The 144179-nt window shown below is 38.2% G+C and overlaps 5 protein-coding genes across 9 annotated transcripts in view; 1 reads left to right on the top strand and 4 right to left on the bottom strand.

The window, feature by feature from the left end:
- Positions 1-19102, bottom strand: part of nadka (NAD kinase a) — a 22175-nt gene extending 3073 nt beyond the window's left edge. Inside the window, exons 1-11 of one of the 4 annotated variants that reach the window (XM_053504549.1) lie at positions 18865-19102; positions 15978-16135; positions 11906-11989; positions 5934-6063; positions 5557-5665; positions 5370-5455; positions 4620-4722; positions 3049-3176; positions 2515-2614; positions 2252-2409; positions 1587-1669 (exon numbers count right to left, since the gene is read on the bottom strand). In XM_053504549.1, coding sequence (XP_053360524.1) covers positions 1587-1669; positions 2252-2409; positions 2515-2614; positions 3049-3176; positions 4620-4722; positions 5370-5455; positions 5557-5665; positions 5934-6063; positions 11906-11989; positions 15978-16135 — 1139 coding nt within the window. In that variant the 5' untranslated portion in view covers positions 18865-19102. Of the gene's footprint in view, positions 1-1586; positions 1670-2251; positions 2410-2514; positions 2615-3048; positions 3177-4619; positions 4723-5369; positions 5456-5556; positions 5666-5933; positions 6064-6910; positions 7132-11905; positions 11990-15977; positions 16136-18864 lie in introns of those variants that run through there. The other 3 variants (XM_053504550.1, XM_053504551.1, XM_053504552.1) reach the window with 3 other exon arrangements.
- Positions 19103-25837: 6735 nt separating this feature from the next.
- LOC128530114 (ribosomal protein S6 kinase alpha-1-like) lies at positions 25838-33123 on the bottom strand. Its single transcript, XM_053503839.1, has 20 exons — positions 33039-33123; positions 32882-32960; positions 32129-32267; positions 31959-32021; positions 31693-31807; positions 31492-31594; positions 30912-31014; positions 30681-30821; positions 30090-30237; positions 29739-29830; positions 29570-29620; positions 28966-29344; positions 28697-28873; positions 28486-28601; positions 27638-27704; positions 27403-27497; positions 27249-27299; positions 26667-27045; positions 26394-26570; positions 25838-26265 (listed from the first exon to the last, which is right to left on the bottom strand). Exons 1-20 carry the CDS (start codon positions 33109-33111, stop codon positions 26162-26164), a joined length of 2652 nt encoding a protein of 883 aa, XP_053359814.1. The 5' UTR covers positions 33112-33123; the 3' UTR covers positions 25838-26161.
- Positions 33124-42802: 9679 nt separating this feature from the next.
- LOC128530470 (receptor-type tyrosine-protein phosphatase beta-like) lies at positions 42803-59386 on the bottom strand. Its single transcript, XM_053504434.1, has 11 exons — positions 59320-59386; positions 51642-51804; positions 51283-51382; positions 51006-51096; positions 50572-50648; positions 48647-48781; positions 46215-46337; positions 45061-45221; positions 44765-44900; positions 44614-44678; positions 42803-44074 (listed from the first exon to the last, which is right to left on the bottom strand). The coding sequence occupies exons 2-11, from the start codon at positions 51644-51646 to the stop codon at positions 43804-43806; spliced, it is 1164 nt and encodes a 387-aa protein (XP_053360409.1). The 5' UTR covers positions 51647-51804; positions 59320-59386; the 3' UTR covers positions 42803-43803.
- Positions 59387-66037: 6651 nt separating this feature from the next.
- Positions 66038-89002, top strand: LOC128530537 (periphilin-1). The gene is made up of 6 exons (XM_053504541.1): positions 66038-66369; positions 72947-73032; positions 76139-76365; positions 79017-79069; positions 81105-81212; positions 86823-89002. Exons 1-6 carry the CDS (start codon positions 66334-66336, stop codon positions 87024-87026), a joined length of 714 nt encoding a protein of 237 aa, XP_053360516.1. The 5' UTR covers positions 66038-66333; the 3' UTR covers positions 87027-89002.
- Positions 89003-91947: 2945 nt separating this feature from the next.
- On the bottom strand, positions 91948-138852 carry prickle2a (prickle homolog 2a). Of its 2 annotated transcripts, XM_053504792.1 has the most exons (8): positions 138561-138852; positions 113131-113287; positions 98120-98233; positions 97435-97572; positions 97069-97272; positions 95796-95982; positions 94107-95060; positions 91948-93965 (listed from the first exon to the last, which is right to left on the bottom strand). In XM_053504792.1, the coding sequence occupies exons 2-8, from the start codon at positions 113263-113265 to the stop codon at positions 93082-93084; spliced, it is 2616 nt and encodes an 871-aa protein (XP_053360767.1). In that variant the 5' UTR covers positions 113266-113287; positions 138561-138852; the 3' UTR covers positions 91948-93081. The 2 variants fall into 2 exon arrangements, with proteins under 2 accessions (XP_053360767.1, XP_053360768.1); XM_053504793.1 differs by lacking the exon at positions 113131-113287.
- Between the last annotated feature and the right edge of the window lie 5327 nt (positions 138853-144179).

Raw genomic sequence — 144179 nt, 5'->3', positions numbered from 1 at the left:
TCATATCCTGCCCACATTTGTCCACCTGTGTTCACAAAGTATTCTTTCAACATTCAGGGTGGAACAGTGGGAACGTTTAAGATACTCAACAGAAATGTACTCAATCTTATTCGGAGTACAAAATACAAAGCAGTGAAAAGAGAAACACTACTAAATCCAGTATTTCAGGATTTGCCGCATGGTATTTACTTTTCCTAGAACACATTAAAAAAGCATTACATTGCTTTGCTACTCTACTGAAGCCTAGGAGCAATATTAAAGATAAAAAGAAAAAAAAAAACTCTAAACCAAATGGAAACTTGTCAACAAATGTGCACAGTGTTTTTAAAAGACACTAAGAGAAGCTATGAGGCCAATGTAATAATACGTAAGGCCAATACAGTTAGCCAAACTTTCATTACTGAGTTTCTGGTATTATTCCTGTATAGTGTTACAGAAGTCCTGAAGCCTGTTCCAGGGAATTAGGTGCACAAGGTGGGATAAATCCTGGATAGGGTGCCAGCCCATGGTAGGGCCCAAGCACACAGTCAAAAACCTGCGCTTAATCATACACCATGGGCAATTTCAAAACACCAATCAGCCAACACATGTCTTTGGACTGTAGGAGGAAACCTGAGTAACCATAGGAAACACAAAAAGCACAAAGAGAACATGTATGCTCCACTCCCACAGACTGATGATGAGATAATGAAAACCCCTGACACTGGAGGTGTGAGGCAACAGCACTTTCTGAAGAAACGTCCCATCATTACTCACTAAAGAGGCTAATCCTTTTTCAGATGGTCATTACTGAAGGAATTTGACCTTACTGTTTAAACGTTCCATTAGAATCAAGTCAGTCGACATATTTTTTCAGCATAGTTTAATCTTAGTTTATAGGGGCTTTTGGGGTACAGTATTTGCATTAGAAAACGATTTTGGTACTGATTTTGGTACCATGTCTTGGCCAAAACCTCATGACTACTGCTGCAACTGTGTTTAGTTCATGATGTAGACATTAAGAAACACACATCTCACAGGTCCAAAACTGAGAAAGTTCTAATGTTGGCAGATATTCAATGACAGATTTTCTAACTTGTGTAACAGTGATCAGAGGTGTATTCCCTTTTGTATTTAATGAGTCTTGTTAATGTTGTCTTCAATTGTTAGTTTGATTGTTCCTAAGAGGAAGCACCTTATTAACAATGCAAATTTGAATCAGCCATAAGTTAAGTGGCATTGCACAATGGTTATACTGTATACCATGTGCACTCTAAGGTCCTAAACTGAATTATTCACATCCTTTATGACTACAGAATCACTTCTCAAATGCTGTTCTTCTAGGATCTAGAGGGAGTTTTTGGCAACATAAATGTTCTGGCTCTGTTGCATCTCAAATCTGACACTGAATCCTGGTGACCATAGAAAGTAGAGGAAAGTGGAAAATATATTTTTATCCTTTTGGGGAACCAGACGCAATGTGATTGTCTTACGAATTGTAACACATCCATTTAATATCATTCAAAATTTTCATCTTGAAGAGATGAAAGATTGGGCACCTTGTGTTTCTTTCAGTCAGTAACTGCACAGATCTTATAAACACTTACCTGTCTCCATGTCCAATCTCCTGTCGTTTCCTCCCATCAAAGGAAACCCATGCATTGTTTCTGGCCTCGCGTGACAGCATGATCTAAAAGAAGGATATCACTGGGTATGGTCAGTCATATTTCCACAGGACTTTAAGAAATATTTAACTCAAAAGTACTAGCATGGCTGACATGAGCTAAAGGCAGATACCATGATGAAGGAGACAGACGTTACACTGAGATTACACTAGGTTTATTATGTACACAAAGGTAAAAGGTAAAGTGTGTAAGCAATAAAATGTGATGAATTAGACCAAATATTATACCGTTTTCACCATGCAGGAATGGTAAAGTTGTAACAAGTTATTTACTTGTAAATTAAATACTACATGAATAAGGTCCTAAACTTATGATCAGATTGCATTATTCTAAAATCACACAGTCTATGTTTGCTTCTTTTATACACACTATATACCCTTTATACATTCCTAGAGTCTTTCCAAGAATTGTCTTTTTATTTATTTATCTTTTGTCCGTTAGCCAATTCGTGCTGTTTACTGTGTAAAGGTGTTTATATTACAGTTGTCTTCGCATACTGATGGATTACTACTCATGCATTATTAGTGACGCTCTTGAATATAGACAATAGGACAGTGCTTTAAATTTGTCTCCGGTTCTTTTGTTACCTTGAGCTCGACACCCGCAGGCACGACTATGGGTCTGAAGGACAGCGAGTGAGGGCAGATGGGGGTGATCATGATGGCTGGGACGTTGGGGTGGATCATGGAGGCTCCCGCTGCCACGGCGTACGCAGTGCTGCCTGTCGGAGTGGACACGATCACTCCTGACAAAGGTGGAAGAGTATTAAAATCATTGCTGTTGTGCTATGAAATAATGGTACCTTTAGATTTTAAGACAGAAGTAATTTTAATAACAGGACTAAACTGACCATCGCCTTGTACGGTAGTGATCAGGTGACCATCCAGGAAAAGATCGACATTAGAGAGGTAGGAGGAGGGACCTCGGTCCACAACGACCTCATTCAGCACCTGGGATAGTACCAGAGAGAGAGAGAGAGAGAGAGAGAGAGAGAGACTGTAGGTTAGAAGTAATTATATAGCAGTTAATCCGTTTCAAGTCATCTCACAAGGCTTTAGAAAATGCAAGGCTTTACTGAATGACATGTCTTCAGGGAATTTGTGGTTAATGAAACATGCAACAATTTGAGGCTAAGCCAAGCAAACCAGATGAGACAAGCTGTGTGAGACAACCAATGACTTCTGCACTCGGTTTTTTAATAATGCATGTCCACATTAACTAACCAGAAAAGCTGTTTGTGGCTAGCAATAACCACAAAGTGTCTCAAAGTGTAATCAGACACCGCTATACCCAACCAACAGAAGATTTAACCCAAGTATCCTCTTTCATCCGACGCAGACAACACTCCGGACAGTCCAGAGGCTGTTGGAGCCCTGTCACTTACTTGATATTGCATAGTTCTGCGGCCAGACTCGGCATCGCCGTTTGCAATGATGGCGTTTTTCTCCTTTGGTCTGGGATCTTTCGTCACCTTTACCTTTAGCCGGCTCCGCAGGATTATGGCCGCGTTACCTAAAGAAACATTAACAGAGAAATTTTACCTTAAAAGACTTGTTTTACACGCAACTGAGTAAAACCACTAGTAGAAAAATAATAAAAAAATTAATAAAAGGCTTTCAAATAAACAAATTCTGAACACTTTTCTTATGCAACACAGTGTCATTTTTCTGACTACTACTTTTTGCACTATTTAATCCTTACATGAATCTTTAAGATACCCATAATCTGTTTCATCTGCTTGCTTGCTGTAATAGTTTTTTTTTTTTTTTTTTTACTTGTAATAATATTATATTAGAATTACTTTTACAGCTACTGGATGTCACAAAATATTGATAAAAAAAAAAGTCATGAAAATTTTTAAACTTACAAAAAACAGGCGAAAGGTGCTGTGGCATTTCATTCATGATATGTAAGAGTTAGAAATAATAGTGCTCTTTTATACGGCAAGAATAAAAAGTGGGGGAAAATGAACAGGAAGGAGGAAAATTAAACAAAGGACAAAAACAAAATATTAGAGGAAAACATTTTAAACGTTCAAATAAAGTTTCGGTTAGTGATTCTACAAGACCTCTTATTTTCAGAGTATCTGATGGATGTTGGGGTCAAGGTGCATAAAGTGCAGAGGCCTTGAGCCACCCCATATTTCTTCATATTAATTTGAATTAAATTAAAATGATGTAAAATAAATTACAGAACTCAGAATTAATATTTTACAGAGACAGGCTGAAAAAGTACCAAACGATACAAGTTAAAAATTGGTTGTTTATGTAACAAGCTCAGCAGCAACCTCATTTCCCCTCTAATCTGATCATCTGCACCTGTTTTCACTGGTTCATGCCTTACATTAGATCCTTTTTTTTGTGTCACTGTGTGGCTTAACAAAAACAAAAAAAATCCTCTAAAACTGTTCCGGTGCAGGGCCTGGACTGAAGAAGAGAGCCAAAAAACTTGGCAGAAATGAGGGCCAAAAAAGTTCTGAAGAAATATTTCTTAAGACTACAAGAAACACGCAAGAACGTCTGGCTCTTAGGAAGCAAAATATGAAGAACTGATGGGTGACTCCAGACATTTACACAGTACTGCATATATAGTTACAGATTAACTCTGAACCTAAAACGGAAACGACTAACAGCTAACAGGTAAGATCATGACAGTGTTTATTATGACACTTCTGTAAATCTAATGCAGCAGCCTGGGGATGTCTGCTCCTGATACCATAGTTTTTATCCCCACTCTCTCTGGTTCCTTTATACTATGTGAGTAAAACTTCTCTGTAAGGAAAGTGCAGTGTAATAAACACTTATCAAGGTGTACATGTCAGGGTTTGGCTGATGGGAATCGAGCAGCAAAAAGAACAAAAACTTCCCGGACTGAAAACAAACACGGAAGAAAAAAAAAAAAGTGTAAAAAGGGGAAAGATAACATCGAAAGTAAGGCACACACACAGACACACACCTTCAATAACCTGTGTAACCTGAGATTGGTAGGTGTCGAAGTTAAACGGTGTCAGAAAGCCCAGAGAGCCCAAATGAAAGGGCATAACTGGGGGTACGCTCTCCTAGAACAAACACAAAAACACACAGTGATGTGAATTCTGGTCAAGGTATGCACTGTTAATATTTGTTTTACATGCAATATTCCTTTACATCGACAGAGGTGCAGTAAGAGCAAATCTAAGTTTTTAAGCTTTTTTTTTTCTGTTGTACATATGGTTGTACAAAATAAACTCCTGACAAATTTCACTAAAATATCTAGAGCTTTTTTCCCCCCAAACTAATTATTAATCAGAACAAAAAAAAGCAGTTGATGTTTAATGATTTACTCCTTAATAATTCAATGCAATACATATCTTGTATCATTCTAATGCGTATTTTTGTCTTATCACCATGCAGTTCAAAGTACATGACAGTTTGACAGAAATACTCAGGAGCCTTTTGGGCTGATCTGCATGCTCATATAATACACCTAATTTTAAAGTTTTATACATAAAGTGACTTTTTTTTTTACTTGAAATACTTAAAAGGTGAATATACTGTCACGGTGTTGTGTTGACCAGCCTAGAAATCTAGTTAATTTTTGGTGAACCATGTTAAAAGAGGTTTATGGTGCATGTGGTCAAAATGTAATTGGTTCACTTGAAAAAAATAATCTAAATAATGGGGAGATCTAAACAATTTTTGGGAATACAACATCCTACATCTGTACCTGGAAGAGGGACGAGGCGTACAGCAAAGTTCCATCTCCTCCCAAACATATGATAAAGTCTACCCGATTGGAGATGTCATCATAATCTGTCAAAAGTATAGAAACGGAAAAATAAAGGTCAGGCTTTACGTAATCACTAATGCTCGTCAAACACGAAGATTTTTAGGAAAACTATGTATGTGAATACCTTCGCTAAAAGTGCAAAAACTCTTTTTCACGGCCACGAAGCTCTCATCGTTAGCGATGGCTGGGTCCTCCAGAACTTTCCTCTCAACGTAAACGATCATTTTTTTCTGCTAAGGTACATAATAAGAACGAGAAATGACAATATGCTGCTTTTACAAAAAAAACAGAGCACAAACAAATGCAAGCCAGTTCCAATATATAAGCATGTTATTAATATTTTAAAAAGGCATACAGTCTGTACAGCTCTACAACTAGTCCTTAAGAAATCATTTTACAGGACATCAACGTGTTAGACTTCATACTCTGACTTAAAAAAAAGTTTTTTTTTCTTTTTTCTTTAAAGAAAGACTTTGATGAAGTATGAAGGAGAACTCAGACCTCTGTCAGGAAGATGCAGAGCTCTTTAAAAGGCTGCAGAAGGCTGACATCCTGAATCTTTTTAATTACAAGGACACTTTGGGGTGGCTTGTTCCAGGTCAACCTCTGACTCGCCGGGTCCTGAATATGCCTAACAAAAAACATAGGCACATATCAAACACACACACACACACACACACACACACACACACACACACAACACACACACAGCATGAGGCAGAATGCAACAACTTCGACATTCAATGAAATAGTTTGATACATGCAAGCCCTTAGATACACACTAGAACTGGATTTGATTTAAAATTGGTATTATTTCCATTTCTAAACACAAATTAGATTAAAAAATTAAAAAATTAAAATAAATAAATAAAATAAATAAAAATCAACCTCCATTCCAGTTGTATTTTATCTAAGCCTAGGTCCTACAGAAAGATAAAGAACATGAGAATCATAGCTTGAACCCCTACATTAGACTGAATGAAAATGTTCTCAGCAATAACATTAAATAGACTAGATGTATGCAAATGAAAGCAGCTTTATAAACAATGCCCTACATTTGATCTGAGAAGTTTTTTGTCACCTTTTGCATAAATGCCTGTGATCACAGAGACTTCATCTAAACAGATGCTCTGTTAACGTGCGGCTTAGCCCACAAGAAATACACGACTTTTACAGTGACAATTACATAATCCACAGATTTAAGCTTTGTCATACATGCCCCTCACACAAAGCACTGCACCTACCCCTGATGTCGTTACTCCTACGTGTGACATGCGCTGCACTTTTTTTAGCCAGTTTGTTATAAAATATACATATATATAATTAAACACAAAGCCACAAACATCACTTTTCCCAATGGGGTTATATCAGGTCATGTGACAAAAAGCATGTTATCAAACCAGGAACCCCGAAATAAAATACATTCAGATCGAACACTGATTATCTTACTTATGTATGAATTAAATCAGACATCTTACCAATTCCTCATGCACATGTTGAACTTCATGGTGTCTGGCATGTAATCAAAAGCTCAGGTGCAGGGATAATAATTGGTTTACAGCGTTCTAATACCTCCGCTTCTCATTATTCATGTGTGTTCATCTGTTCTAGTTGGAATTCCAGCAAACAACAAACAAAAAAACGAACAAAACTGGTTGAACGTCTTTGTTCCTCATGCCGGATCGCTATCTAATGTGATTAGAGGAAGCCTCCGACTTTAAAAACAAAGCTCTCTCCTGACCACGCCACTCAAGCCCCGCCCGCATGACATGTGGGCGAACCTCAAACAAAGATAGGCTCTCTGTGACTGGCTGGATTACACAGGATTTTCCCTACAGACAGTCCCTCCTTAAAATTGCATCATTTAAAGCTCCCAGTTTGTTTATAAAGAAGCGGTAAATTTTTACAATAAATAATAACATATTTTTTGTGTTTAGTGAAGATAAATATATGATGGATTTAAAATACTCTGGAATTCTAGGAACCTGAACAGTGATAGAGGTGAGAGAGAGTTCAGAGTCCACAGGAGATAAACCATCTATAAACAAGAGCGTCGACTTTAAATTGGATGCTAACCTTGACCCTAGGCTGGATAAATAAAAAAAGTTGTTTAAAAATATACAATAATAAAAATGTAAAAGCATAACAAATGCAAGTTTTCTTTCTTGGACCACTAAATATTACTCTGGGTATGAAACCGTCAGTAATGACTTTCAACTAAAACAAACCCCCATGAATAGGACTGAGATAATCAACTTTCAATTCCTTTAATTAGCATATTAAAGAGAGATTGTTAAGGAATTTCAACGACGAGTATCTGACCGAGGTTCTACTCTTAAACTGTCTGAATCGGATGTTAAAATTACCATAAAAAAATCAAAACAGTGTTAAACTGGTATACCTTCACTGCACTATGTTTACATCAGCTCACATTACCTATTATGGGTTTTGAGAATGTGTGTTTTGTTTAGGTTATCCATACATCTAGTTCCGTGGAAAGAAAAGTAGTTAACAATACTTTTTGAAAGATTAGAAAATTCGAAAGATACAACTTGATTTAGCTCAGTGCGACTGCAGAAGTTTGATATGAGTCTCGACTGAATTTTTTTTAAATGCATTGTTGCACAGAAACAGCATTGTGGAATTTGGCACTACTTATTTGCACCTTAGTTTCAATTTCAGACAGACTTGCAAAAAAAAAAACCTGAATTATCCCTTTAAGGGCATTTTCCATCACCCTTCTGCACACTGACCTTAATCACAAGTGTCAAAAAGCCATGAACAAAGCCCCAGGGTGCTTCACCATAAGTCGTCACATTACCTGCTTCGAATTCATCAGTGCCAGTCCAAGGCAAAAAATAAATGTATTTCAGCACACCTTGGCCAGGAAGGACAGAAGCACTCTCACAAAATTATACCTTGTGCCAAAAGTTCACGCACAGCTGCAGCGCAGAAATTAAGATATATATTTTTTTAATAAACACCATGATCAGAGGCTTTGCGGTTATATCAAATCACAAGCTCTGATTATTAATTTATAAACGTTGACCTGAAACAACCTGTTTGCCAAGAGCTTGCAGTGTTTCTGTAATGCTGAGTCATGCAGACGCAACACGTGCTAAAAACTATGCAAGTTGCTGTGATTAAAATCAATAGAAACAGCATACAATAACAAAGAGAATTACTTAAAAAGACTACAAACTCTCGGCACTTTGCACTTAATGCTCATCTATTAACACAGAATCACATTATGCTTTTTGTCCATTACATACACTACCAGTCAAACGTTTGGAGACACCTACTTCCATGGCTCCATGTAAAACAATGCTGAAGGCATCCTAAATATGCAATAATCTCCTCTGATCTGCTACTAATGCTCTTTAAACCCTTCATAACGGCTCTAATCTGAGGTGCTGTTAACTGGCGATTTCTGAGGCTGGTCACTTTAAATGAACTTCTTCACGGCAGCAGAGTTAGGTTTTGGTCTTGCCCTCCCTGGGAAGGTCTTCATGAGAGCCAGTTTCATCAGGGTGCTTGATGGGTTTTGCAAATGCACTTGACGATACTCTTCTTGCAAGAACTATTCCAGAACAGCCAACCGTCATGTCATATAATAACAATGACTGTTAATTATCTAATGCAATATATTATTTTATAGTTTTGAAAAATAAATCCAGTATTGTTTTAGAATGGACATGCGTTTGACTGGTGTGCTCGAACCTTTGACTGGAAATGTACATTATACACCACCGAGACCTACTGAATTCTGTATTCTGATTAATCGGAAGGTTTTAAATCCTTTTCTGGAACAGCAGCACGGGACAGTATTGCTAGTATGCTGTATTATTTTATAGCAGGGGCATTGAATTAAAATTTAAGAAGGTCCAGTCAATCATGTTAGTCTTAGGATTAATTCGCATGGGATAAGTGAAGCCTGCAATTATTTTATATCTTAAATCTTGAATTATGATGTAAACTTCCTGGCTTAATTGTTTATTATCTTAGATAGGCTTTTGTTTGGAAATGCCTTTATAGTTCTAGCTGTATGATATAAACAAGAGTGTTTACCGCATGCTGCTATGTGTCATCCATCGCTTTCTAATCATTCTTTTTGTTTTCGCTCTTCTGATGGTTTTCAGCTTTCTCTTTCTGCAAATTGTATTATTGCATGTTTGTATTTTCATTTCTGTTTCTTCCGCACACTCGGCCTATACTGGGTAAACTACGGCTTTGATTAGCTCTGACGTATTGAGTGACGTATAAAGCTGTGGCCACCCAAGGGAAAAAGCACTTGATTACCGGAATATTATTTTTATTCCTATTTATCAAAAAAAAAATAAATAAAAAAAATAAAATCAGGGTCCGAATAAAACAGTCACTGTAGTGATGCCTGTTCTATAGCAAAAGCTTTCAAAGGTATGGCAGATTTTGGAAACATACATATTGAAAATGTGTATTACTGATGATATGGTGTAGCCTTCCATCTTCTTAATGTCAGCAGAAAAAGAAAAACAGCAGCAAATAAGAACATGCTGTTATAATGCAAGTTTTTTCAAACTTACTAATTTAGTGTGTTACTGTACATAAAATGTAATTTTTTTTATGTAAACCTGTCGAATTTGCTGCAGTACAAAATGAAAAAAACACTTTAGATTATGCTGTAATAAGGAACACCATCAATTTCTGGTTGGTTAAAGTATCCCTTAACTTAATAGCCAGATGTTTTCCCTTTTAACAACAAAAAGACCCAGGTCCTGTAAGAAGCAGCCCTTGAATTTTTTTTAATGAGTCCATCCTGTTCTGGTGTCTATTTAAAAAAATGAGTTTTTGAGTTCTTCGCCCAGCTCAAAACAACAAACGACAGAAGTGTCCAAACTTATGACCACTATGAACTGACTTTAGGTTGAGTAAAAAAGCTGTTCTGTGTTTGCAGATTCGAGGAAGTCAGTCCTACTGATATACTGATAAAGACAGTCTGTGCCCACTTAAAAAAAATGCGACAAGTCACTGACACGTTGTCCTTAACACTCATGCATGTTGTCTGGCCTTTCTGAAATGCCAATGGAGATATGAACAATAATAAGCAAAATAAATGTTAATAAGAAAAATATTAATAGTTCATTATTTTAAATAGTTGTATATTTCTGTGGTTTTTGTAATTATTTATATTGATCAATCTTTTAAACTGAATATCTTTTTCCTCCTTTTGTGTAAAAAATAAAATAAAACCCACATTGTTTTTGAAACTGAGCACTTCCTGTTGGTCCTGTAGCAGTGTTGCACTGGTGTTAGGTTTCAGCCCTTTACTGCGACTGTTTGCTTAGACATCAGTATATCTGTAGATTAAAGCCTGAAATTCTCCACTTGTGAATAATGAGCGATAGATTGGTGTTTAGTTTTAAATCCATCTAAGACCTTTGCAATGAACAATAAACCCAAGATTTCAACTAGTGTCAACATCAATATCTTTATTTTTATTGACTGATAAGGCATTAGAAGCTATATGTTATAATAAGCATATTACTGTAAAAAAAAAAAAAAAAAAAAAAAAAAACTCTTGCCCTCTATTTCCCTGTGTTTCAGCACTTTTTATTCATTCGACTTCATTGTTAAGCTTTCTACTGAATATTCTTCTTCTGTGACATATTTTTGCACTGTGTTCTCAATCGAGCCATTATGCTTAAACACATTAATACAGGAAACAATGGCTGAGGCAATTTTTGCTATTGAGAAACTAAAATTTCCACAATTGTGAAAAAATGGTCTATATTCAGCTTCCTGTTCTTTTTTTCTCCAGTACAGATTAGGTTACTCGTGCCGTGACTCGTCCACCCACAAGTCAAAGAGGATATTCACTTTTTATACAAGGAATATAAACCATCGTGAACAAAGCACATTGTATTAAACACACTGCAAAAGACTTTCAATAGATATGTTAAAGCCTAAATTTCTTTTGCTAATGGAAAAAGTAATTATTTGAAAAAGCGTCGCAACCGTAAATGGGATAAGATAAATGATCATAAGCATTTGTGCTATTATGGTATTAGTTCAAAAAGATTTGACCAGAAAGATATTGTATTACTTTTGAACTTACTTCTCAAACAGAGAAATAGAAACTAGGAATTATAACTCGGGCATGCCATGGCTTTTGTTTTTTATAGATTATGTTTAGCTGATTGCCAATGTGTGAATAGTTTTGAGCACAACGACTATAGGATTACAGAGGAACTATAAAATTGTACCATCATAAACTGCAAATTAAATATATTAACTGAAATATTAAATATTATATGCAAACGTATATTTATAAAGAAATATATATTTTTGGACTCATTGTGCTCATGAATTACCACACAGAAGAAAACAACAGGTACAGTAATTGAATCAAATTCCTCTCACACTCCCTTTTACCCAAAAAGGGCATTTTTTTTAAACTAGATGATTTATTTACCCTTTTTACGATTTTCACTTACATCACTGCTTTTGGGTTCTTCATCATGCAAGCTTTGGGCCCAAATGTGGTCACTGGACTTGGTCCATGAAGTGACTGGGTCCGCCTAAAGAAAAGAAAGGAAAAAAAGGAAAAAAAAAAAAAAAAAAAGGTTAGCTTTGTCAAAATTTTTTTAAAACCTGCATGTCCTCAGATGACAAACACACATCCCACATAGTCAAAGGCTAAAACATTTTAAAGAGTACTTCTAGCACAATATAAATTTCTCATTTATTTTTAATGTCTGCAAGCTCCATATGCAATTACATAAAGCCTGTTTATAGCCTATTTATAGACAAAAAAGTCCGATGATGGCTTAGGATCATGCCTGTACAAGTCAAACCCCAGTGGACCCACTCATTTTTCCAAAACATATGATTACATCAGACAATTCTATGTAGATTACATTTCTATGCCTTCAGCTTCCTTTGTTTAGGTCACATGTGCTAGTACATTTTAACTTGGCAACATCATTTTCATCCATAAACCACTATATAAAATTCTGTTTAAATCTAATGTTAAACATATTGCATTATTACTTATGTGACACCAAGACATTTAAATATTTCATAAATTATGTAATACAGTTTTTTTCTTTTTATATCATTTTGAAACAGGAAGAAAAACTAATGCATTAGGATCCATTAATACGAACGAGTTGCATAGGCAGAAATGAATGCATGTTAATTAATGTTCATTTCTGGTCTGTTAAAAAAAAGGTTCTTTTTGTGTTACAGCACAAGGGCTATGTTTCATGCTTGTGAATAAAAATCCAGCAGAACACTCGGACACCTGTGAGACATGAAAAGCCTCTGTTCATACAAAAGCAGCATCAAAGATGTAAATTTCATATGATGATTAAAGATGAATAAACAGAACCGGAAAGGAACACGACAGAATTAAATCACAGATAATTTTGTAGCACTGTGAACTAAGCATGTCATATTTAAACCAGAGCAAATCCTGATGATTATCGGGTTGTGATTAAACAAAAGGTCTTGTGATGCCCCCTGTTGGCGCAAAGCAAAGGTTACACTTTGGGAAATGTTACAGGCATATAAACACTGACAATTACTTGTGCAATATAATGGTCACATTAAACTTGCTTAATGAAGCTGTCCTGAAAGAAAGCAGAATTTATATAAATTTAATAACGTTTTTTAATCGCATTTTGAGATGTTTAACTTAAGATAGCAAAAAGATTGTAAGAGATTATTTGTATTTATTGTAAACCTTGTAATTTATTGTAGTGCATTTTGCAGGCAACAAGGCAGTCTCTCTTTCTATCTCCTAACAAAGGGTGCTCACATCACTGTGAATAAAAGGTATGAAACTGATTGACATTTACAGAAGACTTTAAGCACAGTACAATTATGAGACTCTAAGTGATAAGCTACAGTAAAACATTTAAATCGTGCAAAAAAAAAAAAAAAGAAAAAAAAGGCTAAATTCCGTAAATGACACACAAGCATTCACAAACATAATTTACACATTACAGGAACTCGGCTGGGACATACTCTATACTCTCATATCTATACTCACATACTCTATACAGCACAGATTTGCACATGTTTGGGCCATTAAAGAAGTTCCTCCTCGTGAAGCAGGCACTCCCATCCTGAATTTGGAGTACTGAGAGACCTTTCTACCGTAATGGTATAGACGCACACACTCATACGCAATTAACTGCTGCTCACTAAATTTTTACTGTTCTTTAAATACACAATTCTTTCCAAACTCTAAGGAGCTTGAAAATCTCAAACCAGCTTGCCTGGTTTATATATATATATATATATATATATATATATATATATATACATATATATATATACACATATATACACATATATACATACACACACACAGTAAATAGGTGCATCTGAATAAATTTGAATAGCCTCGAAAAGTTAATTTATTTTAGTAATTCAATTCAAAGTACTCTTTTTAGATCAAAGTTAATTTTGCATTTAATGTGAGAATTAAGAGACCAAAATTATGAGGAAGAAAAGAGAGGCACAGAATCCAAGTTGCTTGAGGGCAAGTGTGAAGTTTGCACAGTCACCAGCTTTATGGAAATGCCGATTTCATCCTCCGGCCAGGACTTGGTACCTGCCCACACTGCCAAAGTACTAATACCTGGTTTAAGGATCATGGTATTCCTGTACTTGATTGGCCAGCAAACTCGCCCGACCTAAACCCATAGAGAATCTATTGAATATTGTGAAGATGAAGATGTGAGACACCAGAATCAAAAACACAGAAGAGCTGAAGGCCGCTATCAGAGCAACCTGGGCTTCCATACAGTAACCTCAGCAGTGCCACAGACTGATCGCCTCCGTGCCACGCCGCTGCGGTGATTCATGCAAACTGAGCCCTAAACAACTATTGAGTGCTGTCCATGTTTATACTTTTCAGCAGTCCAACATTGCTGTTTTTACTTTTTTTTTTATGGTCTTAAGTAACATTTACATTTTTATTACCTGTAAGCCATAATCACCAAAATTAAAAGAAATAAACATAAGAAGTAATGTGTATTAAATCTATGAGTTTCACTTTTTTAAATTAAATTTCTGAAATAAATATAATTTTTGATGATATTCTAATTTACTGAGATGCACCTGTGTTTATATACAGTACATAAAACAGCAGTCATTCCGAGACCACCCTTAAGCAACACTATGTTTGCTTATCTTTTAAAAAGATCTAAAAATACTGTTTAAAACCAAAAATGGAACAGAAACTAACTGGGTCACAGAAATAATGCCAGGACAATGCAGGCATTTTTTGCGTTTGACAACAACTTAGTCTAAACTAGTTTAAATACTAGTGATATTTGTATATGAAAATTTCTAAAAACAAACTTTCCCTGGGGTCTTTATTTCTCAACGAAAACATGTCTGATTCCAAGATCAAGGGATCCATTTTGTAAAAAAACTAAACAAACAAACAAACAAATAAACAAAACATTACGGTTTAAAGGAAAACTAATTGTTTAAAGAAGCTATGGTAAAAAAAGAACAATATTCAGCTTAGTGTTTGCTCATCGACTCATTGTCCTCTGTCGGTAACTACACAAAGAACTACCCTATCCGATTTGAATCGTAATGATGGTGCTCTCTTGCTTGCTTGCTCTAAAAAAAATTCTGAATAGATTATTACCCAATATATTTTTTTCCCGAACCTATAAAATTATAACTTTTTGTCATATTGAATGAGCGATTCATCTTGTCCACTCCAGCAAATTATCATTATCCAAAAATGGAGGAAACTTAGAACAGTGGTGAACCTTCCCTGAAGTGGACAGCCTAACAAAATTACTCCAAGAGCACAACGTCTACTCATCCAGGGTCTTAAAAAAAGAACTGAGGACAACACCTAAGGAACTGCAGGCTTCACTTACCTCAGTTAAGGTTAACAATTCAACAATAAGAAAGAGCCTAAGCAAAAATGGCATCCAAGGGGGGAATTTAGAGGCAAAAGCCACGGCTGACCAAAAAAAGCATAAAGGCTAATCTTACATTTGCTAAAAACATCTTGATTATCCCCAAGATTTTTTTGGCAAATATTATATGGCCTGATGAGACAAAACTTGGAAGGTGAGCATCCCATGACATCCGGACAAATTGCCATGATTAATGAAACTATTAATTCTGTGCTCTACCAGAAAATCCTGAAGGACAATGTACCGCCATCAGTTTGGGACTTCAAGCTCAAGTGCACTTGGATTAGGGACTTAACACTGACCGAAAACACACTAGCAAGTCCACCTCTGAATGGCTCAAAAAATAAAAAGTAAATTAAGTTTTGGAGTGGCCAAGTCAAAGTCCATACTCAAATCTCAAAACTCCCACAGTGCTGCTGAATTGAAACAGTTCTGCAAAGAAGAATGGGCCAAAATCTAACAATGTGAAAGACAACTGCTGCACACAGTCATGTTTTATATTAAATTATTCAAGCCACATTTTTAATGAATGAAAAAAATATTTTGTTTATTTAGGTTTTTTTCTTCCTTATAAAGGTTTAAATATTAGAAGTGCAGGTGGGTCTGCACTTACCTGAACTCTGCAGAGCTAGGCACAGACGAGGTGGACATGCTCCTGGCTTTTGGTTTATTACGGAAAGCTTTTCCCAAACTTGGAGGCTCCCTCCTGCCACAAGATGAGCATGCCGTCTCTGGCTTTAGGATGCAGCTTGACTCCCCTGAACCCTCCATCTGAGACAACGAGAGCGGCGTGACAATAGATTAATGTCTGAAAGCAAATCTTAACATGAACTGAGGTTCTGCTTGTTCCTAATTCTTTAGGTCTCGTAAGAAAGGTCTTTGTTAACAGGTTCAGGAAGTTATGATAGCTGTTGCAATGGAAAAAAAAGGCATCTTAACCTCTGTTACCCAAACAACATTCTGTAGTTAGGCAATCGACACCAAGTAAAGCTATGTAAAACAACAAAAGGGTGTAAAATCATGTCTATTGCCCACAGGTATTTAAATCAACTGCCTTAGCATTCTAAATTTGGACACTGTCGTAAACATGCGAGTTAACCAACATGTTTTACCTGACACCTTCTATTCAATACTTTCATTTGCTATGTTAAGGTTATGGGGTAAAATTGTTTCAAAAGGCTTGGAATTTTGACTGATAGTTAAGAGAGCAAATTTGCCAAACCGTATTTGGAAATGGTGTGTTCTTTACAGATTATACAAATACATGCATGTTGATTCAGTGTAGGGTAGAAAAAGGAGATGCTGTTCTCATCAGCCTGAAATTATAAGAACACCCTGGGGGGAAGTTGGAGTTTGTCAAGTCAATAAAGTTAGACAAAAGGGTATACACTGTAGTCCTAGACATCATATGAAAAGTCAATATCCAGTCTAGTGGCATAGACCTAAATATTAGCTTATAACACTTTCTTAGATACATATTATAGAGTAACAAGTTGCCAACATTGAGGCATACAGGAACAACTACAGCTACAATCTGTTAATCTACAAGGGGCAAACCTGGACTTTCGATTATGCAGAAAAACAGAATATATTTATGAGAGTAAAACCTTCCTTTATTTCCCTATATAATCCCTTTCTACACTAATGCACTTATCTCTGAGTTTTACCAGTGCTTAAATAACAACAGAGTAGAAAGTTCTAATTACACCGAAGCCATGATCAGACTGCCTGCTTCATGTCTGGAACGTTGTCCTCTCAGGAATTCCTTTAATTAATTGCCCAAACATGTGGAAAAGGCTTGAAGATTGCCTTCTTTAAAACGTGTGCATCATTCAGATGTTTTACTGCAGCTAGGAGTCTCATTACCGTACTTTCCTTGAAGTTTTCAGTAAATGCCAATCAGTTTTAGACCTTCACACATTTTAAATGCACCTTGTAATTTAACATACAACACATACAACAAACTGAAAACAAAAACATTTTCATAAACTCATCTGTATGTATTGATATCATACATCAATATCATGAGGCTAAAATATGTGGTGACTCAGACAGGAACAGTGAAAGGATGCTAAATTCTAGACAAGGGCTCACCACCAAATAATGCAAGAATAACTTCATGTAAAGCAGTAACATGCAAAGAGTATGTTTTCCTCTTAGTACAAAAACAGAAGTTAAAACTAACTAACTTCTGTTATCAGAAGTGACAAACTGCCAGGTAGTAAGAACTAATGAACACAACAAGCTGAGTCAAATACATACAGTAGCAAAGATACACAGGTTCACTTCTTTAACTGTTTCCATATAGGTTACTGTTGTCGATGTTGTGATTACAGCTTATTGAGATACTCATGAGTGTGAGCAAAAACATTTGCATGTCAACACAGTTTTTTCCTTTCTTTCTTAAAGTCTGACATATAGAGTACCTGTAAAAAGTCTGGGCACAAGTTTGGATCACTTTTCTACATTCTAAAACAATACTGGAGATTTCAAAACTAAGAAAACAACACATAAATTATACAAAAAAAGGAATACACATTTCAACAGTTATCTATGGCCTTTTTTAAAACTTTTAATTTTATTATGTCAGCAATTTGTAGTCTTATGTTTCCTTTAAAGATGTCAGTAGTCGCACCATCACTGATGCTATAATCGTGTTATCAGAAGAGAAGCATATATTTTTGTGCCTGTCTTGGTCTGTAACATCATAGCAAAGAATTGTTATTTTATGACAGAAAGGTCGGATGTTCTGTTGTAGTTTTTGCAAGAGTAGTATTGTCAAGTGTAATTCAAAATCCACCAATCACCATGATGAAACTGGCTCTCATAAAGACCTTCCCAGGAAAACAAGACCAAACCGTACCCTCTGCTACAGGGAAACTCACTTAGAGTCACCAGCCTCAGAAATCACCTCAGATTACAGCAGTTACGAAGGCTTTACAGAGCATAAGTAGCAGACACATCTCTCAAGATCTCTCAAGATTACTGCGTATCTGGGATGCCTTTGGCATTGTTTTACAATGTAGAAAGACATAAAAATCAGGAAAGACCATACAATTCGGTATCATAACTTTGACTGTTAGTGTACATTGTGTATGCACATGCTGTCCTTTAGCTTGAATAAAGCCGCAGCTCCAGTTGATGAGAAAAGAAGCAGGACCACAGTACAGTACTATCTACTGTAGTCCTAGACTAGTGCTAACACTTTTCCAGATCGAATCCAAGGTCCAAGCTTCCTGACTGTGTTCATCTTAACTACCTGTGCACGTGGGTGTCCTCCCATCTCACAAAAACATGGCGCTGGGCGAACTGACTACACTAACTGTGTGGGGATGCTAGTTAACTAGTTAAACAAATTACAGTACTTTTCTGTACACATAAATAAAATCTAGAAACACTTTTGAATGCCGTGACTGCATGTGAGTAGGCCAGTTAGCATTAGTTAGCTAAGCAGCTCATCTGCGCCAGCTGGGTTATGTATTAGCTAACAGGCTACTTACATTGCCCTGATCCTGCGCGGGTACAGGCTGATCCTAGCTGCCGGCTAGTGGAAGCGGGTGGTGAAGGAACTCGCTGGCCGCTGCGCTGTGAAGCTCACTGCACCGCCATAAATAAATAATTAGCTGTCGTTCCCCATGCGCGGTGTTATCCTCTCACGAAGACATTTCGCCGGTTTGCGTTTCTATCCCAACAGCACGCGCGCCAGTTTAACGGCAGCTTCCGAGCTGTCACCCGCTGTTCCTGAAAGCTCCTTGACTAGCCAGTACGGCTGCTACGCCTGTATTACATCACCGTCACCGCGCGCGCTGATTGGTCGTTATGGTGGGGTGGGGGTGGTGGGGTCTTTCCTGTTTCTACTCTGATTGGTCAAGCTGTGGATGAGCAGGTTCTCGAAGCTCCTCCCTCTCCTGGTGCTGGTGCGCTGACGGTGGTTTTCATTCAAAACAAGATCCCACCACTACCAGCAGTACTCCGTTCGGAATTGTTACCAAACCAGTTTACTCAAACGTCTAAAACAGCTATTTTAATGGAATGGGAAAATATCAGCACGGCACTCAGGCTACGACCTCGTCACACTGGCACCTCTGTTTGTTTTGCACAAATGTAGTGAACACACTAAAAGAGCTTGTGGCAGCAAAGAAAGTGCCCCCTCCTGCCACACCCTTACTCACCCTCAGTCCCACTCTGATGCTCTACATTATAAAGATAGTAGAAATAGTGATAAGACTAAATCCATTTATGAAGTTTTGTGAACCTTATTTAGCATACATCCACCCTTTTTACAAAAATAAATTAATAATAAATATAGGCAGCAAAGTGGCGTAGTGGTTAGCACTGTGGCCTTGCACCTCCAGGGTCAGGGTTCGATTCCTTCCACAGACCAAAGACATTCCCAAATTGTCTATAGTGTGTGTGTGCCCTGTGATGGACTGGCATCCTGTCCAGGGTGTACTCCACCCCATGCCCTAAGTCTCCTGGAATGGGCTCCAGGCCCCCTGCTAACCTGTATATGGGATAAAGTAGCATAGACCCTGAGTGAGGAAATGTTTCATTTATCGACTATACAGTTCATGCTTTCCCAAGAGACTTAGGGCTTGAGGTGGGGTACATGCTGGACAGGGGGCCAGTCCATCACAGGGCACACACACACACACACACACACACACAGTGAATGAGTGAAAATTAATTAATTCCTTCATTCATCAACTATACAGTTTATCCTGTGGACAGTGTCTTGGGGGTCTGGAGCCCATCCCAGGAAATTTAGGGCACAAAGGCAGGGTACACCTTAGATGGAGTGCAAATCCACCACAGTCCTTGAATTTTCATAAAGTAAGTAAAATTTAAAAAATGTACTTTTACCCCCCCTTTCTGCCACTCATTTAGGCCAAGGCCTTTTTAATTCAGTCATACATATAGATTGTAAATTACTCTTCTGAAAAATGATTTAATCAACCAAATTACTCTGCAGGTTTATTCAGTGGGTGCTGCCAAACATTTAGGGGTACTTGGGCGTGACGACAGGGTGTAGGACACTGTGCTGTATTTTAAATGAGTGAGACACATGGAAATATGGTGTAAATGTTCATAGGGATTTCCCTTGCTATAAAAAATTCATCAATCAATTAATTTAACAGATAGTTTTGTTAGCAGTGCATGGTATTTTATTACTTAAAATGAACAGTTTGATGACAAATGGAGAACTCAATTTTAAAAGAAGCAAGAGCTATTGCAGACTAATAGGAAATATTTTGTACATAGATTTTTTATATTACAAAGGTCATACAAAGCATGACGACCCAAAAATATTGTAAACATATATTATGTTTGGTTCTTATCAGTGTGTATAAGTTTGTATGGTTTTGCAAATCGCTATAAATCCACTTCCAGTTCTGTCAAAATAAAATGTACATTTTAACACAGTTTATTTCAAAAATAATTGGATTAACTAATATGATTAAATTAACTACTATTGCATTTACGTTTAGTTTCTTTCTTACATGCGCGTACACATGTGTTATAAGAAACAGTACAACAGTACAAACACAAAATAAAAGATGTTTTACACGTGCACACGTTGTCACAATGTTATAGTAAATAGTACACGCTATACGGATGTTGATTATACCGGTGAGAGACGAGCACTAAGACTGAGCAGGGGAGACTATTACCCACAATTCTGCAGCGCAAGAGAGAGGAAAAACCATTGACTCAGTTGTGAACACGTGACACTTGGCATGAAAACAAGAAGTGCATGCGTGATACATGATACTCGGTACTCGTAAACCAAGAATTGTCAAGTCAAAATTTTTGCTCGTCTTGTGGAACACTCACGAACCACGTTACTCACAATCCAAGGTTCCATTGTATAATGGAATGTCGACTCCAAATATTCAGTCTTCTGAACGAGTTCTGTGGAGTCAGATGGCGATCCAGTCAAAGTTGATAACTATGGGAGATTTCTGATAAAGCTTTGTGTGATATTTGATGTGAATATATGTTTAATGTAATGCGGTTGCTCTGGAGGTCGTGTGAAAGAAAGACAGACATGGCAGATTTAGATGGGATTAAAATCACAGTCTCACAGGGATTAAAAGTACGTCTGTGAAACAGAAATTTTTCTAACAACCCCCTGTAAAACTAGTCCCATCCGAATAGGGCTTTTGACACACTTTAATCGAGACAAGACAGTGCCCTGAGATAACTTCAGACTGTGGAATCGTGTTTTTTTTTATACTTAATCCAAAGGATAATATTAAATCTAAAGTGTGACCTGCTTTATGAGTGGGTCTTACTACACACTGGTTTATTCCTGCTGTTCTCAGAGGTCTTCTGGATTTTCAAAATGACTATTAAAGTCTCCAGCAATTAACACTTTGTCTACAGAAACGACCAGGTTTGAGAGAAAATCTGCAAATTTACAGAGAAATTCAGAGTACGGCCCTGGGGGTCTGTGAATGATAATTAATGGGATTGACTGAGCAGACTTTATATTTGTAGCTACACTTTTTATGTTACTATAGAGAACTTCAAATGCCTTAAATTTGTGTCCGTGTTTTTGTAGAATAGTCATATTCTCATAGTTAATAACTAGACGCCTCCTTCGAGGCTGGTGTATGTAGCTGTATTCTCGAGGACTAGCTTCATTAAGAGCTACATACTTGTTTTTTTTAATCCAGGTTTTTGTTAAACATAATATATCAAACTCCTGATCTGTGATAATTTTTTTGACAATAACTGCTTTAGATGCAAGAGATCTATTATTTAACAGTCCTAGCTTCAGATCAGAGGTGCTGGCTGTGTATTCAGTGTGTTTTGATTTTTTGGTCTCTATATTAATAAAATTACTAAAACAGACTTTGAGTTTTTAAAAATTTTTGTTTAGCTCAGGTGACAGACAAAGTATAGTCAACTAAGTGATGACTATTGGGATGGGGCCAGAACATACATACAAATCTATGAAAATATTTGATTAAATATAAAATAATATATGACTTTGACTAATCATAAAAACTATAGAAATTATTCTAAAAAATAAGAATTCTAAAAATTTCTAATTAAATAATTTTTCATCATAACTAGGTATTGTAAATGGGTATGTGAGTGTGTGTTTGTGTGTGTGCCCTGCGATGGATTGGCACCTTGTCCAGGGTGTTCCCTGCCTCGTGCTCTAAGCATCCTGGCATAGGCTCCAGGTCCCCGCGACCCTGAATACTGGATAAAGCGGTATAGAAGATGAGTGAGTGAGTGAGTGAACTAAATATTGTGTGGAATTTATCATCTTTCTCTTTACAAGACTTCTCTTGTTTTCTTGAACCAGAGCTCTGCTGTGGAAGATTGGGTTAAAGGGACCACGGTTGGCCTTTTGAAGCCAGTGAAGGAGTGTGAGCAGGCTGGTGAAGATGCTGTGGTATTAGAGGGAGCTTTAATCCTAGAGGGTCTTGGTGACTATGCAGCTGCTTTAGGAGTGATGTTTGATCAGGTCTGTGCTCTAAACTTTATATTCCGACAGGACTGAAAGGGCAAAGCCATCCCAACAATTTTTATTGTCTTCTCTTAAATTCATATGTTGAGTAACAAACTCTTGTTGCCATAGACTCTTATTTTTGTATCTGACACACTGGATAAAAAAAAACTGTTCCATCTTTGTTTTAAAAAATGTTTATGATATTGTAATATAAAAGAATCAGTAAGAGACTGATAAGCATCTGGTACACTGTAGCACTGTATTTTTGGCCCAACTTCTTACAATGGTATGTGTTAAGCCAACAGATAACATTGTGTACTTTGGCGACACAGACTGAATAAACTAAAAAAATTAAGTTGTGCCAGCAATTTCCCCCTTTTATAAAACAGAGCTTGACTGACGCTATCAAACCGCACTAAAGAGGTGAAGGTGGCCATTTTGTGAAACTGTTTTTCTGGGTAAGTTTATATATATATATAGTACACTTACCTAAAGGATTATTAGGAACACAATACTAATTCGGTGTTTGAACCCCTTTCGCCTTCAGAACTGCCTTAATTCTACGTGGCATTATTCAACAAGGTGCTAAAAGCATTCTTTAGAAATGTTGGCCCATATTGATAGGATAGCATCTTGCAGTTGATGGAGATTTGTGGGATGCACATCCAGGGCACGAAGACGGGAGCTTCGTGCCCAGGATGTGTATCCCACAAATCTCCACATCCCAAAGATGCTCTATTGGGATGAGATCTGGTGACTGTGGGGGCGATTTTAATACAGTGAACTCATTGTCATGTTCAAGAAACCAATTTAAAATGATTCGAGCTTTATGACATAGTGCATTATCCTGCTGGAAGTAGCCATCAGAGGATGGGTACATGGTGGTCATAAAGGGATGGACATGGTCAGAAACAATGCTCAGGTAGCCCGTGGCATAAGCAGGGAAACCTTCTGTGCGATGCAAGATTTTACCCATGACATTTTAGTGTATTACTGATAGTAGCCTTTTAAACGATGGTCCCAGCTCTCTTCACGGCATTGACCAGCTCCTCCCGTGTAGTTCTTAGCATTATTGATACCCCATGTAACTACTTAGACTTTGGCTGATTTTGAGGTGTCTTTATGACAGCTAACGACCTCAAACAGGTGCTACTAATTTAGAATCATGAGCAGAGTGTAGCTGGACTATTTAAAAGCAAAATAACTGGTCTTTGAGGGTCAGAAATCTGGCTGATAAGCAAGTGATCAAATACTTATTTGACATAGGATAATTCACAAATAAATTGTTAAAAAAATCATAAAATGTGTATATATATATACAGTGAGGTCAATAAGTATTTGATCACCCTGTGATTTTGCAAGTCCTCTTACTTAGAAATCATAGAGGGATCTACAATTTTCAGCATAGGTGCATTTCCACTGTGAGAGACAGAATCTAAAAAGATAAATTCAGAAATCACATTTTTGGTGTGCAGATTATATATATATATATATATATATATATATATATATATATATATATTTATTAATTAATTAATTTATTTTTAAATAAAACATATTGCAGTTAAATTACAGGTATTTTAGACAATAACTGTTAATTATGTAAGGCTGTTGTGTTTCTGCTTATCATTATACTGAGGCACACACACATTACTGAGGTGAGCTTAGCTAATGTTAGGCTTCATGTTACTGCACTGTACAGAAGTTAGTGAAGGAGTGAGCGAATATCCGGTTAATTTAAAACATCACTCCAAACATGTAGTTACTCCTGAGAATGTAAAACCCTTGAACATATCAAACCCTTTTGAATACGAAACAATACGCAGCTTTAACCGATCATTAGAATTCCAGTGTTTTACACACTCTGGTGGTGGTAGCCTTATTTGTCTTTACAAAACTTCTCTTGCTTTTACAATACTTCTTGTCTTTGTCTTTACAAGACTTCTCTTGTTTTCTTTAACCAGAGCTCTACTGTTGGATTAAAAGGGCGATGCTTTGCCTTTTTAGAGCTAAAGGAGGAGCATGAACAAGTTGTTGAAGGTTCTGTGGTGTTGAAGGGGACTGTAGTCCTTGGGGGCCTGGGTGGCGATGCAACAGTTTTAAGAGGGATGTTTGGTCAGGTCTGTGAATTGAAAATTGAATTTCAATTTCAAGGACTGGACGTACACCAATGAAGCCATCTACATGATTATTATTGGACTTGGAGAGACATGCTCCCCTCAGATTCACATCTTGTGTAACAAACTTTGTTTTGTGTCTGACACTTTAGGAAAAAGTCAAATCTTTTAAAAAATGGTTATGATATTAAAATATAAAAGAATCAATAAGAGACTGATGAGCATCTGTTGTTATCCAGGTATTTTATTGACCTTTAAGCAAAAAAGAACCTGTATTCTCCTGTTTTTATAGATCACTGTTTTCACTAGTTATGGAAGAATAGAGTCTTTCTTTATAAGTAATGTTTGTGTGTTTTTGTTGTTGAGCTATGGTTAGGTGTTTTACACACTTGCTTTTTATAGAAAAACAATCACTTGAACCAACTACATAAATAGCCTTTAATGGGAGACAACTTATTGTTTTAAATCGATGAAAAGTTGGGCTAAGTAATGCCTAGAGAAATTTAACTGATTGAGCCCAATAATACTTGAGCTGACTTAAATATTTGAAATACAAGTTGAATCAACTAAAGATTTTAAACTGGGTACACATTGTGTCAACTAAACAGCGATGTAAAATATTCTGTTTGTACAGAAAATTTCTCTAAGTCTAAAACATTTTTACGTTGTGACACCTTATTGTTATTATTATTATTATTTATTTATTTATTAATTTATTTTTTACAGCGTGGGATCCAACACTTTCTATAACCTTTAAGAATAAAAGTTTAGATTCCCTACACAATCAGTATGGATTCTGCTAGCAAGAGAAGAAGTGAAAGGCTGTGTTCAAGCACACAAGAACACAGCAAGGCAAATTGCATCTGAACACACCACAAAAGTTCTTGAACAATATAATTTGGACTGATGATTATTATTATGTTTATTCTCATTTTGCAACCATGGTCTGACCTCCGGTCAAGAGTCACAAATTAGCGTAATCTGCATGCCTTTGGACTGTGGGAGAAAACTGGAGCACCCAGAGGAACCCACCAAGCACAGGAAAAAATGCAAACATTTTCATGCACATAGACCCCGAGTCAAACCTGGACCCAGGAGATGCAAGGTACAGAAAAAGTGCTTACAAAGTGACTGCTAAACAAGGCATCAGCTAACCTATTAATAGTGCTTTTTTAAATTAGCACTATAGTTTTCTTGCTGTCTAACCTGGATTTAGTTCTGAAGGCATTTAAACCATGGATGGCTGAGGACTTCCTCAAAGGTTGGTCGAGCATCAGGGTCCTTCTCCAGACACCACATTATCAGATTGTGGCAATCTGTGTGTACAGTGATAAGAAATGTTAAAATTGACATTCTGATAGAATTTTTTAAAAATATTATAAATCAATCAATACGTGTTGTAATGCAGGTTTTACAACATAAAGAGGTCTTCTACTTTTCTTACCTTCAGACAGGTCAGGATCGAAGTGCCTCTTATTATAGACATTCTTGTCCTCATTTTGAAATGGCAGCTGTCCACAGACTAAGTGAAAGAGAAGAACACCCAGGCTCCAGATGGTTGCAGGAGCACCATGATACTCCCCCTCATGTACCCACTCAGGTGGGGAGAAAGCCCAAGTGTCTGAGCAAGAAAGATAAAAAAGGAGAACCATCAGAACTTCAGAAAAATGGTTTTCCACCACCTTCTTTTTATCTCACATACCTTCTATGCGCTTACCTTCATATTCTGTGTAAGGGGTGTTCTTCAGCAAATCACCACAGCTGAAGTTAATAAGCTTGACTTTCTGTGTGTCAGTAGTGATGAGAAGATTCTCTGCCCTAATGTCACGGTGAAGGACACTACAGTCATAGCAATGGCGAGCAGCCTGGACCACCTGGCGCATGATATGCTTGGCCAGTGGTTCTGACAGTCGCTCTTTGTGACCTTTTAGGAATTGGCTGAGGTCTGTGCAGGGGCTGGGCTGCTCTAAGATTAAGATGATGGAGTCTGACATCTCGAACCATTCTATAAGTTCCACCACATTGTCACAGTGAAATGGCTTGGAGACCATAACCATCAGTGCAACCTCCAGAGGAAGGCGCTGTGTCTCTCCAGGCTGAAATGAAAACATACAAAATTATCATGGGTTTGGAGTGAACATGACCAGAGATTAACAAAGGCTTGGATTGGTACTGACTCTGATATCTATCATGGTTTTTAGGAAATAGAATCGGAATTTGAAACATAATTTAAGCAATAATGACTAAATGGACACCTCATCTTGTCTTCTCTATAGTATCTTAGAAGTAATTTACTTACAATGGTAATGAATTTGTCCTTCTGACTCTTTCCCACATATTTAATTGCAACCTGTGACAATATAGAAAAACATAATTTAGAAATTTGTAATGCTTTACAATCCATGCATGTTATTGATCAGTGTTAATTAATTGTTGATGTGCTGTCATATTACCTTTTTGCCGTCCGCATTCCGCACTCCTGCACACACAGTTGCGAAGCCTCTTTCTCCCAGCAGCTTTACTGGAGTATATAATGACTCAAACACCTCTGTTAAACAAACGGACAATCCTTCATTTGAGTTCATCTGAAATAATAATCTCCACAGTACCGCTTTTTGTCCTAATACATTACTGTACATTTCTTATTCCTACATTCCTAGTTTTAGAGCAAGTGATTTGCTTACATACCCCATGGGGTAACATGGCTGTCCTCAGGATGATGCAGTAGAGCAGGCATCTCACTATTAACTGGGTTCTGTAGCAAAAAAAAAAAAAAAATTTGTGTTACAAATGATGATTTAATAAAATAGTGGATAGCCTTAATATTTAATTGCTTGTTATGTAAACACTTGAATTCTAATTTCTATCTATACATATGCATCATTTTTATCTTATTGTTAGTCATAGTCTTTGTGGAAAGGATTTTATTTATTTTTTTACAGAAAGATTGTCTCAACACTTATGTCTAAGATGGATAAGGAAATATTATTTGTTTTACTGTATATTTACTCACTCATCGTCTATACCGCTTTATACTATATTCAGGGTCGCGGGGGGCCTGGACTCTATCCTAGAAGGCTTAGGGCACAACATGGGGTACATCCTGGACAGGAAGCCAATCCATCGCAGGGCACACACACATGCACTCACACACTAAGGGCAATTTGGGAACGCCAATTTGCCTAATCTGCAGGTCTTTGGGAGGAAACCGGAGTACCCGGAGGAAACCCACCAAGGAAGCGGAGAACATCCGGATAAACTCCTTGCACAGAGACGGGAATCGAGTCTGGCCAGGAATTGAGCCCGGACTCTGGGGGTGCAGGGCAACAGTGCTAACCCCTACACCACCATGCCCCCTACAGTATTTTTAGTCTACTGTATGTGATTATGTTTATGTCTGCTAATTTACTGTACAGTAATTAGACATGCACAGCCATCTTTCTTACAGAACTCAGTTCTGTAGATAATCTGTACATTCCATGTAACCCAGTTCTAATGTCACGTTTTAGCTCATAATCTTTATCAATCTGTCTTACCTTGACAGTCTGGGGGTTCTGAGGTTCCGTAAACCATGCATGGCTGAGGATTTCATCAAACGTCGGCCGTACGTGAGGATATCTTGACAGACACCATAAAATCAGATTGATGCAATCTGCGTGTAATAATAAGAGTGAGTGTTTACAGTAAGTCATACTGTTATTTGGGTTTTGCAGCAATTTTAAATGTGATGCATTTGGATGTTCTCACCTCCAGACACACCAGGAGCAAAGTTTATTTTCCTGTTAACAATGTCCTCCTCGTGATGAAACGGCACATCTCCACACACCAAGTCGTAGAGCAGAATACCCAGGCCCCAGATTGTAGCAGGAAGACCATGGTACTCCCCCTCACATAACCACTCGGGTGGGCAGAAAACTCTAGTTCCTAAATAAAAAAGAGAGGAAGAGCACCATCAGCAACATCTGATTTTTCATTGCGTTTTTTAAAAGGCTCTCCCATAGCTTTTATGCACTTACCTGCATAAACAGTGTAGGGGGTGTCCTTCAGCAAATCGCCACAGCCAAAGTCTATGAGCTTGACTTGAAGAGTGTCCGTGTTGACTAGAAGATTCTCTGCTTTGATGTCACGGTGAAGGACACCACATTCACAGCAATGGCGAGCAGCCTGAACGACCTGGCGCATGATGTTCTGGGTAAGTGGTTCCGACAGTCGCCCTTTGTGACTATGCACAAAATGCCGCAGGTCCACGCAGGGGCTGGGTCGCTCCAAAATCAAAATAAAGCAATCAGGCATTTCAAACCATTCGATCAGTTCCAGCACATTGTCACAATGGAATGGCTTGGAGACCATTTCCATCAGTGCAACCTCCATAGGGAGGCGCTGTGTTTCCCCAGGCTGAAATAAAAACATGCAGAATTAGCATATATTTGGAGTGAATACATCTGGACTGTGTTAAGCAGAAATGTTACAGGGGAAGGACGGAAATCTGAGAAGGGAAGGAAATCTGAGTGTTAAATATAAACAATTCACGTTTATGTTAGCAGGAAAAAAGTAAATTCAAATAAAATTTTGGGCTGCGGCTTTTCTGCAGTATCTCGGAAGTGAGTTACGTTTAGTTACCATGGTGATGAAGATGTCATGCTCACCCTTGACCACATATTTAATGGCAACCTGTTTACATATACAAAGCGTGATTACATTTTTACTACACATAATTAAAGAACATTAAAGAACGGTATAATAAATTATGTTGATCAGTGTAAATAATGAACATCTGTAATCCTTTGACCTGTTTTCCGTCTGCTTTACGAACTCCCGCACAGATGCTCCCAAATCCTCCTTCTCCTAGCAGCTCTCCCAGAGTGTAGAGTGACTCAAAGACTGTTAAACAAAGTGACAAAGGATCCAGAAACGCAAAATTTGACCTCTTTCGCAGTATTTACTTTTTCTTGCATTTACAGCTTACATGCACTGCATATTTAATGTTTCGATACTTTTTAAAAATGAATCAGAAAACATCTTAGCAGCTACAGTACCTAAGCTCTGATTTCTGTCTCCTAACAAAAAACCTAATGTATTTTTTCCTGTGGGGGTAAATGTTTAATACAGCTTTCTGTTTAAATGGTCAGTTCTTACATACCCCATGATGTAACGTGGCTTTCCAGATGCGGAGGATGGTGAGCAACACCAGATTCTACATCCTTAAACACGTTGTCTGTGTGCAGCCGACGAAGATCTGCGAGCCACTCTGGCTCTTTTCCCTTTCCTTGGTGTAATCTCTCACACAGCTACAAGACAGACAGCTAAAGTAAATTTCTGATTGAGACAACACTTTGTGAGGCGGCACGGTGGCTTAGTGGTTAGCACTGTCGCCTTGTACCTCCCTGGCCGGGTTTGATTCCCAGCCAGGTTAGACTCCCGCCTTGGTGTGCATGCAGTTTGCATGTTCCCCCCTTGCATCCTCCGGGTACTCCGGTTTCCTCCCATAATCCAAAGACATGCAAATTAGGCTAATTGGCGTTCCCAAATTGCTCGTAGTATGTGTATGTGTGTTCTGTGATAGATTGGCACATTGTCCAGGGTGCACCCCGCCTCAAGCCCTAAGTGTTCTGGGATAGGCTCCAAGCCCCATATGACCCTGTATACGGGATGAAGTGGTATAAATGATGAGTGAGTGAGTGACAACACTTAAATATATAAAACCTTAAAATGATTTTATGGTTTTACTTACCTTTATGGTCATTTCCAATGTGCTCTTGGTGATTTCTCGAGGGAATGTGGTGATTGCTCTGGCGATGGTCTTGCAGTACTCAAAGGCTTGACTGCGAAAGCCAAACTCGGCTAACTTGCTGGCGTGATAGTACTTGTAGATCTAAAAGGTGGTGTCATTAGTTCTTAGCACGATGTTTAATGCTTCAATTTAATAGATCAATATTAAAAACAAAAAGACAGAGAAGCTTACCTGAAAGTTTGGCTGGGCAAACCCAAAGATCTTGCAGTAAACATATTCATACATCTCAGTTCGCTCAATAGCCTCCCTCAAGGCTGGGTGGTTAACTGGAAATCTGGTACATGGAAAAAGATGTCTTAGTGGCAAGTTAAAGAAAAAAATTAAAGCACACAGACTGAGTGCCGAGTGGCGCAGTGGTAAAGTGCTCGCCCTATCATCTGGAGATCGCGGGTTGATTCCTGGGTGATCTAGAGAGAGCTGATTGGCTGAGCTCTCTCAGCAGGGAGGAATGAGAGGTACTTAGTGTTCCCATATTAATCACGGCTCTACAGCCAATCAGGGGCGTCTGTGATCTCACGCAGATAGTGCTGACCTCCGAGTATGTTACGCAGGCCCCAACTGCGCGTAAGCAAGAAGGTCAAAAAGATGCGGTCGGCAGGCATCAAGTGGTTCGTCTTAGGAACATTCTTCGGTCCTCCCGACTGTTTGGTGGTATAAGCCTTAATATGGGAGCTGCCTAGTGACGGGAGGAATTGGACATGACTAAAATTAGGGAGAAAATCGGGGAGGGGGGAAACACAGACACAAATACCTGCTACAGCCGATCAAAAGAAAGCTAAATCCTTGACATGATTCCAGCTTCCTCATTGCCACCACGTAACAGACATGGGCTGAGTATGTCAGTCCTTCACAGTCTGCATGAAAAAGACCAAACATATATGTAAAGGTCCAGGGTTCATGATATATTATATACATATATTCTATACATATTATTTTTGTTACTGATACATACCGAGCATCTGTCCCATTTCAACTACAGCCTTTAAGAGCTCGTCTACTGGAAGAGCAGAGCATAAAAGTCGAGCTAGCAAAAGACACCAGCTATCCTGGGCCTTAATAGCCCTGAGCTGCAGCAGAAATGTTAATTAGCAAAGAAAATTTAATATATATACAATATATATATATATATATATATATATATATATATATATATATATATATATATATATAAAATACAGAAAATAGTGATGATATGATGTGTTAAAAAAATCCTGAGACCTTCTTTCTCAGAAGTCTGTAGTTTCTAAAGAGGAGTGTGCCAACATCAGCCAGCAGTACCTTCTGTAAAAGAAACAGCTTTAACTCATAACTTACAGAATATGTATTCATTTAGTACACTTACAAATTAAACTGATGTTGCTTTGTTGCAGGTAAAAAATGTCACTTACTCCATTCTTACAGCAGAGCAGCTCCATAATCTTCCAGAAGTAATAGGTCTCCTTTTGGTCAGGTTTATCCGCATGCTGTAGACACTCCTGAATTTTGATCTGGATAAAATGGATCAGTTCCTCTAGCTGCATTTTATTGCTACAACAGACAGATATGGATTACCGCAATGGTACCTCGACCACTAGAGGTGTTTTAAAATGTTTTTCTCATCATGTTTAAAATCCTGGCAACACAGCATAGGTCAATGACAAAGATAATGTAAAATGAAAAAATATATAATATGTAAAATTAAAATTGTGTTTGTGTGCTTATTTGGAGGTTACGGGGAGGCCTCAGACTTCAAACTGTGTATTTGGGTTTTAGGATGTGTCAAGTAGAATAAAAGTTATCATTACTTATATAATGTAAATTTTACTACGACCAGAATGTGGGAAGGAAGCCGCACAAATGTAGAACTCTTGAAAAGAGTATATATATATTTTGGTTATAGAAACAACCAAAAACAACAATCAAACATGTAGTCATGTGTATCTGTACTATTTTTTTGCCTATGTGACACATTTTTACATTTTTTGTTAAGACACGTTTGAAAAATAAATTTCGGTTTATCATATTGCTTAATTAGACTGAAAAAAGGATATGTCACTCTATACTGCACAATCCTGAGCCACATATATATTTATATAAAAAAAATGTATAAACAATTAATATTTAAAATGCACTGAGCTTTAAGGGTTTTAATGTTTACTTACCTTAGCAGAGGGCCGGGAAAAGTGTTGTCCTGCCTGTAAGACGGGCAGTTGTCTTCACCGAGGAAGATGCCGTCATCATCTGTAGCCGAAAGCCCAGTTGGTAAGGGTAGTACAGATCATGGACCTGAATCATTCAAATTAATCATGTGTGTCCTACCTGGACTGCAAAGATGAGCACAAGGTTCTCCCTCAGGATGGGACAGGGGTGTTAACAGCAAGTTGTTTATCATGTTCTTGTCCACTGTTCTTTTTATTTTCCCCCAAAATATGGAACAATTGAAATAATGTCAATTTGCATGATGTTAAAGTTATGCTTAAATAGTTTTGTTTTTCTTTAGACAAATTTCTGGTTGCCGAGTGATATTCAGAGTGGATTTTACTTATATAAAACAGTCATAGCTATAGTCATAGGGCTGTTAAAAATTATTTGCCCCTTTCTGAATTTTGTTTTATCTTCTTGCATATTTGTAACTTTTAAATGATTCAGATCATCAAACAAATTTTGATATTACACAAAGATGACCCATGTAAATACAAAAAGCAGTTTGTAAATGATGATTTCATTTATTAAGGAAAGAAGCTCTCCAAACTTACCTAACCCTATGTGAAAACATTATTGCCCCTAAACCTAATACCTGGTTGAGCCACCCTTGGCGGCAATAACTGTTTACCATAACTGGCATTGAATTTTCACATCGATGTAGAGGAATTTTGTCCTATTCTTTCATGAAGAATTGTTTTAATTTAGCCACATTAAGGGTTTTTAAGCATGAACAGTCTCTTTAGGGTGTTATTATTTTTTTGCCATTTAGGGACAGACTGGAATGCTGGTGTGTTTTGGATGACTATCCTGCTGCATAATTCATGTACACTTAGAGCTTAATGTTAAAAACTAATGGCTGGACATTCTTCCTTAGGATTTTCTGGTAGAGTGCAGAATTCATGGTTTTATCAATTATGGCAAGTCGCAGGTCGGTTCCATTAATTTTGCCATGGTCTAAAGCTGCAAAGTAGTCTTAGACCATTACACTACCAATACCATGTTTGAAAATAGAATTTTGTGTTTGGTGGAGAAAGAATGCTGAGTTGCATCCAAAGAACATACCTACTGTAAAGCATGGGGGTGGAAACATCATGCTTTCAGGCTAATTTTTGGCAAAGGGACCAGGACGACTGATCTAGGTAAAGAAAAGAATGAATGAGGCCATGTACTATGAGATTTTGGGTAAGAACCTCCTTCCATCAGCTAGGACATTAAAGATGAAATGTGGCTGGGTCTTTCAGCATGACAATGATCCAAAACACACCGTCCGGGCAACGAAAAAGAAATTGTAAGAAGCATTTCTAGGTCCTGGAGTGGCCTAGCCAGTCTCCAGATCTCAACCCCATAGAAAATCTTTGGAGTTAAAAGTCTGTGTTGCCCAGCGACAGCCCCAAAACATCAACAGGAATGGGCCAAAAAACTATAAACAGTGTGTAAAACCTTGTAGAAACTTACAGAAAACCTTTGACCTCTGTCATTGCCAATAAAGGGTATATAACACAGTATTGAGATAAAATTTTGTTATTGACCAAATACTTATTTTCCACTATAATTTGCAAATAAATTCTTCAAAAATCCTAAAGTAAATAATTTTTTTTTCTTATTTTGTCTATTATAGTTAAGGTATACGTATGAGAAAAATTACAGGACTTTCTCATCTTTTTAAGTGGGAGAACTTGCACTATTGTTGGTTGAATAAATATTTTTTTGCCCCACTGTAGTGTACTAGCATAAGTACCTACACTATTGTTGACAGAAAAAGAGTTTGTAGAAGTAGTTGTAAAAAAGCTGATCAGCTTTAATGTAATCAGTGATATTATTTCTTCAGGTTAAAACCCATGTACATGTCTGTCTGTATGGCAGAATTAAAACTATGCAGGTCTCGCAAGGGACATAACACTCTGCCTGAATTATTAATACAAAGAAATTACATTTTGTAAGGTTGAGTATCTTATGCCTTGTTTTTATGTAAGTTGTATTTATTTTGTCATCAGACAAATATACTTCCTGTTCGGTAATCAAAGAGTGAATCACAGATGAGAAATTGAAAAAGTAGTTTTTGTCTACTCTCGATAAAACTTACTCTTGCTGTTACTTTAGAGGTGAAAATATTAATTAATTACAAGAAAGAATATTCAGTTTTCACAAATTTCAAAAATTCACAAATATTACATATTTGTGCAGGTGTTTGTTTACATTGAGCAAGTAGCTTATTTGTAGCTTATTTCAAAGTAGCTTATTGAATCTGGCAAATAACTGTTTATAACATTACTTTTACTTACCATTTTACTTACCATTTTACTTATGGCACTGGTTAAACTTCAGGCAGATATGTAAGTACTGCAAAAGTTTCAATAAATCCTGTCGACCAGTCGATTCAAGACACATCCACTAATTGACTTTTTTTGGACACAGTATGCTACCCAAAATGGCAGTTTATATTTTGGCACAAAATATGTTGTAACTTCTTGTAACTTCTACTCAACATTTCAATTTTATTCATAGTGCAGATTTAACTTCTGGAAAATACCAAGGGATTGGCCAAGTTTCACTAAATTCTGTCCAGACAATTTTGTGTGATGCTTACCAACATACAGATAAAAACTTCTGAGACTGGTTTCGCATCCTTCAATTTTTAAAACGTAAAGATATCATTAAAAAGGCGTGTTCTGACCAATGTACAGACAAAAACTTTATTTCATTTATAAAGATACCTTAAAGCAGACTTTCTCTCCCGTTCTCAGCAGCATAAAGTCCAGTCTCAGAGCTGATCAGTAAGCGTTTGGGCTGCGTCTTTTACAGCGACTAAGACGACTTTTATGACATCATCGCACACCGACTGTTACCTCATGGTCTACATCATCAATATACACATACAAACCAATTTCCGCATCAAATAAACTAATATATATTAAGCTTATATTTCTCATGTTTTTTAAAAGTCTGTCAGTAACTGAAATTAGTTTTGTACAGACCTTTGTATTTTATCTAAAGCTCACTTGATCTGAAGCTGCAATAATCAACTTAAATTAGCCATGACCTGAAGCACAAACTCACTCACTCATCGTCCCTACTGTGTACAGGGTTGTGGGTGGCCTGAAGACTATCTCAGGGGTCAGGGTACGAGGCAGGGTATACCCTGGATGGGGTACAGGGCATACACACACACACACACACACACACACACACAGTCACAGACTACGGGCAGTTTGGGAACGCCAGTTAGCTTAATCTGCATGTCTTTGGACTGTGGGAGGAAACTGGAGTACCCGAAGGAAACCCACTAAGCATGGGGAGATCATGCAAACCCGAACCCAGGCCCTGGAAGTGCAAGGCAACAGTGCTAATAGTGCACTATTGGTCTATAGTGTTACATAGGGACTTGTTGAAAATGATTTTATTTCAAGAGATTAGTTTCGTATCCACACAACCGCTTTCTGTCTCACTGCTACCACCTAGCGGTAACAGCGTATATAGCGCTTCAAAACATACCCACATTCCTTCCTTCCTTAGACAGAAGTATAGTAACAAATTTCCACCTTTATAATTTTTTTTTATTTGTCTATTCAAAACCAATATTTAATTCTTAGCGGTTATATCATTATTTATCCAAAAACTGAGGGAAAACGCAAATCTCGCGGGTTTACAAAATAAAGCATCGCGATATCTTGTCGCTCCGGTTAAGCGATTTCTGATTGGTTGCCAGATTTTGGTTTTTAAAATGGCGCTTTAGGAGAGGAAGCGGGATGAAGAAACAAGAGAAAGAGGAGGACATTGGTGACAGTTCTCGTTCGTTTACCTTGTCTAGTGTTAATATTACAGATGGGAAAATTTCCAAACCTATCCTTAAAGCGCCAGGTGAGGCAAAGACAGTAAATGAAGTAAAGAGCCGGATAACATGATGCACATAAGGAGTCGCTGTTTGACTTTGTGACTTGACTCCTAACTCTTATATGCTGTAAGTGTGCTGTTTATAGTATAATCATTTTCCCTCCTGCATTTATGGCCAAGAGAGTTTGGAATTCGTCGACCATCATCTCATTTGAGCTTTTGTTGTTCACACTGATCTTTAAATCTTAAACAAATTATGTATATATGACAATATTATTGTATAATCTTCCTCGCTTTACCTTTTGTTAAGGAACATTATGGTAATTCTGCACCTTTTTGGGGCATTCTCTGTTATTGGTTTGTTTTTTTGACATGACTTGCCCCCACACTCGCCTGATCTCAATCCACTAGAACACCTCTGGTACATTATGTTTTGGCCTTTCAGACACCATCAGATTGCAGCTCAGACTGTTCAGGAGCTCAGTGATGCCCTGGTCCAGATTTGGGAGAAGATAAGTTAAGCTAAGCCTTTAATTTCACATGTACATAACGGCACAGTGATATCCTTTCTTCACACATCCCAGCGAAATTGGGGTCAGAGCACAGGCTCAGCCATGATACCTCCGGAGCAGAGAGGATTAAGGGTCTTATTCAGCATTGGCAATCTGGTGGAGCTGGGGCTTGAACCACCGACCTTCTGATCAGTAAATCAGAGCCTTAACTCTCTAAACCTCCACTGCCCCAGGACACTATCCAATGTCCCATTAGGAGCATGCCCTGGCATTTTCAGGCATGCATACAAGCAAATGAGGAACATACGAACTACTTTATACTCTTATGAGTTGCTGCAATGAATCTTCCCGCATCATTTTTGTGTTGTCTTTGAATCCAGCCCTCTGTAGGTGGATAACTTTCATCTCCATCGAATGATGTGGCATCCTTTCGGTCCGAACACACTACCCAGTCTATATTTAGTGATATGATTTATTTTTTCCATTGAGCTCTGATGTGATTTCAAAGTGTTACATTAATTTTTTGAGCAGTGTATAAAACATTGCGATACACAATGAATAGAGCAGGGTTAAACATAAATACAGTCCTGAGTTAAATCTTGATCTTATCTGCAACAAAACAAACTATTCACATCTTGATTGTGTTTCAGGTCTGAGTCTGTTGACGTTGGATTGATTAATAACACCATGGAGAGTTCAGCATCATTTGAGGAGCTGGTGAAGGTGAAAGTATGAAGAATCCAGTAAGAGAGAGTGAAAGATGGGAAGAATAAATAACTGATGCTTTTTGTGAAAATGCAACACTTTAGGCAATTTGTCAATTTTTGTTGAGTGACAAAGGGAATATCCACGGTGGTTCTGAAATATTAATGCTAGAGTAAGGTTGAGTGTTTTATTTTAATGGTTAAATATTGTGTAAAACATTGATCCTGAGCTGCTGTGACTTTTCATGACAATCCTGCAATAGTAATTCTCAAATAATTGCGTGAAATGTCAGTGGGAAATTTGTATGCATACTGTGCAAAAGTATTGATCCATCTTCATATTTTGTTTTCAAATAGCCAGACTCTAAGGTATCACTTAGCTATTGTGATATAGTATCGAGAGGCCTCTGGTGATTTCGATCCCTAACAGGAAGTATTAAGCATGCTAATTAGTGCGTGTTTTGTGAGAATTGAGATTCCTTCCCTGGTAAATACAGTACATACAGTGCAGAAGAAAGTATTCTTAAAAAAAATCAACCATTTCATCTGCAGAATAAAAACTACCTTGATTTTTTTCCTTCCTTCCTTGTTTCCTCCATTTTCTCTTTCGTTCCATCCTGCTTTTGCACACTCAAGCACTCACATTTGTTTTCAGTTTCTTTATCAACAGCCCACAACAGCATACATTTTTCACAATGGAGAGCTCACAGAGGAGCAGCAACAACAGGTACTGGCTGGTCAAATGATTCAGATATCTAGATTGTGTCTACCCTACCCCATTTGCACATTTTGTTGGTCTTATCATCTCTGTCTGGCTCTAAATGTCCGTGTAGTTCCGTGTCCGTGAGAAGCCCGTCACTGTCTCCTAGACAGCACAATTCCTTAAGGCCAAAAACTGAGTTATCTCACTCTAATGCCTGTTCTAGTTAATGTGGACCATGCTCAGTTGTACAACACAATTGCCAGCTCACTGGGAGACATGGACCATCCTTTTGTACTGTATACAGCTTTCACATAACATACTGGCTTTATCCATATGGCCATACAGTAGGACAAGTACAGCACCTCTGTGTCCATTTACATTATTACCAAAGACGAGTACACGATGATACACGCTCAGAATATAGGAAATCAACCAGAACTGTTATGTATTATGTTTCCATCCCATCTTGGGGTAGAGCCTGTGGACAGAAGGAAGAAATGAATGTGACCAACACCATCTTCCCTATGCACTTGTTTAATAACAAAATTCACATTCCAAGCACAGTCACTGGGGCATCTAAGTGTGTTCAAGTGGCACACAGGTGACCAAATGATGGAAATAAATGAATGAATGAATTAATCATATATGATGGATTTTTTAAAAATTCAGATTAAATGGAAAAGTCGATTTGTATTCTTTGTGTTGCGGTCTTGTGATTAGCTGTACATTTGTTTGATAAGAGCACCAGGGCCAGTGGAGACTCTGGGCAGAGAAGAAAAACAGATGGAGAAAGAGCAGAGAAACAGACTGGATTCTATTGGCAGTTTGTATTTTATTTTTTTTCTATGCAACATTTCACACAGTCAAATAAATGTCATGATGATAAACACATCTGCTGAAAGTTATTTTATTAAAAGATTGCTCTGTACTGTTTATACTGACCAGTGTGATAATGCTGTGTATTTGTACTTTGACCAAAATATATGTTGCTTCATGGTCCCAGAGAAACAACATTTTGTTCCGCGGCGCACATATCTTTTATAGGTTAAAGAGTTACAAATTTTAATTATTATTATTTTTTTAAACAGAATTGAATTTGGATTATGTGTGCTTGTAGGATGGAAACTGCTACCATTTTAGAAGGGCGTTCTGAGTTTAGGCTTATCTCTGATGACACAGGAGGCTAAAGGCTTACAGGGTGAAACCTTAGAAGCTGGCATGCTCTATTACATTTTCTTATGTATACAAAAGGTTAAAAAAAAAGTAAAAAGTTGCTCACTTTAGCCATTTTGAAGTGATGATTTTATATGTGCCCCAAAAATGGCCATTGTTAAACGGTATACTGTCTTGCTTTTCGCCAAGTTATCTGCATAACAATTATTTGTTATTTATGTTTAGTAAGAATCATGTCTATGACCATGCACTTAATATACATAAATAATTGTTTAATAAATAGAACTGTCAACCCAGTTTCTTTCATGCAGCTTGTTTCTGTTTAAACAGATCTGAGGGCTACAATCCACGTAATTTGCAGAACAATTTATAACCTTTGATCATCAATGTCTTGTTCCAGCTTGTTCCAGTTAATTTCCTTAACTGCACCAAATTTTGCAGTTTTGGACCTTGTAACATACTGTAGCATTTTAGATTGCCATGTGGATTGAGTTGAATGTCAGACCTCATGTAAACCCATGACCACATTTCCTCTACAAAGTTGAATGTTCAGCACTATCCTTTCAGGTTATATGATGTTATATAATTCCTGTTATCCGTACTGTTGCCGACACACTTGGCTTGCTCATCGGGGACAGTCTCACTATTCTAAACACTTTTATTTTCTCTCATACACTCTTCTATAAGTTTTCTTTTCATTTTGTGAAGCTGCTTTGAGACAATGACCATTGTTAAAAGCGCTATATAAATAAAATGTAATTTAAAATAATAATTTATCTATTTAAAAGTTATGAACACTACATAAAAGGGCATGAAATCGTATTTAGCAAATGTGTTTCTTTTATTTAAAATTATAATCCAGTAAAATATAAGTTTAGTGCATTGGCTTAGTGTGACATCGTCTATAATTGAACCTTTAAATCACAAACTCAAAATAAAGACCATTGAAGTTTTATATATTTTATTGTCACTCAAAATGTGCGATTAAAGGATCTCATATGTTGAGATAAATCTGAGATGACTAAATGTTTTTCATGTGCTTTGCCCTTGCACACACTTCAGTTTCTACCTTAGACACGCAAGTTGTAAAATGTCAAGAAATTTGGAAAGATATTTGTTTCATATCAAGTAGGCAAAATTTTAAATATCCCAGAATTTGCATTCTTATATGGTATAAATATTAATTTTGAGTAAAGGTGGGTGTAAAACTAAAGACCATCTGGATAAAAATATTGCTTTGCTTTTTTTTTTTTCTATAACGCCTAAACAACTGTTTACAAAAACTGCCCTAAACAAATGATTAATTTGCAGCCATACACATTATTTTATTATTCACATATACAGCCAGGCTATATTTTTTTCAGCACTGATTTTTTTTATTTCCTGCATATTTGTCATACCCAAATGATTGAGATTATTAAACAAGTGTTAATATTACACAAAGATAACTAGAGTAAATACAAAATTAAGTTTTTAAATGGTGATTTCATTTATTAAAATCATAAAAAGTGGCATGGATCTGTGCCTGCAATACAGCAGTAGACAATGACCATTAAAAAAACAGCTCCTTACACTTACCTAAAGGATTATTAGGAACACCACACTAATTCGGTGTTTGAACCCCTTTCGCCTTCAGAACTGCCTTAATTCTACATGGCATTGATTCAACAAGGTGCTGAAAGCATTCTTTAGAAATGTTGGCCCATATTGATAGGATAGCATCTTGCAGTTGATGGAGATTTGTGGGATGCACATTCAGGGCACGAAGCTCCCGTTCCACCACATCCCAAAGATGCTCTATTGGGTTGAGATCTGGTGTCTGTGGGGGCCATTTTAGTACAGTGAACTCATTGTCATGTTCAAGAAACCAATTTGAAATGATTTAAGCTTTGTGACATGGTGCATTAAATGTGTTTAATATGTGTCAAACTGTTATTTGATGCAGTGGTGCCATGACTGATTTTATCACCACTCTTTATCCGTGCTTGTTTTTATTATCATGTCATCATTTTCTTATACTGTCTCTTCTTACTGTTTACTGTGCTCCCAAAGGCTCAAATGTAAGCTTCATTTTCATGCCCTTCTGTATAGCATACACAAATAATCTTCATGGCTGTGACACTGAAACTCTGGTGGCCCTTTTCCCATGTCCTATATTCAGTAAACTTGACTGAATCCACTCTGTAACAACAAATTAGGAAAATTATAAAGCTCTACAGTTTTGATTTAGTTTACTTTAAAAATCTTAAACAAGATATTGTTTTCATCCAAGATTTCTATAAATTCTATAAATCTATGAATTAGTTATACCTTGTTATATTGAGAATATAGATAGGGGTAAGTTACTGCCATGCTCCGTAGAGCATTGCTTTATGTGGACAGCATAACTCAGGTCTTCTTAAGGGATGCTGTACATGTGCATAAAATTTGCCATGTGATTATATCCAGCTGGCATATCTTGGTATCAAAACTTAGAAAAGTATTCTGGATGTGCATTTTCTTTCATCCAAGTTTGTGCAAGCTAAACAAACTTCGCCAGACGGTTTGGATTTGTCAGGCTCTGGAAGACATTCTGAACAACTGGTTTCACTGCTCCAGGTTCTGGAAGGAGAACAGCGACAACGCCAAGACAAGACAGACTAGTTTGAAGGCATCATTTGAGAAATTGTACAGAAAATGCAGATATTCTATGGTTACACCCCAAAAGTCATTGGACTATTGAAGGACGTTTGGCTGCAGCTGGACTTGCCGGATGTGCAAGAAGGTGTATCGTGGGCTTATGTTGACTTCATATTATTTTTTACGTCGTCTGAAACTTTAATTTTGGGTGCTGATGGACACATTTTTTTGTATGAAATCAATCTTTTATTTATATGACAGAAATGCATTTTGTAAGAAATTAATATGTGCAAAATTTCTTTTCTCCATAAAATAATAATTTAAAAAAAACTTGGATCACAGTGTGCACAATGTGGTGTAAAATTGATTTTCTTAAATTATACATATTTTGGCTATTTAAATGTATAATTTACAATATGTTATCAGGGTTAAATACACAGTATAAACGCATATGTAATATACTGTATGTATAGTTATGTAATTAAAATTTTATATAAACTATAGTTTATATACAATCCCAAGCCAATTTATTAATTTGGATGTGTCCTAAACTCATGAGGTTTAATGGGACACAAATTTGCTCATGCTCCTAAAATAGTTCATGTCCAACTTGATAAATGAGTGTAACATTGTATGTAACATTTTTATAAACACTTTTTTAAGTGCCTATAAACAAAGGCTGAAACAAAAGTAAAAATCACACGCACATATACTGTATGTACAACATTTCAAAGGCTGTACAGAACAGAAACTTATTTACACTTGATGTTTTTATAAATATAAAAATATCAAATTATTCTCAATTGCTGTATTAAACATCTTGGGAAGATTTATATACATACATGTTACCTCATGTTGCAAATCTTATAAACTTGAACCAGACTGTTTTTAGCACCAGCATGTTAAGAAGAACCATTGCTGCATCGCTCAGTTTTACATTCGAGACAAAAATGAAGTTTTTCTTGTGTGAATAGTTCTGCTTCACATTTACACAAAATTCTTAAATCTGTCAAAGCCCGGAACAACATTACTGGATCCAACACTTACCAAGTAATATTGGCAGAAAACTGATCCACTACAATTCTGGCATAAAATCTGGAAATTGAATACTTCTAAAACTATGCATATTTCCTGTCCATTATTTTGACTAACTACACTTTTAAAAATGTAGAACTGTTATTTAGAGAAATTTCTTTTGATTATCCTGCTTTCTGGCTAACAGCTATCTGCTGGGCATGACACGTTTCAGGCGAAACAAGACATAATCAGCAATTCAGTTAGGTGTTAAACACTGCTCTAACAATAACACTAATAAAAGCCCTTGGTGTGTATCTGCTTTACAGTTGTGTTTCCAGTTGTGAGTTGTTTTGAGAAGATGGTGGCCTAAACCTCTGCAGGAGTTTTCCAGGGTTGAAAGCGTGCAGAGAATCCCGTAGGGATTGCCATGCTGTGTGCTGAGGCTGGGGAGTGTGTGAAGCTTGAAGAGAGGAGGGAGAGACCTTCGGCTGATGTGTATGGTCAGAATTTCTCCTCCGGTTCTCTGGATCCCTCTTTGATTGCCTGTGTTTTTGTGGCTTTTCTATCTTAAAAGACACAACATTCTGTGTTCTGTTGGTAGAAAAATGTCAATAAGTAATAGTTTCTACAAAAGGCTGTGCAAGTTGTGTCTTTTTGTATTAAGGTATATGTGTTTGTTCATGCTAATAAGACTGGAGTACTGTACTATTTTTAAAGTCTCATTTTAGAAACTGAACACTGGTTTAAAGTACATAACTAATACATTGTTATTTATAAATCACAGTACAGTTGCAGTACAAGATGAAACTTAAATGTGTAGTACTGTAGGTATATACTCGAAATGTACTTCTTTTACACCTAAAATATAATTTTATAAACTACAAAGTGTGCCAATTTAGTTAGTAAGTACTAAACTAGTACATTTACAAGTATCGTTCTAATGCATTGATAGTATATCTGCTACATAAAGTATCCTGGGAAAACCTACTTGAATTTTACTTAAGTTCACTTAAAAAAATTGGCTTTATGTAGACAAAATGATACCAGTCAAAAGTAGTACTCCTGGATAATATTCTATAAATAGAATTGGGTATAATCCAGTTCCAACACCAATCCCATGAGTTTCTTACCTTGGTCTCTCCGTGTTGCCACCTAGCCAGTGAAGAATACACTGATGCACAAGTATATATTGCTCCTAAAAATAACACACATTTTGCAAGGTTGACTCACAATTTGTGCATGTGTATGTTAATCTGTCAGATTGTGGGTAAGCACTCTTACCACATTTTGCACCATCAACACTCTGTGTCTGCGCAAGTCTCGGACAGCGAGACGTACATCAGGCAGAATTCCCCTTGCACAGAGCTGTATCAACCACAGTATTGCTACAAATGTTCCAGAGCGACCTATCCCTGCACTAAATGCACAAATTCACATGCAAAAACAAACAATTTAATAATAGTTTCAGCAAAATCTCAACTTCAACACTGAAACATTACTGGGGTCAAATTTTAAATGATTCATCATGTGTGTATGTGTTGCATGTGCATATGTGTGGGTATTTTGTATCTTTAGACCTGCAGTGGACGACTGTGGGGCCTAAGTTTGGAGCATCATCCAGCTGCCTCCGTACATGATCAGTAAATTTGACAAGAGAGGTGTGATTCTTCGGAACACCCTGATCCAGCCAGCCAGGGTAATAGTAATGTGTTATGTGTCTATCTGTAGGGCTGCCATGCTGAAACACACACGAGCACAATGATAATTAATGGCGATAAAAATGCATTGTATACAGTAGTTATGATTTTACAATAGTTAGTCCTGACCGAGTAATCTGATTGGACGAGAAGCATTTCAGGAGTGGTGATAATAGATAGTAACATCACTGAGACATTTTAGTAATGCGGGGAGAGCAGCTGCCTGCCAAAACCCACGTTCAAAACCAGACACAAAAGCACTTTCAGGAAGAAAACACAGCTGATAATTTCACTTAAACAATACTTTAACTCCTATATCTTTAAAGTTATTACCAATTGCCCCTAAACTGGCAAGATAGTAAGCTAAAAAACTATCTAGCATCTAATACAAAGGCTGAATCCGAGATTCCTGTCTAACCTCTGATCAAGGGCACAACTTGGTTTGTGGAACAAGGGAATGTACTCCCTAGCACAGTAGCTTTCCGTTTTATGCTATTTGTGATTCAACCTTCACACCCTGAGGTTAGCTGATATTCTAAAGCAGAATGAAAAAGTGAAAATATAAAGTGAATCTCTTAGGTTTCTTAGGGCTATCCTCCACCTTCATGGTTTATTCTGCTTACTCTTTATAAGTACATAGTACTTATAAAGAATTTAAAACTACTTTTTACCTCTGTTAGTTATACTAACTATCAGTCAATAATTGTCTTTTGCCAGCTCTGCCAGTCGTAGTTAGTTTCACCAGCAAAGTTCCACATCATGCAAGGTTATGTGTTGGCAGAGCAAAATAACTGGTTATTAATAGACAAACAGTTGATTAGTAGTTGATAAATGATGTTTGTTAAACTGTTGTATAAAAGCAATATCACACTCGATGTCATTTTGTTGTGCTGAAAATCAGCATGGCTGTGATATTTTTTTAGTTGGGCTACACCCTCCTGCCTACATCCGCATCACAGCTGTGCCGATATTCAGCACAATAGTACAACCTTGAGTGTAATATTGCTTAATTGCCTTTGTCCTTTATGGCTCACCTGTCGTAGGTGGATGGTGGTGATGTAGCAGTCTGGACCACGATGACGAGAAACAGTGGTGACTTGCAGAGCCCCATAACAGCCTGTGCCTCTCTCAGGAGGCCAGTACTGATTACATAGCACCTGGACATGCACACAATCAAAATGAAGTAAAATACATATATCTTCATCTAAAATTAAATGACACTTATATTCATTTCTATTTCTTAACCCTTGTACTTTTTTTTTCCCCCCCGAGGAGCATCACTACAACCTTCTAACATCAAGTTCCTGACGTTTTTGCTCATGTTTATGCAAAAAAAGTTTAAAATTTATAGGATTTTTTTTGGATTTGTGAACAGCAGTTTTCAAGTCTTGCCACATAACCCCAATCAGATCAACAACATCTTCTAACATTTGTTTAGGGTTATTATCTTGTTGAAGAAGTGAATCCCTCCATCCCTTTCTTGAAAGTTTTCCTGCACCCCACAAAGTTACCATGTCCCTGTACTCTGAGTCCTGTCCATTTCTGATGTACCCGGCCACCACGTACAGTCAGACAACAATCATAAATTTTTGGGAATTTGGCTTTTGTATCACATTAAGAGTAAAATGCTCAAGCTATTAGCAAACTCAAGTCTATATTTTAAGGGGATTGACACAAGTGTGCCATTAGCCTTTCAGGAAGCACTTTTTCCAATTGGGTTTTTTTTTTTATAAATAAAGAAACAAATGGCTAACAGGCAAATGCATGGCCAGGTGTTGCCTATTCCCTCATTACTTTTTGACTAAACAAGCAGATAAAAAGCCTGGAAGTGGAAGAGTATTACAATTGCAGTTGGCAGCCTCAACATGAGGTGTCTAAACAAGTGAAGGAGGCCATTAGGCTGAAAAAAAAAAAAAAACATTAGAGAGATAGGAGAAACAGTGGTAGTAGCCAGTACAACAATTTGGAACATTCTTAAAAAGAAGGAATTAACTGGAAAGCTCAACAGCAGAAGGCCTCGAAGACCTTGAAGACCTCATAGATGAATACAATTGGGGAGCACAGAACTCCGCCATAGGAAGGAAGAACCCAGTCACCTCTACCCAAGGCAAAAACTCCAACAGCTAAGCGATAGATTTTTGAAGTAAATATAGACAGTTCACAACAACGTGCAAATCACTAGTAATACTCAATAAAAAAAGGGGAGATTAGACTTTGCCTAAAACCTTATTTTCAAAAAAAATATTTTTAATGATGCAACCAACATTAACCTGTACCAGAATGATGGCAAGAGAAAATGACAGAAATGAACAGCTCATGATACATAGTGCGTATCACGTAGTGGTGTACAGAGGAAAATGTCTTTGTTTCAAAGTATACCACATCATCTGTTAACTTGTTGGAGGTGGTGTTATGGCAAAAGTGTGTATGGCTGCCAATAAAACTACGTCACTGGTATTTATTATTGACCTGACTTTTGATAAAAGTGGCAGAATCAATTCTAAAGTGTATAAAACTATTCTCTCTTGTAAAATTTAGCCAAATGCTGCAAAACTGATAGGACGCTGCTTAATATTGCAGATGTTTACCGACTGAAAATGTACAGAGAAACTCTCCAAGTATTTCTCGAGGCAATTAATTGGGATATTCCTTATTGGTTATGTCAGTCACCTCCTCTTACCCCAACAGAGCGTGCTGGTTGAAAAAAGATCCAAAAATAAGCACCAACTGAGCTGCGGTAAAATACTTGCAAATCGTCCTCAGGGAGGAAACTCAGCATTTGGTCATGTCAATAGTTTCCAGACTTCAGGCAGCAACTGACTGCAAAGTATTAAAGGCAATCCTTGTGTTTGTTCCAATATTTATGACTCCTAAATGTGTGTGTGTAAAAAGTTACTGATTGGTTAATTACATACTTAAAGCTGAAAGTCTGGACTTCACTCACATTTTGAGTGTTTAAAATTCAGCGTAGTGGTGTGGAGAGGAAAATGTCTTTGTTTCAAAATATAGAGGTCCGACGGTAGTCTTCAGAAAAGTTATTTGTAATAAGCATATAATAGTTTCCAGCATTAGAGCCCTCACAACATGCGTAATGACTCAATGGCAAAATAAAATGAGTTTGTGCTCTAGTAACCTCTTGGATTATTATAATGCAACAGCTTGGTCTCCTTACCTCAGTACCTAAGTAAACTTTTGGTCTTTTATGATCCGCCACAACAGAGAATGGTCAGGATCTTTTTTGGTACCTAATATAACAAAGGCTGCATTAGAGCATGTTATGAAGCAGCAGTCCCAATAGAATATAGGACTCGGACACATTCTTATCCCTAAAGGTGTAATACCTACAATATTTGTTTAAGCAAGCCTTTTGTTTGTTTGATTGTGTTCATTCAATTCATACCTACTCTTGAGAAACCTTAAACCAGTTTACAACTCAATTCTCATACTAACAGATCTGTTTTCACACCTTTCCATACTCTTTTAGTGATGTCACCATGACGATAACCTGCACGTTTTGCTCCCAGATCATCCGCCAGAAATCAGCCATAGTTGATGGCAACGGAGCCTGGGTACAGATGAAGTCATGTTCTGTACTGCCGCCCTATAGAAACACATAATTGTACAGTTATATACAGTGATTTGAAGAGATTTTGAAAAAAAATGTCAAATACAGATTCTTTTCTTGAAATTAATTACTAAATGCTAAATAAATATAATTAAATTACTAATACTAGAATAACCAACATTTGTTTAAGTGCTCTGATTATACATGTACTGTATGTTCTCAAATTCATATAGTATATGCAAAATATACAACATCTATTTTGTTCTCTCACCAGTCACTTTAATAGGAACAGCTTTACTTCTGCTTAATACTTTAATACTTCTGCTTCTCTAATGCAATTTCCCAGTCAGCCAATCAAGTGGAAACATGAAGTGCAATGCATGAAATCATGCAGACGTGAGATAATAGGTTCAGTGACTTTGACACTGGCATGACTATAAGTAAAAATAAAAAATAATAAAAAAAAAGACTCCTTTAAGTATTTTAGCAATTGCCTATCTTTTGAAATTTTACTCACAGCAGCACCTTTAGTTTACATACTGTAAAGTGAGCATAAAAAGACCAGAGATTGATTTTCAATGTTTAATTTCTGGGTCTGGTGCTGTTGTGGCTGTCAGAAGTGGAAAACAATATGGTTTTCTGCTGTTGTACCGTCCTCATCAGGGTTTGCGCCTTCTGAAATATTATTTCTGCTTTTGCTCACCATTGTTGTTAATTTTGCAGTACAGTAGCTTTTCTGTCAAGTTGTTTCTGCTTCCACAACTGCCATTTTCTATGCTTTTTTGTTTGTTTATAATACCATTCTTCACACATTCTAAATAATGTGACAGCACATTCTAAAATATTCCAGCTAGGCCATGGTAAAGGTCAAATATTTTACCCCATTTTTATGTTTAATGTGAACCTTAACTGAAGTTTCTGACCTGTGCTGCTAACCCAGGATTAAGGGGATTAATCTATCTAATTAAGTGGAGGGACAGTGTATAATGTATATGCTGAATATATTTTTGTTACCCATATAGTAGCATGGACTGATACAGCTACTCAAAGCCTACAGGAACATCTGGTTTGGATTTAAACTCGCGGGGTAGTACAGCTCTAGTCTAAATTGAAGTGTTTGTTTCTTCCTTTATTTCTTACTTCAAAATTCGTTACCATTATTCCATTACTATTTCATAAAAGATTCATACCACACTGATCAACATTAACACCATTAACATTAAAACCATAGGTTTTAAGTTTGCTTTGTGTTCCAAGGGCAGTTCTGGCTCCTGAGGGTGTGCTGTGTTGTCTGGCACCAGGACATTGGCGGTGGATATTTTGACTGGGGTGGGCCTCTGTGGATCAGACTTTTTTATCTGGCTATCCCAAGGGTGTTTAATTGGATTGAGATCTGGGCAGTTTGGAGGCTGCGTCGGCAGCCTTTGCCTGGCCATGATAGAAAAACAACAAAACACCCATGCATGGTAAACTGTGGTGCACTGGGTGTTCTGTTGTTTTTCTATCATGGCCAGCATCAACTTTTTAAAGCAATTTGTACTGCCTTGGCTTTTCTGTAGGATCAGACTGGATGGGCTAACCTTAGGTCTAAGTGGACATGTGTCAGCCTTGGCTGCCCATGATCCTGTCACCAATTTACTGGTATATTAAATATAATCAATGTTATTCGATTCGTCTGGGTGTGTTTTTAGTGTTAAGACTGATCTGTGTAAAATCATAATAAGTCATTTATGTCCTTACGACTGTGGATAATATGATTAATATGATTTTTTTTGTTTTAGGAATACCATACAAAAAATGTAACTGAACCCAATTGCTTTACTTACAGGCACATAGCTGGCATTGATGTAGTCTGAGTGTGGCTGTGACTCTAACAAAGACAGCTTAACTCTGCAGTGGTCATCTGAAAGACAAAAAGTCAACATGTTTGGAAGTTTACAGGGTCTGCGTGCATGGCGTTTGCATGTTCTTCCCGTGCTTGGTGGGTTTCCTCCTGGTGCTCTGATTTTCTCCCACAGTCGAAACACATACAGATTAGGCTAATTAGTGTTCCCAAATTGCCCTTAGTGTGTGAATGAGTGTGTGAATGTTGACCAGTCTTACCGCAGTCATAAAATAATGTGCAATAAGTGCAATAGTAATCACCATTAGCATCCATGGTCCCTAGTTGGACTACAGAGGTTTCTGGATGGATAAACGTATATGGGGATTCCTTTATTTGGCTGATTGAAGGTGTTGAGTATGAGTTATAAGTACTTACAGGGTAAAATAAAAGGATATCTGTTTTTGTTTTTATTGGCATCAAGTTCTCCAGCCCTGCATGAGAATTCCTTTGCAGTGTCACTCAGCTCCTAAGAAAACAGAATTATGTCAAAGGAAGAAACATTATACTTAACCAAACACAGAGATCACATTTTAAAGTAACATAGATGACATTTTCTCTATTCAAATGTTTGATTTAACAATGACTAAAGCTCTTGAACTGTATCTGTGCTGTGATTGGCAGATAAGTCATTTACTGGTAAGTTAAGATTCACCTCAAATTCCTCTTGATATCCTGCATTTCCATTGGCTGCAAGAGTCTCACAATGCCTCTGGAATGTCTGCAGAATGTGTGCTCTTGGATATGTTCTTATCCTGCAAAATATGCAGAAGTATAAAACATCTGAGAGTCCGTCTACTTCGAAATTGTCTACATCCTGTATAATTATTTTGCTAAAACAGTAGTCTTTTCTATTTGAAGCACCAGTTTGTACTTGTTCTTAAAGGCCTATTGTGGACATCATAACATAAAAAAGAAGAACAGATATATAGTGAAATGAGTAGAATTGAGGACATCTCATTGGCAAACATTGGCTATTTATCATGGACAGAATTTATGCTCACACCATCTTACCTCATTTTTGACTAGCTTTCACTTGAGTCCAACCAGTTTGCACACAAAGTGGTAAAAGTGTCACTGCTTGGAAGAGCTGAGGATGAATCCAAAATGCAGCAATGTGGCCTTATGGTCTTGGATCAGAGGCCAAATCGCCTGCTGAAGTCATGAGGCTCCGTCACTATTCATCAGATGCAGAGTGTTAAAATTATGAGCTGATTCAGGATTTTTATATGTAAACACATTTAATGTAACTTGAGATCCTTTTAAAACAGTTTAATTCATAGAACCTTGTTTTTGCAGCTGAATCAATATCTGCCTATTCAATTCTCATTTGCACAAATACAGTATGCCCAAGTGGTTCAAGTTCAAGTAGTTCAAGTTCAAGTAGTTCAAGTTCAAGTAGGCTTTATTGTCATTACAACCATATACAGTTAGTACACAGTGAAACGAAACAACGTTCCTCCAGGACCAAGGTTCTACATGCAACATAAATTTACAACATAAATTAACAGAGACACTAAACTAGCTAACCAAGAGGCCTAGTTAACTGGCTAGCAGAGACAGGACAGAGAGACCTAACATAAATTACAACATAAATTAACAAAAACTAACTAGCTAAGTATAACTATTTTAACAGACAACATAAAGTGCACGTGCAAATGTGCAAACAAGAGCAACAACAAAGTGACAGTGCGCAACCACGACATAACAGAACATAAAAATATGGTGTTGAGGTAGTGGGTAAACGTAACAGTTACAGAACATAAAATATGGTGTTGAGGTAGTGGGTAAACGTAAACATTCTTTAAAAACAGCAGCAAGAATTGAGGAATTAGTGCAAAAATTAGTCCAGTAGTGATCATTGTGCAAAAGATAAACAGTGAAACATTTACAGGTTGGTGTGTACGATAATTTGGTGGTGTAGGTCAGTGTGTCTGCACTTGTGTTGATTAGTCAGTCCAGTCCCAATATTTTGAGGTAGTTGAGTTAAGCTGTGTGATAATGTTTGTGTTAATGTGTCTGTGTGTGTGTGTGTGTGTTTATCAGTCCAGTCCCTTTTTGTTGAGGAGACGGATGGCTTGTGGAAAAAAAGCTGTTGCACAGTCTGGATGTGTGTGCCCGAATGCTTCGGTACCTTTTTCCAGATGGCAGGAGTGTGAAGTGTGTGTGAGAGGGGTGTGTCCGATCAGCCACAATGCTGGTGGCTTTGCGGATGCAGCGTGTGGTGTGGATGTCTTCAATAGAGGGGAGAGAGACCCCGATGATCTTCTCCGCTGTCCTCACTATCCGCTGTAGGGTTTTGCGATCCGATATAGCACAATTCCCAAACCAGACAGTGATGCAGCCGCTCAGAATGCTCTCGATAGTTCCTCTATAGAAGGTGGTCAGGTTCGGTGGTGGAAGCTGGGCCTTTCTCAGTCTTCTCAGAAAGAAGAGACGCTGTTGGGCTTTCTTGTGTAGGGAGCTGGTGTTGAGGGACCAGCTGAGGTCCTTCTCTAGGTGGACACCCAGGAATTTGATGTTTTCGACGATTCCCACAGAGGAGCCGTTGATGCTCAGCGGAGAATGGTCGCCTCGTGTCCTCCTAAAGTCAACAACCATCTCCTTTGTCTTGTCAACATTAAGAGACAGGTTGTTGTCTTTACACCAGTCCGTTAGCCTCTGCACTTCCTCTCTGTACGCTGACTCGTCGTTCTTGCTAATGAGACCCACCACGGTCGTGTCATCAGCGAACTTAATGATGTGGTTCGAACTGTGTGTTGCTACACAGTCGTGAGTCAGCAGTGTGAACAGCAGGGGACTGAGCACGCAGCCTTGTGGGGCCCCAGTGCTCAGTGTGGTGGTGCTGGAGGTGCAGTTTCCGATCCGTACTGACTGAGGCCTACCGGTCAGAAAGTCCAGGATCCAGTTGCAGAGGGAGGTGTTCAGGCCCAACAGGTTCAGCTTCCCAATCAGTTGTTGGGGGATGATAGTGTTGAATGCTGAGCTGAAATCTATGTACAGCATTCGAACATATGTGTCTTTCCTTTCCAAGTGTGTGAGGGCAAGATGTAGTGTAGTGGAGATGGCATCGTCCGTTGAGCGGTTAGGATGATACGCAAACTGCAGTGGGTCCAGTGAGGAGGGCAGCAGGGTCTTGATGTGTCTCATGACGAGCCGCTCAAAGCACTTCATGATGGTGGGTGTGATGGAAAGTGTATATACTGTACAATTTTATTAAGAACACCGATCATCATTAATCAGCCAATCATGTGGCAGCAGCATAGTGTGTATAATTATTCGGGTGAGGAGCTTAATGTTCACCTCGAACATCAGAATAGGGGGAAATGGCATCTCTGTAACTTTAACCATGGAGTGGCTGTTGGTGCCAGAAAATTGGTGATGCAACTGGAGTTGGTTGGAGATGCTGGAACAGGAATGTGAGGCTGCTGTGGACACAGGCTCACCCAAACTGAACAGTTGAAGATTCTTGAATTTAACTGCCGAGTTTGGGTGAGCCTGTGCCAATGAGAGCCTACATCCTTGTTCCTGGCTGACAGGAGTGGAACCCAATATGGGCTTCTGCTGTTAGAGACCAACCATCTCAAAGTTAAGCTTTTGTGCTTGCTAAGATGCTTTTCTGCTCACCTTGTTTGTAAATAGTTATTATTTTCTGGTCACCGTACTTGGACTGTGGTTATCTGAGTTACTGTAGCTTTTTTGTCAGTTTGAACCAATTTTCATCTGACCTCTAATCAACAAAGTCACAGAACTGTCTCACACTCGTTAGTATTTGTCTGTCGCACAATTCTGTGTAAACTTTTGGCAGTTTCTAAAAATTCAAATCCATCTGGTACCAATAACAATGCCATAATCAAAGTCACAAAGATCACACTTTCACATGTCGAATGTGAACCTTACCTGAACTTTTGATCTGTATCTGCATAATTTTGCAATGGGCTGCTACCACATGGTTGGCTAATTAGCAAACTACCTGAATGTGCAGATGTACAAGTGTTCCCAATTAAGTGGAAAGTAAGTGTATTTATTACATATATTATGATTAAATTGAAAATTTATTTTTTTATTATTATTACTTGTTGATTGATTGGTGGTCTGTTTTACAGTTTGTATTCTGTAATTCATTTTAGCACACAAACCAAAATATATTCACTGAGCACATTATTATAAATACCATACTAATACAGGGTAAGGCTTTCCTATGCTCTTAAAACATACATTATTTAAAAAGCATAATCTCCAAATTTTTTATTTTTTTCTGATTTTCTCCCTAATTTAGTCGTGGCCAGTTCCTCCCTGTCACTAGGGGGCTCCCACATTAAGGCTACTACTACCATTCAGCCGGGAGGGCCGAAGACTATCACGTGTTTCCTCCGAACAGCATGACGCCAGCCGGCCGCATCTTTTCGAACTGCTTGCTCACGCTCCATTAGGGGCGGAGTAACACACTCGGAGGAAAGCACTAGCCGCTCCTTCCGCGTGTGCGAGCTCACAGGCACCCATGATTAAACGTAGAGCCGTGATTAATGTGGGAGCATAAGGTACCTCTTATCCATCCCCAGAGCTTGGCCAATCAGCTCTCTCTAGGCCTCCGGCTGTGAGAGGTAACAGCATCACTCGGGGATCGAACCAGCGATCCCCGAATGATAGGGTAAATACTTTTACCACCGCGCCACTCGGAGGCCCCAATTTCCACATTTCTTTGAGATTCTGGTACTGTACACATTGACATCATTTAGTTCCTGTGGATTTCTCAGATGCACTTTCGCGTTGTGGATTTCTCAGATGCACTTTCGCGTTGTGAATCTCCCATTCTACCACATCCCAATGCTGTTGCAGTGCGGTGAAGAACATTGAACTCATTGACTTTTGGGAAATCACTTTGAGACAACCTTTGCTTTGTAACATGGTTCATGATCATGCTGGAACTACTGTAGGCATTAGAATATGGGTAAATTGTGGCCATGAAGAAATATTCAGCAATACTCAAACAGGCTGTGGAATTTATGGGATAATTGACTGCTACTATTGACAGAGAAAACATTCCCCACGCCGCTACACCACCTCTATTAGCTTGGACTGTTGATCTAAGGCAGGTTGGTTCAACAGACTCATGCTGTTTGTTGCCAAACTCTGACACTACCCTCTTTGTAGCGCACCAAAAATTTTAATTTATCAAACCATTCTTCGACTTGCAGCCTCAGATTTCTGTTCTCGGCTGACAGAAGTGGAACCTGATGTGGTCTTCTGCTGTTGTAGCCCATCCACCTCAAGGTTAAATGTGTATTGCATTCTTTGTTTCTGTCTGCAGAGCTGCTGCTTGCTGCATATATCTATTAAAACTGTGGTGCTCAGTAGTTTATAGAAATATTCAAACCAGTCCTTTACCAACAATCATGCTAAATCATTGAGATTTTTCACATTTTTCTCCCCATTTTGATGGTTGATATGAACATTACCCAAAGCTGCTGGCATGTACCTGCATAATGGTATGCATTGAACTGTTGCCACATGATTGCTTGATTAGATAAGTGCATCAACAGGTAAGTGTACAAGTATTCTTAACAAAGTGTTCAGAATGTACTGTATATGAATGTATATTATGAATACTCATCTTCCTTGAAGAAACTATTTTTATGTTCCACCAGTTGGTGCCACATAATTCACAGGACTATTTATGTGTTTTTTTTTTTTTTTCTTTCTTGTTTTGTCTTTTGCCAATATGGAGGTTGTTTTGGACTTATACAGTACCAGAAAATTCTGATATGTCTTGATGAATTTCTATAAATACAAAATGTGACGAATGTCATAATTATGCATGATTTCTATGCCCATTGTACCCTTTACTAGAACTAAGGCATGCAAACCACTTCTATCATGAAGACATGGTGTCATGGGAACAACCTCCTACTGAACATCAGCAATACAAATTAATCAATGGTGGATTTCAGCACAGAGCAGAAGATGAAACACTTGTCATTAACAAGACCCCAGTGGAAATAGTGGACAGCTTTGTTACCTCTGTGCTCACATCACCGAGGCCCTTTCATGGTCCTGTCATATCAACACCATTGTGAAGAAGGCCTGGCAGCGTCTTTACCAACTGAAATTCATTAGACTGCCTTCCAGGGTGCTAAGGAACTTTTACTCCTGCACCATAGAGAGCATCACAACCTGGTTTGGGAACAGCACCGTACCATGCAGGACAGAGGAGCTCTACATAGAGTGGTGCGCTCAGCTGAGCACATCATCTACACTGAGCTTCCTGACCTGCACTCAATCTACAAAAAGCAGTGCTGGTCCAAGGTCAGGAAGTGAAAAACCTCAGCCACCCCTGCAATCCACTGTGCTCTCCATTGTGAGCGGTTCTGCTCCATGAAGGCCAACACAAAGAGATGGAGGAGGACCTTCTTCCCGCAGGCTATTCCTCAACCACAAATAACTGAACTTATCAGATTTAATTTAGTTTCCTTCACACCCACTCACACACCCACATACACACACCCACACACACACATACACACCCACTTTACATTCCCGCTTACACATCATAAGTCATGATGTCGCGCATTACCTGCTACGTTGCACCTTTGCACACTGCTTGTGTTTTCCACATTTCTTGTTGGTGTTTTGCACACTGTTCATTCACACATACGGAAAGCTAACTTGTACTGTGGAACATGGACAATAACAATGGTGCTGACACACACATAATTTAATTTCATTCTTCATGTTCCAATCATCCTACTGCTGTCAAACCCACACACCATATTTTTACTCATCTATACTTTTATATTTTAAACCCCTTAGTTTACAGCTATACTTTGCACTTTGTAAATCCTGTGCAATTTATAAATTCTAATATATATATATATATATATATATATATATATATATATATATATAATATAAAATCTTTTTTTTTTTTTTATAAATGTGTATATTTCAACCCAAATTTCTATATTGGAAATTCTATCTTTAGTTTAGAATTATATTTACTCATCATATATACAATTTTATCCTACAGTATATACCAGGTCACAAGGGGCCTGGAGCCTATCCCAGGAGAATTGGGGCACAAGGCTTGGTATAGTTTGGACAGAGTGCCAATCCATGACCGGGCATTAATTGTATTCTCTAGTGCATTTTTTATTTTAATAAAATCTTCCTATTTTATTCCATCTTTCCATTTTAGGTCATGGACAGTCATATACTGTGTATGGTTGTGTATGTGACAAAGTTTTTTAAATCCAGTTTTGAAATACGCTTTGTCAAGTTCATCATGGAAGAACTCATGTGTCAGGTACACAGCCCAGACCTCAAATATACTGAACAACCTTGCAATGAATTGCACCGCTGACTACATACCAAAGCTTCTAACCCAACATGACTGCCTGAGCTTTCTACCGATGTTGTGGCTGAATTGGTAAACACAAACAGCCACATTCAAAGATCTACTGGAGAGCCCCTTACAGAAGAGTGAAGGTTATTATAATAGCAAAGGACGTTGTCAATATTAAAGATGAGTAAAATCATATATTGTACAGTTGGGCTTTTGGTCAGGTGTCCACATTGTTAATTTGACATTTAATGGTGAAATTTGTGGAGAAGTTTCAGGTAATTTTGTACATTTTTGCGATTGTAGTTGGACCCAAAATTTAGTTGAAACCTGGCATCGCTGCAAACACCATACTTCACTCACTCACTCATTTTCTATACTGCTTCTCTTGTACAGGGTCACAGGAGGCCTGGAGCCTATCCCAGGGTTCTTAGGGCACAAGGCAGGGTACCCAATGGGGCGGCAGTCTATCACAGGGCACATAAGTACCCACGTACACTCCTACCTACACACTACGGACAATTTTAAACGGCACTTTAAAGTAGACTACCTTGCATGTTTTTGGACTGTGGGAGGAAACTGGAGCATCCAGATGAAACCCACCAACCACAGGGAGAACATGCAAAATCCACATGCCTTTGGTTGGTGAGTGTCCTCAGGTTAAAGACATGCAGGTGCGAGGCTAGGAGATTAGACCCTATTGTGCTCATCACTATGCCACCGTGCAAAAAAAAAAAATATATATATATATATAATTTTTTTTTGCTTTGTCGCCAATCAGTATTTACCCATGCATTTGTTGAATCTTGTGGGTAAGAATTGAGGTAGAATGCAATCCAAACCCTGAGCTAAATAAACAGAGGCTCTAAAGCAGTGTTTGAACAATTAGGATCACTAAAAAATACTTTCACCATGTTATGTGATATAAGATGATCACATACATGTACTGAATTGTCTTTTTGCGTGTTTTAGTGTCCTATGGTCCTAATAAAACAATAGTTCAGTAAACATCTACATGTATGTCTAAAGACACACACACATTTTTTTTTATCTATGTGAGGAACTTCCATTAGCGTAAAAGTTACAGTAACTAAATAAAACAATGCAAAACCAAGTCCTACCCTCAGCAGTAAAAGGAAATAGTTTGATCTTTTCTTTTTTTTTTTTTCAAATTTAAAGACAGACTATCATGCCATTCCATTCTTTTCAGGTCCACGTAATACCTGTACACTGAGTGTCTACACATACACATACTGTAGACATTACAACAACATCAACAAGAAATCGATCTAAGAACATATAGCTCTCAGAGGTAATTCAACATTTTGATATTAAATAAAACAATCTCTTTACCTCTAAATGTTCTCGGTGAAAAAGTTCTTGATGAACAGTCAGATTGCTTTTATATGTTGTGTTTGCATGTGGAATGTATGTCGGTAACAAGTTGGAGTACAACTGAGAAAGAGTTCAACATACCGGTTTATCCTGTTTGAGGATTTCTCTCTCTCTCTCTCTCTCTCTCTCTCTCGCTCTCTCTCTCTCTCTCGCTCTCTCTCTCTCTCTCTCTCTCTCTCACTCTCTCTTCCCCCCTCACTCACTCTCACACAAATTTCTCTCAGAAGATCATTTGAATATTTAAAATAGTTCAAAACAAGGGAAATGCCTTGTTCAAAAAAGTATTTTTCTTTTTTTTTTTTTTGACAACTTTGGGATCCAATCATCGTAACATTACATTCTCATGCCTGGAATTTTTTTTTAAATAAAACTCAGACTTGACTTGCAACTCATCCTTTATAATTGCTGCTTTGACTTATAAAATAACTTATGAATGATAAATGTTTATATGTGCATGCGTAGTGTATGTGCTTTTGTTCCTTTTATTTAATTTTGTGCTACAGCTCCCACATCAACACATAAACTCCAGTGACCCATTGTAACATGCACCTGACCAAGAGTGGTGCGACCGTAAACTATGATCAAGAGTGGTGCGACCGTAAACTATGATGGCTTAGGAAGGAGCACTGTACAGCATAGCCTTTGGCTACAGAGAGCTCAAAATCCTTGCATCTAACAGAAGGTTTGCAATGTGGGGGGAAATTAAAGAAAGTACTGAACAGTACACCGCTTAAAAGTTTGTAATCATATGCAAATCTTGTATTTTTTACATTCTACAGCAATACTATGAATTTCCAAACTATAAATTAAGACATATGGAATTAGGTAATAAAGTGTTACTCCATACCTACTTAAGGCATGGAGGTCAGCTTTGCTGGAATAGTTCTTGCAAGAACAGTATCGTCAAGTGCATTTGCAAAACCCCTCAAGCACCATGATGAAACTGGCTCTCATGAAGACAGAGGAGAAGGTCACTTAGAGTTGCCAGCCTCAAAAATTACGAATTAACAGCATCTTAGATTACAGCTGTTATAAAGGCTTTACAGATCACGAGTAGCAGATACATCTCAACATTACCTGTTCAAAGGAGATTATTTCGTATTTTGCGTTCTGCATTGCTTTAAAATGAAGAGAGTAATAAAAATCAGGAACGAACCATAGGGTTAGAAACTGATCCCAAACTTTTAAGTGTAGGTTGAACTTTATAAGATGCATAAAAACACAGCCAGACAGGCTTGTTTAGTGATGTTACTATTCTTAAGACTGCCTTCTAATTACATCAGCAAACATTACCATTTACAATAGCACATTAGTGGTGTAATTAGTTTAATTGGTTCATTGGTATTCTTTTTTTGACCAAATAAAGGAATGAATACAGTATGTAGTATTATGGATAAAATGAGTTATACCAAATAAAAATAATGCTTTTTAATGCCTTATAGCATGAGCATTTAAAAATATTTTTAGTTATTCCTTCTATAAAAAGACACGTGAATATGTGCATGTACAAGGTTAAAAAATAATTTTCAAATATAGTTGATACTTGTGTATCACTGGTGTAGTGGTTAGCATTGTGGCCTTGCACCTCCTGGGTTAACACTGTTTCAGGGATGCTGTATTAGCTCTGGTATGCTCCAGCAGCTTCACCACATGCTTCCACTATTGCTTGTAGAAGGGGCATGCAGACAGGTGAACACCTTCCAAAACTAAGTCAAAAAACAATTCTCAGTAGAGTTGAAAAGTGGAGAACATGTGGTCGATGAACCAGCTGCAGAACAGAGTAGTCCACTCACTTACTCATGCTCTATACATCTTTTCCTGTACAGGGTTGTGGGAGGCCTGGAAGACCTGGAGCCTAGCCTAGGGGACTCAAGGCACACTCTGGATGGGGTGCCCAACAATTGCACCTCTAACATCTAATATCTTTTATAAATTTAGTTGGTATTTGCATTTGTTCTAAACTGTACACACAATCATTTACAAACATACTTGCATATAACAGGAACTCAGGTGGGAGTTATTGCCTTATCTCCCGTACAGTCCTGACTGCTCTGCAAACCATTTTCACACGCTTAATCACTGGTCCGGTGTATTAAGAAAACATTCTAACTTGATGTTATCCAAGCACTATTTTGATAATTGTCTTCTTTTATTCTGCACAATCAAAAGTCCTGGTTTGACTTGAACGCCCTTGGTAATATAAATTGCAAGAACTTTTAACATATCTTCAAGTGTAGTTGGAAAAGCCATGAAATGCTACAGAGTCATGAAACTGGCTCTCATGAGGACTATCCCAAGAAAAGAAGACCAAGAGTTAGTTCTGCTGTAGAGGATAAGTTCTTTATTGTTAACATCCTCGGCAATTGCCAATTAACAGGACCTCAGATTAGAGTTTACACCTGAATGCACTACAAGGTATAAGACATATCTCGATATCGGCTGTTTTGAGAAAAGCTACCACTTTGCCTGGACCAAGAAACATAAGCAATAGGCCGAGTTAAAATCCAAAGAAGTACCAAATCTGTACTACAGTATGTTCTGATGTGTCTGGATTTTGGATTTTTGCTTTCGAACTCTGTGAAAGGGAACAGATTGTATCTCTGAGTGTACTTCCTATCATTAATCATGGTGGAGAAGGTGTGATGCATTGCTTAAATTTAAGGCACATTTAACCAGCATGGCTACCAAAGTATTCTGAAGCAACATACAATCCCATTTGTTTTGCACTCAGTGGGACCATGATTTGGTTTTTAACAGGACAATGACCTCAAACACACCTCCAGGCTATGTAAGGGATATTTACCCGAAAAGGAGAGTGAAGGAGTGGTGACTCCATAATCACATGACCTAAACCCAAATGAGATGGTCTAGGATGAGTTGGATGGCAGAGTGAAAGAAAAGCAGCCAACAAATACTCAACATATGGGAACTGTCAGGGACTTTTGCCAGGTCTTTTGACCAAACTAAATCCAGCATAATCAATGAAGATATATTTTACTGGCTTAGCATTAGTGTCTTGTTCATGTAAATTGCATGTAGCGTTTTGTAAAAAGTGCGGTATAAAAATGTCAAATGATTCAGATCCAGGGAATGTGTTTGTGCAAAATCGGTATAAAATAGGCTATCTGGCTTAATCACTGGTCTCAAGTTCCAGTGTTGGTGTGTAAATCATTACGATGGTTTATGATTATATTAATTGGCTGCCTTTGTTCAAAAAGTGTCACCATGACAGTCTTTACAGTATCAAGAATAATTTTAGCTATGAGTCTATAGCATCTAGGTGAGAAAAAAAAAATCTCAGACGTAAACTGTTTTTTTTTTTTTTATGTGGAACTCTTAAGGCCATCAATGTGTGTGTCACAATTGCAGAAAGTTTCATCATGGTGAACCAGGCAGGTCTGGAGGGCAGCAGTTAAAGTGTGTCAGGAACTGGAACAGGTGTTGTTTCCTATTTTGCATTACCTGCTGTCAAATGCCAAAACAGGAGTAGGAGTAGGCCAGAGACTTACCAGAAAGAGAGAAGAGATTATAAAGTATGATCTTAACCAAAAACATTAAAATACATTGTGAGAGAGTGCAAGCTGCAGCTCTGACAAGTCTAGGTAAGACAGCATAAAAAACAGGAAGTAACACATGCATGAGGCCACTGTAGGACAGCAAACCCATGCATCTGCATCTTTACTGAAGAGAAAAAGTATTAACTAAAACGCTTAAGTTATAAAATAGGTTTCGAGCCTAAAGTAAAGGTTGTGTCTGAGTCTAATTGAAATGCTTAGAGGATCATCCAGTTTGGATGACTCCTGACTACCGACAGTTAAAAATTGTCCTCTCTAGAGGACATTTATAAACTTGAATATCTCCAATATCCTGCATGCTACCTAATTAACTCCTCTTCTGTTTTAAAGAGGACATTCAGGACATTTAATTTTTGATACCCGATTTATAGGGGTGGGGCTTTGGGAATTTTCTCTTCTTCCTTTAGGAAAATGGCATCTATTACCACCAGGACATTTTATGGAAAGAAGAAAAGTAAGTGCGTAATCTTTTTTATTGATAAAATTTTATCTTGAAATGTTCTTTTATTTTCAATGAATCTCTAAAAAACAATTTAATAAATTTTCTAATGTAATGTATGAATGTTTTTCCATGATAAGTGACATAAAATGTCCTCCTTAGTGGACAGTCAGATGAGGAAGATGAAAATGCAGAGTTTGAGGCAGAGTCAGAGGAGTCAAAAAGCACAGATGATGAAGTTCAGACAGAACAAACAGAGACAGAAGAGTTGGCGATAGAACAACCATCCACATCTGGTCGTCATCTCCTCTGGGCCAAGACCATAATGTACACCCTGTCATTGTAGTCTAAATATATATCACTATTAACAGTAACTACAGTATAGGTTTTTACTTTTTATGTATAGTTAGTCACAAGAATTATATATTCTGATAAATCTAATAATGTTTTTAGAGACACATTTTCTTTTCCTTCTTGTTTTTTTAAGATTAACCCCCTAACTGGATGATCCTCCAATCATTCACAGCAGTGATGCCCCTACACACAATAACTGGAACCCAATGCAATATTTTGAACAGTACATTGATGACTTTGTGTACAAAGAAATGGCTATGTTTACAAACCAGCGTGAGGTGCTTGTGGCAGGAGCACCACTTAACACCACCCCTGAAGAGCTGAAGACATTTTTTGAAAAGTTCTATCTACATGGCCTGTCTTGCTTATCCAAATATTCAGATGTATTGGGTCTCAAACACCAGAGTTCAAATAGTTGCAGAATTCATGACCAGAAATCGGTTGTACAAGCTAAGACAATCTATTAAGATCATCAATGACCTGGATGTTTCGGATGAGGAAAAAAAGAAGAGACCTCTTGTAGAAGGTCAGGCTCCTTCTGAACAAAGTGAGGAAAGGATGTTTGAGTCTTCCAAGAGCACAAAAACTGTCCATTGACGAGCAAAGGACTTCATTTACTGGCCGCTGCCCTGTTCGCCAGTATGTTCCAGGCAAACCATACCCAACTGGACTGAAGGTGTTTGTCTTGGTCACACCAAATTGCGTGGTCTTAGATTTTGTTCTGTACCAAGGCAAGACCACCGTTCACCACAGCAGGACAGGGCATCGGAGCACAAGCTGTTCTTCATTTGACTGAGTCCATTCCCAGAGGAACCCACTTGTTCTTTGACCGGTACTTTACGACCGTCGACCTTTTGAACACCCTGGTGGAGAAGGGGCTGACAGGAACTAGAACTCTAATAAAGAACAAAATTCCAAAGGAGTGCAACATTATAGGGGACCAGGCCATCAAAAAGAAACTTCAGTACAGAAATGATTGCCAGCTTCAAGGGAAGAAACCACTGAAGTTTCTTGAATTCAAATTGCTCCTTGGTGAGCAGCTGATTACCCATGGTCAAGCTGGAATCTCTAGTGAAAAAAAAAGTCATAGCACCCCATTCCAGAATAAGGCGCACGATTTGACACTGCATTCATGGGTCTACGACAAACAGTGCGGGACTAGTTACGCGCCAAACTTTTGTACTAAAGAAGAAGAAGAAAAAAAGAAAATTAAGCCTGAGAGATAACAATAGTAGTGCTTTGCTTCGCAATCACCACTAAAAAGTTCCAAAATACAAACACAGCACTAACAATGATCTGTTAGTTCCAGTCAAGTTCATACTGATTCTTGATATTTTCTTTGTAATTATCTTGTTGTGTTCATGGTTCGTTTTCAGATATACTAACTTCCGTTGTCCAGTGTGGTGGACACAACATATTGTAAAAATATGCTCACTGCCTTTCAAACAATTGGAAAAAGGAAAAATAAAAGTAATTTGAATTTTTTTTCTGGTAGTCAGGCGGATAGATCAACTTAAGCACTCTATCCTAATAAAAGGGAAGCAATATTGCCACCCAGTGGTAAATAAAAAAACATAAAACTTATATTTACATACAGTACAGTATTTACATTTTCTGAGCAATAAATGTGTAACCTACTTATTTACTTTTTTTTTTTTGTTATTACTTTCTGCACCTATATGGTCCGGGTTCAGGATTTCCCGGGTCTGCGTGCATGGAGTTTTCATGTTCTCCTCGTGCTTGGTGGGTTTCCTCTGGGTATTCGGGTTTCCTCCTACAGTCCAAAGACATGCACATTAAGCTTATTGGGGTTCCCAAATTGTCCATAGTGTGTCCGCATTTAAGTGTTTGTGTCCTGCGATGGATTAGCAACCCTTCCAGGGTATCCCTGGCCTCATGCCCCGAGTCTCCTAGGAGAGGATCGAGGCCCCACGTGAGCCTGTATATAGGATAAAGTGAGGGAGTCTCCTGGAATAGGCTTGATAGGCTCGCCATATAGATGATGAATGAGTAAGAAATTTGTATTGTACATATAATTGTAAATATCCTTGTTTTTTCATTTAAAAAAGTGAGATTCTACAGACATGATATGTGGCATGATGATACAGTGTTTTTGTTTTTGCGTGTGTGTGTGTGTGTGTGTGTGAAGACTTGCATAAAGAATAATTAATTCATTGTTTGGTTATTTTTCCACGACTGACACAAAGTCTAACCAAATACTTCTTTACTACACAAGGTCTAACCAGCTACCTACTTTACTTACTCACATCCGCACGCGCGCGCACGCGCACGCACACGCGCACCCACAGAAATCTTCCGCATTTGAAGATCTGCAAAAAGCGCCGAACTTTAGGATACGGCATCAAGGAATGCGGTCTGGGCCGGTGCGTGTGCAAGTGTGTGTGTGTGTGTGTGTGTGCGTGGGGGAAAAAAACCTCAAAACCGAAAGAGAAAGTTGAACAGGGTCAGTCATGAATCGTGCAATAGTCCACCCTTTAAATTTATAAGCGGCTCAGAAGGGTTTCGTTACACTTCCTGATCGTGTCGAAAAAGTGCTGGGCTTGTGAGTGACAGCGTTTGACACCAGCAGACAGAGCAGACAGTATGGACACAGCCAGACCCTCATCTGCTCACAAAACGGTATGTAGCTTCAGATCTATTCTAAGCAGTGCTTTTTCTTTCTTTCTTTCTTTCTTTCTTTTTTTTTTTTTTAAATAAAGTTGTACACTTTAGTTCAGCATTTCACTTAATGCAACATCTGTTTCACTAAAAAAAAAACAAGCTTTCTAGGTGTTATGTATTTTTTTCATTGTAAACTTACAGTAGCATTTATTTATTTATTTATTTTTCCATAAGACAACCCACTGTGAGACACTGGTCTATAAGCAGTAGTGTGTACTGACTGGGGCTCAGCAAACGGTACGAAAGACTCCAAGCGGAAGCTGAGTATAAAAACTCCTCGCTAATTTTTAAAGAAAGTTTAGAAGCGGTATTGATATTCCTGCCTCGCTTAATATAAATAAACCGACCCGAAACCGAACATTTCAATTCACAGACTATTTAAAGTGAAAGTGAAAGTATGATATACGGACTCGAGCAACAACAACAAAAAAAATGTTACTATATATGTCCTATATATTAGGGTTGCGGTAACGCCCGCGCTGGAGTCGGGTCTGTTTTTCTTACGGTGGATATTACAGGACGCTGCTGCAGCTTTTCTAAGCTGCGGTGGAGCAGCCGCTCTTCCTGAGAGCACGGTCATTAGCCGCACGTAAATTTCAGGGGCGCGGCTTTTAGAAAGCGGAAAGCAAGCCTCATCCACACCCAAAGCACCTCTAACGACAGGCAATAACATCACGACCACTGACAGGTCAAGAGAATAACATTTCGTTACAATAAGTGATATATATATATATATATTAGGCAGCAAGTGAACATTTTGTCCCTCAAGTTGATGTGTTGATTTGAGCGACTTTGACAATGACCAAGTTGTGACAACTTTTGGTCATTGTCAGTTTTAGAGCAACTCCAAAACTGCAGCTCTGGTGGGATGTTCCTGGTCAGGACCTACAAAAAGTGGTCCAAGGAAGGAACACTGGTCCACATGGTTAACCCAGCAACATGGGTGGCTAAGGATCATTAATGGCAGTACGGTGGGTTAGTAGTTAGCACTGTCTCCTTTCACCTCCAGGGTCTGGGTTCAATTCCCACCTCGGAGTCTGTTTGCCTGGAGTTAGCATGTTCTTCTTGTGCTTGGTGGGTTTCCTCCAGCAGTCCAAAGACATGCAAATTAGGCTAACTGGAGTTTCCAAATTGTCTAAATTCTAGTATGAATGTTGACTGGAGGTCCTACTACAGTTTTAAAAAGGGCCTTAGTTGGACTACAGAGGCTCCTACTCTAGATGGATGGATATAAAAATTATTTATGCGTGTGGGGAGTGAAGGCTGGCCTGTATAGTCCAATCCAATTAAACAACTAAAGCTGCTGAAAATGTTCATGCTGGTTCCAATGGATAGGTGTCAGAACACACAGTGCATTGTGGTTTGTTACGTAGGGGCTACGCCACCGCAGATAATTCAACATGCCCATGCTGACCCATCTCCACTGCAAAAAAAAAAAAGGCTACAATGGACACCATTGGAACTGGGTCACGGAGCAGGGGAAGAATGTGGCATGGTCTGATGAATCACATTTTCTTTTACATCATGTGGATGGCTGGGTTTGTGTACTGTATGTATGTGTGTGCCCCTTAGCAGGATACACTATGGGAAGAAGCCAAGCTGGCATAAGCAGTATAATGCTTTGGGCAATTATTTTGGTGGGAAACTATTTGTCCTGCCATTTATGTGGATTTGGAACGTATCTCCAAACTAAACAATGTTGCTGATCAAATACACTTCTTCATGGAAACTCTATTAATAGTTGAATAGTTTGAGAGACACAACAATGAGTTTGAGATGTTAACTGGGCCTACAAATTCTCCAGATGTCATTTGATTCGAGAAATTGTAGGCTGCTCAGAAAAAACAAGTTTGATCCACGGAGACACCATCTTACAACTTACAGGGCTTAAAGGATCCACTACTGACAGCTTGGTCCCAGATTCCACAGATCACCCTCAGAGGTCTAGTAGAGTCTGTGCATTGACAGATCAGGGCTTTAGTGTATAAATGACAGACAAAATGTGCATTTTAAATAAGAAAAAAAAACACAATAATGGATTTAATATGTGATAATAATAATGGTTTTAGAACTATACAGCCTAAATGTTTTTATAATCCCTTACATTGTAAAAATAAAAAAGTGTAAAATTAATGTAAAAGTTGAATGTTAACCATTTTTATTCACAGTGACCTACTCTGAATAGAAATTATTAATTGTAATAAAGAGTTTCAAAGCGATTACGCTTTAAAGTCACTGAATCTGACAACATACCTGACTAATTACTAGATTAATTTGATCCATTATAAATTGGTGGACAATCAAATCCTCTTACATCAGTTCACAGTGTCCCACTCCATTCCCATAATAAAGACAATTCCTTTTTAGCAAACAGATTTAAAGTAATTGCCATTTAAAAGCAGCGGATTTGCCACTATATTTGAACCAGTAGCCTATTTTGATGCATTATAAAACAGATGTTTTTCAAACTGATAAATAACCAAACCCACTTAAAATATATCAATTCATAATAACTTCCTCTGTACTTACTATAAAGATTAATTCATTTTACTGCTGAATTTAAAAATAATTGCAAGTCAAATTACTGGGTCTGTCAATATCTAATATATTTTTAATACTTTGTAAATTGGAGGTTTCAAATCTCGGGTAATATCAACCCCACTTATATGACTTCATAGCAACCTGCTCAGAGTTTTAACTATTTAATTGTTCACATATTATGAATTATGTTATACACTAAGTGGGTGAAATGCTGCTATTTATAGGGTCAAATTATTGGTCTGCATCAAGCAAAGAAAGCAATTAAGGTGCATTGAAATTATTGGATGTTATTAAATCCTGGAAGGATAGTATTTAACCATAAAAATTGTGAAACATATGTGGAAAAATGGTCATAAATGAAAAAGACTTAAATGGCTGGTGAAAGTGCTTAGTAAAAATTGGCAGTAGTAATCACAGCTATTTATTATCTATCTCTCTCTCTCTCTCTCTCTCTCACACACACACGCACACATACACACAAACACACATGTGATAAGAAGTCATAGGACTGTAAATAAACAGGTGTGGTCATAAGAAAACCACTTGTTAGTGAGGCTAACCAGAAAAAAATGTCTGTGGAGCAATAGAAAAGGTCATGTAGTCTAATATCTAATGAGACTAGATTTACTCTATTCAGGAGTGATAGGTCATACATACTGTAGTGTCCACTGTACAAGCCTCACTGCGGAGGTCACTGTGGAATGAAGCAAGTGGATTTGATTGCCTTCCAATTTGAAGTGAGTTTTATAATAGATTAAATCGTGCCTCCTGGAACAATTACTGTATATTGCCCCGATTCAGCATCTTTAAGGAGCAATTATTTTTAAAATTGTATATTAGAATGAATACACCTTTATTGGGGGCATAGAGTGCATTACTCTGAACACAAGTAAGAGGTTTTAATTGTCTACCTGTTTAAAAACAACCCTTTTATAATGACTCAAATTAGCTTACTGGTCCAGTTCAATTCAGTTCAATTCAGTTCAATTCATCTCTGACAGTCTCTGTGTGATGAAAACTCCAACCATTATTATTAATATTATTTTCTGGGGTTTGGGCCCTGTTACCACCACGTCACCACTCATGGGTCCCTTAACCCTATGCCCCATACAATCTAGGCACTCCATACAGTGCTGGTCCCAGTAAGTCTGGTAAGATCATGGTAAGGTTGCGACAGGAGGTGCATCTGAAATTAAACCTTTTTTAAAAAGATCTCGTGGATCAAAATGATCAGATGTGGCAACCCCTAGGAGAAAAAAGACAATTATTATTATTAAAAAAATAATAATTATCCTTTTTTAAAATGTATTTTTATTTGCCCTTATGCTTTATTGCATTGCATTAAACATTTTAATTGCCGATTTTGTGTAAATATAAAAACACACAGATACTCAACAAGTTTGTTGTTTAGTTGCTTATTTATTTTAAATTATCTCTTTGTAAGAGTGAAATTGCTTTGTATTGAAGGTTGAGGTGCTGTTAGGACTGTTACACCGTAAAATTGATTCGCAGCTAGATAAACCCAGTTTCAGAAAGAGCGGCTGACTGAACTGCAGCTGATAAGTTCCATTCTGTCAGTGAAAGTATCACGTATTAGTTCTACACCCAGTCTGAGGGTATACAAAATTTGGCTTAAACTTACAAAATGAGAGCAAAAACAAGCTCTCAAGTCATCACCACACTTATTTCCTTTCATATTGGGCCTGACTTCTGTCTTAATCTACATATGAAATGAGCATAAATAACATTTTTTGCTCTCTCAATCTGTTTGACATTTCCTCATGTTATTTATGTATTAATTTATTTAATTTACACTGCGGCAAATATGAAACTCTTAACAGGTGCCTGCCTACCCCTCTTTCTTCCGGGACTGTGGCAAGGCACAGCTAACTGCGTTTCCTCTCAGAAACAGGTGTTATTTCTAATAAACATCAAGGTATGAAATAATGAGGCTACATTAAGCTTTACATATTATTTTATTTAGTCTGATATCTTTTCTTTAAATCATAAATTCAAATTTTTATTTGTCACATACACAAAGATACACAGTATGCTATGCAGTAAAATGCTTAAATTACTGTTGTTACCTTAGATGAGGAAATAAGAAGAGCTAATGTGAATAAAAGAATGTGAAATATGAAAGCTACAACATGTAACTGATTTGTTCCAATAAAATAAAGTATTCACTAGAAATCTATAAAAATTAAAAAAAAAGTGTAAATTGTATAAATCAACTATATAAAGTATATGGAATGGTCCTGGTAAATGTGCAAATGTTCAGTGTGGTTGGTTTTTGGTGTGCTCCAACCCATGTGTGATGGAAACACAGCACGCCCAATTGGTTGAGTCCTGTATGTGAAGTTCTGGTTGAAGTTGAGAGATTTGTTTATTTATCTTCAGTAACTGCTTCATCTAGGTCAGGGTTGTGGTGAATCCAAGTATAGCCTGCGAACTGGAGAGCTGAGGCAGGAATACATCCTCAATTTGGTACCCGTCCATAACAGGGCATCATACACACATTCACACCTAAAAGCAAATTCACCAACAGGAACGTGTTTGGTAGGTGGGACAAAAATGGAGAATTAAACCTGTACAAACACAGGAAGACTATGTGAAACCACAGTAATTGCACATAGCAACCCAGGCTCAGAACAGTGGTAATCCAGGTGGTAACCACTAGGGTCCATGACACCCAGTTGAGACCAACTCAACTGGCCAAAAGTATGTTGCCATACTGATATTTGCATTTTTAACATCCCATTAGATTTAGCCTCTCCTTTGCTTGTTTATTACTCCAACCATAAACTACTACTGAAAACCTTAGACAGATTTAGGTAGATTTATCACCCTTGGTAAATCCATAGGCATCATTTACAGCCTGTAAAAATCCATCAGAGGCCTAAAATTGGAAGGCTGTTGGAAGCTGCACACAATAGGTTTAAGTTGCACAATGGGATGCATTCCCTCTGGATTTTCTTGCCACCAGGCCATGAAGAGCCATAATGACCTTTCTGTGGTGTGTGTATATTGCAATAGGCTGTTTACATGATGTCATGTCACTGCGTCAAACTGATGATGGACAGGAAGTGATTTTCTATATACGGTATGAAGCACTAACACCAGCACTCAAAATACTTGTGGTTTGAGTCATTTGTGGTTTCTCAAATTGATTAAATATAGAAAGCGTGAGGAGCTTTTATTAACTACCAAATGTACACAGGTGGCTGAGCAAAACACATCTGCAATGACCTCTTTATTAAAGAAAATGTACATTGCTGTGTATCTTTTAATATATCTCCTTACATTATTAAAGAAGTTCAGAATTAACTGCAAAGACGTATAAAGAAGAACCACTTGATTTCCTGGATGATGTTTAAACATTGTCTCTGATTCAGTGATTTAAAAAACAAGGTCTTTTGTACTAGCGTCGATGTCATTGCATAAACATGATTATTAACCAATCAAACTTATTTATTAAGTCATAATGTGGGCACTCCAAACCAAAGGCCTGCTAAATAATTAGAGTTAATCTTTTTTCTTTTCTATTGAAGAACAAACTTAGAGAGAGACAAAAAAAACAGAGATTGTGGAGTTTTATAGCTGCTATAATGTAATTGATAATAATTGCATTACAGATTAATACAATTATATAATCGTTGCTTAATTGCTGAGATATAAAGGGAGGAAAACACAAATGTGTTGTTATTGAAAAAAGAAAATGTTTGGCATGATGACATGCTGTTGATTATTTTCCTGTAAGTATATGCATGCTTTATAAAACTATGGTGTACTATAATATTTTAGGCATTTGGTAGATTCAACTTATATTTTTATCTCATTACACATCTGAGCAGTTGAGGGTTAAGGGCCTTGCTCAGGGGCCCAACAGTGGCAACTTGGTGGTTGTGGGGTTTGAACCTGGGATCTTCCGAACCGTAGTCCAATGCCTTAACCACTGCTACCTCTTGCCATAACGTTTTGCATTTTTTTTTAGGATAAGAAAAGATTCATTAAGAGAGTGAGAAAGAGTCCCACAAGATTCAATCGTCCATTTTTTCGAGGAAGATATCAGTGTGCTCGGTAAGTCATACACAGATTTCCACAAACTTTCATACACTTTTTAGCAAATATAGCAAATATTGACTTTTTAATTTTATGATCACATATTTCCCTACCAAGTTAACACTGGTTTCAGAGCTTGTTTATTCAAGTCAAGTCACAGACTTTTATGGTCATTTTAACCATATACAGTTCGGTACTCAGTAAAACTAAACAACGTTCGTCCAGGACCAAGGTGCTAGAGAATTAGCTGACTAGCTAAGACAACAAATTAGCACCATTAATTATTAAGACTATCTAAGAACTATACGAAAGGACAAAAGGACAACAAAAAGGACAACATAAAGTGTGTGTGCAAATGTGCAAACAAGGGCAACAACACACGTACAGTATCATTACACCTAGCCCTGGCCAATACAAAAATGGAAAAAGCAGGTAATGTCCAAAACTCCCAACCACAACCACACACACATTTTGTCTCAGTAAGGTCTGATGATTTCTGCATTTTAGTACCAGATGTAGGTTAGTATAGTACAAGCCAAATACAGTCAGCTTCTTAGAATTAAATCCTATAAATAATTTGCAAGGTTCTTAGTTTAAATTTAAATTAAGAAGCATGTTACTCAGCCGGTTATGACGTCATTGCAGAGGAGTTTCTTGTCTCCCTGCTTTTGACAAGACAGCTAAATTAGTCATCACATGATCTCTTGTGAAACTTTCAGCCAAAACTGGAATTATTTATATCTCTAGTTAAATCTGCTTGATTACAAACCTTGTTTTTTGCTTGATACCTGTCTTTAAGTACACATGACCTGGAATTACGTACCAGTCACAAACTAGGTGTAAAAGGTCGCTTTTAAAAACCAGCCAGTCTCTTTGCATTCTATGCAAAAAGTTTTTAAATGTAAATGGTTTTGAGTAAAATTACCTTGAATATCTGCACATGCACTGTAGTTATACTCGTTTGTAGGGTGCACAGTAATAATCTGCCATGTTGAGCTCTATGTTGTCAGCATTTATGGTTCTGGTCTGTGTGTCACTGCTGGAGATCTGAGGAAGTCTACAACCAGACCAACTGTGGGACATGATTTGCAAGGGGACATGGGGAAAGGGTGAGATGGGGGAATAGTCTGTCTTCATTCTTCTTTTTTTTCTCATATTATAAACGGCAGATGAGCCAAAGGTTTTCAAGGGTTTGCCGTAGAACTCCACCTGCTCAACTATATGCGTCTAGTACAGTACATGTAGGTACATTGTTTTGGATAAAGGCAAATAAGGCTGGAGCACAGGACGTCATGACGTTTTTATTACTTCGATCTAGGTGAAGAGCTCTTCCAAGATACAGACCTTTAAAGGAAGCAAAACCCAGGAATTTGCATTTACAGGTCAATAAGGCCTATTCTTAAAATCTTTCTTTAAAATAAACATAACTGAAATTAAAAAACAATAACAATGTCAATTTTTTTCATCAGTAGCCAAACACCAAAGAAAAGAAAAGCTGTATTAGTCTTTAAGTTTTTTTTTCTTTGTCTTATTAAACAATGATTTGAGCTCATGAAACCAAGCCCGGTTAGTAAATGCGAGGGTTGTGATAGGGAGGGCATCTGGTATAAAACATCTGGAGTCCATCTGGTGACCCCTAGGAGAAATGGGACAAAGCCCAAGTGAGAAATCGATGTAGCTAGCTATTGTCATTATTCTTAGCTAATGTTATAATTATTTTTATAATGTTATAATATTTACATTATGCTGCCCTAAAAATAATGGTTCAGTGGTAAACCATCATTATTATTATTATTATTATTATTATTATCATCATCACAGCAGTACATTCCCCGGTAATGAAGTTTATGTTAAATAATTTTCATGCTAGAGAGGACATTATAATACTGAAATCATGACATACTGTACATATGTACAGTGACACACTGTACTACATATATATAAAGAACTCATATTCTCCAGCATGCTCAGTAAAACCTATTAACTATATTACTTACAGTACTGTGCAAAAGTCTTGAGCATATAAAATAAAAATATGGCATGAGCAAAAAAAGCTTTTGAAAATATTTCTGCATAAAAGAAACTTCGATAAAGTGCAATAAAGGGCAATAAAGAGTAATAAAATAAACAAAAAAATAGCTATTTGGAGTGAACTCATCATTTAAATCAGGAGTTTTAGACACAGATTTGTGCAGTTTTATAAGAAAACAGCTGTTAGGTTTTACTGAGCTTGCTGGAGAATATGAGTTCTTCTGGTACCTTTGTCACACTCGCTTTTTTTCTTATTTTCATGCAAATCCCAGGAGCGTACATTAGATGTCTTGTTTCCATCTGAAAACTAGCCTGTGTTTTACTATATTTTTTCTTTACAGCCATGCATATGTTCTCCTGTAATGTTATTTATTTAAAAAAATTTAAGTCATATATGGAAACATTGAATAATTTTGTACATAATTATGCAGACATGATAAACATATATAACAAATTTGGTACAGCATTTAATATGGTGCCTAAGGCTTTTGCACAGTACTGTATATGTGTGTGTGTGTGGGTGTTTGTGTGTGTGGGTGTGTGTACACACATATAATAATTACACACTCTAATATATGCCAAAACCACTGTCATGTCCCCTGAGCAATACAAAATCTTTTTTTAATTAACTGATTTATAATTCTCTCAGGACATTCTATTGGTTTAACATTAACGTGAAGCAGAAATCCATATACTGTATAGAGCAATACACAGAGTCCATCTACACAAAGTTTGCACTAGAAACCCTACAATCTACAATCTTTTTCTCTCCTTATAATTTTCTTTAGAAAAAAAATGCAGCAGAAAAAAAACTCCTAGTCTAGGCAATGAAATTCATCAGATGTTGTTGTTTTTTTCCTTTTATGTCAGAACACACAAATATTTGCAAACACATGTATTATTTATTATTTAACATGAGATAGGAAATAAAAGTGGTGATTGATATATATGAAAAAATAATTCATTTTTAATCATTCAAGCTTAAAAAAAAAGGATGTTAGCTGTTGAGATGGATGGCAGGGTGAAATGTGTTCTTCATCTTGAGCTGATTATTGCAGCTTTTCACATCAATATGATTTTTCTCTTACTTCAGTTTCTATTACCGGCCAAGAGAAGACTACTTTTCCCGGCGGCCTGGTTTTAGCTTGAGACTCCATCGGTTCCAGAGAGGCTCCAATCTTCGGCTTCCATCTAGATCTCGGAGCCCAAACTTGGTGCTGAGACACAAAAATGCACATTCATCAAGCCAGCGTTTGGAAAAGAGGTTGGAGAAGAGCATGTCCTCTCCAGTACAGGACAAAAAAGCATTTAGCACACCAGGTATGTCCCTGTGTTTGTGTGTGTGTGTTAGGATCACCTGCACACCTGCTCGTTCATGCAACTGACCAATCAGCCAAGCGTGTTTTCTTGAAGCGAGAGGTCAAATAACATGCATCAGGTGATGTTTGGTTTAATTTGTGCAGTTTGGGTGAGCTTACGTATGTCTATTATGGAGACTCAGGTTCATAGAACTAGAGTCTAATGCGGTCATCCGCTGTTGTAGGCCATCCATCCAACTTAAATGACTAAGTTTAAATGTTAACTGAAGTTCCTGCATAATTGTATAGGTCACACAACTAGCACATGATTGACTGATTAGATAATTACATGAATACTAGGGTGCAGGTGTTCCTAATAAAATGATAGGTGAGTCAATGAGAATAATTCTTTCCTGAGATTTGTTTTGTTATGTGTGTGAGTTTGTACAGTAAGCTAGATATGCTTACACAGTGGCAAATTGAAGAAATCAGTGACTTATTAACCCTAGACATGTTAAGCATGGTCTTGTGCTAACAGTTTTAATAATGTATGCAGGCAAGTTATGACTGGTGCATAAAAACATATATACTGTATATTTTCCATCAGTGATCAACACATCCTAATTTGGAAATGTACATGCCTTATTGTCATATAATAGAAACAAAAAATATGTTACTGTGAAATGTTTACGGCAAAATTTAGATGACGCAAAGAAATAATAACCTAAAAGCTGGTGTATATAGCGATGAACAGAATTGAGCAGATATATTGTTAAGGGTGTTTTCAACGTTACAGATGTGACATTTGAACACATGTTGGTAGACAAAAATCTCAGAGAGTGGACAAGCCTAGTATCAGCAAAATCATATGCATTTTGCAACTTTTAATGTAATCTCTTCAACAAATTCTTAAAATCCATGTCATCATTAACATAATAAAAATATACAGCATTTTGTCAGCTTTATGGATGTAATGATTATTACTATTTGAAATAGGAATTATGAAAAAATCTTTTTTAACTTATTAATTTCACAGTTAATGCTGAAATTTTTCCTATGCCTTTCCGCTTTTTTTTTTTTTTGTAGTTTTGTTATTTTTGTAAGCTTTTTCAAGCTCTGCATTGGACTTTACCGTTTACAAGGAAGGTTTAGTCAATATAAGCAAATACAATATTTGTAGTGGATCAGTATGGATCAGAAGGAACCCAATGGATTATACCTACTGATCCCCCCATGGTAAGGTTGACCTTTTTATGCAATTGCCTTTCAACATAATATAATTAGTGATGAAGTACAGAATAAAAAACATTGCTACCATAAATATATACTGTAAATGCTTCATGTAAAATTGCCTACCGCTGTCTTGCAACTCATCATACACACTAGGTGGTAGTGTTACCACATTATTACTACCAAGAGCGACCACCTGCTTCTTGCCTAGCTGTTTTTCTCATCATCATTATGCACTCATCAACCACAGCTGCATCACTGGAGAGGTAAACAGCTCAATGAATTGTTGAACTGGTGAACAGCTCTTCAGCGAAAAAAATGTATCCCGAGAATAATCTTACGGCCCTGCAGTCGTTTGGCTGAGCATGACACATCAATAAATGTATATTTTTGCACATGATTGAATTTTTGCTCGTGATCAATTTGAAACTATACGAAAACGCATTATGTATCCGCCTATATAGAGTTGTTTTCACAGCCTGGAGTGTGTATCAGAGAGCTGTTTGCGTATCTGTGAAAATGGCACAGACTGAGTAGACCGGAACCTTTTATATAGGTTCCTCTTTCTTTCACTTGTTTGCTCATTGTGCCTGTGAGATATGCCGAGATGAGTGTGAGTCATTGTCTTTGTGCTATTTTTAAATATACAGTATATGTGTGTGTATGTGTGTGTATACATGTGTGTGTGTTTGTGTGTGTTAAAGAGTGACAGTGAGAGAGAGGATGAGCTCAAATGTTTTTTGTAAGTGAGTGGGAGAGAAATGAAGGTGTTTTGTGTGTGAGAGGGTGAGAGCGAATGAAAAAAAGCAAGAGAGAGAAAGAGAGAGAGAGAGAGAGAAAGAGAGAGAATTTAAGCATCTAGGCAAAGAGCCAGTATATATCAAGCAGCCCAAACATTCAAATGTTGCAAGGCAAATTCTCCAAATCGCACCCTGCAGATCCTCTTAAAGGAGCCTCGGTTATTCCTTTCACATCATTTTAATTGAGCCCCTGATCAAATGAAAGAGCGCATAATACAGTGTAAATTTAGGACACCTATTTGAACTGAGGCCAAAGATGCAGCAAGAAGGAGTTCTAGTGATAGAAAGAACTTCTCTAGGCTCCTCCAAACTGATTGTTTTTTACACAAAGACTAAAGAGCTCCTTTTACGTCATGCACTAAAATGGGCTCTAATTTATTTAAAAAGTCACTTTTTTTTTGGCTCTGTGTATTTTTCTTTCTCTACTAACGTTTCTCGATCAGCAATTCAGCTTGCTGACATTTGTAGACCTAATGTTCTTTCTTTTTTTTTTTTTTTTTTCGACAAAGCACATCAGTAAGTTGCTGTGAATAAGTGTGCTTTCATGTCTGCAAAATGCTACAAAACTTAAATCTAACAAATACGGATGTATGAATGTCAAATGTGCTTCACTTTCTTTTCCAATTTTTCTTTTTTGTCACAGAACGCTCACGGTCATCTTCAGTGGCTTCAGAGAGACCTGCACTATCATTTACAGTAAGTGACCACAGAAATGTGTTTTTTGTCGTTGGAACGAACCTGAGGCGAGATGTTCGGTCTCTACTAATTGTATCACATTAGGAGGCGCTGGTTTCAGAAATCAGCGTCACCTTAATGAGGTTCAGACTGGACAAGACAGACTGTTACAAAGTATTTTGTGTGGGAAAATTTACTACTACATGCAGCTGCCTGAAATTAAAAACAGTGTCCAACAATTGGTTGTGCAACGGCTGTACATAACTTAAATTATATAATAATCCGATTCCAGACGGTTCATATACTGTACACTCTTCTTCATTAGGTAGACCCTTTTCACCACTTTTGTCTTCACAACCGCCATAAATAATTCTCCCACAAGGTGCTGAAAAGTCGTAGAGATTTTGGTCCATATTCACATATTCAGATTTTGTGGCTGCAAGTTCATCTCTTGTTCCACCACACCCCGAAGGTGCTCTATTGGAATGCGATCTGGAGACTGTGGAGGCCATATGTGTACAGTCAAGTCATTGTGATGTTCGCTTTGTGACATGGAGTGTTATCCTGGGGTCATAAAGGGATAGACATGGTCAACAACAATAATCAATGTTCAAGTGGTACTAAAGGGCCCAGAGTGTGCCAAGAAAATATCTCCCACACCGTTACACCACCACTGGCTGGAATGGATGGATAAATACAGGATACATCCATGCTTTCATGTTGTTTAGGCCAAATTATTGCTGTAGCTTATTTGCTTCATGGTTCGACGTGCTATGTTCAGAGATGCTCTTCGTCATACCTCTGTTGAAGAGATGTTATATGAGTTGCTGTTTCCTTTCTATCCACTTAAACCAGTCTGGCCATTCTCCTCTGACCTCTGGCATTAACAAGCCAGAGAACTGACTAGAGAACTGGCACTTTCTGTATATCTGGTATCAAGTTGAGTCATATCAACTGGCCTTCTTTCTTGTTAGGTAGATACTGTACACTTCACTATTCATCCAAATAGCTTCTTCAGTCCTAGGACGTGTTCCCCGGGCCTTCCACATGGCCGACGAGAAGCAAACTTTTGAACCAGTAATGCCATTTTTATAAAGTATGCATCATTAAAAATATGTTTCCCTATGAACTTCTAGTCCAACATCATTTGCATATGTTGGAAATCAAGTCTGTCAAGACAAGAATAATCTTATTCTGGTGTTATATTGACATGAACCTTCTCTAACAGGAGAAAATTTGTTTATACTGTATTATGGAACCACATATCCTAAATTTGTTCACGCTAACAATGGCATAATTTTTTCCTGATGCCTGAGGGGTCAATCCTCTGCATATGGAAATTTGCCTTGAGTACACTGTAGAAAAGGAATAAAATACAATCATTATTGTTGGACAATGCAAATTTCTATATATGCACAGGATGGTCGTCCTTGCTGACCTGTATAAAACACACCAGCACTTTCATTACATTTATTTATTTATTAAAAAAAAAAGCTGAATTCATGTCAGAATATAATGCATCTCGACTTAAAATAAAACCATCTCAGCTATTCAACGCTGTTCTGCCCCAAACGAGCAGAAACTAAATGTCAAGTAGAGCATTGCGTTTCTCTAAATGTTATTACATTATCGTAATTTCAATCTAATATCAACACTGCAGCACCGTGCCATAATGAAGAAGTAATCGCTGGCCAATCACAGCCCTCCGCTGATTTCAGGGTGCTCTTGAGGTCAGAGCAGTTGTACAGAAGCACTCTCAGACGGCTTTGTTTCATTGTTTCAAGCGAGCTTTTGCCAGTTACTGCAAGCATCTCTCCAGACATCGGCTTTTTAAAAGAATGTAGTCATCTTTTAGATTCCACTATCATTCAGAGCCCTGGAGAGGACGCAGAGGGAATCTGTTTCATCTTGTGTACAGATGGCAGAGGGCTTACATGCACAATTCACTTAGTTAAGGTCTCAGTTTGTTTTTTTGTACTCGAAGATCTTAAATTAATGAAATTGTGGCCACATTTTGCCTAATTTTTGCCTAATCTTTTTCCGTTTCCTCCCTCAGGTCAAGCAGGAAGAGCAGAGCAGCAGTGGCAGGGAGTCTCTGTCCTCTGTAACTCGTGCAGCTGCCAGAAGTCGAGCCATCCAAAGGAAGAGAGAGGAGATAGAGGAGGTAAAGTGTGTGTGTGTTACTATGAGATTGAAGTAGATAAAAAAAGGCCTGTGAAGACGAAACAGCTTTATTGTACAAATGCACATCAAATCTTTTTCTTTTCTTTTTAAAAAAATCCATTTTATTACCAGTAGCAGGCGAAGAACTGCCTTGATGAGTGAGAGCATTTCACTCCTGCTAGTCAATCCTGCACCAAGACTTTTTTTTTTATGTTGCTCTGGTGAACAGCAAGCAGAGCACACGGGGGCTATGACTCAGACAGCAGAATGAAAATTACACTACACACACACACACACACACACACACACACACTGCTTCTCTTTTTCCCTCTGTCTTCCAATCTCTATGGTTACCACAAGGCCGACAGTAGGTGCTGTTTTGAATTGGTGTCGTAGCAGGTAGATGCAGCCGTTTCGCATAAACACACTCACCCATCCAACCACCCACCAGCCCACCTAATACCCCCACCCCTCCACACACACACACACACACAAACACATGTACTGTATGTGGTTGCCCTATTACTCTTCTGAGAACCTTACACTGATGGTATTATTAACTCAGCTATGCCTATAGCTCAATCTAACCCTACCCTTATCCTTTTGTAACCCAAACACAAGATTTTATTCATCAATTTATAAAAGATCCAGCATTTTTCTATATAAAATTTAGTCTCATCATCAGGACCAGCCCACAAGGTTAAATGTTCATACATACCTTTCCTCGCTTGGACATTTAGTCTTCACCAGGATATAAAAAAAAAAACTCTCTCTCTTTTTCTCTCTCTCTGTCTCTCTCTCTCTCTCTCTCACACACACACACACACACACACACACACACACACACACACACACACACACGCACACACAGTCTGATCTTACTACATAGCACAGGTCAGGCTGAGGTGCTAAGGTGATCTGGTCGCCACCTGCTGTCTACGAAGACACACACACACACACACACACACACTAAAATCAAAGATCTACACTGAGTGCAGATTGCACCATCCTGTGCTATTTTATGTAACTTGCCGTGTAATGCTTTTACATAACACTGATTATTACGAACGTCACACCAGGAAACATATAAAAATAGAATGTCATATTTTTTTGCATTCAATAGTCATCGCCTTTGCTCTGGATACAATGTGTATCAATACACACTAACTGGCCATTTTATTAGGAATTATTTTATTCTTTTGCTTTTGCATGCAATTATTCAATCATGTGGCAGCAGCGCAACGCGTACAGTATAAACATGCAACTGCAGGTCAAGAGCTCCAGTTCATGTTTACATTAAATATCAGCAACACATGGTCTTTCACTATGACACGGGTGTTGGCGCCAGATGGGCTGCTTTGAGTATTTTATAAACTGCTGATTGTATTAGAATTGCCAACATGTCTTTTTGATCAAGCTGTCAGTAACTCTATTAGCTACTCTTTACAACCATGCTGAGCAGAAAAGCAACTCAGAATGCACAACATGTCGAAGCTAGAGGTGTTCGGGCCACACGAGTAGAATATCAGGTTCCAATTCTGTTAGCTAAAACAGGAATCTGAGGCCACAGTGGCAAAACTGGACTGTTAAAGACTGGGGGAAAAAGACACAGCAACATGCAGATGAATTTGCTGTCAGGTACTTGAATCCACACACATGTGGATATTTCCAGCACCATAATGTGCTATGTCACAAAGACTAGTTTCATGGAAATGACATGAGTTCAGTGCACTTTGCTGCTTTCTCCAGTCACCAGATAAAGTACATTTGGGATACAATAAAAGATTGTGGGTGGCATGGTGGCATAGTATTTAGCATTATCGCCCTAAAGGGTCCAGGTTCGATTCCCACATCTGAGCTATGTGTCCATTTGGACGCAGCGGTTTCCTTCCACAGTTCAAAGCCCTGCAGATTAGGCTAACTGGCGTTCCCAAATTGCCCCTAGGATGTCTCCTGGGATAGGCTATGTCGACTGGTATAGGCTTAAGGCCCCCTCCATGACCTCATATACAGTACGGGATAAATCAATACAGTCACTGAGCGAGTGAGTGATGGATCCAGCTGACAAGTCTGATGCACATGAGGTCAACATAATGACCAGTGTTTTCAACACCTTGTGGAAACTAGGCTAGGAAGAACTAAGGCCTTCCAGATGCAGTCGTCCTACCCAATATTAGTATGGTGTTCCTAATAAAATGGGTAATGTAACTGTACAAGTGTGACATCTAAAATATTTGAGATATAGCATGGGATTGAGCAAGAGTGTCTTTTGGCAATCAGTTGTGTGAAATTGTATGAAAGGTCACTCAGTAATTCTTGTGAATTAGTAATTTTGCGTGGATGTGTTTGACTGTGAGTAGAGTTGTGTGTGTGAATGTGTGTAATTGCGTGTGAATGAGTGTGCGCAACCCTCTATGACTGGACACTGTGCTTCTCTTTCTGTCTTCTCCCACTCCTGCTTTTTTCTTCATCATCTCAAGAGCAATGATTCCCAAAGTTCTTCTCTCATAATTCCACAAAAAGAAATTATGTGTGTGTGTGTATGTGTTTGTGTGTGTAATCGCTTCATCAGAGCTATCTTTAGCCTGCCTGCTTAGAGATTACCCCTTCTGCAGAAAAGAAAAAGGAAAAATGTTCAGAACAGATGTTTTGTCTGAAAAACACCCTGGAAAAATGTGGAGTAATTTCAAAGAGTGATGACCACAGTCCCTCAGGGAAACATGTGGGGTATATTAATATACTATGGGGCATTCAAGTCAAACTGGGACTGAGACATATAACTGATCAGGATTTACAAAAGCACATTACAGTGATGACATTTGAATGGAGCAAACAATTTAAAGATGGTCGGACATCCGAGAATGACGATCCCAGCTGAAGTGGCTCAGAGTCCACCGCAGTCAAATTTTAATGTTATTTGTCACATACACAGTCATACACAGTACGATATGCAGTGAAACGCTTATAAGTCGTTCCTGTGAACATCCAGCGAGTGCAACGCCTAATGCTTGATAACGTGTCACCAACTTGCTAAAGAAACTCATCTGTCGGTGTGAAGTGGACACACAGTTCAGCAACACCACTTGCACTCTACAGGAACATTGCCACATCGCCTGTACAGTCCTGACCTCTCCCCAAGCCATTTCCACATTTTCGGACTATTAAAGGAGTTTCCTAGGGAAACATTGGGATAAGTGCATTAGTGTATTAATGCATTATAATAAAATTAGTGCATTATTTACATCAACATGTTCTGTCATTTTGCACAATCAAAAATCTCGTTTCGACTTGAATGCCCCTCATATATTACCATCACTGAAAGACATAAAAATATTGTTTAGAAACAACTTCAGATTTTTTTTATGCAAATAATGGCAGGTTGTACCTGATCCGACGGTGTTATAGGTTTCTATCAGTTTCTGATCACTGTTAGTCACACTTTCATTACACTAAAGTGTTCACTATTTAGTAACATATAGTTATCTTTGTTTTTTTTTTTAGGGAAATAATCCATGGTGTGACATAGTCTGGTACAATTCTGATACATTGTTAGAACTGAATGGCCTGAAATATGCTGTTCAATTTACAGGCAGGTCCATAAGTATTTGTACAGTGACCCAATCTTTGTAGTTTTGCCTCTGTACACCATCAGTATGGCTTTAACACAGAAATAGTTTTAAAGTTTTAAGACTTTGTGCTTTTTTTGATGAAAGTATTTAATTAACTATTTAGAAATTATAGCCTCTTTTACAACTACCTTCATTTTCATTTGGACAAATAACTGATCTGATAAACAGTTCCATGGCCGGGTGCAGCCTGGTTCCTTGTTTCTGTAAAATAATTCATATCAGCTGTTAGGTCTGGTGTTTATTTTTCAAGTGTTTGCATTTGGTGGATGTTCACAGGCATTCTCTATACGCAGTCCAGAGAGGTGTTGATGCACGTGAAGGACCTATTAAAGAGAGAGAGAGAGAGAGAGAGAGAGAGAGCAGAAACTTTAGCTATGACCAAATTAAAGTTTGGTACATTCTTCAAAAGAAGGAATACACTGGTGAGCAGCAACATCAAAGGTCCTGGAGGAATATCTAAAAGACATCAAAAATGGGTGATCGCAGAATTTTTTTCTACTGGTGAAGAAAAACACCTTCACAACATCTAGCCATGTCTAAAAACTAACTAAAACCACTGGGGGAGGTAGGTGTATTAATGTCAAAGTCTACAATCAAAAGATAGCTTCATGGATGTAAATACAGATGTGTAACACAAATACCAGGTTAGACTTTGCTAAATCACATTTAAAAGGTTTACCTTGTTCTAGAATGATATACAATACTTTGGACAGAAGATACCAAAATAACTAAAAGGAAATAACAGGGAAAGGACGGTCTCATGTTTAAAAGCATTCCAAACATGGTGGAAACATATGGCATAAGCACGTACAGTATGGCTAGGAACTGGGAAACTGGTGTTCATTTGGTGATGTGACTCCTGATAGATGTAGCAAGATGAATTATGCAGTGCAGTGAGTTCTACTTTCTGCTCAAATTTATTCAGATTCTGCAAAACAGCACAGATGGACCCAAACAAACTACAAAAACAACCCAAGAGCTTTTTAGGGCAAGGCAAGGAAATCTTATTAAATGGCAGTCAGTCACCTAACCTTCAGTAAATTAAACTGCTTTTTACTTAAGGAAGACAAAATAAGCAGAAACTGAAGACAACTGCAATAAAGATCTTGCAATGTAGCTCAAGGGAGGAAACTCAGCATTCGGTGATGTCCATGAGTTTCAGACTTCAGGTAGTTACTGGGATTTGCTTTCAGGGTTTAAAATTTCTTATATTTATAATTATGTTAGTTCGTGAAAATAGAGGGATCATATAAAAATTTTTTTTGTTTCAATTTAAATAAAATTTAAATTAAAGCAGATTGCTACACTTCAATCATACATATCAATCATTCAATTACACAGGAAGAATAAATAAATAAATAAATAAATATATTCTATATAAATATATTCTCTACCAACGTCTCCTTTTTTACTCTCTTGTGAAGTTAAAAAGAAAAAAATGCAGCTTGTCAGGATACCAAGAAATCGGAAAGCTTAAACTCTTTGGTCTTGGTGACTTTCCCTTGGTGAAAACCTTCTGCCGGTTACAAAGCGCTGACCTACAAGACTCTTTCTGAATGTTAAAAAAAGGCCTACTTATGAAAACATTCACATCACTGATTATATATTGTTCCTCTCTAACACATGTTCATTACCAATTTACTATTAGCCTAAGATTATTTGAAGTGTCAATTACACAAGTCCCTGTAAATTACCCGTTGCTATAGAAATAATTACATTAAAAAGAGCATATTAATATTTAAACCTGTCATTTATGTAATAGCCGGATTTATTGTAACAGCCATGTTGTTATAGAAAAATGAATCGTTCTGATGATATTATAGAATTCAACAATGTCATGGTATAATATTCAGTAATCTATATCACCTTTCAAGCGTGAATGATAAACCTTTGATGACCTTTTTAACCTTAAATTGCTTATTACCTAGATAAAACCCAATAACACTAAAGTTTTGGTGTGTGTGTGTGTATGTTTGCTGCAGGTGTATCGACAGGACTGCGACACATTTGGTGTGGTGGTAAAAATGCTTGTAGCGAAAGATCCGTCCCTGGAGCGACCCATCCAGTCTTCGCTGAGGGAGAACCTGCGTGAGATCGGCCTGCGCTGTGTGGAAGCCATGGAGCAGTTCATCCAAGAGTATGACTCGAGGGAGCTTGCCCCACCCCCGCAGTCCCAAAATCACTGACACAGTGACACAACGACGCACACATACACACGCACACAGATACACACGCACACTGATCTGAGGGTTGTGAAACTCCTGCTGTAAATTTTGCTATAAATGTCCGCTTTCAAACTTTTTCACGCAGTATCCACAGAGGAAAAATGATCAACTACATGCAGAATATAAGTTTATGTGGGAATTCTTCTTTGAATCGAGGACTTTGTAAAGCAGCGCCATTGGAATAGGGCAGTCTTCAGCCACAGCTACCTGAAGGAAGAAAAATCTGTGACCACACATGTTGTTGTGTAAGGATCGTGGGTGCTAAAAAAAATATATATATATAAAAAATAAATCTGTGTTAAAGATCTGCTTGCAAAACAACTCAGAATAAGCTAAGATGTGCTGATTTGTCTTGGTTTACAGGTTTAACAATATATTCATAGATTTTTATTAAACAACATAATATGCATATGCAAGGTTGTTGGTAAAATGCATCGATAATCAGATTTTATTAAACTACCATTTCAGTTGGTTTTATACCCTCAGACAGTTAAGGTCAATTCAAAAGATTCTCCATAAATCTTAGGGTTAAAGGCAGCTGTATGTGCTATTGTAAATTATATTCCTTAGTTTTTCTTGAAGAATTGAAAATATCTATTAACGAGGTTTTGTACAGAACTGAAAACACAGGGATATATTTTTATTTTCTGTTGTAGTGAAAATAGTTTATAGCTCCCAAAAATGTAATTACTTTCTAATTATTTGCTTTGATCCTCAGTGGTATGAAGTTTTTATTAAAAACAAGTCTTGTGAAAAGTAGATGTTTTTAGGGCTCATTATGAAATGTGTGTAACCTATAGTAACTTTTCTGTCTGTTTTGCTGTCTTCCCGTTGATAGGAAAGGATGTTATTTTCACACCAGGATATATGCCTGACCATACTCATTTGTTCTTAATTATCTATTTAATGTAGATTTATTTCTATTGAAATACCATACATATGGATTATCTAAAAAGAATACTTGAAACATGTGCAAAATAGGAAACAGAAGTTTACTGTAAAAATACATGAGGTTGCAACACTTTTAGTGAACCCTTGTGAACATTGAAAATCAATATTTTCAGTTCTGCCTAAGTAAATATTTAAAAGCTTTTATGTGTGTATGTATGTATAATGCAGTTGCTTTGCTTTTTGTTTAACTACTTGGATTTTACCATAAATAAATAAAAATATATTATTTAAAATATGAATGCAATTCACCTATAGTAAACGTTTCAACAGGGTTTTTTGACAAAACATTCTTGAAATATTAATTTTGGATGCTGTGCCATGATTGATGTTAGGTTATCATTTTATTTAGTTTGATAATTACATTGGTTTAATAAAATAATGTTGCACCAATGTTGCACAGGGATAATGTTGAATGAATCTGTCTAACGCACATTGTAAATATGACTTTAAAACTAGATTTAATAACATTTATTTTATGATTTTTATGTCTTATAAACCTTTTTTTTGCCTACTATTCAAATCTTAGTCTCTCCTTCAAATAAAAAATGATTAGACAACTGTAATTTACCAAACAATAAATTGGAAAGCAACAGAAATAATAAAAATAGCATAAACATTTTAGGGTTGTAAGTTTGGATCCATTCTCTGAATCCAGACCGTATGCAGTTTGGTCATTATGTAAATGCCAAATTGCAATGTACAACTGCAACATTACCACTAGTGCTTGTTTTGCTGCATTTGGAAGCCATGATGCACTTCACGCTAAAATTTTCAATAAATTCAAAAGAGAAATAACGCTACAACAAAGAATGCACAAGTTCTTTGTACTGTATACAAATAAAAAATTAAATATATGTACACACACACATACAAGCTGTTATATTCATCACATTTTCGATTGGGATTCTAAACAAGTTACAAACTGTAGAGACCACAGATGTACTGTATATATGGTCAAATGTTGCGTGAAGAGCGGTTAAGCAGCATGAATAAACAGTTTGGCAGAAAAATGAAATGACTCCATTTTTTCAGTTTTGGGAAAAATAGTTTTTTTTTAGTATGGCACACCAATAGAAACTACTTTGTGCATGTTTTTTTGTTCTTTTTTCCCCCAAAATTGTGTGGTTTATGTAAGTGTGAATTTTGTGTGATTTTTCAAAACGCTATAACTCCACCTCACACAGATTTAGCATACAGTAATAGATGAATTATAAGAAACTTCTCCTCCCAGCTGTAGTTTCACTTCAATACATGAAGACAGCTCGCTATCATAGTGCAGGTATACTCCACTTAACCAACAAATTCCCAACAAAGTACATACACCTCATGTCTCTTGTACACAAATCACTTGTGCATATTTTACATTTTGTAACATTATTGCTCCACTTCATCACATTGCTTACACTACAGTACCCCACACAGGTTTGTTTTAACAACATGCTCATTACATAATGTCCTGTTTCAATGAATGTATCGCAGACATTAAGTGATGCATATCTTTTAAAAATCAGGTGACTATGTGTCGTTCTTTGCTTAAAACATAGAAGTTTAAAGCTTCTAAAATAAGCAGTGTCAAATAGCAGTGTAATTACAGACAACTTTGTTTGCCCAGGAATAAGATTTTATCAAAATGATGTAAAGGCCAGAAGTTGTGCTTATTGTGTTCTCCTGTCAAACTGTTAAAATATTAATATTCAGTTGTTTTGAGGTTGTAGCATCACTTCAGCATCATTTTAGTATCTTAACATTTTATAAACATTGTTTTCCTGATCTTACGTTTTGAGTGGACGGCATCACAACCTAATTGCGATCAAATGACAATGTCATGCCACGTTAGGGTTCCTGCTGGGATGTAATATTTCCACAGTGATTCGATTTACAAATAAATATTTGTTTGAGTGTCTTGGCTTTGTCAGAACTCACTCAAATTTTTTTGCTAATTTTTAGATGGCGAAGCCTTCATCTGTGAAAAACAATATAATTAAAAATGATCTTGAGGGTCATTCTGTGAAATTAGTCTAAATTTCCATTGAAATAATTGAGTTGGAGCTGGGGCGTTTATGTCATAGATGCCATCAAACACCTGCTAACATGTGCTGCATGTTTTGCTTTGTGCTTTAACGCAGGAGCTCTTGAAGTTATGTTTACCTACTGTATAACTGATATTGCATGTAGTTAAATGATTCTCAAGTTATTGTATTGTAATTCATCAATTGTATATTTCCTTAATATACAGTATCATTTTTCCCTGTGTGCTTTATAAATGTACAAAATACTGTCAATTATTTAGGCATTTTTGCTGAACATCAAGACTGTCATGCACAAGATCCAAAATCTTAGTGGCAAACACAACTTATAATAATGTATGAAAATGACCAGTGGATATTAGAGGTGGACATAAATAGGGTATGACAAAAAAAAAAGTTTTTTTTTACCTAAAAAATACCAAATAGTCATTACCAAAAAAAGGATATGTAAAACATAATATATGTATGATGTATTAATATTTACAGTGATTTAAGTCATAATCATAATCACAAAACTGAAGTATTCCAATAAACATAATGTTATACTGTTATGTTATTTTACTGTTAGGAATAACACATGAAAGATAATGTGATTATTGGCGACACATTGGCGATGGTGTAAGCACCAGTGCGCACATTACCCAAAGCACGAGCATGTGACATGCTTCACTAATCACTTTCACCTGTGTCTTATTATCTCTTGTTAACACCATTATTTAAGCTCCTGTTATTCAATGTCTCACCATGTAGTTAATCTTTTGCTGTTGTGTGCGGTTCACTATCTTTTATAGACTCTGTTAGTTTTCTCCTATCCACAGCTCAGGTTATGGTTCTTTTCTTTTTACAGTTTCTTTTATTCTGGTTGTACAATAACTCATCTACTGTACACTTGCATCCTCCTCCATCTTCTCGAACAGAAATCGTGATCAAATGCTCTGCCTCGGATATCACTCTGCCTCCTAACCGGCTCCACTTATGCCGTTACTCCCCACTCTGGCATTGTGGTGGACATTGTTCCCCTCTCTGGCTCTGAGGTTGGCATCACTCCCCTTTCTGGCTGAGCAGTGGCCGTCACTCTGCTCTTGTGTGATGTCATGGATTTTTGTGCCACAAACCAAAATAATGCACACCTTCTCAACAGGCAGATTTCAAAATTTAACTATGCAGGGTTAGAAACTATCATATACTAATACTATTATATACTAATACTGTGCAAAAGTATTTTTATAGATTATATTTTTTGTACAAACTTTGCTATAGATTTCTTTTCTTTTTTCTACAACAAAAACATTTCTAATTTTTAAACATTGGTATTCAAAGTTTTTTATACCAATCACAAAAAGTAAAAAGTTACCAAAAAATATTTGTGTGCCAGAAAAGAAAGCAGCACATTACATGAAAAAACAAACAAAAACAAAAAACAAAAAGGAAGCTGCTGGGGTTTGCATACAAAAAGAAATAGGTGCAATAGTAAAATTCCTCAAAGAGCTTATTAAACTGCACAAATTGTACCTGAGACTTAAAGGTCCTCAAAGAATTGCCATGCCAAATACCAATTTTGTCATTGATTACTGTTTACTGGGCTTGCTTGCTTGCTTTATTTATGTATTTTTATCATTTTACAGCATTCTTGCTCTACAGCATTTATTTGCATATGCAAGACTTTTGAACAAAGACTTATTTTTGCATGTTAATGTCCTGTACATTACTCTAGTTTATTTACACAGCACTTATACCGTATAGGGTCCTGTCACATCTGTCTTAATCCGTCAAAGCATCTACAGTAAATCAGTCTGATAATGAAACATCCATAAAGCTACATTCAAGCTTAAAATCTGGCCATGCATATGAAAAGAAATGAAGACTTTAGTTTATTGATAATTGAAATATTATTTAATTCGGATACAAGACATAAACTGGGGATACATGCAGTTAACGCTCTACAATATGATACAAATAATGCTTCTGAGGATACAAAATATAGAAATATTTAAGACTATATTTACATAACATTTACAATACTACAGCCATGACTTATATTACTTTTGAAAATCACTGTACATACATGTAGTTTAAAGATGTGGACTTTGGGGGGAAAAAAGTATATTGCATTTAAAACAGGACTATACCAAACATTGCTATTCTTAAAAGCAAAGGTAAGTTATTTTAATATGTAGTTGATAGAACAGGGTGCAAGCAATTAGAACAATGGAAACAATAACTAGTATATGGGTCCAGATAAACTGGCTCTCAAATAGACAATAAAATATAGAGAGATAGATTGAAAGAGCGAAAAAAAGAAGAGAGAAATTTTACCTTGAAGCTGGGGCAGATAAGATTTGCACTTAAAACCAAGTCCCCTCAGTCTTTGTTATCAGACTTTATATTCAGTATTAACAGATCAAGCCACATGACTGAGCTAGCAATCTTTCACTCCTTACATATACAGTAACACAAGTTTAAGACATTTCTGAATAAACAAGATTAGAATACAATTGTAATGAAAGCCAGTTATCATGGTAGCCCACCAATACCAATTCTTGACTCAAAACAGTTCTTTCAGTGCACTCTGAGCCTTATTTCTTTTTTTTATCAAACCACCGGTACATAGCACGTCCTTATTGCACGTTTCTACAAGTGAACTTAAGTGTTCTTGAATATACAGTGTTTAATGTAATATTCAAATTGTTCACACATGAAGTCATCTTGTGTCACAGTAAACAGAGAATATAATGTCCAGAAAACATGATCAAGTTTTGTTGGTTATGATTTGATCATGCTTAAGTAAGATTACAATCTATTAAGTAATTTATTTGAATAAAGTTACATACTCAGACATACTGACTTACAGACACACAACCTGTGTTATGAGATGATGCATTTCTTTGTGCCATCTTCTGTCACAGTAAACAGCGGAAATAAGATCCAAAGGACATCGTCAAGTTTTTCTCGTTAATGATTTGATCATGCTTTGATATTATAACAATCTAGACACAAAGAGACACACACACCACACCCATACAGGCACAAGCTCTCTCTTATGATATGATGCAATTCTTACTCTTTCTGCGCCTACGTGTGTGTAGCTGGGAGTGACCACCCATCATGGTGGGACTATAACGCTGCCTCAAATCTTCGTTGTCAAGATAACGCACTTGCACTGGTCGGGGAATCGGTTCTCCCATAAAGTAGCCTTCATCATCAGATCCCTCTGATGAAGAAGAGCAGGTGGAGCAAAAGTGATCATCACCTTCTGCCAGCTCTCCATACCTCCCCAAGTACTGGCCCAGTCTTGGACCTCCAGGGTCCTGCAAGGTTAGATCAGATGTGGTTCGAGGGCAAGGCCTGAAAAACTGCTGCCTACATGCATAATTTCCCCCAAACGGATCACGTGACATCCTTGACGGCAACCGCTGAAAGTCATCATGGAATCTCTGAACAGGATCACTTGGGTAACCCTGGCTTTCAGCAGCCAGATGGAGGGCATTATCTGAGCGTGAGCGACGGGATCGATGGTGACCTTTGTGTCTCTTGTGACTTTTGCGGTGGGGCTGTTGCCTTGGCCGTTGCTGTCGTGGAGAGTCTTGTGTGTTAGCTCGCCGTGGTCGTGGTGTCATTGAATGCACATTACTCATGCTCCCTGCAAGACCCATGCGACCTTTGGCTGGCTCATCAAAGCTGAGGCCTCTAGAAGAGTTCCAGTAGAGTTGTGGTGGGTACCTCAGTCTGACTGGCATTCCCAGATCAGCAAGAGGTTTAGGGACTGATGTCAGGGATTCAGTGCTGCGGAACTGCATGGATGAGTTTAGGGTACCCATTGCACTTTTCTCAGACACATTCACACCAGAGTCCTTGCTTAAGTCAGGCATTGAGAAGCGGGAAAGGTGCTCCTGGCGCCTTGTGGTCCCATCCAAAGAGTTTCCTAAATGGGATCAAAATTATATGTTGTTAATCTTCAAAGCCACACCCTAAAATGACCAGGCAATAATAGCATTTTAACACTCTTAGATAGTGTGAACAAAATTAAAATGTATTAGACTAAGAACAGTCTGAGTGGGTTTACCTGTGGCGTAAGAAAGGGCAAGTGAGTCTGCAGACCCTCGTGGTGTTTGCTCAAGAGGTGTCAATTCGCCAAAGCTTGGACCAATGTGGTGTCTACTCCTTAAAAGTGGAGGCCTCATATCCCTGGGGAAGCCTTGCACACTGACACTGCGCTTGTCTAAGAATCCAGCACCATGACTAGATACCTCATTGAAACTCATCTGTGTCTTCAGTTTGGGTGGATGGAACTCTGCTTCCTGCCCATGGTGCATCCAATTTTCATTAAAAGAGTGGCCTCTTAGGGCTGCCATGACAGGAGGCTTCTTGGGATTACTTCCTGGTTGCTCTTTGTGCCAGGAATCTGGAGGGCTTACCACTTTGGGTGGTTGGCTAGGAGAGGGAGGATATGGGCTTCGGTTGCTACATTGGCTCCGTAGCTGATGGGGATTTGGGGAAGGGGAAGGATCTCTTTGATTGGTCTCATATGAATATGATTCATCCCTGCTCATCCAAACAGACTGCTTGCGGTTCAGGCTTGGTGAACGACTTGGGGTCCTACTTGGGGTTCTTGTTGGTGTGCGATTTGGAGTACGAATAGGAGCTGGGCTGGACACACTCAACAGATCCATTTGCACACCCAGGGAGTCTGCATCCACTGAAAGCCGTTCACCTGTTGCAGATGCTGAGCCAGATGATGGCTGTCTGCTGTTTTCTGCCTTGTTGTTCTTTGCTCCCTGCTTGCCAATTCGTGCACTGCGGCGTGACTGGCGTGAACGAGCACTCTGAAAAGCAGAATCAGAGGAGTCTGACAGATCAGGTTCATCTCCCTGGCTGCAGATGCGAGAGCAGTAGATGAGCCCTTGCTTTGGCAGAAAGGGACGGCCCAGCAGAGACTGACGACAGCGGGCACAACAGAAACATTTTTCAGTGGCATGCCAGTGTTGACCCTCATATGCCATTTGTCCTTGGTCTATGCCTAGGTGAACAGAAAAATATGAATTCAGGAGTGAAATCTTACAGTATAATATGAGTGTAACGATGAGTATTTTAAAAGAGCATGCTGAAAGGGAAATAAATATACTTGTGACAATCCCTAAAAACACGAAATAACACCTATCTTATTTCCGGGTTTATTTTTTTTACCCAAGATCATGTGTTGATTCGTTTAAAAATATGAAAATAATTCCTTTTAATTAATTATTGTTTCAATGTTGCTGTTCCATTTAATTAAAAATGCCTTTTCTGATTTCCTGGTTGTTCTTCATGCTAATTGTTTTTTCATAAAAATTCTACTTTGACAATGTCATGGTCATGTACTGCAGAAGGTGGTGGTTGAACTTCATCTTTTTAAACAAACAAATGTTCAGGGCTGAACACTACGTCAGAAATTGTTCGACATGAGATAAACAATTTTCAATTATTTGCTAAACAAAACATGCACAAAATAAGGAGACTGTACAAAGATACATTCAGTACAAACATACTAAATGCAACCAACTGTCTAACTTGCGCTCTAACTCTTGAATATTTAACTTTTCCTATTTGTTTAAGGCTACATAGACAGTGATTACTGTACTGTATATCTACATCTACAAGGAACATGTTTGCAATTAGAGTGTAGTTTCCCCTAATCAGCTATTTCCGAAAAGGGGCAGTGATTTGCCCAGTTGAAAAAATGGTTGGATCAAGAAGAGATTAGTGTGAAATATACCTATATGTTTTCCACACGCATCACAGTACTCAGCATAGAGTGACTCAAAACAGTTGCAGCAGTGAGGCCGTCCCTCACGCATGATGTAGCGCTGGCCACCTAGTGGAGCTTCGCATTCATAACAGCAGAAATGCCTCATGTGCCAGTGCCTTCCTTCTGCCTCTGTGCACTCATCTGCAAAGATAATCTACAGATATGGTAAAAAATAACGTTAGAAAAGAGAATGCGATGTCTGTAGTAAATATCCTTAACATTTAGGAACAACAAGCTAATTTAAAACAAATTAGTTTAAAAGGTGACAACGACTTTGCCTAACAAATGAGTTTAAAGTTGGGCATCTGTGAAGACCTAAAGTTAACAAACAAGCTTCTCATTTAGAAGAAGAGATAAAATCTGAAATATAGTTTTTTTTTAGAATTTACATACCAAATGTAGAGTGTGTACACAGGGTTATATTCACAACTGAGTTACACACATTGTGAAGGGTTAATACTGCAACTGCACCTTATTCATACCAATATAGTGGGTTTATTGGTATGCAAGCCACACTGATGGGCAAGCATGCTGTTGTCAAAAGGAAAAGGAAGAACAAAAGGGGGAGGGGAACTAAAAGCTATGGACGAACTGTGGGACTAATTAATAAATATTAGATGAAAAATAATATGTATAGAAGAGTAGTGCACTATTATTTTAAATTCTGTAAATCCAAAGCTTTTACCCTTTGGTCAACCTCACTACCTAACAACACAGTGTTGACTATTTGTATTATTATTGTTGTTTAGGTGGTACAGGGACTTAGTGGCTAGCATTGAACAGAAGTTCTCCAGTTTCCTTTCATTGTCCAAAGACATGCACTCTAGACGAATGTGCTTTCCAAATTGCTCATAGTGTGTGTGAGTATGTGTGCATGGTACCCTATTCTGAGTGTACCCTGCTTTGTATTTTCCTTGAGTAGGCTCCAGGCCTCCTGCAGCCCTACTGTGGATAAGCAGTATCATGGATGGGAGGATGGATGGATGTTTAACAGAAGTTTTTGTATTTAAATGAGTCTGATATTCTTAGTGTTTTTTTGGGGGAAACAGTGAATTTTGGTTAGAGGATATGGAATGATGTAGGGTCTCATGGTGCAAAAAATTGTTTATGATTTGGGTTAGGATTTTGGGATTAACTGTGGTCAATGCAGTAGAATATCAAGTGTAAGGTTTAAGCTTAGGATCAGTTGAAGGGATTAGGGATGACTTATTTCATCACAAGCTGAAGTTGTCGTACTGACCTCATCACAAGCTGAACAACGGGGTTTGAGTCGCTCAGCGTGGTGGCGGCCACAATAGATCTTTCCATCCTGATGGAAGTAAATTAAATCCACCAGCAACTCAGCACACATGCAGCACACAAAGCAGTGAGGATGCCAGCATAATCCGTGACCCACTCGTGTGGCAAATACTGCTATATCACCTCCATTTATTTGGCCTCCACACTAAAAGATATGAAAAAATACAAGGTACACAACAATATAAAAAATACATTTCAGCTATCTATTTTGGGGCAGTATTAGGATTATTTGGTTAAGCAGGCAGTTCAGGTTTAATCCAAGGGTAACTGAAAAAAAATGAATTTCTGATCCACTGTACGGTCGTACTTGTTCACAAACAGCTCCAGTTATGGTGAGGGGAAGAGGGCGGACGGTGCCTCGGCCCAGGTTGTCTCTCTTTCTCTGGTTGCTAAAGATCATCAGCTCTCTCTTCTCTTCTTCATCCAGGGAGTTACAATATCGCACCTGAAAGCAGCCATCAACACCTTTTTATTATCAACTTTATCATCATTGTCACTTGTATTATCAAAAACCTTTTATTATGCTGTTGACAACATATAAACCTTTCCATTTCTGACCAACAATACCAGTATTTCCTTAGAGGCCATGTGACATGTTAGCACACTTTACAGAACCTTCTTTAACCCTCCATTCAATTTAAAACTGCAAATAGGCAAACTCACACTCCTTGTTACTCTACTACACATAATCCTTGAGGGATTTACAATATAAATATATATACATGGAAAGTGTTTCGAAATAGACCTATGCATTGTTCCATACACTATCGAATCCTAACATAAATACGTTGGCTTCCCAAGTGCTTTGAGACACTAGTGCCATTCCACTGAGCTGGCCTTCAGCCAAATGTTCAACCAAACCTGACCTGAACATATGTGCTAGAAAGCCATTACAGTCATGCTGACATGTATTTTGCTATTCCTCATCTCTTTGATAATAGTTGGTTGAAAAGCAGATTCCTGGAATGTAATGCAAATGCATCAGCACTGACCTCGTTGTCATGAGGGGGAAGCTGGTGTAGGAGCTGTTTAATGCGATGCTTCTCGCCGATGCTGTTCACGTAGGGGACCTTATCTTCAGGCAGGAAACTGTAATACTGGTGAACCTGCGCACACAGAAACACACACACACACACACATACACACACACACATTCATATATAAGCGAGAGATAAATTGAGGCACCCATAAAAGTTAATATACTTTCTCAAGGATCCCTTTATTGAATTCAGTAAATGTTTACCAGAAAAATGTGCTACTGGACAAGACATAACATAAGCGTCATAAACATTATAATGCTTTGAGCCAGAGGAAAAAAAAAATATATATATACAGTGTTGGGTAACACGTTAGAGTACTTGGATTACTTTTTTGATGTAATGAGTAATCTAACGCATACTCAGTTTAAGTACTCAGTTATTTAGTTATTTTTTCCAAAATGTAATCCGTTATTCAGACAATTTATATAATCCGTGAGCCAGACAGCAGGCAGTCCCAGTCCGTTTGTGTGAGTGAAAGTCATCTTACAAGCCCCACCCCGATAGACCGCCCCCCCTCCCCCTCTGTTATTCCTGCTGTTATACCCCTATCTCATCTATGTGGTTTGACTGTGCGAGGACCAACGTGCGGAAAGATGGAAACATAATCACAGCACCAAAACTCAGGGTGAATCATGATGAACACGTAGGTGAGATAGGGGTATTAGCAGTTAACAGATTATGGACTGATGATGGTAGAATAATTATAAAGGTCTTGACTAAATCAACATGCATGAGAAATCACAAAGGAGTTTTCATTTTCTGCAATGGAAAAGTACTCGAACTAGTTACTTTTATCAGAAAGTAATGCTGTAATGTAACTGATTGACGTACTTTTGAAAGACAGTAATTTTGTAATGTAATTAGTTACTTTAAAAAGTAACGTCCCTCAAACACTGTATATATAACACACACACACACACATATATAATGAAATTATATATATATATATATGTATGTATGTGTGTGTGTGTATATATATATATATATATATATATATATATATATATATATATAATTTCACTATATCTGTTCAGTTCTGTGCATTTGTGCGAAAAATCTTGCCTTTGTTTACTGCTTGGGGACGTCATCCCAAATTATTCAGCCTATCACTCTTATTTAGCTTTCTATATGGTTTAAAATGTTAACATAAAAATAAATATATACCTCAGCAGCATCTTTCTGCCTTAGAGTAGAATTATGTACTTGTCTACGTACATTCTAGCTTCCAAATATTAATGTCTGATGCAATTAATAATAGACAGCTCATGTTCAGTTAAATAAAACAAAAAACTTACCGGACATCATAAATCTAATTCTTTGTAATGCAAAAAGAACACCGGAAAACAAGAAAGTAGTCAAAACCCATTTCATATTTTTTATCCATTTTCCTTTCGCTGCTCTTGCTCCACATGCCAAAGTGCCATTATGGCAGAGATGTGCAATCATGTTGTCAGTGGAATCGAATGTCCACACTTATAGAGTAAAACAGTGTAATTTACAGCCTGTTCTTTAAAAAAGAGGTAATAAGGCGTTAAATTTAGGCAATAAACAAATCCCTGATCCTAGAAACATTTATAGACTTTTTTTTCTTTAATGAAATGGGGCTGAAAATATTTGATGAGTCTAATCTAAAGTATTTTCAGGATTCTTTCATAATGCATTCATGAGTGTAAATATAAAGGTCTTAAAGAAATCCATTAACTAAAAGCCAGATCCGGTCTGTTGTCATGCTGGGGTAGTGCAAACTTGAGGTAGAGAGTGTACTGTAGGCATGCACCACACTGTATGCGCCATGAAAATGCCAGAGATTTTTCAATAGTTATCAGGGGCAGAAAGTGAAAAAAAAATCAGTTATTGCTGCAGGGACTGATTGCAGATTAAAGCTGCAGCCCATGAAAAAAGGATGAAGCAAGATTTAAATGCTTCACACTCATACTCACACACACAGATTCCTCAGTCAGTGCCATACTGCCTCTCTCATTTGCTGGAAAAGGCAATTACATTTATTAATTTAAATGAAAATAACATATGTGCAACCCATTCACAATCGAGCACATGACGGCAAGGCGATTACGTCAAATAGATGTCGCAATTGCACTCAGACCATGAGCACAAGCGCATTTATCACTCATCATTTGATTCATGTTATCAAATACACAGTAGTTCCTAAGAAATTTCAGTTCTGAGACCTGTAATGATGTAGTGGCTACCCTTAATAAATGGCAGGATGATGATTCTTGATAAGCCTCATTTCTTGCTTGTGTGTGTGTGTGTGTGTGTGTGTGTGTGTGTGTGTGTGTGTGTGTGTGTGAGTCTGCAAACTCTATGAGGATATAGTCTTGAGCTTTGTTTCAGCTCACAACTCTGCTCTTCGTTTGTGGGTTGTCGAAGGAGAGCAGTATCTAGGCAACCAGAACTGATTTATTTAGTGGTTGAGTGAGGTAATTGGTTTGGACAGACAAGTGTTAGTGTATAACTATATGACTCTAATGATCAGTGCTCTGCATGTTGTATAATCAAAGATAGGTACTGTAGGGCAGATAGATGGATATCTCCTCTATTCTCTCCTTCTTTCTTGCTCTCTCACTTTGCCTTCAGATCTGCCCTAATTGTTCATGGCATAGATTCAACAAGGTGCTGGAAACATTCCTTAGAGATTTTGGTCCATACTGACATGAAAGCATCAAGCTAGTGTTTGGAGCAAGATTTATCAGCAGCACACCAACTATATGAATCTCCAGTTTCACCACATCCTGAAGGTACTCTATTGGATTGGAGAGAGTGAACTCGTTGTCATGCTCAAGAATCCAGTCTGAGATGATTTTGACTTTGTGACATGGGGCATTATCCTGTAGTCGTAAAGGGATGGATGCGTTCAGCAACAATGCTCAGGTAGGCTGTGGAATTTAAACAATGTTTAAGTGGTACTAAGAGGCCTAAATAATGTTAAGAAAAAAATCCCCTACATCATTTTACCACCAGCAGCAGCCTGAATTGTTGATACAAGGCAAGAAGGATCTGCGCTTTCATGTTGTTTACGCCAAATGCTGACCCTATCATCTGAATGTCACAGCAGAAATCAACACTTATCAGACTCGGATAATGTTCTTCTGTTTTCCTATAGCATCTGTTGTCCAATTTTGGTGAGCCCATGTGAATTGTAGTCTCAGTTTCCTGTTCTTAGCAGGAGTAGCACCCATTGTGGTCTTCTGCTGCTGTAGTTCATCTGCTTCAAGGTTTGACATGTTGTGCATTTACTCCATGGCACATCTCTGTTGTAACGAGATTTTTTTTTTGAGTTCCTGTTGCCTTTCTATCAGCTAAAACCAGTCTGGGCATTCACATCTGACCTCTGGTATAAACAAGGCATTTTCACCTGGAGAACCACTGCTCACTGCATTTTCTCACCTTTATCCCCACACCATTCTCTATAAACTCTAGAATTGATTGTGTGTGAAAATCTCAGTAGGGCATCAGTTTGAGAAATATCCAACCCTAACCCTAATCCTAACCCTAACCAGCCTGTCTGGGACCAACAACCATGCCATGTTTAAAGCCACTTAAATCATCTTTCTTCCTCATTTGGATACTTGGTTTAAACTTCAGCAGATCCTCTTGACTGGGCGTTCCCAATCCCCGGGCCACAAACTGTTACCATGCGACAGGCACGGCCAAATTGGGTTGCTAAATATAGATAAATGTATTGTTTACAATGCATTGTTTCAAGTTATTTATTTTTCTGTAAATTATATAATATGAAAATTTATATTAAATACAATGTTCAATAATCAAATGTCTACTGTGTCTCTACTGTGTGTAGAGAACATAGCAAATAAGGCTATGAAGCCTTCAAAGTTATGTTGGCACTTGCAGACTAAACTTCCTACTCTGAAAAAGAGTCAGTGGATTATTTTTAAGTGGAGCAGATTTAAACAAGACAAAGACAAGCGTCTCGGGTTACTTTGCTGTAACCCTGTTCCCTGAAAAAGCGGGAACGAGATGCTGCGCGAAAGCGCTATGGGAAACGATTCCTCGTGACCGGTTGTGAAGCACGTGTGTGTCAAACACGCCAAATATTTTGGCATCTATAACCTCAGGCAGGTGACGTCAACCGATGAGGTGCACCTGGAGGTTATAAATAGGCATGAACCGGAAACACCCTCAGGTCAATTTTGTCTGAAGGATGTCCAGTCACGCATGCAGTGCGGCATTGTAGCGCAGCATCTCGTTCCCGCTTTTTCAGGGAACAGGGTTACAGCAAAGTAACCCGAGACGTTCCCTTTCAAAAGCTACACTCGATGCTGCGCGAAAGCGCTATGGGAACGAGAATACCCACTCCGCCGCACTGCAGGTGTCTGGACCCCCAGGGTTGTGTCGTGTGCGCACAGTACCCCCAAGGAGTCCTAGACCCCGTAAGCATGGCATCAAACCATGACGCCTGACCGATGTCTTGCGGAAAGGCAGCCTGCCGCATGCCATGTTTGGAAGCCCCTCTTGCCGGAGCAATAGATAAGGCAAGCTTCCTGGTCGAACGGCCCTAATCACTAGAGGCGAAGTTTGCCACGCGCCTCATAGGCTAGAGCAATAGCATCTTTAACCCGACTCGTCTAATGGCGGCGGCCCTTGGGCCGCGGCCCTACGACATATGAAACCCTGCTCTAATTTACGGCCCCGGCTTAATGCAGAGGTGCACTGTAAATTGAAGAGCATGAGCTGGACACAGCGAATGAAGACTTACTGCTCCGGAGCTAACGGCGGAGAACCGAAGGCTTCGACTGTGGGAGATAGTTGGGCTGGAATGTAAAAGGTCCAGAGGGACAGAATTTCTCCTGTACTCCTAGGCTAGAGCGCTAGCATCTTTAACCCAACTCGTCTAATGGCGGCTGCCCTTCGGCTGCGGCCCCAAGACATATGAAATCTGCTCTGATTTACGGCCCTGGCTTAATGCAGAGGTGCGCTGTAAATTGAAGAGCATGAGCTGGACACAGCGAATGAAGTCTTTACTGCTCCTGAGCTAACGGCGGAGGACAGAAGGCTTCGACTGTGGAAGATAGTTGGACTGGAATGTAAAAGGTCCCGAGGGACAGAATTTCTCCTGTCCTCCTAGGCTAGGGCACTAGCATCTCTAACCCGACTCGTCTAATGGCGGCTGCACTCCGGCTGCGGCCCCAAGACATATGAAATCTGCTCTGATTTACGCCACTGGCCAGTGCGGTGGTGTACTGTAAATCCTAAGGAGCATGAACTAGACGCAGTTAATGAAGTCTTACTGCCCCGTAGCTGTAACGGCGGAGAACTTCGAAGACAACGAAGACAACTGCAGAAGATAGTTGGGTGAGGATGCAGAATAGCTCTAGCTAGCCAATGGCAAAACCCAAGCACCATAAGAAGGCTGATGAGGCCCGTAAATAAGCCTGCAGCTAAGGGGTGCTTTCCACCAGCCCCATCAGTCAGGACGTAGGCGAGGAGCGGCTACGTATGTTCTGAGTGCACTAGGGCAAAGCCTGAGGTCAACTTTCTTGCAGAGGCTCCAGCACTGAAGCGGTTCGGCAGTGGACTGGGTCTGCATGTTTCGCCATGTCCTAGTGTAGTTTTCCACGCTAGGACATGTTAACCTCCTGACTGCTGGAGGGAGTATTTCAGGGCCAGAAATAGAGTCATCGTTTCGGGGCAATTGATGTGCCACACGAGCAGATGACCTCTCCAGATCCCTTGAGCTGGGCGGCCATCTAAGGCCGCACTCCGGCCCCTAAGGGAAAAACGTCTGCCGTTAGCAACTTGCGACGACAGGATGGACCTAGAGTGGGACCCAGGGTCAAAGACGAGGGTCTGAACCACATAAAAATGGTACGAAGCTCCCGGCGCGTAACCCTTATTACCTCTGGGGATTGGCCCTTGGGTGAAATCCCCAGGCACTTAGCCACCACAGAAGGGGTGAAAGTTACTTCCTGCTTAGCTTGAACTCCTTTAGAGTGTTCAGAATGGACTCGACGCGCGCAGGAGACAGCTGTGCCCGCATTGCGGTCGGATCTCACATGACACTCAATGTATGCTTTGTGTAGGAAAGAGAACGCTTTCCGTGGCGTTGAGACTCGATCCTAAAGTAAACGAGGTGAGCTACGATGACATGTTAATGCCAAGGCGCTAGCTCCATGAAGAGGGTACGAAGCTCTCGGCGCGTAACCCTTGTTGCCTCTCAGTTGCTGGAGGGAGTATTTCAGGGCCAGAAATAGAGTCATCGTTTCGGGGCAATTAATGTGCCACACGAAAAGATGACCTCTCCAGCTCCCTTGGGCTGGGCGGCCATCTAAGGTCGCGCTCTGGCCCCTAAGGGAAAAACGTCTGCCGTTAGCAACTCGCGACGACAGCACGGACCTAGAGTGGGACCCAGAGTCAAGGACGAGGGTCTGAACCACATAGAAAGGGTACGAAGCTCCCAGCGCGTAACCCTTGTTGCCTTTGGGGATTGGCCCTTGGATGAAATCCCCCGGCACTGAGCCACCACTGAAACCACTCTGGGAGCGGTGACGTTACCACCTCGCCTAGCTTATACTCCTTTAGAGTATGCTTTAATGAGTTCGGCGCGCGCAGGAGACAGCTGTGCCCGCGTTGCGCTCGGATTCCACATGTCACTCAACCTCATACCTCATGTAGGAAGGAGAACGCTTTATGGCGTTAGGGCTCCACCCTAAGAAGTGAGGTGAGCTAGGGCGACGTATTGACGCCGACGGAGGGGTGCTGATGGTGGTGGCTGTTAGGTGTTCGGTTCCCTGAAACACGGCAGGAGGAACCCGAGCAACTAACACTTTGTCCTGAGGATACTGGTTTTCCACAGTGTTTCGTGCTTAAGGAGACATAGCTGGCAGTAGGTTCCCCGCTGCCAGCCTCTCTAAAGGTGCACGAACTTTAACACCTTGGCTAGATGGGTGTGTCACTGGAGACCGCTGCTCTCCGAAACACCAATGGTGGCGGAGATTGAACCACGGCCTCCTAAGGATGCTGGTCCTCTTCATAGCTTCATACCTAAAGAGACATAGCTGGCAGTAGGTTCCCCGCTGCCAGCCTCTCTAAAAAGTGCAGCTCTCAGTAGGTCAGTCTGGTCTGCCTGCAAAGCCATCGTGTGCAGGGCTGCACCAGGCTGACCCGCTGCCTGAAAAATCTTCTCCCACCAACGAAGATGTTAGTCTACACGCTTGGTAGGGAGTGTGGATTTTTCCCAAGAGGATGAGCTCCCAGGAGAGAGATAGCCCGTGAGCGTCTCTCTGATCTGGGACATCATCATAAAGGACCAAGCTTTCATCCATGACATTGGAACAAATCAAATGTCAATAGCACAAAAACACAGGATAAATATGGCTTATTCCATGAAAGAGTTAACTCATGGAGGTCGCCAGGAGGGGAGGGGCCATCACTGGGGCCCCTCCTCCTCCGGCCACCCGACAGACACCTGTCGGCTGACCGTGAGCGTTTGGGGGATTTATTTAATTTATTTATTTTTACCGCGAATCGAGGTGTACGCGTCGGACCGCGCTTTACCACCTCTAACACAACTAACACACCGGCTCATCACTAGAAGAGCGTTCTGGAGTGATAGTTTCCATCTCCGCGGGAGCGAGAGAGAAAGTTCTTCCCCCCTTCACCAGAAGCGCCGAAGCGCGCTGGAGAAGTGGAAGGTAAAAGACTCATAATCCGGCGAGAGAGCGAGAGAAAAGGAAAATCCTGTCTCGCGCACCTTGGCCAGATTGCACGCCAGAAATGCGCTGCGGGTCGCGGTTTCACTTTAAGACGGCGAACCCGAGCGCACAGGACTTTAATAGGGAGAAAATCGCAATACTTACCTGCTCCCTGAAGCCCGAGATAGCGTGCTCCTCCCCCAAACACTCAGACAGAAACGCGAAGATCGCCCTCAGCGAGATATTCTTCTACACGGAGGGACGGACTCGTGTCTAACTCGGCCATCTTTCTGGTGAGTAGTAAGACACTTTATATTTTCGCTTTCTGTTAAAAATGCTTGCACACACGCACACACACAACATGGATCCTGAAGAGAAAATGATCTGAGGGTGTTTCCGGTTCATGCCTATTTATAACCTCCAGGTGCACCTCATCGGTTGACGTCACCTGCCTGAGGTTATAGATGCCAAAATATTTGGCGTGTTTGACACACACGTGCTTCACAACCGGTCACGAGGAATCGTTTCCCATAGCGCTTTCGCGCAGCATCGAGTGTAGCTTTTGAAAGGGAACAATCAATTCTGCAACTTCAGTCAATGCTACTGCATTAAAGGTATCATATTTGGTGCTAATCGTACTGCCATTTGTTTGAAACTTGACCACCTTCTCTCTAAAAAACTTGTTTGGGGCTTGCATTGATCCTTAGTTAATATATTTAACTGTGAAATTTCACATTAATTTTAAAAGACTACTTTTGACATATAAAGCATTAAATAGTCTAGCACCGCAGTGAACTGCTAGTCTCTTACGATCTGCCATGCCTACTTCGATCAAAGGATGCAGGCTGCTTGTCAGTACCGCGTATTATTAAAACTACAGCTGGGGGCAGAGCTTTTTCTTACAAAGCCCCAAAATTATGGAATAGTCTTCCAAATAGTGTTTGGAACTCGGACACTATCTTAGTGTTTAAGTCTAGGCTAAAAACCTATTTATTTAAACAAGCATTTTTGTAAATAGATTTGCCTTAGGTAAAGGGGCAGATCTGGGGGACTCATGGACGTAGAGTATTATGGTGAACTGGTATGTTTAGATGCTGTCTTCCTCACTCTCATTGATCACTCAGGTTTGCTGACGGTGAGGTGATTGTTTGCTTTACATGTCAGGAAGCCCTCATGTTTGTGTTTCCTTCTGGCTCTCCCTTTTAGTTATGCTGTTATAGTTAGTCCTGCCAGACTAACTGGTCCCTGCTTGCACTCTACAGTAAATATACATTTACCTTATACATTATATGACTGTGACCTTACCTAACTGTTATATCTCCTCTTCTGCTCTTTCCTCTCCTGTTCTTTTTCCCCTCTTTTGCTCTCTCTACCCCTCTCTCTTTCCCTCTCTCTGTCGAACTACACATGTCACAAAAAAAAAAAAACTCAGATGTGTTGGACTAATGGTACTTAGTTATTAACCTAGTTAACCCAGTGTAAGTATGTATCCAATGTTGTAAACATTAAAGCACTTTTTGTAAGTCGCTCTGGATAAGAGCGTCTGCCAAATGCCTAAATGTAAATGTAAATGTTCCTGAGCTGCCAGTGATCCTGACTCCCTCTGCCCTCCGGACCTGTCTGACCCATCCTGGTGCCTCGCTTCTGGTTGGAGATCTTGTCACATGGATGTCCCGTATGTCTCTTTGGGATGAGTCGGTATTCTGGGGACAGTTTCACTCTACCATAAAGATGGTTCTGGCCTCAAGTGATGTTGACAGCTGTTTCTCTGAGAACTTGACTTTGCTGTAGTTGCTCAATAGTTCAGGACTGGAATTTCCTACAAGTCTACCTGAGCCTCCAATAACTGCCTGGACTCCATATTAACATCAACTAACATCAACTGTTATGCTGAACTGCCTGCCACCTAACACTATGAATACAGATCAATTCCTGCTCTCTGTTTCACCCAAATGAGGATGGGTTCCCTGTTGAGTCTAGTTCCTCTCAAGGTTACCTCCTATACCATCTCAGGCAGTTTTTCCTTGCCAGTGTTGCCCTCGGCTTGCTCATCAGGGACTATCTGACCATTTTGATTCATACACATTCACATTCCATACAAACATGCAAATTATTTTGATTGTGTAAAGCTGCTTTGCGACAATGACAATTGTTAAAAGTGCTATACAAATAAAATTGAATTGAATTGAAGTACCTCCCATCCCTTCGCCCTGAGAGAGCTCGGCCAATCAGCTCTCTTGACCTCCGGCTGTGAGAGGTTACAGCATCACCTGGGAAGAGAACTCGCAATCTCCAGGTGATAGGGCAAGCACTTTACCACTGTTCTACTCTGAGGTTAAGGGTAAACCTACACCTGGTTTTACTACGCTTTATAAATCTCAACAAAAATACTATCAGGTGCAGTAAGTAATGTGCCTCCCCCTCTCCTTGCCCCATTGTAATTTCTCCTTCATAGATATAACAACTACTGTCTTGTCAATGTAGTCAAAAAGGTTGAGAAGCCCTTGTCTTGACGAAGGCTACATGCCTCAATCCACTGATACATTAAAGAGCAGTTGAACAGGTGTACCTACTGTAATGAACTGGCTGGTAATAATTTTTTTTTTGTAGTTATTTATTACTTTTCCATTTTTACTGGATAGTGAGCAACTGGAACCAGGAATAAGTTATTTCTTTCTGGGATTAATAAAGTTCTTTGAATCTTAAATCTTGGATTTCAGGTCCATAACTTTTAGGGCAAAGATCAGTTCTTTGACATCTGTTCTTGGCACCACACTGAATTTGAAATGGAATTGAAGTTGAATTCAAATTAAATTTAGCTTTAATTCAAGGGGTATGACAAAAGTGTGACATTAAGAATTTGGCAATTACAGTAATTTTCCTTTTATGTAGACACACACACACACACACACACACACACACATTTAGGAGGCTCATAAATAATGAAACAAATGGCTGACAAGCAGTTGCATTGCCATGTGTGACCTGTTCCCTCATTACTGTATGACCATGCAGATAAGGCCAGGAGGTGGTTCTGAGTGTTACATTTTAATCCAATAGCTGTTCACTCACACAAGTCCAAAGAGGTGTCTTTGCAAGTGAAGGTGGCCATCATTAGGATGAAAAACAAAACAAAATAAACCCATTTGTGACATAGCGAAAACATTGTGTGTGGGCAATACCCCAGTATACTAGAACATTCTTAAAAATAATACTAATAATAATAATAATAATAATAATAATAATAATAATTAACCGGCAAGATCAACAACAGCAAAAGGCCTGGTAGACCAGAGAAGACTTATCTAAAGTGGATGATGACACTGTACATGGTGAAGCAGAACTCGTTCACAACGTCCAGCCAAATCAAAACACTCTTGAGGAAGTAGGCGTGTAATTGGCAAAGTCTACAGTCCAGAGACAGCTTCATAAAGTAAAGACAAACACTCTACAACAAGATGCAAACCACTGGTAACACACAAGCCAAGAAAGGCCAGATTAGATTTTGCCAGAAAACTTTGCCAGATTCTTTGAAATGATGAAACCAAAACGTACTTGTACCAGAATGATGGGATGAGAAAAGTATAGAAACAGAAAGAAACAAATTATGATTTAAAGCATACCACATCATCTGTCAAACATGGTATAGCCAGTGGTATGGCATAGGTATGTATGGCTGTCAATGCTTCAGCCAAAATTTTAGCCAAATGCTGCAAAACTCATATGATGCAACTTCATACTGCAGATGGATAATGACAAAAAAAAACATACAGTGAAAGCTACCCAAGAGTTTATCAAGGCAAAGAAATGGTTGGCAAAGAAATCTTTTACTGGCCAAATCAGCCACCTGATCGTAACCCAGTAGAGCATGCTTTTCATTTACAAAAGACATGACTGAAGGCAGAAAGACCCGCAAACAATCAGCAGCTGAAGGTACTGTAGCTGATGTAATAGTCTGGCAAATCCCGAGGGAGGAAACTCAACATTTGGTCATGTCCATGGGTTCCAGATTTCAAGCAGCCCTTAACTACAAAGGATTTTCATCCAAGTATTAATCCTTATGTTTGTAATTATGTTTGTTTCATTATTTATGAGCCAGCAAAATGGTGGTGTGTATATGAAAATTGCTACCATTGCTGAAAGGCTACTGCCACACCTTTGTCATACTCCTTCATTTAAAGCTGAAACTCTTGTCTTCACTCATATCTTGTGTGTTTTATTTCAAATTCAATAGTATACAGAGGCCAAATGGCAAATAAATATTAGAGAGAGAGAGAGAGAGAGATTACAAAACATTACCATGCAAACACACACATTCACACATTCATTCACACCTAGGGGCGAATTAGTGTAGCCAATCTGCCTACCTACGTGTTTTCTGACAGTGGGAGGAAACCCACACAAATGCAGGGAGAACATGCAGGACTCCACACAGATAGAAATGGGGCTGTGAGGTGGCAACACTTAAACAGGTGAAATTTGAGATTTTTTTGACTGATAGATTTGTGTAGAATTAAGTTTCTTTTCTCTGTACAGGTACATTTTCTTTAGATTTCTTTCAATGTGGTCAGTTTACTGCTACAGTAATGCTACAATTTTTTCAGGATTAACACAGATCTATCTATCTATCTATCTATCTATCTATCTATCTATCTATCTATCTATCTATCTATCTATCCATTCATCCATCCATCCATATATCTATCTATCTATCTATCACAAGGAGAATATATCCTGGACATGAAACCACTGCATAACAGGTCACATTCATATGCAAATGATCAAACCGCCCACTGCCACATTTTTGAGATGTGGGCAGAAACCAAAGGACCAGAAACCAATGCAAATACAGAAAGAGCAGATAAAACTCTACATGGAGAGTAACCTAGGCTTAGGAATGAGACCAGGAACCTGAGGACATAATGCTACACACTGCCACCAAGCCGTCATATCTGGATAATATTGTTGAAATGTTTTAATTATAGAATGCATATTTTTGTTTACTTCAATAAGACTACTAAAAATCTCCTAATTGAAGATAAACAGTTAAATTCTCTAAAGGTTGGCTATTTGGCAACAATGTGTTTGTAACAGTACATTACTGTACTTATTGATGTTGTTTAACATAGGTCTATTTATTGTTTTATTTTGATAATTATGGCTTACAGCTCAGAAGAATTAGAACTTCTATATCTCAAAATATTAGAATATTTCCTAAGATCATTTGAAAAAGGATTTACAATACAGAAATGTCCAATAAAGAACAATGAATATTCATTGATGCACTCAATACTTTATTAGGTTTTTTTTTTAGCAGTCAGTTTAGCAATCAGTATTGACATTGCATGGTTCACACTGGACTTCAAGCAACTTGGATTCTCTGCCTCGCAACTCTTCCTCCTGGCTCTGGGACTGTGAGTTCCAAATGGAATGCAAAATTTACTTTATTCTACAAAGAAGACATTGGACCTCTAAGCAGTTTTTATTTATTTATTTGTTTTATTATTATTATTTTTTTAAATGTATTATGATGCTGCCTCTGGTTCAGGAGTGTCTTGATACTAGGAATGCAATAGTTGTAGCCTATTTCCTGAAGACGTTTGTGAGTGGTGGCTCTTGATGCACTGACTCTAGCCTCACTATTTTCTTAAGGCTTGTTGCTTAGAAGCCATAATCAACAAAATTGAAACAAAAAAGCATGAAATGTTTTACTTTGTGGGTTATGTATTTTAAATATATATAAGGTTCACTTTTGTAATTAAATTGTAAAAGAAAAACTTTCATAATTTCACGTTATTCTAATTTATTCAGATACTGTATACAGTAAGAATAGTTTCTTACTCAATAACTACATATCTAGCTTTTATTATTACTTTTTAAATAATTTAAATTGCAACATAATCTCAACAGATTACATCCTTGTTATTGACAGCCTGAAGTATAAAATATTTCTGACTGTTCTGTGTCTGACGAAAGCATTCATGCTGCAGGCTATGACTCAATGATAGTGTCGTTGAGTCACTTTTTTCATTGTTTTTTTGCCTTCTTTTGTTTTCATTTTTTCTTTTGTCACATTATTTGAAAAGTCCTCCTACCTGGTGATTTAATCTCTTATGAAACATTTAAATGCGACCTGTAACAAGTGTTATGTAACATGATTATTGATTATTTATTATTATGTGAAATAAATGGCTTCACATGAATGAACACATTAAACCTTTTTAAAATATTTGACATAATCTTTATCTTCTCTTTGTTCTACCTACAAATATCTACCATTTTTAACTATGAGAAATGCAAAATCAGAAACCATGGTTTGTGTGGGTTTGCACTCCCAGCATGAGGTGATGTGCGTGTGTGTGTGCATGTTCGAGAGAGATTATATGTGAGATAGGGACTCGTACTGGGTCATTATTTAACAGAAGTCATTTTCATTCCCCATCTGCCTGACCATGAAATGTTCCACAGCTTGCTGGCCCTGGCCAGCAATCGTCATAATGCAAGGTCTCTACACACACCCATACACTGACACACATTTATTTGCCTCATACAGTGTTACACAGGATCACACCTTTTTATCAGTACTGTCATTTTTTAAAGCACAGGGCACAGTGACACGGGAAGAAAAACGCTTCCTCAAAAATGTGGCTTTCCAGCAATGAAAAAATTCCAGGTTGCATTTGACCAATACAACATGAGCAAAAAACAATACAATCGAAGTTCAGTGCTCAAAATACTTTGATATTAACATCTTATTAAAACACATCAGATTTGAGCAAATTGGACTTGGACCTCTCCACACACTTGAACTGACTTACATTAGGTTCAGGAGCATACCAATATGTTGACATAGGGTAGTAACATGTACGTAGGGCTGAATTAAAGAACTAAAAAGAAACTAAAAATACGATTGTTACAACTGCAAAACCAGCTTTGACAAACTCCACCACCAGGTGACAAAACCCACCATCAAAATGTTCTTTAAAAATGTGTAAAAAAAAAAAAGGAATTACTATACCCATCTTTCCACTGACGTAATGCAGCAATGCAGACATAAATTAAACCGTAACACAGTCGCCTAAAGGAAATCAATTATCTACCTACTGCTTTTTGAATGTGGACGCACTTTCTGTATCTACCGTGTGTATTTCCACAACATACATACATCATAAATATTTACTGCCCTGTATTTTAAAGCGTGTCTTGGCAAAAAAAACCAAAAAAAAACACTTAACCGGTAAGGATGCCTGTGTGTGTTTATGTAGAGAGCCTTTTCGCAGGGAACTTTACCTGTTCTGGTTTGAGGCCTGGGGGCACCCAAGCATATTCCTCCAGAGCACAGCCGGAGTCGTCGTCGGAGGTGGAGTTCCTCTGGAAGTCAAACATGAGCTTAGACACCGTCCTCTCCATGTCCAAAGCCATCATCACCGCCTCATACCACTCCCTACTGCGTACACAGAGAGAATGAGCCTTAACAATGACTATAAATCCTAACAAACTACTCCTTAGCACAAGTTCTGGCCAATCTGCTGGATTAATGCGTGTGAAATGTTCAGTAGATAAATACTGAGCCAAGTAGTGCTGAGTAGTAGCGCATCATTGATATCTCGTTTTGGGAAAAAATATTCAGATTTCACGGCACGTTTGATAATCTGCTGTGCTTGATCTCTTGATATTTTTTTATGGGCTTCTCTGCTCCTGACCAGTAAATGATGTTTAGTTTGATTTTGAAGATTTGTAGGATGAACATATTACATGCACATGCACATGCACATGTCAAAGTTACGCAGTCGCAGGTGCAAAATTTAGATAAGACAAGCCTTACTGACTGATTGTATTTTACACAAGTGACAAGACATGCTTAAAGTCACTCCTTAAAATAGGGAACTGCAAATAGTGCTGGGTTCGAATGAATCTGACACTTAATGAAACATGCTGTGATCTTAGCAGTCTGATAATATAAACTGAAGTGTGTGAATATGCATTTGCATTTAAATTACTTAAGCCACAAATGATCAAGCAGATGAGTGAGAGAGAGAGAGAGAGAGAGAGAGAAAGAGAGAGAGAGAGAGAGTATAAACCCATAAATTGCCCATGTTTACCTGAGGATCATATTTACGTACTACCCTGTTTATCTAAAAAACAGGAAAATTAAGAGACTGGGCAAGGAAAAAAGTGCAGTGACAATTAAAAGCTAATCATGAGAGGTTTTTTTTATCATTAACTAGAATGATGTGATGATGGCAGTTTTGCAGATACAAGCTGTACGAGCAGTTGGATTTAGTAGACTTCAGGATGTATAACTAGGAAGATGTAAGATGCAAAAACTATACTTGTAAAAGGATGGCTGTGAAATTCCACATTTTCGCAGAGATAGATAATACATTTTTACTGTTCCCATAAAATAGATGTATCTTCAAGGCAATATTATAAAATCAGGTAGCATATAACAATATTTCACATTTATCGTAGAACTGAAAATATGGCAACCATGATTTGAGCTCTGTTCACATCATCCACCAGTGGCACAATACCACCAGTAACACCAGTGTTAATTAGTACAATCTGCTCCTGGTGGATATTTTAGACATTTTCTCTAAAATATCTAGCACTAAAGCAGAACACATAGTGTGTTCACCAGCACAGAGCCGTACCTCCAGTGACCGCTATTCCCAAAGTGCCTGGGATATACATTGTCTTTTGCCCTACAGTAAGCAAAACATTTAAATAAAAAGAGAAATTCATATACTGGACAATGTTCACCTTGTCAAATGACTTGCAAACCATCCAACATATTTTAGTGAGATATTTAGTCTCACCTTAATATTATGGGCTTGTACCTAAGAACTGCTACTGCAATCTTAAAGACTGCCCTGTGCTTATTCTTGCACCGCTCATATTCACAGTGTTCTCATTTTGAAAATCCTTTTAACCAACAGACTCTAAAGATGTCCAAAAAAAAGTAATGATTAATAATACATAACTATCTGTGGTCTCACAGAGGAAGGTGATTTACCTTTCGAGGCTGGTTCTACTAATGCTGTCTTCTCTTTGACATCTCAGAATCTTTCTTTGCCACTATTGCATCTGGTTTACATCAAATTAAGATGGCCACAGGTGCATGGAGCATCAAAATGTAGATTAGACAAGCCTTCGTGACTGATTTGTGGACATCTACATCACTTACACATTCATGATTAAAATTCACGCCAGGCACAAAGAAAGTTCAAAATCAGCCTTTAAAACAACAGACCATAAAAAGTGCATGGTTAAAACAAACCTGACAGTTTGTGTGATGCTTTTTGTTAAGTATGCGAACCCACATGCATGTTTAAGGTTGTGGCTCATTTGGACCATTACCAAAACAAATAAATAACTAAATGAAATAAATTAATTAAATTGTTAATAATATATATTATGAGGTGTTTTAATTATAATAATAATAATAATAATAATATAAAAAAGAAAAAGTCAAAATATATTAAATCTCGTCATTTTTATCTACTATTTCTGTTTTAAACATTACAACAAACCCAATATATAATATAGAGTAAAAGTTTATTTCCTGACATATATTATTTTATAAGCTTTACATTTTCTTATCCTACAGTAGTGCTGGATAATTTTACCTCCTTCTAGAAATTAAAGACGCTTAATCGTTATTAAAGTAACATACATCTAGAAATTTATGTAATGATATTGTGTTTGCTTTATTACATATTTATAATTATAATATAATTATAATATATTTTTATATGCTGAGAAATTGAGCTTTTTATACATTTATTTATCTACTCTCTTAAGATCCCACCACAGCATTCCAATTGGATTGAGGGTTGTACTTTGACTAGTCCATTTCAAAACCTTGAATCTTTTTCTTTTAAGCCATTCTGATGTAGATTTACTGGTGTCACTGGATCATGGTCTTGTTATTGTCAGTCTTTCGGCTGCTCCTATCGTGGGGTCATCACAGTGGACCATCAATCTCTAGATTGATCTCTAGAAAATTCTGATATACAGAGAAGTTCATGGTCGATTTATTGACTGCAGGATGTCCAGGTACTGTGGCTGTAAGGGAAGCCCAAATCACCCCTCCAGCACCTTTCTTGACAGTGGATGTGAGGTGTTTTTGCGGAAATTTTGCAAACATGTGACCGGGCATTAAGTCCAAACAACTTCATTTTAGTTTTATCAGTCCATAGGTCATTGTTCTATAAGCCTTGTGGTTTGTTCTGGTGGAGTTTTAGGAACCTCAGTCATGCTTTGATGGTTTTTATTTTAGAAAGAAGAGGCGTTCCTCTGGAAACCCTTCCAAACAAACTGTACTCGTTCAGTCTTCTTCTAATTGTTCTGTCATTGACCGTAACATTTAAAATGCTCAGTGAGACCTATAGCACTTAGGTTTTTTTGTATTTCTCTGAGCATTGCACTGTCAGTGTCACTCAGACTGAAGTTCACAGTTAATTTAATTCAATTAAAGTTTATCTTATTTGTATAGTGCTTTTAACGATTGTCTTTGTCGCAAAGCATCTTTACACAATCAAAAGAATTATAGAAGTTTGCATGAAACTTCCCATCAAGCCCACGGAAGACATTTCTGTTAAAGTTCCTGTTCAAATCTTTTTCCCTCACGAATGCACATAAAATTAATGTAGACATTGGTATAGTTTTATCAGAGCATTTAAGTATGCAAAAGAGTGACTTATGAATATGGAAATAGTGATTTAAGGAAGATGAAGGTGCAGTGAATTATTCTTGAATCTTTCTTTTTTATATTAGATTTTTCTTGTACATCATAATATATTGGTACTAAATAATAAGTGGCTATTTGAGTTCTCAGTCGTCATTTTCTGCCCCCGTTTTAATTGTTCATGATGTAAAACAAACCAAGACTTTAGCTGCATTGCTTCAAGAGTATGAATAATAAAGCAAGATAAACAGCGTTTATTATTTTATTGTGTCTGGTTTGCCATGGTGAAAGGAAACAGGTAATTAGTAATTGTAGTATTCGCTTTTAAAGCAGCATTGGTGTAACATTGCATAAGCAGTTTTTGCACCTTGTCTACGCAGTGTTGATGGTGATTTAAAACCGTTTCGGTAATGTGCTTTTGTCAAATTAAGGCTGTCCAGTGAAGCTCAGGCTATACAACCTATAAAATGTTCTTATGGTCACAGCAGTTATATCTAAGTCATGTATTCTTAATGATGCCGTGTATCCTTCAGGGTTCTGGGGGTTTCTCTGGTCTGAGCGTTGAGTTTGCATGTTCATCCCATGATTTGTGGGTTTCCTACAAGTATTCTGTAAATTGAAAGCTGATTGATGTTTCCAAATTAGTTTGTGTGTGCATTCGTGTGCCCTCTGCCCAGAATGTAGCCCTTGTCTTGTACACAGAGATCCACAAAATAGCCTCTAGGCCCCAAGCACACTTGTAAAGGATAAACGCTATAGAAAATGAATGAATGAATGACTATATTTTTTGTTTCTCTTCTGCCAGGACATGGTAATTATTTGCACTTCTGGTGCAGGATATGGCCCCCGCTGCTTTGCCGTGTGGTTATCTGATGGCTGTTTTGATCTTTTCAGCTGTTTATTTTATTTTGGAACAAAACCAGCTGCTAAGCAGTACTTTATTTTTGTATTTCTTAGATGTCAAGTGGATGTTGGCCGTGCTGGTGGAATCGGGCCTGGCAGCTTACAGAGGGGTCTCTTATGTGCAGCCACTTCCATGCTGTGTGCTTGTGATTGCCCACTTTTTCTTGGCTGTGGTATGTGTGTGTGTGTGTGTGTCTGTGTAAGTGTGTGTATGTGACCCCGTCACCATCATGCATGTATTGTGTGGTTAGTCATGTACTGTAGGTATTTCTCTTAGCAAGTGCTAATGGCTGAAAAATGTGTGACAAAGGACTAAAGGATCATTAAAAACAGTGTGAAATAATCGCCTGTGATGGCCCGTTAGTTTTTAATTCCTAATGATGAATGTGGTAGAGGCAGTCTGATCTGGTTTATAGTGAATACCTGTGAGCTTTTTTATTTTAACATGGCTTGGTTGTATAGGTTAGCTCATAGCAGTTAGGCAGTCAAGCAATATAGGGAGAACATATAACTAATAAACCAAATAATTGGTTTTCAAATCATTGTCTGCTTATTCAACTGAACACCAGATTGTGTTCCTTTGGTGACCAGTGGTACTATAAATGATGGATCGTAGACTGATGGCCCCAAATCTGTAGGTCCAAGTAAACTAGTCATTTACTTGCAAGTGTTTGTTGCTTGTCTGCCTACAGCATTTAAATCCACACTGAGTCATAGCTGAGTCAAGGCTGTGTTCGTAAACTACAGAATTATAATAAAAATTCTGAAAAAAAACGATGTGCGGATGCATACGCCAATGCCATCTCTTATACTCCTGCCAACTGACATGTGACAAAGTCTTGCTACAAGTCAGATCCAGTTGATATAGACAATGCAAAGCGCAAACAACTGTCAGATAAGCTGGAAATAGCCAGTGCTTGTAAAGAAGAGAAGAAAAGCAGATAGAATATTCACTAGGCATTCAATCTCGAAGAAATACCCAGTAAAACGGTACATTCCTGACTTGTTTCTTTAATATCCAAAGTGATGTGCGTCACTATCTTTAACGCTTCGTACTATCTCTGGACATTTCCTAGTCCTTAGCTGTACTCGGACGGTACACCTCTGCCTGGAAACGTGTAGACAATCAATGCGCCTATACCGGCGGTGCTGCCACAGGCCACCTCACTAATTAACAACAAGTAATACGTTCCATGGCTTTAATATCACTTATGTTTGGAAATGTATTCATGCCCCAGGCGTCTCAGGCACCATTTCAACTGTTTTCATCAAGAAGAGAGACTAAACACTACTGCATAAACATTGCAAACAACCCCAAACCCACTAAAATCCGGCTCTGTGATTTGGTGAAGTCTGATGCGACACGAGAGGAATCTGTAGGCATGCACATATTAAAGCGGAGTGATCAGTGAGGAACAGTGGCACACATGTGAGCGAGAGAGAAAGCGAGAGCGAGAAAGAGAGAGGTGCAAAAAGCCGTGCTAAAAGAAACGATTTTCTTTCTCACGTGTCCTGCCTCATCTTTCTCTCTTTCCCTCTGCCAGTGGATTTGACTGTTTCTGTGTGGGTGTGTGTGAGAGCGAACAGGAGAGAGGGAGACGAGCACGAGAGGAGAGGGGGAGCGAGGGAGAAAAAAAAGAACTCTTATTTATGTAAAAGGCAATGTGAGAGGAGGCTCTCAGCTGAAGCACTGATGCTGAATGCTGCTTCGCTAATAGGTTAACTCTTTCACGCACAGCCTGAGTCTAAAAAACTAAATATTCTATATTTACCAACCAAATATTCTATATAAAATGCAAGAATTACTTAAAATGTAGCATCTTTGATGCTGTCACTGACGAACTGAAAGATGTAAAAGTATTTGATTCTAAAAAGACAAAAGATAAAGTGTCTGTGTTTCAAGCACGTAAGAATGTCGAAAGTATTCCCGTCAGCAACAACGCTGAAAACGGCGATGGTGAAAACGCTGATGAGCTCCACACACACTCCAGCGTCAAGCGGCAGCTGCAAGTGGGCCCTCCTTGTCACATAATGTGGCTGTAATTACTGGATGTGTGCTGATAATTAACCCTTAGTGATGCCTGTATGTGACCATGTAATACTATCAATGATAAAATGACACCCTAGGGGCTGATTTAACGTTTCTGAAAAGAACCCTCATCCCAAGCGCATGGCTAATTTCTTGCTGAGTTTGCTGCATACCAATTGGTTTTTTGGTTTGAGAAAGGCGGTAATGTGGTAACTCGACATCCTTAATCAACCAGGCATTGCAGAACATGGTCGCGAGGCTGATTAGTATCTAAAGCAAAAATGCTGAAATGATGGATGAACACCTGTTCGACTCGGACGCTGCACATGAAATGATATTGGAACAGAAATTCTCATACCAGTGTAGGTCACAAAACGGCTCGGTGAAATTCCGAGAAAAAACATTCACTTTTCATTGCATAGCTATATTTTTTTAAAGAATCAGATTGTGATTTTTAGACCCCTTTGCCCAAAAAACAGTGACAAGTGTTCCCTTTAGCCCAATCAACCCAATTCTATCTGTTGAAACTAGGATTTAGGCTGCCTCTTTAAGGAGATTTCCAGGGAGAAAAACTTGTACTTAAAATGAGGCCAGACTGCATTACAATACTGTGACAAACAGTTAGGGACAACTAACAATATGCACTTTTTGCGATCTCCTATATCAGATTTATTCCCCTTTGTTGTTATAATAAACTCCCCTCACTTTTCAGGAAAGGCTTTAGATTGAACTCTGGAGCATGGGTGCAGGAATGTACAGTATACTCATTCAGGTGCAAAAGGTTGGGTACTGATGATGATGATGATGATGATGATGATGATGATGAAGTGAGGAGGTCTTCGGTGTAGTCAGCTTTGTAGTTCACCCTGAAAGCTGTTCAGTGGGGTTGAGGTCAGGGCTCTAAAATCTTCAGGTTTAACCGAGACGTCTCTCATTTTTGCAAAGTGGACTACCTCCTTATGGATGGGTGTGATTTTGTGGAAGACTCAAATATGGATATGATAATCTGGTGTAATACTTTTGACCATATAGTATATGTTTTTTACATGTCTAGAAAGACAAAAAATATATAATGCATACTGTATACAGTAGGACACCACGGGAACACTTGTTTTTGGCAGCAATGGATTAGGATGAAACGTATTTGATTGAAGTTTAGAAAAAAATATGATATTGAAAAAACAAGAGTCAGCTTTGTTAAACCTAAAGATTTTATCGTGAAGTGAAAAAAAAACGAATGATAAGGTTTTAGCACATGCCTTAAAATGTCAGCTATTTCAGTGATGTGGATGTACAGAACTTCAACAAGTTATTTTCTTCCACAAGTCTCCTTCTATAAAAGAAGATGCCATTGTCTGATTTTTCATGGCACTAGTCATAGTTTTTAGTTTCCTGGAAGTGGTCAAAGTGTTTTAAAAACAGGAGCCTAATGTGACTTTACAGACAACAGGAAAATACTTTTCCAATTACACCAGCAGCTAGTTGCTGATGCAAGCACCACATGGATTAACAAAAGCTCATAAATATTCATATGAAATAACAGTCATTAAACAGAGGAGATAAAGCCAGTGTTTAATGACCATAATGTAGTTTTAAGAGGGCCGTGTTTACTAAAGTGTCTTTCTATCCCATTTGGAGAAGTTTCTGCCAGTAAGCACTAACATGCGCAAAGCCTATTATCTGCAAGTGAACAGAACTGCTTATTGACTAGATGAGAAATGCAACAAAATAACAATTATTATAACTTTCACGAAACATGTTTTCTAGTTTAATAACCTTCAATACACATTGTAAAGACTAATCTTTTATGAAATGGGGAAGCTCTGCAATTCTGGAAAAGTGGATTTCTGAAATATTTAAACTAAAATTAAACTGAAAGTTGTTATTCATTCAGAAGTTAAATGATTTTTTAAATATTTATATATAAAATGCACTATTAAAATACTACAATAAAACTTTATTTATTATTTTCGGTTTATATTTCGCCGTGCTTCTACAGTATATTCGTGTGACAATATACCTGTATAACAGCATACTGCAATGCGGAAATGAAAAACAATTAACATATACCAGTGAACATTGTTATATCAAATTATAAACTATTTTTAATTGTGTAATGGTATAGGTATAGGTTAGGTATATAATATCATCTTACAAACATAAACTTGTATTGAAGATCATAATATTTAATTGTATAGTTATTACATCATGTTCAAGTACTAGCATTTTTTTTTAGTTTTTTAAGTAATTGCTTTCACAGCCAATAAAATATTGGTATTTTAACAACAACAGCAACAACAACAACAACAACATGCAAAATGGAGAGAATTATTCAAGAGATTTCCATCTGCCAGATTTCTGATGAAAAATAGCACAACACTATTTAAGAAGGTCTGGTTTCTACAGATTGGCAGTCTGTGGCTTTTCCTCAAATAATACCTCACAATCAAAGATATGTACGCTATTAACTCTATATTCATGATTAGAAAAATAATATGTAGTCATTTTATGTTAGTAAACCATTTACTGTGTGGAAATATGAAACTGCTTCTTTTTGTTTGCTATAATTGCTAAGGACATTGCTGATAGCTAGTCTTAAAAATGGCATCGCCTACACTGTAATGACGTCTTTTAAAACTCTTGAGGCGAGTCAGTCAGTGAGTCAGAGATTCACGCACAGTGGCGTTAAGCCTACCCCACACAGTGGTTTGGCAATTACTGCGCGAATCAGTTGACATTACCACAGCAGTGCTTTTTCTCTTGACTGGTTTAATATCTTTTTTTTTTTTGTCAAATGGTAATGTTAAATGGGTGTTTGGACAAAGAGAATAAGACAACAAGTCATAATGTGGTCAAAATGAAACCTCATTGCTGCGTTCAGAGGTTTTTAACACCGGCATTTCAAATGTCGTCCTGTATGACCAGTTCAATGTCAGTGAGCTGTTTCTGCAGATTGGTGAAGTTTCAGAGCTGTGTCATGTCAAAGTCATGCATTAACTGACTCCTCTGACACAAACACCCCTTTATACAAGAGACTCCATTTCTCCATACTCGTGAAGTCCATCTCCAGACACAAAGGTCAAACTGACGTGGAGCACCGTCAACTGGGCCATTTCAGAAATCGGCTACTGAGAAGGGAATGAGGACTTTGGAAATGGGTGGCTATTTGCTGATAGTGTTGATCCATTCCATGCCCATTCGCTTTTGCCAACTGCACAGGCACATACTGGGGACAAGGAGAATTTATGACAGTGCACACCAGAGGTCACACTGCATGGAGGAGAGAGCAATAGGTATTTGGAAAATGAGATTTCATATGCTTCCACAAGTCATCAGAAACAGCAAAGAGGTCTTATTCAATAACAGAATGTTTCTAAAAGAAAGAGGCAGAAAACACTACATGTCCCCTTCTTTCTCTTCAACTATATAGCCATTCTCTTGGCAAAACTTAGACATCCTGCCATTTTTTGGCAGACATCAATGCCTATTAGATTGTGGGAGCTGCATATACAGTCATCCTAAATTCTTCCCTATATCTGATATGCTACTGCACCATGATACAAAAGAAAAAGAAATCTTTACAACAGATTTGATCAATTCAGCTTAAGCCTGTCATTCTCTATTTAAAATAAAATGGCTGACCCCGTGCCTTATTTACTATATTGCTACTGTTACAGTTCAGTAGATACAATACAACAATACAATACAATGCAACAGATTGTAATGATTTGTAATAGGTTTATACTAAAAAAAGCAAGGGTAATGTACAGTACTTTGACTTTGTTTGAGTTCATGCCAATGAGATGAGATCTAAGGATCTATTAATCTATCTATCAAGGATTCAAGCTGGGACACTTGCATATGTAAGAAAACCTTAATTTTAAGTGAAAAACATAACAACTTTGAGCTTGATCAAGAAATAACATACGCGTTATAAGAGGAAGGTGACGACGTGCTGTATACTAGTGCTAATCAACAGAAATGTGGATCAGTTGCAGGTAATATTGTATTCTTCCTATGTTTGATGCAACCCTTCCACTAACCAACCAACAAACCATACATACATTGATCCAACCACACAACTATCTATCTATCTATCTATCTATCTATCTATCTATCTATCTATCTATCTATCTATCTATCTATCTATCCATCCATCCATCCATCCATCCATCCATCCATCCATCTACTGTATATTTCTTCATCATATTTACCAGCAGAGTCTGTCACAGTGGCAAAACAGCTTCAATCCCCTGGAGACATGTGGAAGCAAAATGCTTGCTGAACCAAAAGCTACCCACTGTAGCTTTGTGCCATTTCGAGACACTCACCTGACTGGATAGTGCATCTGATGCACAAAAAAGAAACAAAAAAGATAAAAGAAAAAAAAAAGATCTCATGCATGAATACGCACAGGCATGTTGAGTATATAATGATGCGAAGAGACAGTGAAAATACAAGACCTGCTACAAAGAATAGGAACATTCTATAAATATGGATACTGACTATTCGATATTTGCTACTGTATATAGGAACATATGTTTAACCAAGCTTCCATCAGCATATTATTTAAGAAGCAAGTCAGGGTAACAATCTACCAATTTTGGGTTTATAAAAATCCACATCCTGTTTTCTTTCGCACAGGTATTAGCCAGTTTCTTACTTATACAGGATTGCAAAGAAAATCAGTGTCATCGTCCATCCTTAAAGGCTGTCAGACATTCATGCTGGTCGCCATGGAGCTTTCAGGTCTCCGTGGAAACATTGCGCAGCTGCGAGCCTCGCGCAAGGAAACGAGCCTGCCGAAGCCGATGTGTCATTAAATCCGCCACACAGTGGGAGAGTAATGAAGACAGAGGGAGCTCACTCTGGCAAATAGCTCCCCAAATAAAACCAAACACAAACCAAGGAAGCCCTCCTTGCCTTTCTCAATCTATCTCCCACTGAACTTCAGATCAAATTTGGACGCCCAGACTCATCTTCTCATGGCACATGGCAATTTGATACCTTATTTCACTAAGGCACTCTTAAGGCCTGCTCTCTTTCTCAAAACTACAGGGAGAAAAAAAAAACCCATAAGTATCTTTCAATAGAGTGATATTGATTTAAAATGGTCTCAAATGACTGGTTATATGAAATCATATGAATATATCAATATACAGTATGTGGTCTATCTGCAGTACCTCTTTAAAACAGTCCTTCAGTTTTCAAACAAGTTCTCAGCAGTTTTTTTTGTTGCTTTTTCTAGTTCATTTATTTACTGTATATTTGTGATCCAAATATTTATACAGCAGAATATATTGTAATTTTATTTTGCTTTATTTTATTTGTGCATTCTATTTTATAAAGCTTAGCGACGCCAACTTTGTGAAATTCTGCAAAGGTATTTATTTGTATCATAAGGTCCACAGAAAGGCTCAAATGTTAAATACATATCACCAACATATTTTAATAGTGCACTTGACATTTATCTAACACTGAACTACAAATGACAAGACATGATCCTTTCCTGTTTATACACACATAGTTAGTGTATGTGATCTAAAGGTTAAAAGCGGGTGGAAAAACATATATAATCATGATCATCTATGATTGTGTATAATACAAGGACTTAACTCAGTATTAGATAGTAATTATGAGTACAAATATTGCAGCGACAAAAATTGCATAAACAGTTTTTCATAGTTAGAAATGAGCCAATAACAGTGTAATAGTGTCATTGATACTTATCACTTGTTACTTGTTACAATAATCAGCGAACCTAATGATTTGTTGATAATAATAAACAAAGACATCAACTGTCATGTATAGACATTAGTTAGTTATCAATCTTTTTTTATTCAGTATCTATTAATATTATAAAAAGTAAAAGTCATTGTATTAGCAGAGTCTGGATTTGTTTTCTCCTGAACATCCCATGCCAGATTTAGTGCTGTTTCGTTCACCTTCACTCTTCTGGGAAGGCTTCCCTCAAGCCTTTAGAACATGGCAGGGGGTATTTGCTCATTCAGCCACACGAGCATCACTGAGGTCAGTGAATGACGTGGGTTGAAAAGGCCTGGGGTGCTGTGCAGTCAGCGTTTCAGTTCGCCCGAAAGGTGTTCAGTGGCGGTTGATGTCAGAGCACTTTGGGGGCCATTCAAGTTTTGCAAACCATGTCTTCATAGGCCCTTTAGTTCCAGTGAAAAAAAATCGTAACACTACAGCATACAAACATATCCTATACATTTGTGTGCTTTAACCTTTTGTTGCAACAGGATAAAGGAAAAACAACAATACATACAGTATGCATGTAACAGCCAGGTTATACCAAATTTGGGGCAATAATGGTGTATTTATACCACAGTGGGGTTGGACTACCTAGTCAGTAATGCTTACAGTATCTATAAAAACTGCTCTAACAAGGTACAGGTTACAAGACAACTCACAAGTTTATACGTTAACATGTTCTTGTGCTACTATCTTAGTGTTTGTGTATTAAAAGCTAAATAATAGGGATTTTTATGGTAGACACGCCATGGCAGATTATACAACAAATGTAACGAAATGTAACGAAATTAGTTGATTGCTGTAAAGTTAGCGCATAGTGCTAACATTAGCTAACTGTTAACATTAGTTAATTATTGTAAAGTTACAGATAGCGGTAATGTTAGCAGAATGCTGTAACGTTAGCTAAACAGGAACATTGATTAATAACTGTAAAGTTAGCTGATAGCTGTAAGATTAGCTGTTGGAACAATAGTTAATTGCTGTAATGTTAGTTGATGGCTATAAGGTTAGCTGCTTGTTGTAAGATTGGCTGAATGCTGTATTGTGAACTGATTGCTGTTTTCGAATGCTGTAATTAAATGTTATCTGAAATTTGTAACGTTAACTGATTGTTGTAAAGAAATGTTAGCTAAGTGTTACAATGCTGCAACATTAGCTAAATGCTAATTTATTATATTACCTAACTCAATAAAATCAACACTGAGGAATGGAAGTCTAACATTAGTAAAGTGTGTAGTACTCATGACATTTCTGTGTATTTGGTCAAAGCCCTGGTTACCACCTCCTTAACTAAGTTTATATAAGTGATGTCTACTGTACTGTACTTGAGTTATGCACCCTATCTGTGTTTTATATCTAAATATGTACACATGTGTGCACTCTTTAAATATAATCTAAACTATGAGTGCTGTCTGAATATAACATTTTTCCCACTGAAATCGCTGTTGGACTAATAACATAAGTGTATCACATTATTACTATGTTACTGATATGAATCCATGTCAGTGAGATATTATTGAGCAGATTATGTTGCTGTCATGCCATTGCACAGAGAAAAGAATAAACAAGTCTTGCTCAGCGTAATCCAATCATATCCGTTACATTCTGAACACAGCTTATCTGGATCACACAAAACAAGGCTTTGATTGAAAATGTATGACCTCGGACAGCTGTGTTTGTGTGTGTGTGTGTGTGTGTGTGTGTGTGTGTGTGAGAGAGAGAGAGAGAGAGAGAGACAGAGAAAAAAAAGGAAAAGAGAGAGAGCTGATAATTTCGTGTACTATTATAATGACAAAATACATAGAATAAACTTGAACATGGACGTCTAATTGGTTCCTCTGCAATTATGTCTGATGTTTTGATTTGGTTTCATCGCACATGAGTTAAAATAATTTTCCAATGTCTTTGAATTTCATAGATTATTAAGTAATCCAGGAGGGTGAGTCAGTTCGAATTTTTTTCCCCCTACAATTTCTAATAAGTATCTTTTCACGCATGAGTTCACGTTTTCAAAACTGCTCACACACTCAGAACATCACCATGTTATGTGGACCACTTATGTCTTAATTTAACATGGATTTCAAATATCTTGTAATTATTGTAATTTTATTGGCGATCTACCACCAGTTAATTTATCTATTTTTACAGTCAATTTGCAAATTATTACATACATCCGAAGGATACAGTACTCTCATTAAATCACAACGAGATCATTAATAAATATTCCTATACTTTAATAGAGACAAAGCGGACAACATTGTATAATTTGTGTCAGAGAGGGTGACATAAAGGTCAGAATAATGGATGAGGTGAGTGCCGTCTATGCTCTTTTCACTCCGTTTCAACATTTCACTGCTATATTGTTATAATTTTATACAGACACGCTAATATTTTTTGCCAGTGTATAGATAAAAAGTGTAATGATTACAGCATTTACAGCCTAACAATGTGTTATTTATGTTATCTATTAGTCTCATGAATGAATTCGTTTTTTTAAAGGTTGAAAATCGATTCTAAACAATTCATCTTAGACTGTAAACTGATGAGCCAACAATAATACAGAACAGAACTAACAAAAGAGAAAAAAAAAAAAAAACACAACAAATGAATCTACTGTAGCACCACAATTCAGTCACTGGCCAGATAGCTGATTGATTTTGGCCCAGCACTGTGGAACATCATGTTGTTCATTGTGCTAATGATGGGCAATGAGGACAGACAGACATCCAGCGAACTTCAAATCCACCTTGGCAACACTGGCTCAGCCATTTGGCTGCGTTTGGTTCTTTTGTTCATCATTTTTTGTTCTTCTGATACAACTACTGTAGGCACCTCTAGTATTATAATAATAAAGTATTCTTGCTATTTTCCTGCTCTGTTCATGCTTTCTTGATGTTTTCAAAAAGTGAACTTGATAGTGATCCTTGTACTTCATTGTGATTGGTCAGGAGATGTTGATTTATTTTTTAAAACAGTGCTGCTCACACAGAATGATCTAATACTGTATGTTTTTCAACATACTGTTGGTATGTTTTGTAAATACTGTATGTATTGTATACACTGTTTGTAAATACTGTATGTTATTGTACTGTACATACTAATTATTTCTAATAAATTATTGGTAAATAAAAAATCCAGAATAACAGAATGCAATTATGGGAGTAAAAGCTGGTGTGTATAGTTTCCACAGACAGATGCGTCTTATCTTCAAGTTGACATACTGTAAGTTTTCCGTCAATTTTCAAAGATCAGATTGCTTAATGCTTCATTGGATTGACTGCCGTGGGCTCTGAGTCACCTCGACCAGGATCGTCACTGACGGACGCCCAGCCTTCTTTAAAACGTTCGCACTATTCAGATGTTTTACTGTTTTACCTGCAAGTCCCGGTTTGACTTGAACAACACTCATATACAGTATATCATGGGAACCTGACAAATTAACACATTACAATCATGTAAAAAGTAATATGTGTCATACTTTATTCATTAATTCATTTATTTATTTATTTATTTATTCTAATAGTATTGAAGAGAGCCATGCCCTTGTTATGTATATTTCAATAACAGCACAAGGCAATGAGTTTATTGTTTATTTAGCAAAAATAAAAGACTAGCATACAGAAGTCTACATAAAAAAAGGGATCACGGTATTAAAGTTTGCTGTGCTGTAGTGTAGTGAAATATGATTAATATGAACTCTGACGAGAGATACGGCTGTGTTGCTGCCTTCAGCAGAACAGAAGCTCAGCACTTTTTGTTATTGAAAGCTGTATGCTGCCATCCATACTAACAGCAAATGAAGCGCTGGGGTTAGCAATCCTTCTACCACAGATCCAAACATGCTCACATAGTCACACACACACATACATAAAACGTGCAGTAAAAAGCATAAAAATGCATTTCCAAATACATATACTGGATATATATATATATATATATATATATATATATATATATATATATATATATATACCCCCTCTCAATAGAGCTCTGTATTACACTACTCAAAGACATTTAAGTGCAGCCTTCATTAGGGCTGCAAATACTCAAAAGAATGGGCCATTATGAGCTCTTTTTTCTGTTTAATCATACTTATGCACTCTTTTTCTTGACCTCTTTCACAGAAGCCCACATGAACATAAAGACGAAGAGCTGAGATTTTCTCTCATTTCTCCTCTCTTTGCAGTAAATGTTTTTTTTTTTTTTTTTATAAAGGCACAATTGGCAGGATACTGAATAGGAGGAGAATTTTGGATTTTATCTTTTATCTGACAAACAGGTCAATGGATAAGGTTTACAAAACGCTGTGTTTAGTAGGTAATGTTACTGATTGTGTATCAGTTCTGGTGCTCCAGGCTATTTTAAAAATCTCTCCCGGTACACCTTTGCATTGTCATGGTTTCCATGGCTACAATTTTGAGTAGACGGGTAAAGAGATTTCACACATCACTATAGTCTAACCAAACTCTGTTTAGTCCTAAAGTAAATGAGGAATGTCACTTTTCCTGTTTATTGAAGAATATAAAGTGTATGAAGTAGATAAATGAAGGACTAAATGGTAAAAGCATTAAATAAGTAATTTCACCGAAGCAAATGACTTGTTTTGCTCATTATGAGCGTTTGTTATTATGGTTTACAGTTACTGCTCCATATTGCTGTGTTAATAGAAATATTGCAACGTTTATTTGGGCCTTGTAATGAATCCCAAATGTTCGTGCTGGCTTGTAAACAAATGATAAGAAACAGACTTTGCATAGCGTAGCAGGAGATTTTTTTAATGCAACTATCCAGGCTCCTTTCACACACCAAACATACACAGACACATGCACATACACAATTCCGGTTCAATTGCTTTTGACCTGCCCCGATGCTTGCTGTGCTAATTGCCACAAGACTGTTCCTGAAAGTTAAAGCAGGAGCTTTTCCATCATCGCCCTTCTCTCTCTACCGTGTAAAAAAATAGATATAAATAAATAAATAAAGGAGAAAAGAAACATCTCCTTGGGCAGCAGAACACTGTAATTAGACAGTGACAAATTTCAGTTCTCTTTCTTCACATGTGTGGGAAACGCACACAATGACTTTGCGTGTGCCTCTGTGTGTGCGCGCATGCGTGTGTCACTGAAAGTGTGTGGGATGGCCTGAAATAGGAACGCAGCATTTCAACAGGCAAATTGCACTCATGCAGTGCAGAAATTAAAAAAGCAGGATAGTTTCCATTTGTTCGCTTGTCTTTCTGATGCTAGGTGTGATGCCGAATCCATACTGCAGGCCAAATTTGCTCCCATAGTGCTGCTATGACAGGTGGCACGCATGAGTCATGTTAGATGCCATTGGATGGAGTTCGAAGTACCAGGTCACTCCTACATGCTTGACATTGAGATATGTTTCCACTTGGCACATGACGATGCAGCCAATGACACTAAGGGACATTAGGAACCTGCACAGATGATGCACAAACATGCTCGTTTGCTTGCAGGCATTGCGCATCGAGGCTTTGTTATTCCTGCACAGCTCCAAAAAAAAAGGTCTCTTGTTGCTATGCTTTTTAGAGCTCTCCTTCCATCTCTTTCTCTCTCCCTCCTACTTCCTACTTAACAGGGCAGGTTAGTTACAAGCAGGAACAAGCTGCAGTGCTGTTAGTATGACTTGTCCAGAACTTTCTCTTTAGCCCTGTCCAGAAGCCTTTCATAACATTTCATAAACATCATACGCATCTTCATAAACAAGAATAAAATGACCTCGACCGGAGGGGAAAAAAAACTTGCATAAGTTGATATCACACATTATTCCATTAGGCTAATGTGTGCATTCATGTGGTCGTCTTTGATTTGAAAGAACGCCATTAATGTATATACTTTTTTGCTAGTCTAAGCCTATAAGTCCAGTAACAGCTAAGGTGCGTTTATCCCTCCATATGTGAACAATTTATGAGCTGCATGAGTATATCATTACAGAAAAGAAAGGAGCCAATGTAAATCTAGACTAGACCTCCCACCATCATCCTTAGGGTTCTTGTGTTGACAGCAGAGTTATATTTATGATTACAGTTGCAGATGTTTGTTGTTTATTGAAGGCAAAACAGATTTTCATGATTAATTTTGGCCTTATTAGTAATAATTTATATATAGAGAATGGATAGATAGATTTAGAATGGATAGATAGATAGATAGATAGATAGATAGATAGATAGATAGATAGATAGATAGATAGATAGATAGATAGATAGATAGATAGATAGATAAGAATATGACTCTCTTTTTTATGACGAATGATATTGCAAACAGATGGGTTGTTTCCTGACCAATGATAAACTATAAAACAGAAAATGAATGCAAGACTTTTTACACCACAACAGCTGCTATGCCTGTTGTTCCACTAAACCATCCACCCAACCATCCACCCGTCCATCCATCCATCCATTCATTGAAAAAGCCCTGTGCATGATACAGACACGAGCAAAGTGATTTAACAAACATGACTCACTTTCCTGCCTTTCATTTTCGATGCTTTTACACTTTCACCAAGCGCCTGATTAACAAAAGAGCTTTTAATAACGAGCCGTGGCGTCTTCCCGACAACACAAAAGCTTGTCATCTTGAAGTGTCATTTGTTCTTTGTACATAAAGTCACGCACACTTTACATATGCAATCAGCAGCGATTTGAAAGCATCCAGCAGCATGCTGATGCCACGCAGGTAAGGATTTGGGTTAACTTAAAGAGTCGCCACATTCATTGTTAAGATGCATGATGTACAGGAGCACCTCCACTGAGCACTATGATATACCGAAATGCCAAAGTATTTATTCAGACGGCAGCGGAATATGCATTTAGAAGACTGATGACAGGTTGCGCTAGTTGTCATGGCAACTGGAGGCTGTTATGACACACATCAGTGTCTAAGTTTCTGTATAATGCAGCCTTTGGAGACTTGAAGCTCACAAAAGCAATCAGGTCTGCAAAACCGCAGACTCTCTCAAATGGAAGCAGTTTACTAATAAAATCCCCACTGAAAACAAGCAAAGCACCCCCAGACTCTAATAGACAAACAAAAGTGCAAGCTCAACCTGAGACCAAATCCCGGCGTTTTTAATGTAAGCTGGCTATATTTAGTGTGTGGCTTTCCATGATGTGGCTTTACTGTTGCGAATTATTAATGACCCTAAATGTCAGGGTTTTGGTCTCCTGGATTGTGATGATGAAGAGGATTAATTAACGGATAAATCTGCTCCTCGTTAACGGCATGTTTGTGGGATTCCGGGGTAGGCCACATGCAGAGCATCGTGGGTACTGAACTCAGCATGAAGAATATCTCCAGGACTAAATGTGGAACGGAAAAAAAAAAAAAAGTCTCTGCATGAACACTCTATAAACAAGTTTGCACAATAATATCGATCTCGCTGACAGATTGATACGTGGTATCTAACATCTGCTGCCACTTTCAACAGAGCAGCTGCAATATCAATGTAGGAAAGGCAACAAATTATATTTCAAAATCAGAGGTCTAGCGAAGCTGTGTGTCTCTGATCGATACAAAATCACAAACATGACCCAACAGATCAATTCGAGCCCACAAACAGTCACATGGCACATGCATGCAGTGGTTTTATGTCCAATGTGCAAACTTTGCTATTCATCTGAATGTACAGCAGTTACACAGAGCAGATAGATGAACTTCTGCTCCGCATGGAGACCCCCAAGGTTAACTATCCCATGTCGGAAAAAAAAAAAAATCTTCTGGTTTTAGCGACAGTTAATTGAACAACTGTGACAGCACTGAGTCATGATCAGTGTTCTGGAGGACATTTGGGTCGACAATTAGAGATTCCATGGGTTAGGAGGCCTTTAAGGCCATTACACTTCAAAAGGTGACATTTACAAGTCCTTCTGGGACATCCCAGAGCAAGAACAGACGAAGAATTCAAAGTGTTTCAGTGGTATGCTCCGTCTCAACAGATCTCCTTTAGAATATTGAGCAGACATCTTGAGCCACAAATCTTTCCAACACATTTTTAACGCTGTTGACTTCCATCATACCATTAATGAAACTAAAGCATACTGTAATTCAGTGTATCTTGGCTGATTTGCTTACAGAAAGTTCGAAAGCTTTAGTGAGAAACAGCTGGCTCCTCTGTTGTTCGAGTCAATTAATTGAATCATTTGGTGACTTTTTTTTTATTCAGAATCAATTTACAAAAGGCAAACTTTTATTTGTTACATTCTACAAAATTTATGAATTCCTTAAAAATCTATCACAGCATTTGCAGAAAATAGAATCTTTCACGCAAATCACTTCTTCCTCTAGTTTTGAGTTTATTGTTGTTTGGTTCATTGCCGTGAGTTTAAAGATTGTCACATTCAATAAAACATCAAATATTTAAAAAATCAATCAATCAATTAATCAATCAATCAATCGATCAATCAATCAATCAATCAATTAATCAATCAATCAATCAATCAATCGATCAATCAATCAATTAATTAACAATTACATTTACAGATTTAAGATCCATTTGGTAGTTCTAAGTACTTTAATTGATTTGAATTGAAACAACAGCTTGCCAATGATTCAAGTTTCAGGTTGTAAATTCAGCACAAGCTTTAAAAGCTCTCTGGTGCCTTTGGGTTAAATAACAATTTTATTCACAAGTGTCTGATATTGTGGCCCTGCTTTTCTGTTCTTTTTTTTTTTTTTTTTTTTTAATGGTTTGTCCTGTTTAATGTGATATTTTTATCTAAAATGCCAGATGAAATGTCCCATTATTGCTAGGAAATTTAACAATCAACCCTGGTCATAATCTTCAATTGTTATTCACAGTGTTGTTTAAAGTGAAATCGAGACAAATTTTTTTTTTAGCATGAGCTTAAACCATAATCTAATCTAATCTATTTTTTTTTTTTACTTTTTTCTTTTCTTTTTTTTTACTGTAAAGCTTAAAGCATCACTGAAACACAATCTAAACTACATATGGGAAAGAAGTCCATAACAAATATATATTTAATAATCAATATAATTTTCTCATAGGTTATTACTGTAACCAACTCTATGGTCTGGTCATTTCTTTGCCTTTAAATGTCTAAGGAGTGAACTTAGTTTGAGAATTATTTCAAGAACATTATGTCTGTATGGGGAAACAGGACACACACGTACTGTACAGTATATACAGTAACACAGGAAAACATTCTTCTACATAGTATATATATATATATATATATATATATATATATATATATATATATATACAGTTTAAACAGACAGTTTTGTAGAACATATGAATTGTGTGTGCTGCCAATGTAGTGCTCATCATTCTTTCATTTCATAGTCATGACAAAGATATGACGAAAACTACATTTAAAAAAAACTTTCCTCAACATTAACCTACCATTACTTAACAGATAATACATACAACCTATTGCGAGTCCTTCTCGTCAGAGCAGCTGATTGGCTAATTACCCCATGAAGGGCCAGATGGCTGGAGAGGAGGGACAGATGGGAAATGTAGGCGAGAACAGGAAGGTTAGCGTGTTACTCTCACACCTCTCGCTTAGCGCCACAGGATGTGGAACTCTGAGAGACAGGAGAGTGGACACTCAGCACACACCAAGCTCCGTCTGCAGTCGCCGACCTGAAGCAAGTGTTCCGGTACTGAGGCTGAGCCATCTGATCTGTGTCATGTATTATGTATCAAAACCAATCTGACAGGGCTTTATCCATGAGCTCCAAAGGTCAGGCAGGGCCTATATGAATACTACACTGTAAATGTCATCGAGTGAGAGAAAGAAAAAAAAAAATTACTCCTCCACACTACATCCTGGCATCAATCAGCAAACTACAGAAGGGCAACCTGATGACAAAAGTGCACATAAACAAACACACTTTTTATTTTTTAATATGGACGGTCCAGCCTATCAGCTATTTTTTTTTTTTAACGTTCGCTCTATGTCTACCTTAGACATGCCATAAGGCCATTTTACATAACCAGGCAGAGGAATTGACACCCAGACACTATGACCAGATTGGGTGCCAGACTATACCCTGTTGTGACACATGGTAGGTATCGAAAGGCGGTTCCCCGGTTAATTCCTGAAATATTAAAATATTATACCTAACAGGGTTTGAGGTTTCATAACATTTGTTTGTATGTACCTATGATAGCCCTTTGTTTACAATATTATTTTGCCAAAAGCTAGAGTGCACTAGCATTAAGAACAGTGAATGCAAGGACGAACAAAAAGAAAAGAGAGATGAACAGCATTCAATATACACTAATTTACCACCAGTGGGATGTCTTGGCAAGACTTCTCCCTCTGTGACTTATCTCTCCGTCCAATGCCCTTGCAGCTGTTAGCTATCCAAGCTGGTGGAAAAAACAAAACCAAAAAAAACCTGCCATCATCTGGTGAATATTTCTGCGTTCTCTTTCCATGTCCTTTGAGCATTTGTTTTTGTGTTTGTACTGTATGCGTCTATACCCTCTGCTAATTTGGCTCATCATCTGGGGCTTCTTCCTGTCTTCCCCTCAGGGAATTTCCTGCCATTTTGAAACGCACCTGGGATTTCTTTTCTTTTTTTATGTTTCTGATATTTATTTTTAGGCAGATACAGGAGGTGCATTACAGAAGGTAGGCCTAATTAAAAAAAAAATAATAATAAAAATATATATATTTATGAATGCTATGCCCAGGCTTTTGTAGAAAGCCTCCCTTACTTTCTCATGTTATGTAAGTTTCATCAATGACATCATTGCTGTATAACATCTTTCAGTTGTTTTACACAGGTGAACTAAGTTGCAGCTCAGTGTGTGTGTGTGTGTGTGTGTGTGTGTGTGTGTGTATGCAGTACATACAGTACAATACTTGGTTTTTTTTGGTTTTTTTTGCAGCCTGACAATAGTGAAAAAAGAAATTCTGGCTGTTGAGACAAAATTAGGCAAGATGGTGTGCAAATAACATACTATTACTGTATTTTGTATCTGTGATGTCAGGCGGTGATACAGCCGTGTACATGTACTGTAGACGTTTCCACACCCCGGAAGTGAACGTCTGAGACGTTCTGAGACACTCTAAGTACTGTATACATACGTTCTCAAAATAAATTACTTAATTAATCCGGAAACAGTAAATGTATGAACAAAGTGTCATGTTGGATAATTACTAATGTGTGTGTGAATCATTTTTTTTTTATCACTCCAGATGTGATATGGAAAACTTGCCATTAAAAGTCCTCAAAAGGAAACAATGTTGACGTCTTTTAAAAGATCAATCATTAATTAAGTTACAGTCTGTGAAAACAGAAATTCAATCGTGGGACTTATTGTGATAAATGTAAAGCTTCCATCTTGGTATTTTCTAATAAACATATACAGAGCCCAGAAATCAGAATCTAGTGATGGCCAGATATAGCTGGCACTTCTGGCTCCGCACAACCCACCCAAGCATGACGCAATTTCACAGTGGGTTACCATCCAACATCAAAATTTCAAAAGGCAGAACGAGGGGGCGAGAGGGAGAGAAATAGAACAATGCGTCTGATTTTTTTTTTTTTTTTTTTTTGTCGCAATAACGCCATAACCCCCTCCACCTAAGCAGAAGCTGAACAAGCTCAGATAGGCTTTGAGGGCTCCGTTTGTCAGCAGGGAGAGAGATCAGGTCAAAAACAGGAGAAAGAATGGCAGAAGAGAACCTGCAGTGGGATTCGAAATAGCTCATGTGCCACATAATAATTTGCCATGGAAGGAAAAAAAGGCAAAATAACGGTGGGGAAAATAGAAGCAATTTATTTCGCCGATGTGGATCTGGTTTCTGTTTATTCCGCCAGATAACAGAAATCTGCCTTAGTTGCTGATGTGTCCTTATGCAACCACACGCTCACGCACAAACAAATAGGTTTCTAATGGATTGTGCTTGTCATCATAATGCATTTTTTACTGCCATTATGCAGAGGAGCAGGACTGAATTACGTCAAAACTCAAACCTGGAACTTGAACATCAGACTGTTTTACTGTTTTATACTGTTTTATAATTGTGCTTGTGTACATGTGTGTGTGTGTGTACATGTGTGTGTGTGTGTTCTTACTCTCCACAGAGATACTTTCAGCCAGAAAGCACTGGAATAGTCTTAAATATTACTGTAAAAATGTTAGTACAGTTGGAGTCGTTTGTGAAATTGTGTGTCTTCGACTCTCACACAAGTAGAAAACATTTAACTGAGAAAATATATTATAAGACCATTATTACTATTAATGTGCATTATCCTGGGTGGTGTAAATTATATGAAGAAGCATAAAGCAATAGAAGCATCAGTACAAAAAGTGAAATGTATTACTGATAGATAGATAGATAGATAGATAGATAGATAGATAGATAGATAGATAGATAGATTTGAAAGGGACAAAAATGCAGAATGAAGAAACAAAGTGAAGTGGGGATGAGAGAGAGAGAGAGAGAGAGCTGGCTTGACAGTCATCCCTCTCAACTGTTCTGTCAGAGATCTCTCACTCCTCTGCAACTGCCGTTTTTTTCTCACTCCATCACTCCCTCTTTCTTTCACACACTCTCTCTCTTTCTCCCTCACAAACACACACACATGCACACACATGCACACACACACAAAAATCACAGGCAGAAAGATCTCAGTTTCCACCCACACTGTGACAGAGCCGGGAAGGCTTTAAACAAGCTTCACACTCACACAAGCATACCGAGATGAACACACTCTCACAATACATACACAGACCAAAAAGTACACAATCTCGCACCTCCCCAAGCAACCCCATCAAGCTGTGTATGCGTGTAACCACCAAGAGACACAGACCACTCACCAGTACATTCCTACACACTGTTCTCTGTCCTGCGTGCCACCTCACACCCCCATCCAAATGCATGGGCATATATGTATACACACACACACACACACACACACACACACACACACACACACGCACACACACACACACACACACACACACAGATGCATACAGATGTGCCCATTTATATACAGCCACCCCTCCACCCCCAACCACACACACATACACCACATCACATGGTGGTTGAACTGTAACTGCGCCACAACTGCTCTCCAGAAAACTTTCAGGAGATTCCTAGACATTTGCATTTTCACAAATAAATAAAAACATTTGAGCAATTTACAAGCAGCACCAGCATCAGCAGCATCACACCGAGCTCTCGATCCATGCATTATATAGCTATATAGAAAGATCAAAGAAAAAAGATCAAGGATCAAAGGAGATGATACAGAACATGTATATATGTGCACATCCTCTATGAATGGCAGTTTCACTGGCTGAAAGGCATGCACAGAGACTTACCTTTTCTTTTTCTCTTTCTGTTTTCTCTTCTTGTTTCCCACCACTATTTCTCTGCCTTGCTGACTTTCAGGCTCAGGCAGGATTCAGGGAGGAGTTGGAGAGAGGGAGACGGAAAAAGAGAGATGGCTGAACTCTTCCTCTTCTATCAACCTCCTGGGAGATGCAGAGGATTTTCTTTAGTTCTGGCTTTTTCTTCTGTTATGCTTCGTTCAGCTCAGCTTGCATCTGACTGTGGAGAGAACGAATGAGTGAGCTTGTGTGTTTGTGTGTGTGTGTGTGTGTGTGTATGTGTGTGTGTGTGCGTGTGCACGCCTTTGTACGAACAGTGCATGTGAAGCAAGCATGCATTCTCCTCTCTAAGAGAGATAGAGCACCCCCCCCACCACCACCTCTAAAACCCCTGTAGGTGTGAGTCATCTGCTCTCAGCCAATCACAACTGAGATGACTGACTTTAATTAGAATCACAAGGGTGCTCAGAATGAGAGAGAGAGAGAGAGAGAGAGAGGGATGGAAGAAGAAAGAGAGGAAGAGAGAGAGAGAGAGGGAAGAAGAGAGAGGGGGGCAGTTGATGGGGTATAATCAAGTACAGGAAAAGAACATAAAGTAGATAGACATAGAGTAAAGGGAAAGAACAGTATGAGGGGTCTGCACACACTCACCAACACTTACACACAGAATAAGAGAGAGAGAGAGAAAGAGAGAGAGATTGAGAAGAAATCCATTACAGTAGTTTTTATGCCATTCCGCACATTTCGGGCGAAATGACAAGTGGCCTTTGTGAATATGATAGCTTGAGGTAATTTAAATGATTGTCTCAATGTCAACATGCCCCCTGTGTGTACCAGCATTATCTTTCCTGTCAAACACTACCATGCATGGCATCACAGATATATTAAAGCTATAATTTTTTTTTCCCAAATTGAAAACGCTTACTGAAATTCAGCTCGATTTATTTCAATGTCAGCAACAAATATAAGACAACTCAGTATGCGAACACACTAACAGATTCTAAGGGTTATAATCATATAGAGAGAACAAGTTGAACAGCCAAGCTGAACAAATGTAGGAATGGCGGCTGTAAATTTCCTGATCTAAAGGCGACTCAATGTGTCTTTAATATAATTCTGTATTTACAGAGGCTCTGATCAGATCATGAGATGAATGTCCACCAACCAAGTATGTAGCCCAAGCGTGCTGGACAGTAATTCAATAACTCTTGCTGAATGCACAGCTCCAGTAGGCAACTGCTTGCACTGTAGCAAGCTCAATAAATCATAATCACTTTCAGGCCAAGGGGGAAAAAGGAAGAGAATAAAAGACAGAAAGCACAACAAACAAGAAAACCTAAAGATTAGAAAAACAAAGATGAAAGGCAAGACCATACATAAAATATTGGTAAGATCAAATCACCACCTGAGATGTTTTCCATTAGGCAGTTGTTCACCTTTGACATTCTGCTGGTTGTTTAATAAACTCACAACCGTCCAATAGCCAGGTACATGCACTAAAAGCCAAAGACTTAAAGCTGTAAAAGGTATCACGGACATCCAGAGGAGGATGCAATTGCAGATAAAACATTATGTGCTTATTAACATTCTAAACCAACAGGCAAATCATTCAATCACTCAATAATTCTCTATACTATTTATTCTGCACAGGGTCATGGAAAGCCAGAGACTCAGGGCACCAGGCAGGGTACATGAGGGGCCAATCCATCACAGAACACACAAGTACACATACACCATGCATAATCCATGCATGTTTTTTGGAATGGTGGAGAGTACCTAAAGAAAAACATTAGCATGTAGAAAAAATACAAACTCCACACACAGACCCAAAGCAGGAATCCTGGGATGACAAACAGTGAAGTCCAAACACAAGCTTGGGTAGACCAAGGCAACACCAGTCCCTTTGAATATCAAGCTAGGTCACACACAAAAGGTAATCAGAAATATAAAAGCTTAGTTATAAACCGGAAAGAATCTTAGCGTGTATACTTCACCATAAAGGTTTTAATGTCCTATATGGTATATACAGTGGAGAGAGTGTGTGATAAAGTTCTGGGGTATCTAGTTAGTATTGCAGTGTTTTTGTAGTTGTTGATTTCTGAGGCCATGTTTGTGGACTGTGTTAAGTTTTGAGAGTTGGAGTCAAGCACCAATCCCCCCTCAAAATGCTGGTTCTTTCCGTGGGTCATGGACCGGGTCATTCAGGTGACGGACATGAATTTCTTTTGCCCAGCAACAGATCAAGGACATCATGTACTGTAACCCAAAAAATTTCTTCCAGGTTTAAATTCTTCTGAATCTAAGAAATCCTGCAGTCTGCCCTGCCGTGATGTGAGCTCAAAATGGGTGTCATATTATAGGGTTTGGGACAAGATTGGAAGGGGGAAGTGATAGTGAGCCATCTTTTGATTGGGAAGTGCAAGAGTTCCCTGGCCAAGTAATTTCAACTTCTAGGTTAATTGTTTTATTCACTGAAGGTTTCTGAAAGGACCGGGGGGAAAACGATGGAATTATTTTCTGTAACCCTCAATAATGTACTGTATAGATAAACTTGTACATATCTACATAAATAAAAAAAGGTTTTGTTTGTACATTGAACAGAATTGCTTTTTCAATGATATTATTACATTTCATACATTCTCACCAGTCTCAGAGAAGAATCTGTCTTTACGTCTGTTTAGCTGATTTTTTTGTCACAGCATCACGCAATGAAACTTTGCCAGTCCTTTGGTATTTGCCAGAAGTTAAATCTGTGCAATAAAGTAAATGAAAATGTTAAGTAGAAGTAATGAGCAGTTTGGTGCCAGATTATTTCACAGCTTGGATGAATACAGTGCTTTTTTCCCTCGTGGTGGGTGTGGCTATACTGTACATGTCAGTAAATAGAGCAAATCAACGCAATAGTTTACCATAAACACACAAAGTATATCAACTGACAATCAACAAACCCATATCAACCAACCAGTTATCAACTGCTGATGAGCCCTTGGGGCATCCGCAACAAAAATGGTTAGGGCACATTGAAAGCGGGATCAGTTAGTAGTGGCGGAGTAAGTTCTCTGCCCCGGGGAGGAAATAAAACTAGGTTGTTATGACATTAGACATGACTGATTTGCACCTTGTCCAGGAACGATTGCTCCCCGCTCCCCCACTGCGTTCTCGAAAACAATCCCGGGTGAAAATGCCCCTAGTCCTTCTTTTTCTCTATACAGGACATGTTCTCAGAAGTCACCCCACTTCCTAATTAGCACACTAAAATTATTCCTAAACACACCAAAATGCCTACCTAGTGATGGGAGAAAATCTGCTATGAAGTCAATCAACAAGTGCAACCAGAGTCTTTGGGGTGTGGACAGAAGCATCAGTTCACCAACAGGAGGTAATATGGGTACTTTAAGATGGCAGGATGCAACATAGTGGTTGATGTCAGACACCTTGTCTCCTCAGTCCAGGGTTTGTTGTAGTACTTATAGGATAACACTATCTTCCCTGAAGAGATTGTGGGGGTGGTAAGTCCATTGCATGGCTGCACGGCGACTAGGAGGTGATAAATTCAGGCATGGCAGAACCACCCCCAATGGGTCCCCTGTCCAGGGTTTGTTGTAGTAGTTATAGGATGACATAGTGAAGGCAACACCATCTTAAAAAAAAGAACTGGAATTGGACCAAGGGTCCTCATCACAATGCCGATCTATGAAACATGTGTTCAGGTCAGACAGAATAACAGGTAATGTCATGTTGCTGGCTGCCACACTAGTAGCAAAGCTGCTTCCAGCAGTGATTCTTTCTCTCACTGTCATCAGTCCTGTCTCGCCCTGACTGCATGGGCTTAGCTGGGCTCTTTCCGGAACTGATAATGAAACTGATAAACTGATAATGGGTTTTTTACACCAGGTTTTCTTGACATCAAGGCATTGCCATGTCATAATGCAGTTCATCAAGAGGTCATGCCAGCATGCCAGTTCAGTTCCTGTTTAGCAAAGAAAAGAGTGCATTACAGTACATATGAATGCTTGCAACTCTAGTGTTGAGCAGTGTTGAAGATGGAAGAGATAGTGGTTCTGGTGGTGGTGTCATCTCAGGTGATGAGGCTTAGAGCTACCCTATTGCCCTGTGTCGATGTATCCGAGAGGAAAAAGCATCTGCAGGTTAAACAGTGTTTATTAACACTTAAGACTAATGGACAAATCAAACAGACATGACAAAGAAGAAAGTAAATAAAAAAAAACACAGGCTTGGGTCAATTGTTATTGGTCAGGCATAAACTGGGCTGGGCAAACCCTGAATTTAAGGTAAGCAAGTTGTTGGAAGTTAGGTGTTGGGAGTTGTGGGTTTCCGAGGCGACATTTTTAGCCCAATCTGAGTTTTGAAAGTTAACATGAGATACATGAGATATAAGCTATATTGTTTGGCCCATTTCAGAATTTCTAAAAGAAAGAATACTGTATTGCAGATGCGTACTGTATGGCTTTGTGCAAATGGACATTTAGTGGCATAAATGCTGTGGGTAAAGGTAAGGGTCATTCAGTTAATGTTATCCCAAAGTCATTTTATGAAAGTCAATCTAGTGTTTGAAAACAGCAACTTTCCATATTTTCTTTTGCGTGGACAACATTACAACTATATGGCAGTGTTATACAGCATTGGTCTCATTTGCATTAGTAATGCCTGGGATGGGCTTGGGGGTGCTGTACTGTAGCTACCACTAGGATCAGCAGCATGTGCTTACCTTTGACCTTACTCTCCCGTTATCCTGAGCACATGTTTTTGTAACCTGGCATTAGCTTTATCATAATGGACCGTTTTTCCTTTATAAACACATTGTTTTATTATGAAGATGATGCTGAGGAAACTGCATGATCCCCCCCCCCTGCTTCCAGTTATGAATGCAATGCATTAAGTGGCTGAGGCACAAATTCTGACTCCTTATAGTTATCTCAATACCATGCTCATTTATAGAACATTAGCTTTATGGGGCGGAATAAAGTTGATTCATTAGTGGTGGTATTGCTAATGGGCAGCAGGAGTTTGTCATTTCTGATTCTAAAGGCTGCACAAACCTGTGTCTGATGCTTGCTGCTCATTTGGAAGCTTTGGCTGTGGAATAATTTAATATATACTCAGAGGTGTGTTTATCTCGGCTTGTGTTTAACACTGAAAGCAACTGTACCTGTCACAAAGCGAGTACTATGTGTATGCACATGTCTGTGTATCAGGTATTACCATAGAAATTAAACTGTGATGGGGAAACCCTACATTTCAGTACTCCTTTAATGGAAAGTCAAGCAAAATAATATTTCTGGCACCATCCCTGCTCAGTTGATAGCATAGTCCTGTAAACTGTAGTACTCTCAAAATACACTCTGTGGATGATGGACTGACCTTTCACGCTGAAGAGTATACACTGGGTGACCATGAGGAGCAGGCATCTGTTCACTGTACCACTATAGTCCCCAGACATGCATATCTAAGGCCGAGCTCTGATTCTCCATTGATCGGTAAGGGGTATGCTTGAAACACACTTAGCAGAGAGCACTTTGAAGTGATGATGATGTGTTATGGATTGATGGTGCGATTCACGTTCTTTGCCCGAGACAGCTTTCCTCTCAC

The sequence above is a fragment of the Clarias gariepinus genome, chromosome 9 (assembly GCF_024256425.1).
Source record: "Clarias gariepinus isolate MV-2021 ecotype Netherlands chromosome 9, CGAR_prim_01v2, whole genome shotgun sequence".
Lineage (NCBI taxonomy): Eukaryota > Metazoa > Chordata > Actinopteri > Siluriformes > Clariidae > Clarias > Clarias gariepinus.
The sequence above is the reverse complement of the archived record's forward strand: the minus strand, read 5'-3'. Positions and strand labels throughout refer to the sequence as shown.

Coding starts and splice junctions, on each gene's coding strand:
- prickle2a (XM_053504792.1), bottom strand. CDS start 113,265: ATGATGGCTTTGGACATGGAGAGGACGGTGTCTAAGCTCATGTTTGAC. Junction 97,573..98,119: donor TTCCCCCTCATGACAACGAG/GTCAGTGCTGAT, acceptor GGCTGCTTTCAG/GTGCGATATTGTAACTCCCT. Junction 97,273..97,434: donor CTGGAGCTGTTTGTGAACAA/GTACGACCGTAC, acceptor CATATCTTTTAG/TGTGGAGGCCAAATAAATGG.
- LOC128530114 (XM_053503839.1), bottom strand. CDS start 33,111: ATGATAAACAACTTGCTGTTAACACCCCTGTCCCATCCTGAGGGAGAA. Junction 27,498..27,637: donor CAGCCATGTTACCCCATGGG/GTATGTAAGCAA, acceptor TTTGTTTAACAG/AGGTGTTTGAGTCATTATAT. Junction 26,571..26,666: donor CCCTTACACAGAATATGAAG/GTAAGCGCATAG, acceptor TTTCTTGCTCAG/ACACTTGGGCTTTCTCCCCA.
- LOC128530537 (XM_053504541.1), top strand. CDS start 66,334: ATGGACACAGCCAGACCCTCATCTGCTCACAAAACG. Junction 66,370..72,946: donor CCTCATCTGCTCACAAAACG/GTATGTAGCTTC, acceptor ATTTTTTTTTAG/GATAAGAAAAGATTCATTAA. Junction 81,213..86,822: donor AGAGAGAGGAGATAGAGGAG/GTAAAGTGTGTG, acceptor TGTTTGCTGCAG/GTGTATCGACAGGACTGCGA.
- LOC128530470 (XM_053504434.1), bottom strand. Junction 48,782..50,571: donor TCAATGCCAGCTATGTGCCT/GTAAGTAAAGCA, acceptor GTGTTTCTATAG/GGCGGCAGTACAGAACATGA. Junction 44,679..44,764: donor TGTTGATGGTGCAAAATGTG/GTAAGAGTGCTT, acceptor TGTTATTTTTAG/GAGCAATATATACTTGTGCA.